Consider the following 144179-nt stretch of genomic DNA (forward strand, 5'->3'; position numbering starts at 1 on the left):
AGTGGCTGTCTTCCTGACAGCCGCCAGAGGCGCTTCTGGGACGCTGGATTGGAAAATCACATCCAGCGTGCAGAACGTCCATAGGAAAGCATTGAGAAATGCTTTCCTATGGACTGTTTGAATTTGCTCACGGCTCTTGCCGCACATGCGCATTCCGCTCCACTCGGAAGCTGATGTCGGAGGAGGAGGAGAGGTCACCAGCGCCGAGGTAGCCTGGTGCTGGATAAAGGTAAGTGGCTATAGGGGTTTTAACCCCTTCAGCGCCAAGGGAGGGGGGCCTGAGGATGGGGGGGGTCCTAAATCGTTTATTTTCCTGACACTATAGTGATCCTTTAAATGCCACGGATTTGTTACAAGTTATACGTTTATTTATACAGTTGTGTTGTAAATAAAGTGTTTGAAGTTAACGATTTTTAAATTCTTTTCAATAAAGACCATACTCCAAACTTTTGGTTCTATGTGTTTATTTTATTAGTTGATTTTTAATTTTTAAGTTTACTTTCCCGAACGCAGAGCGCTGAGACACCTCCACTCTTGCCTCAAGCTCACAAGCATTAGATTGGAGAGCAAGTGCAGAGCCAAAGTTGCGCTCTTCTAAACAAATCCTGCTATTAGCATTTGATTGCAAGACTTATTTTTACTGCGTGATTTTAGTGGACCTTTAATGGAAATGTGTACACACCACCAACAGCATTTGAAACACATTCAGCAAGTTACATTGTGCAAACCATCCCAAAAATACTGAACTTTTTTTATTTTTTTTGTGCTGAGGCACTGGGGTTTTTGTGAAGTGAAGGGAAGATGAATGATTTAGGCATTTGTATCAAGACATGTATGATTTTTTTAATAGTATTTTAATTGAAGGGTTTTATGGGCCATGGGCCATGCATATTGCAATAGAATATAAATGTACTTAGATGATGAGATGTTACAAACATTTTTCACTAGTTCCAAGGGTAGGTTTTTCTCTTGCACATTTTAGACCAGGCATAGTGGGTTTTGTGTAGAAGGGATTGTTTTATATATTTTCACAATCCAGTAGATTGCAAAACATTTGAATCATCTGTTATTAATATAAAATGATGTAAAGAAGATTCTAATGCAGTGATAGGCAACCTTCGGCACTCCAGATGTTGTGGACTACATCCCCCATAATGCTCTTACACCCATAATGTTGGCAAAGCATCATGGGAGGTGTAGTCCAAAACATCTAGAGTGCCGAAGGTTGCCTAGGCCTGTTCTAATGCCTGTACCTTTTATGGGCTAGTCTTAAAAACATTCATTTTTCTGTTTGAAAACTTTATGCAAACTACTATTTGATTCCTTTGCAGCCCTCTATCACCTACCACAATAGAATACTAATACACAGGATCAAAGCTCACACCTTGTTGGCTCACCTCTTGCATGAAGGATGAGGTAAAATAAAGAAGTTGATGCTTTGTTGCAGTTTTCAGGAGTTTGATAATTTACTTATTTATTCTAATATTGTGGCGTCAGTAGGATTAACAAAGAAACATAGAATGTAACGGCAGATAAAAACCATTCGGCCCATCTAGTTTGTCCAATTTTCTAAATACTTTCATTAGTCATTGGCCTTATCTTATAGTTAGGATAATTTTATGCCTATCCCACACATGCTTAAACTCATTGACTGTGTTGACCTCTACCACTTCAGCTGGAAGGAAATTCCATGCATCCACTACCCTCTCTGTAAAGTAATACTTAATGAAATTAATTTTAAACCTTTGCCACTCTAATTTAAGACTATGTCCTCTTACTTATATTTTTTGCAGATTGGATTCCCTTAGATTAATTTGCCAAACTCAGAATTCACATTCAATTTAAGGGAAACTTAAATACAAATTTCTGATCCAGTTCAACTATTCTAACACAATTTCGCACTTTATAATGTAGTAGATATTCCTTTTTATTTTTAGAATGTTATTAAGCAGTATTCTACTCAAATTATGTTTTAATCTTTTCAAGTGTCCAGCTATTTCTGAATATAGAAGCAGGAGAGCTATTAAGGTCTGATTCACATTTCATTCCTAATTTTATTGGGCCCCGCTGTATTTAGACTAATTTGTGTAAATATGCTTGTTTTATTCAATTTTCAGAACTGCCAAAACACATTTTTAAAGGAACACTATAGTCACCTAAATTACTTTAGCTAAATAAAGCAGTTTTAATATATAGATCATTCCCCTGCAATTTCACTGCTCAATTCACTGTAATTTAGGAGTTAACCCCTTAAGGACAAAGCTTCAGAAGCTTGTCTTTCACTTAATGACAACGGCATTTTTTGCATTTTTTGCTATTTGTGTTCAACTGCAATTTGCATTTTACTAATTTATTGCACCGACACATATTATATACCGTTTTTTAAAGGACAGAAAGGGCTTTAATTTGATGTAACACATATATATATAAATGCTTATTTATTATAAAAAAAATACAGAAATATGCAAAAAAAATGAATTTTTGTGTGTTTTTTTTACAGTTTTTGCAATAATAATGTGTACATAATTAGTGCAGGTTAAGGAAAGTAATTAAAAATAAATTCATTTAGTTGTTCTGAATTACAGAATATATAATGTGTCTGGGATTTTAAGTTTTTTTTGGTAGTTACAGGTCACAAAGCACAAGGAGTAAAATAAACTTTTTATGCGGAGCGATTTTAGAATTTGGTATGTTTGTCTTGTAAGCCTAATAGCCATAAAAGAAAACAAAATTGCCACACAAAAGTATATATTTATATAAAGTAGACACCACAGGCTATTTACCTAAGGTTGTTTTGACACTTTCTACGTAGCCATTTTACCGCCAACCTCTGCTAAATATTGGAGTCAAATTGTGTTTTTTGGGGGTTTTCGCACACAAACTTATAACAAAGAACTTCTCATGTGTATTTTGTAAAGTTGGTGTGTGCTATTCCTGTACAAAGTTTTATTATGTGTTCAGTTACTTCTGCTGAGTACAACGGTACCCCCATTGTATGTCTTTGGCACTATTTGGTGACGGTACAGTGCCATATAGGAGACCTGTCCTTTTCAGTATTCACAGTAGAATTTTGAGAGACGGATTTAATGAGCCTATGCTTCCATTTGGGGTATTATAACAGTTTGACTGTTCAAAAACACCCTACAAAGGCCTACCATTTGTAAAAGTAGACACTCCAGGGTATCTCATAAGGTGCATATTGTGCCTTAACATGCCCCCATTTTTTTACCATTACATGCCAAAGTATGTGGTAAAAAATAATGTTGTGCATTTTTTACATACGGATTGCATTTTTGCTGGGCATTTTGTATATTTCATGTGTGCCACTAAGTTCACCCCCCCCAAATTATGCTCAGCTAAGTCTTCTGAGTAAAAGGACACCCCCATTGTATGTCTATGGCACTATTTTGTGAAGCTACAGTGCCATATAGGAGACCAAGCCATATCAGTTTTGACCGAACTTTGAATTTTGACGCCGGGCCTATGTGCAATTTCCAAGCATCTTTGCAGGTTTTAAATTCAAACTACCCCACAAAGGCCTACCATTTCTTAAAGTAGACACCCCAGGGTGTTTCAAAAGGCATATTTTGAACCTTAGCGTGGGATCATTTTTCCGCTAGCTTGTACCAGGTGTAGTGGTAATAAGCGTTTTTTCTGCCTTTTTGACACACAAAGTGAGTTTGTACAGTATATTTTGCAAACCTTATGTGTACTACCACTGTATAATACTTCATATGTTGCTCAGCTATGTCTGCTGAGTACAAAAATACCTCTGTATGTACCTTTGCCAGGTATATGTGGACATCGGAGGGGCACATTTGGGACACAGCCATTCCATTTTTTTACAAACTTTGAATTTTTACGCTGTGCCTATGTCCCATTTTAGAGTATTTTACAGGCTATATAAACCAAATACCCCATAAAGCCATACCATTTCTTAAAGAAGACATCCCAGGGTATTTCAAAAGGCATATTTTGAACCTTAGCGTGGGATCATTTTTCCGCTAGCTTGTACCAGGTGTAGTGGTAATGAGCGTTATTAAATGTATTTTTTTACTTTTTAAAACTTTTTTTACTTTTTAAAACTATTTTTTAAACTTTTGTTTTGCTTATTAATTTTTTTTAAGTTTCCTAAACTTCCGTAAAACTTTTTTTTACAGATTTAACATTTTTCTAAGCTTTTTTTACGTTAACCCCTAACTAGTAGTAAGCAGCACTAACAGTAAATTCCCCATTTTCCCATAACTCCCACCCACCCCAGCTAGCAAAATATTTAATTATACAATATTTAAATTAGTTAATTAAATAAATTTAACCCCTGAGGGTTAAAAATAAATAAAAGTTAATCGTCAGGGGTTAAAAAAAAAATTAGATCACAGTATAATACTGTGATCTGTATTTTGATCACTGTAGGCAGTGATCGACTGGCAGGGAAGGGGTTAATTTTTATTTGGACTGGGTAAAGGGTTTATTTTTTTTAATTTCATACTTAAACGTTATTAAAACTTTTTTTGAACTTAATTTTTTAACTTTTTAAAGCTTATTTTAAAACTTTTTTTAACGTTAACCCCTAGTTAGCCTAATACTAAATCCCCCAATTCCCCACTAACTTCCACCCTCCCCAGCTAGCTAAATTCATAATTTTAAAATATTTAAATTAATTAATAAAATAAATTGAACCCCTGAGGGTTAAAAAAAAAAAAGAATTAACCCTCAGGGGTTAAAAAAAAATCAGATCATAGTAAAATGTAATCCCTGCCAATTGATCACTGCAGTCAGTGATCAATTGGCAGGGAAGGGGTTATTTTTTTATTAAAATGGGTAAAGGGGGGGTAAAGGGGGGTGGGATTTTAAATAAACTTTATTTTTTTTCCAGCAGGGGGCAGGATCAACACTGATCCGTCTCCCTGCACTTCACACTGAACCCGGAAGTGCAGGGAGGCGGAGGTGAGTATAGAGAGCACATGTGCCCGCTCTGGCATGCTGTCAGAGCGGGCACATGTATTGGGGCAGCCGGATCCGGTGCTCCCGGTCTGCCTCTAATGCAGAGGCAGACCGGAGCACCATTAACCCCACGATCGCCACGATTGCGGCGATCTGGGGTTAATTTTAACAGGTGACGGACGAGGTCCGTCCCTCGTCATTAACGCATTCCCCTGAGTGACGGACCTCGTCCGTCACTCGTCGTTAAGGGGTTAAATCACTTTGTTTCTGTTTATGCAGCCCTAGCCACACCTCCCCTGGCTATGATTGACAGAGCCTGTATGAAAAAAAAACTGGGTTCACTTTCAAACAGATGTAATTTACCTTAAATAATTGTATCTCAATCTCTAAATTGAACTTTAATCACATACAGGAGGCTCTTGCAGGGTCTAGCAAGCTATTAACATAGCAGGAGGGGATAAGAAAATCTTAATTAAACAGAACTTGCAATAAAGAAAGCCTGAATAGGGCTCTCTTTACAGGAAGTGTTTATGGAAGGCTGTGCAAGTCACATGCAGGGAGGTGTGACTAGGATTCATAAACAAAGGGATTAACTCCTAAATGGCTGAGGATTGAGCAAAGAGGCTGCAGGGGCATGTTCTATACACCAAAACTGCTTCATTAAGCTAAAGTTGTTCAGGTGACTATAGTGTCCCTTTAACCCGAAAACGTAGTTTTACTCATTTAAATCCTAAATATTTTTTGCCAACCTTGAAACTTGTTTTATAGCAGAGTCCTCATCTACCTATTACTCCTCTAATATTTTGTAATTGCCCCCCCCCCCCCTCCCACCCCAGTGAATATTCATTTTCTTATTTTGTAAAGGAGATCCCTAATTGTAAATATGCAAAAATGGCATATTTAAGCAAACTTGCTTTCCTGTTTAATATGGAAGATCTAGTCTTGAATAAAACATGAAAACAATAAAACTTGTCCTGAACAAAGAACACACTATTTCAACCTCCTGAGTTAGATATTCCTTGCAGTTTAGGAAATCACACCCACAAGAGTTTTCTGCAGAAAGTAACTTTGTAAATGACATTTACTCCTCCCCTGGAAGGCCACATGATCCTCCTTTTCTCTGGAGTAAGAAATGTTATATTGTAGCATTGTGAGAAACATTCACAGGATAGCTGTGCTGCTCACACTGCTGCCATGAAGATGCAGCTCTTGTTGCATGCCCTTCTCTGCAGCTTACCCTGCACCTTGGCTGCATCTTTCCAGGTCACACTCCTGCACACTAATGATGTGCATGCCAGGGTCGAGCAAACAAATAGGGACTCAGGCAAGTGTGGCAATCCACCTGAGTGCTATGCTGGGGTGGCCAGGAGATTCACCAAAATTCAGGAGATCAGGAATAGCCACGAACATGTCTTATTACTGGACGCAGGAGACCAGTACCAGGGGACTATATGGTTTAATTACTTCAAAGGAGAAGAGGCAGCTTATTTTATGAACTACTTGCACTATGATGCTATGGTAAGCAAATGTGACTGTTCTTTTCATTGCTGTGTAAGATTTTTTTCTTTTTTATTTTCTTTTTTTACATATTGTCATTGTCCATGTGTTTATTATTTCACTTTAGAAATTCAAGAGGATTAATATAAAAAAAAATCTGCATTAATTCAGTAGTGATGTGGAATTAATTATTCTGCTCCCGACTAAGATAAATTCCTGCAGTCCTGTTGCAGAAGCATAATTTATCTTCGTATATCTTGAGTATTGCACGTAATTCAATCCAAACATAACCCACAAGTGTTCTTTCTACATATACATCTACATGTATGGTATTAACTGCTCTCCTTTGCTGCATTTTTTACAACCGTGCTGCTGTGCTATGAATGTTTTTAGAAGAAGCCAATTATTAAACTACTCCTCTGTATTTATATATTTCACCTGTTTTACTTCAATATGCAATTAAAATTCAGCCACATATTATCTCATTTAACCTTTGTCACAGCTGGTGAGAATTATGATCTCTCGAGTTCAGTCAAAGTTACAGTCACAGCCTTGCTCTGTGAGCTCGGAGTTAGGTTAGAAAACAAGTTTAGTTTTGCCAACATGGCGGTAAGGTTCTATCTTCTAATCTAGACCACTGCTGCAAACACAGAATGCTCTACTATTTGTTAGTACATATAAAATCATTTAAAACATGTTCACACTCTCATACATGCATATAAGTATGTTAAGTGTGCAATACTAATGTACAAAAACAAAGTAAAACCTAAATATATATATATATATATATATATATATATATATATATATATATAAAATTTATTTTTAAATGTTTGTAGGTATTGCTAACCTTAAAGTGGATATTCATTGTGGGAACATTTTATAGAAAAATGTTGCATTAGCATAGCACTGTAAAATTAGATATTCCTGTACCAAATTGTTTATCACTCTTATAATAGCTTGTGTGAAGTGTGTGTATTTTTTTGTTTTGTTAACATTTTACAAAAAGTGCAAGTTACAATCCTGGCACTTTAATAAATTAACCCTGTTAACCCCCCCATGCAATATGTAAGGCTATGTCTTGCCACCCCAGATGATTGAGTATATATATATATATTGCTTTTTCTAATATAAAATATTGGTCCTTTCAGAGTAAAACATGTAATTATACAGTAAGCATACTCACATGCAGACACAGACAATCTCACTGATACACACAAGCTCATTGATACACAGCCTCATAGACAAACAATTTCACTAATATACATAAGCTCATTGACATAAAAACGCAAGCTTACTCACTAGCAGGCGCACACACACACATGCAAGCAAGCTCACTCACTAGCAGGCGCACACACACACACAGCTTAATGTAGTGGTGATGGTGTCTATAGCCTGCAGGCTTTTGAATGTAAACACAGAATTTTCAGAGAAAAGGCAGTGTTTACATTGCTTCCTAGTGACACCTCTAGTGACAGACACTCAGACGGTCAGTGCGGATTGGCTGAGATCATCAAGCATGATGATCTCAGTCATAGAGGCAGAGACCAGCACGACGTTGGGAAAAAAAAAAGGTGAGTAAAACACTATTTTTAAAAACACACACAGACACCACGACTGACACACAGACACCACGACTGACACACACACACCACGACTGACACACACACACCACGACTGACACACACACACCACGACAGACGCACACACACACCACGACAGACGCACACACACACCACGACAGACGCACACGCACACCACGACAGACGCACACGCACACCACGACAGACGCACACACACACCACGACAGACGCACACACACCCCACGACAGACGCACACACACCCCACGACAGACACACACACACCCCACGACAGACACACACACACCCCACGACAGACACACACACACCCCACGACAGACACACACACACCATGACAGACACACCATGACACACACACAGACACACACACCATGACACAGACAGACACACACACACCGTGACACAGACAGACACACACACACCGTGACACAGACAGACACACACACACCGTGACACAGACAGACACACACACACCGTGACACAGACAGACACACACACACCGTGACACAGACAGACACACACACACCGTGACACAGACAGACACACACACACATGACACAGACACACACACATGACACAGACACACACACATGACACAGACACACACACATGACACACACACCGTGACACAGACACACACACATGACACAGACACACACACATGACACACACACACACACACCGTGACACAGACACACACACACACCGTGACACAGACACACACACATGACACAGACACACACACATGACACAGACACACACACATGACACAGACAGACACACATGACACAGACACACACACACACATGACACAGACACACACACATGACACAGACACACACACATGACACAGACACACACACATGACACAGACACACACACATGACACAGACACACACCCATGACACAGACAGACAGACACACACACCATGACACAGACATACACACACACACAGCATGACACACACACACAGCATGACACACACACACAGCATGACACACACACACAGCATGACACAGACACTTGTTGCTACTTGTGTGCGTGGGTGGGCAGACTGATAGGTGTCCTGCGGCCGCATGGAGAGCTTGGATGGCGGCCGCAGGGGAAGCTCTTCTGGCGGCCGCTGGGGGAACAGGCTGTTCTGTCTCTGCTTCCCCTCCCTCACGCGCTAGAAATAGACCAGGGCCGGAATATGACATCATATTCCGGCCCCGGTCTCATTAAGCTGCACGAGAGGGAGGGGGAGCAGAGACAGAACAGCCTGCTCCCCCAGCGGCCGCCATACAAGCTCTCCATGCGGTCGCAGGACACCCACATGTGCCGACGGCCCACCGGGAAATTTCCCGGTATCCTTGTGGGCCAGTCCGGCCCTGGCTGCACCCTGTTTCTGACGCAGACTTTATTAATTGCTCCCTCATTGTCCCTGGGGAGTCAGAGTACAGTTCTACTCACTCAGTACCATCTTGAAGGAACGATTTAATATGAACTGCACCAGGTGGAGAACCAATTCATCCACTCTGTAACTGGAGAATATTTTAGACCAGTGGTCCCCAACCCAGTCCTCGTGGACTACCAAAGTCTAGGTTTTGTCAGTATCCCCATTTGAATAAAACAGGACAATGCATGCATCTTAGACTGTTGGTGGCTCATGAGGACTGTATTGGGGACCACTGATTTAGACTACTGGATCACCAGAAATGTATTATTAACCCTACTAGACTTCAAAGGAATTACTTACCCCTATTGGCTCACCAAGGCCCTTTTCTTCCAAAAAATGATAAGCAGAAGAGTGGGAAAAACATTTTTATTTTTTTCATTTTATTTTATGTATTCAGTTAAAATAAACACTCATCACACTTGCCACATATAGCCTGACCTCTGTTTTCACATTTAATTGCAGTGTTGGTGGTAATTTGAGATAAATAAGTTAGTTTTGATTTGCAGTTTGTACACTTAAGCTCAAGATTTGCCATCACTGTTATAGAATGGGGGTATTCTAGAATCTGATATTGTTAAGATGAAATGTTTACAGAATAACGGTGACAGATTCTGGTTGAAAGGCAATCCATTTCAAATAGCCGCAGAATATGTTTCGAATGACTATCCCCAGAAACACTGTTACAGCAAGTGGTATCTGAATAGTGTACAGAGTATAGTTCTTAAAGGAACACTGTGTATTCCATATTGGTTTTAGATGCAAGACCCCACTTTTAGAAAGAAAAAAAATATTTAAAAATACACGGTGCATGTTGTCAGTCGCCACATATGGCCACTACCAGCTTCTATGTAATGCATTGAAAAATAGGGGTAACTTCCAGCCCAGTGTAAATTGAGCAAATACTTGTGTGGTGTCCAAAAGGTATCAAAAGCAACTGTACAACTTAAAGGGACACATCTTTTGTATGCCCAAATCTTTATAGTTTTTGCATAAAATAAATGTTTTGCATAATGTTGCACCATAAGCGGTCTCATCAGCCCTCACTCCAGAAAAAGATGTAATTATCAAAAAATACAGCTCAGCCACTGACCACAATGAATGATCTGAAATACAAAGCAACTTGCACCAGAAGGAAAGGACCCCCAGGGAGGCATATAGTAACGATATTACTACCTGTTTATAGTTTCTCTGACTGTCTGCAGCCAGGTTGTGAATTAAAATCATCTCAGTGCTGTTGGGGAGTACTGTTCCTTTTGATAAGCAAGTATTTTTGGAATGAGAGGGTGTGTCTAAAGAGGCAGGCTTATGGCCCAGCATTCTACTAAACATGTTTTTATTTTGTGCAAAAACTGTAAAGATTTCAGCATGCAAAAAAATACAGTATATGAGGCCAAAATCTATCAAATGGATTAAAGTCATATTGGTATCTGGGATGTCCCTGTAAGTCACCATTTCAGGCACCGTTGCAACATTAACCCTCCTGGAGAGTAGAGATTCTGTTTGAGACAATGTTGCTTGCAGTGATAAGCCTCAAAGAAAATGGTAAAATTCCTAGTACTGCAACAACTTTAAGGTGATAAAATACACTATAATAATGTGAGCTTATCACTAAGATTCAAATCAATTGCTTTAGAATAGAGCCGACCAAGCCAGGGTTACCAGTCTGATGGCACTTGCACAGCAGACTTGGACTATAAAAAAAAAAAAGCCTTTTTGATAAGTCAAAACATATAGATTAAGGCTGCTATAACATCAGTGGTAAAGCGGTTCAGGAGCGGGAAAAGACAGGTATCTTGTCATTGATTGAAGTATGGAGGATCCCTACCTTAGAAGAGTGTTACTGTTCCAACTGTATACAATAAAACGAAAAATAAAATGTTTTACACTAAGCTGCATCCCAGAGTAGTGGAGATTATCAGGCATATATGAAATAGTTACTTACTTTATATCCATAATGTGGAATCCGATTTCTGGTGCTGGTCCTGTAGTTTCACAGTAGAAATTTAAAAGTATCAAAAGAAAGCTTGCACTTAAATAAATCCAAGTACAAAACCATGTATATAATCTTAAATACTTATAAAGGTGGAGCGCAAAGTCAGATCTATATTCCCATATGGTCCTTTAAATGGCTTCAGCTCAGATGAATATATGGAAAAAATAAAGTGCATATAATAGTGAAGCACAGTTTCAAATAATTACACAATTTTATTAACTAGACATAAAACACTCCTAGCACTGAAGAGAATTGATATAATTCAATCTCAAATAAAATACATAAATCAAACTATACAAATAGAAATGAAGAAATAAACAAATAAAAAAATGAATGAACTGTAAGCCTCTTACAAGATAAAAGCAAGTGAGTTTATGCAGTCCCAGCTGCTACTCACAAACGCTTTGTGATTGCCTGAGCCCAGGTATGATGTTAGCTGACAGCCGGCTTCTCCTCTTTCCTCTACGGATATTTAGGTGAAAGCAGACCGCTTAGGTAGTCCTGGGCGTCAGTGAAGGTTCTCCGAGCTTCCCGGGTGCTCCGCCCCTTTTGCGTCTCTACGTCACAAGCGTGCGTGGCGTGCGTCACTGCGTCGTCTACGTGTTTCGCCGAAGCTTCCTCAGGACGTGTTGCAGTGATCAACATGTGATATACTTTTTGAGGCATATTAGGAACTCTGTATATATTTTTCCTTTTTCCTCATTTTGTGGTCAGAGAGCCATACATTTAGCGCTTTTATACTTAAATTCTATGTATATAATCTTGTTCCTTAGCAGAGAGATTGGAAATTAAATGGTTAATCATCAACATTACATCATCTTCATTAGTTGAACATACTGAGAGCTTATGAAGCCATATGGGAATGTTAGCTAAATAATTGCTCTGTTAAAACATTAAACAAGTAAGGATTTTCTATACCCACCCAACTTTGTCATCAGTACTTTACCAAAAGAAACCACATGGAGCCCCTGTTCAAAATAAAAAAAATTAAACCAGTATCAATGTTTCCAAGTAAATAATCGAGACCAACAATCCCAATGCCAATCCACTGTCACTGACAAATGTTCCCACATACCAGTTTGGAACTAGGAATTTGCTAAGAAATGACTTAAGGTGCATATACTTAACAGGTGTGTGCTTTTGTAGAGAAACATACAATGAATTTTCATTCATTCCCTCACTACAATAAGCAGATCTATATATATAGACTGTTTCCTAAATGTGGGGATAAAGGAAATAAGAGTTACATTACAGCTTCTCTTACTCTCGATTGATTACTTCTTATACAGGATGAACAGCATCCAAGGGGGGCTAATTTATGTCTAAATTACCAAAAGGGAACATTTTTTTTCCTAATTTGTTTGATTTATTTGCTGTTAATAATCCACAGCATGAAACTGGCATAGTACGGAATGATAACTAAAAAGCTGCTCTATGTCAGAATTCTAAAAGACAAAAATAATTCTCATTTGTTCGGCTTTTTAATTACTGATTTTCCACAGCATGAAATTAAGCAAACACCATTGTAAAAAGGTAGAGCAAAATAAACTTGAAAAATACAGTTATTTTATGTTCACAACCTAATCTTTGTTACCAATACAGGAGTATCTTTTTTTTTTAATTACTTACATTGCAACAAAGTTTTTGCTGTTACTAATATGTTACTTTTGCCTTGTGTGACATGTGGATGCACACCTTAATGTTAAATAATCAAATGACTTAATTATACAATCAAGAACATACAATACAGAAACAATAGAATACTACAATCTATCAAAGATAGAGGCTATAAATAATAAACCACAAATTAACCTATTGCACTTTAGGAGAGGATTTTCTTAATTTAGTTTTTTCAGCTTACTTTACTAATACCAAGTAAAAACTACTTAGTATTAGTAAATAAGGGAGATTAAAGTCTATTTTGGGGTTAAAAAAAGAATACAGAAGAAAAAAAAATGAGACTTCTAATGTTAAGTATTAATTTTTTTTTATTTTTTCAGATTTTAGTTTATTGCACCCCTCACTATTATCAAGGTGAGGGGTGTTGTGGGGCATATTTTTATAAGCATTGAGAAGAAAAATTATATTCTGAATCTTTTCCTCTTTATATTAAACCAGATGTCCCACCAGCTCCACTAAACATTTGGATAGGAAGTTATTCCATATGACCATTAAATATTCAGGCATTTGATTAAATGTAGGGTTCTTACGTAGCCTTAAAGGGACACTATAGTCACCAAAACAACTTTAGCTTAATGAAGCAGTAGAGCCAGGGCTGCCATCAGAAATTTTGGGGCCCCTGACAAAGCACAAAGTCTGCCCCCCCCCCCCCCCCCCCCCCCCCGTCCGCTCCCTCCCGGGCCCACCCACGCCCTACCTAGTCCGCTGACAATGATGCAGGACTGAATGTGGTGTGTGTATAGTGGAAGTGAATTAGAATGTGTGTAATGGATGTAGTGTTTGTGTGTATTAGATACTGTTTGTGCAGTGAATGCAGAGTGTGTGTTTGTGTAGCGGATGCAGTGTGTATAGTGAACGCAGAGTGTGTTTGAGTAGTGGATATAGTGTGTGTACAGTGATGTAGTGGATGTAGTGTTTGTATGTACTAGATTAAATGTGTTTAGTGGATGCAGTGTCTGTAGTGTGTGTATTAGACGCAGTGTCTGTGTATAGTGAATGCAGAGTGTTTCAATTTGTGGTGGATGTAGTGTGTGTACTGTGAATACAGGATGTTTGTAGTGGATGCTGTGTGTACAGTTAATGCAGAGTGTGTGTGTCAGTATAGTGAATCCAGAGTGTGTGCATAGTTTAGTGAATGCATAGTGTGTGTTAGTGTGTAATAAATGCAGAGTGTGTGTTAGGGTGTAATAAATGCAGAGTGTGTCAGTGTAATGAATGTAGTGTGTGTGTGTAAATTTGTAGTGAATGCAGGGTGTGTGTTAATGTGTAGTGAATGCAGAGAGTGTGTTAATGTGTAGTGAATGCAGAGAGTGTGTTAATGTGTAGTGAATGCAGAGAGTGTGTTAATGTGTAGTGAATGCAGAGTGTGTTAGTGTAGTGAATGCAGAGTGTGTTAATGTGTAGTGAATGCAGAGTGTGTTAGTGTGTAGCGGATGCAGAGTGTGTGTTAGTGTAGTGAATGCAGAGTGTTAATGTGTAGTGAATGCAGAGAGTGTGTTAGTGTGTAGCGGATGCAGAGTGTGTGTTAGTGTAGTGAATGCAGAGTGTTAATGTGTAGTGAATGCAGAGAGTGTGTTAGTGTGTAGCGGATGCAGAGTGTTAATGTGTAGTGAATGCAGAGAGTGTGTTAGTGTGTAGCGGATACAGAGTGTGTGTTAGTGTAGTGAATGCAGAGTGTGTTAATGTGTAGCGAATGTCAGTATAGTGGATGCAGTAAGTGTGTTAGTGTGTAGTGTATGCAGAGTGCATGTTGTATTAGTGAATGCAGTGTGTGTATTGTATTAGTGTATTCATGTATGCAGTGTGTGTTGTGTTGGTGTATGCAGTGTGTTGTGTTAGTATATGGAGAGTGTGTGTTGTGTTAGTGTATGCAGTGTGTGTTGTGTCAGTGTATGCAGTGTGTGTTGTGTCAGTGTATGCAGTGTGTGTTGTGTCAGTGTATGCAGTGTGTGTTGTGTCAGTGTATGCAGTGTGTGTTGTGTTAGTGTATGCAGTGTGTGTTGTGTTAGTGTATGCAGTGTGTGTTGTGTTAGTGTATGCAGTGTGTGTTGTGTTAGTGTATGCAGTGTGTGTTGTGTTAGTGTATGCAGTGTGTGTTGTGTTAGTGTATGCAGTGTGTGTTGTGTTAGTGTATGCAGAGTGCGTGTTGTTAGTGTATGCAGTGTGTGTTGTGTTGGTGTATGCAGTGTGTTGTGTTAGTATATGGAGAGTGTGTTAGTGTATGCAGTTTGTGTTGTGTTAGTGTATGCAGTGTGTGTTGTGTCAGTGTATGCAGTGTGTGTTGTGTCAGTGTATGCAGTGTGTGTTGTGTTAGTGTATGCAGTGTGTGTTGTGTTAGTGTATGCAGTGTGTGTTGTGTTAGTGTATGCAGTGTGTGTTGTGTTAGTGTATGCAGTGTGTGTTGTGTTAGTGTATGCAGTGTGTGTTGTGTCAGTGTATGCAGAGTGTGTGGTGTTAGTGTATGCAGAGTGTGTTGTGTTAGTGTATGCAGTGTGTGTTGTGTTGGTGTATGCAGTGTGTGTTGTGTTGGTGTATGCAGTGTGTGTTGTGTTGGTGTATGCAGTGTGTGTGTGTTGTGTCAGTGTATGTAGTGTGTGTGTGTGTGTGTGTGTAAATGTGCAATCTGGGGGGGGGGAGTAAAATGTATATGTTCTGTAGCATAACAAAATACAAGAGTCTGTGATGTACAAGCAAAATAAATTTTTGACTGTTTCATCACAAGACACATAATTTAACCCTTTGAGTGTCCTCCTACAGTTGGGAAGGCTATTTATATCAGAAAGTGTTCTCTTCTTCAGTGATGGCTTAACCCTCTGGCACTCCTGATGTTGTAGTCCGTACACCCTTTAATGGCTGGCAGAGCATTATGTGAAGTGTAGTTCAAATGATCAGGAATTCTGGAGGTTAAGCCATCACTTCCCTGCAGAGTATTATTGATTTTTATGCAGTCCATATGGCAACCCTGGCCAAATAATACATTGCAGGTTGTTCTGGCTTAGCATAATGAGAGTATTAGTCCAAAGCAGACAGAAGGGGAGGAAGGGGCATTTTCACACAAATAAAAATACATTTCATTAAATGTTATTCCCCCCTCCCTGCTTACCTGGTCCAGGGAGGGGGGAGATTCCATCCCTGGTGGTCCGGTGGGCCCCCCCCCCCGGCTCCCTGTTACCGCAGAGGGGGCCCAGCACACTGCCAGTTCTCCTCTCTTCTCTCTTCCTATAACTCTCGCTAGACCCGCGGAGCGTTGCCATGGCAACCGGGTCTCGCGAGAGTTATTAGAAGAGAGAAGAGAGGAGAAGAGGCAGTGTGCTGGGCCCTCCTGCGGTAACAGGGAGCCGGGGGCCCGCGGCTGCACACATAGCGATATTCGCTATCTATGTGTGCAGAGAGGGAAAGTGGGGCCCGGGACTGCCAGAGCAGTCCGGGCCCCCCAGGGCCGCCGGGCCCCCCAGGGCCGCCGGGGCCCGTGACAACAGTCATGGTTGTCACCCCCTGATGGCGGCCCTGAGTAGAGCATGCCTCTGAAGTCTCACTGCTCAATTCTCTGCCATGTAGCAGTTAAAACACTTTTGTTTCTGTCAATGTAGACCTAGCTACACCTCCCCTGGCTGTGACTGACACAGCCGGCATGGTGAAAAAAATGGCTTCATTTTCAATTAGATATTTAAAAGTTTTTATCTCCTGCTCTTTAAATTGAACTTTAATCAGACAAGAGGCTCCTGCAAGCTCTAGCAAAATATTAACCGTGCAGGAGATAAGAGATTCTAACTTAAAATTAGGATCACTATTGGGTCAGGAACACAAACATGTATTCCTGACCCTATAGTGAAACCCCACCATTTAGGTGGCTTGCCCCCTTAGAAAATGTTAAAACTCACCTTATTTCCAGCGCTGCCCGTGTCCGCAGCTGCTGGCCCCACCCCGATCCGCCTCCTTGATAACATCATCAGACTTTCCGATTTGAGCCAATTCAATGCTTTCCCATAGCATTGGATTGGCTGAAATCGGCAAGAAGGCAGGATGGGTGCAGGGCCAAACAGTTTTGACCAATCAGCACCTCCTCATACAGATGCATTGAATCAATGTATTTCGATGAGCATGAAAATGCTGGAAGGTAATTTTACTCACGATAACAAATACAATAAGCTGTAGTTGTTCTGGTTACTATAGCGTCCCTTTAAACAGACTGTGCAATAAAGGAAGTGTAAACATTAGATGACTTGTAACGGAATCCTCCTTTACCTTTGTACTTAGAGAGGACCAAAGGTCAGCCTCCTTCCCACAGACTATGGGGTCTGTCCTGGAATGGGGTTTTGTTTTAGGAAGGCAGGTACACAGAGGCCATTTGGACTGCGTTTCCCAATATCCTTGTTTCTTTAGGGGATTCTTTAGGCTGTTTATGATTCTTCATTGCCCTCTGTTGGTAAAACAAAAAAAAAATTCAATGATTTGTAAAAATATAATATGCAAATTAGCAAAGTGCGAAAAACTGACTAGTTGCATCTGTACATCTGTGTATGAGAGGCACAAATACCTTTGTAGAGGCAGTTACTAATCAATATTATATATATGTGTGTGTGTGTGTGTGTGTGTGTGCACCCGTGTCTACCTGTACATTGCAGAAGGGGCCCAGCACACTCCATCTTAATTGTCCAGTTAATCTTCTGTCTAAGTTTCACAAGTGTTGCGGCTGTCAGAATGCTGCCGCAGCTTACCATGGAAATGCTCTGAGGAACAAGCAGGCAAGGCTACCAAAAGTTAGACAGCTGGAAAGTTAAGATGGAGTGTGTTTGGCCCCCTCTGCAGTGTAGAGGTTGCCGGGGTTATTTTACACCATGCCACTGGACCCCCAGGAATTGCAATCTATCTCCTCCCTGGCCACATGTAAGAGGGGGGGTTAGTAATAAAACAACATGGACTAATATAATATTTTTTTTATTTATTTTTTACAGAATGTAGCCCTTATTTTACACACTACGTTCAGTACACACACACACACTGCATCCTTGTGGGCTGACTTAGGATGGATGCTGTGGGCAGACTAGGTGGCAGGTCCCGGGGGCCCAGACCGTGAGCTGTGTCCTGGGCTCCCAAAGTTTATGATGGCAGCCCTTCCTACCAATCCCTTGCACCCACTACAGCCCTTGCCCATCCCTTCACTGCAGTTTCAGTAAATCCAAACTAATTCAGCAAAGTGTTTAGGTTCATTAGTAAAATTAACAACCTGGTTGGAAAAAACATATCTTATATATGAAAATGGACTACGTGGAAAAAATTAAAAAAACATTGTATGAAAACAAGGGGCTGAACAAGGGGCTGGCTGCACTCACCTAAACATGCTTAAATGGGGTGCTGCTGGGGGCCAATAAGTACAGTAAAAATAGAAATCCAGCGAACTGACTTATCTACTAAACAGCTACTTTGCTGACGGATTTGCCTAGTTTTATTAAAAACACCTAATCTAGGCAAAAAATAATGGGGGTTTAGTTACATTATATGATCATACATTGCATAAGCCTGGCACAAACGTCAATGTACCCCATCTTTGGCAGGTCCTACTCTGTCTGCCAACTGTCTACTAAAATGAGCTACTCACTTGGGGAAATCCTTCCATCTCGAGTTCTCTGCAGTACAAGGCTTAATAGGGTTCTGAGATGAGACACCTGTGACAGGGGGTGGTGCAAAACCAAGGAGCTGGCTAGACTCCTAAATATATATATATATGGGAAAACAAGGGGCTGGCTGTACTCACTTAAACATGCTTAAATGGGGTGCTGCTGGGGGCCAATAAGTACAGTAAAAATGTTTTATATTTTTTTGCTATATGTGTATATGTGTGTATATATGTATAATTTGTGAAAAAAGTTACCTCTTTGTGTCTCTTTTAAAACTGTTCCAACTGTGACTGAAATGGTGACTGTTAAGATTACAGTTGCTTTTTACACATTTATTCTGGACACCTCGAGAGTATTTGCTTGCATTTGTTTGTTTATTAGATTAATCTTGGCCTTGCCATTTTGTTTGTGTTTTATTGTTCTTATGAAGAGAACCTTTATATCATATTATAATTCTTTATATCATAGTTTCTTTATAAGACTTTACTTAAAGGCAAACTATAGTCACCAGAACAACTACAACCATGGGCGTCTGCAGGGGGGGCACATTTTTCAGCTTGTTCTTCTATTTTTCATGTGAAATAGAAAATACAGTGCAATACCGGCACCGGCCAGTAGTATGGAGAGAGACTGGGATAGGAAGCTACATTTTTCCCAGCTTCTCTCTCCTGACTGAATCTGCAGGGGAGCAGCACATGCAGCCAGCAACTCCCAGAGACCACCTACAGATCAGGTAAGTTGGGCATGGGGGGGGGGGGGGGAGCCTATAGATCAGGGAAGTGTGAGGCAAAAGGGAGGGCAGCCTATAGATCAGGGAAGTATGAGGCAAAAGGGGGGGCAGCCTATAGATCAGGGAATTGTGAGGCAAAAGGGAGGGCAGCCTATAGATCAGGGAAGTGAGAGATGGGGGGGATCCATCTACAGATCAGGTAAGTTAGAGATGGGGGATCCACTTACAGATCAAGTAAGTGAGGGATGGGGGGGAGACAGCCTATAGATCAGGTAAGTGAGGGATGGGGGAGACAGCCTACAGGAAGGGTCAGCAAGGAGCAGGAAGGTAAAGTAAGAGAAGGAGAAGGAACAGAAATGATCAGGAAGGGACATCAAGTTGCAGCAAGGAGCTGGAAGGGACAGCAAGGAGCACAAAAGGTAAAGTAGGAGAAGGAGCACAAAGGAACAGAAATGAGCAGGAAGGGTCAGCAAGGAGCAGGAATGGACAGAAGGAGCACAAAGGTAAAGTAGGAGAAGGTAAAGCAGCACAAAGGTAAAGTAGAAGGAGCAATAGGGCAGCAAGGAGCAGGAAGGGACAGAAGGCGCACAAAGGTAAAGTAGGAGAAGTAACAGAAATGAGCAGGAAGGGACATCAAGGAGCAGAAAGGGGCAGCAATGAGCTGGAAGGGGCAGAAAGAGCACAGAAGTAAAGTAGGAGAAGGAGCAGGAAGGGTCTGCAAGGAGCAAGAAGGGTCTGCAAAGAGCAGAAAGGGACAGAAGGAGCAGAAAGAATCAGAAGGAGCAGGAAGGGACAGCAAGGAGCACAAAGGGATCAGAAAGAGAGAGGGTCAAAAGGGGGAGCAAAATAAGCAGAACGTAGCAGAAAGGTGAAGGAGCCAAGCAGGAGAGAAGACAGTGTCAGAAGAAAAAGAAGACTGTGTCAAATGAAGGAGAAGAAAAGGAGATTGGAGCAGGAAGGACAAGTGAAGTGAAACCTCCACATCATAAGGCTTTGGTACCTGGGCCTGGCAGGGAAACTTTGGACCTTCTCATCTCCCCAGGTTAAAAAAAATATCAGTTCACTTTTATTTACTGAGTGTCAGGAAGCACAGATTGCCGCTGGGAAGGGGTGTCGCTGATTGGCTAGAGCGGTCAGCTGGCACTCTAAGCCAATCAGTAGCTCCCCGTTCATAAAAAAGTTTAAAAAAGACACCCGCGAGACTAACCTACCTGAGATCAGTGTGCCCCACTGAACCTCCTGATACCACTCGGAAGAAAATCGGAGCACGGAACCTAAAGATGTGTGATCGTGGCCTGCGGGCACCGGACCTGGGGAGAGACGGCCGCTTTCCCCGTCCTCTCGTTAGCAGCCCAGGAGGCATGAAGCTCCCCCCCCCCCCCGGACCGGTGGGGGTTATCCCGGTCCAACCCTGGGAGAAAGCTTGGCTACCCAGGAAACAAACGACGGACCAACACAGCAGGCCTACAACTTTAGAGCATAGTAAAATGGCGGACGCCACGTGTAAAGCAAGCGGGAAGGAAGAGGTACCTGATATAATGACACGGCTAGAACGTACCTTTGCAGCCTTCTGGATAAAGCTAGCTGACAAGATGCAGCAAGCCCAGCCCCAGGAGGCAGGGGTGAAAATACATACAAGGCCACCATATAGCCCCAACCATGAACAAACAACACCTAAGCTGAAAGGACCTAGCAAGGGGCACAGAAGACAGCAACAACCCCGAGCTCGGAAAGCCGCCAAATTCAGCCAACCGCTCCATAAGCTGCAACAGCACACTCGAGGGGCCTGCACATGGCCGGCACCAAGTGACAGCAAGAAAACTTACCGACGCTCTACCCAAGTGCAGCGATACCCAGCCGCATACAGCACTCTGAAGGGCCATATCTTTACATCAAGGGGACACATAGAACCTCATACTCGCCAAACAGCATGGAGTGTAAAGAAACTGTCACACTTTAAAGAACGCATCCCCACCGCCCAAGGCACTCACACCGGACCAGGAGGAAAAGAAATAGCCCCTGTTACATCCATGATCCGCGACGCCAAGGCCCCATGCAACCAGATCAACAGGGTACTGGACTGTGCAGCCTGCCCGGAAGGTATAGGTTAACCCTGGACTTAAAATCGAGCAGACATACAGGGGGATGTCTCTACCTGCTGTCTCGTTTGAGGACATTACCATTGACAACACCCTTTTAATGTATGAAGCCGAAGCCCCGAGCATGTGTTTAATGCAAAGTTCCCATCTTTACTTAAACCTGGCCTCACGCCAGTCGATATTAGATATGTCTAACACTATTGCATTATTATTTTTATAGTAACTTTGCGCCTTATAGAACCGACTAGCCTGTTTCCCCTAGCAAGCAATAACCGAATGTCCACACTGTCTAGCGTTATTCTTAAACTAAACGCGTTACAATATTATACAACATTGTTGTATTAGTTAAGTTGGATGTTTTGTTTAGCCAGACGACTACTGATAACTGTTGACCCCGGAATAATCATAGAGAAAAACCTGTATGACTACGCTTACCACGGTTAAACTTTATTATTTGATAACATAAAACATATATACATCGTGTTCCAGCCTGACAACCATCACACACATAGGCCTACTAGCCCGCACGCAGGGTAGAAAAGAACCATATTATATACCTGTTTATATCTTGACATGCTTAGCTTTTCACCTGTGACATAAAATTATGCTTGAACTAACACAACACAAAGCGTCTGACTAATAAGCAGACATATTGGTTTACCCTTTGATTGCAGGCTTGTCCCTTAAAGCTTACTGACACCCTACAGGTAACCCACGAGGAACTAAGCATTTAGAAATTGTGCCGATCGTTCGCAATTCACGATTAACCTTAGCATTAGGATCTCATGCAAAATCGTTATTAGACAAGCATGTATAACCTGATTGTTATTTTATTATTTTATTCTGTTATGCCTATCTATGCTTACTCTTGAATTTCTTATTTAAAAAAAAAAAAAAAGTGCAACGTATCTTGAAACTGACACTGAAATGTCACCAATTGTTGATTACTGTAACATTTTATGCCGGTATTGAAACGTGTAATTCTCTACGCACTTTCAAAAATAAAGAATTTTAAAAAAAAAAAAGTTTAAAAAAATTATGAACCGGGAACTAGCGATTGGCCTAGAGCGTCAAATGACCACTCTAGCCAATCTACAGCACCCATGCCTGATGTCAATCTGCACTTCCTGACACTCCATTTCAGAAGCCGAACACCACTGAGCGACCTGGAGATCTGGAGAGCTGGAGGAAGCCTTTGGGGTTAAACCATTTAAGAGCGGTTTAACCGCCTAAAAGGAAAGCGAGCACCCAGGGGCTTCCTGGCATCATTGCGTTTTCATTTAGATTAAGTTGTTATGGTGACAAGGATGTTCCTTTAATTTACTTAAAGAAACCCTATAGTGTCAGGAATACAAACATGTTTTCTTGACACCATAGTTGTGAAAACGCTATTCACCCTGGCTTTATGTGATAATGACTATGCCCCTTCCCTTTCACGACACTGTCAAAAAGGGACCAAGCATGGATGTCATTACAATAATGCACCCCCTGGAAAAATTCCTGCGGACGCCTATGACTACAGCTTCCTGTAGTGGTTCTGTTGTCTATAGCTTGATTCAATGCATCTCTCTGAGTAGATGCTGAAAGGCACAGTGCAGTGTTTTGTCGAACATGCGTAATAACATCCCAATAACATCCCAAGACCGGCATGGCGTGGGGAAAAAAGATGAGAAAAATCATCTTTTTACTGCTCTGATAGGGGGGCTGGTACCTAAACAGCTTTAAATAATAAATAAGTATATTTGTAAAACTTGCACATTCAGAGTGTGAAATCCCAAAAATGCCAGTGGAGTTCAGTATGAGAAGATCCTGAAAAGCACAACCTTTAAACTGGCATGTGAAGTTAAGCAACTAGTTTTAATGAGTTTCTATGGTTATGTTAAGCAGTGTGGGGTGGTTGTTGTTGTTGTTGTTGTTGTTGTTGGATGTATTTATTTATTTCATTTTTTATTTTTATTTTTTTTAAATACAGTTGATACCAATATGTGAAAAAGGAAATGAGAGAAACACATCTGCTCTAGAATCCCCAAAGTACAAGTTTAGAGACTTTTGCACTTAGGATTTGTTTAAGATAAATCTTTCTATTTTATACCCCAGATGTCTTTGCTCATTGCATGTGCATCTGGAAAACTAAAGTTGATATAAACATGCTGTAAGACTGTATCATGTTTCCATGAAATGTGCATATTTTAATATTTATTGCATCTATTTTATTTGATTTGTACATTCTTTTTTTTTCTTTGTTTGTTGTTTTGTTTTGAAATCAAAAACTCTTTTTTTTTTCCTTACATATTAAAAACTTGAATTCCATTCTCTCCAGCCATAGAAGTGTTGAGAAAATACAGAATCTGGCAATTAACATTTAAATACAATAAAAAATTAAATGTTTAAAATTTAGATCTAAAGAATCAAATAACTTTGAGTTTTATGCTGACCAATTCCTTAATAGCCCTCCCAATTACACACACTGCTGTTTATACATACAGACTGCTGAGTACATACACACAGACTGCTGAGTACACACAGTTTGAATGCATACAGACTGCATTTATTCATCAGTCTGCATGTATTCATCAGTCTGTGTATTCAGCAGACTGCTGAACACACACACACAGAATGATGAGTACACACACACAGAATGCTGAATACGCACATGCAGTCTGCTGAGTACACACACTGCTGAATACACACACACAGACAGACCGCTGAGTGCACACACACAGTCCACTGAATACACACACACACACAGTCCGCTGAATACATACAGACTGATGAATACACACACACACATATACTGCATTGAGGGGTGCAGTGTATGTGTTTGTGTTTAAGGGTGTGGATTGCTGTGTGTGAGTGTGGGGGGGGGGCTGTGTGTGAGTGAGGGGGGAAGACGGCTGGCGTGCATTGATGCCAACCCACGCCAGCCGTCTTCCCCCCTCCCGGCGACCTATGGCCACGTGCCCACAGAAAGGGCCCGGCATGCCACAGGTTAGCCATCACTGGTAAAGAGTAATGGCCTTGGATTTAGCTGATTATTTGTAACTTTAATCAGAGAAGTCTCAGTAGAGTGGAGTGTCTGGAAGGGTCTAGGAGAGAGGGTCTAGGAGAGAGTTTGAATTGCGGAAGCAAGCCAGATGGGTAAACACAAGTCTTTCGATAAGCTTTTGAGGAAAAAGGGAGAAGGGATATGGGACGATGGTTGGACAAAGAAAGAGATGGCTTTTTTTTTTTTTAGGACGGGTGTAACAATAACATGTCCTAAACATGTCCAGGAGAAACACCAGAAGAAATAGAGTGATTGGAGACATGTTAAGGACTGCACAAGGCAAGGGGAGAGCGCTCTGATAAGGTGAGATGGGATGGGATCAAGCGGACAAGTGGTGGGGCAAGAGGAAAGGAGAAGAGCAACCACCTGCTTCATACCTCGGGCAAAGGCCTGAAGGGTAGGAAAGGCGCAATTAAACTGCAATTTGAGAGAGAGGCGCGTAGGAATATAATTTTTTCTTTAACTGTTTAATCTTGTCAGTAAAGTAGCACTCAAAGCTATCAGCTAAAAGCTTAGTTCGGGGATGGACACAGCAGGGCAAAGAAGAGAGTTGAAGGTATCAAACAGCCTGGGATTGTGGGAGCATAAACTAATGCGAGTGGAAAAGTATTATTTTTAGCAAGGTTTAGGGCTGCACTATATGAACAAAAGATGAATTTAAAGCGGAAAAAGTCTGACAAGGTGTGAGACTTCCTCTCTGCAGGTAGCATGCTGACTTAGTGTGCCACTGTTGGAGTGCTTTACCTTGAGGTGTATGTTTGGAGTGGAGCTGCAGCATCCAGGGCAGAAGTCAGGGTAGCGTTATATAAAAAGATAGCCAGAGAGGGACAGGAGTAGGTAGGAATGGATGAGAGTTGAGAATGGACATCAGAGAATTGAGGTTTCTCTTGAATTGAGGCAGGTTAGTCTGAGAATTTTGGATGAGGGGCCTCTCAAGAACAGATGAGAAGAGGTGGTGAACATGGAGAGGAAGAAACCATACTTGAATTGGGGGGGACTGTGCATGTATCTGAAAAATAACATGATTCAGGTTATTTCTAACTATATGCTAGGAAAGGGAGATGGAAGGGGGCGAGTAGAGGTTTGGAGGAGCAGTGGGGGAGCAATACTGTCAGAATGTCTTGGGTTGTGAGTAAAGTAAAGACCATCAATGGATAACAAGGCAGATGTAGTCGTGCCAGAGGGAGAGAGCCATGTTCCAGTTAAAGCAAGCAAGTTTAGGGAGCATGAGATGAATCAGTCATGGAAAGCAGATGATTTAGTGATGTTGCAAACAGAGACTGAATTCCAGAAGGCAGTGCGAAAGGAGGGCTTAAAGTTAGAGTTAGATTGGATGGGTATAAGAGTGGTGTGGTTTATGGTGTTGGCAAAAGGTGGGTTTGTGGAGGTGGGACCAGGGTTTGGAGAGAGATGACCAGCTGCCAGGAGCAGAAGGATAGAAAGGAGGAAAGGATGGAAGTAATATTTAAATGTGTGGGGTGAGGGGGGCGGAGCCTGACCAGCATCCTGATCACACGCATGGCTGCAGAGCTCCTGCAGTTAAAATCGGAAAACGACTTAAAAAATAGGCAAAAACAGCTCTCACCCACACAAGACCACCCTGCCTGAGCTCAGTGTGCCCCACTGAACACAAGGATACCCGTCTTGTGAGGATCGGTGCAAGAAATCCACGGCTGCATGAACGCGGCCTACAAGCGTGGGAACAGGAGAGAGGCGGCCGATCTCCCCATCCTCTCGTTAGCAGCACCGGTGGCATGATGCTCCCCCCCCCCCCCCCGGATCGGTGGCGGTTATCCTGACCCAAACCTGGTTGCCCAGGACACAAGCGACGAACCCGCACTGTAAGCCTGCAACGCCAACACCCAAGGCAACGTGGGACTGTTCAGGCCCTAACAAAATGGCGACACGAACACGGCAAACCACAAGCCGCACATTAATCAAACCTCCTAGGCGAACACAGGAGTTTTATGAGCGGATCTGCTCCAAACTCTGGACAATGCTTCATACCCAGAGGCGATCCTATCAGATGGCAATTACAGCGGTGGCGGCCTGGATTCGCCCGGCACTTAAGCGCCGTCTGGGCGGATATCCCTCTCGTACCTCTAGTGAGCCTCTTCGCCGGGGACCGGCACGGGGAGAAACAGCAACAGGTATCTCCGAGAGGGAGAAAAGCGGGAAAGGCAGGCCCCAGCAGGCTCGCCGCAAGGGTACCCGAAGGTGGACAGGTCTACGCACCCCGCAATGCCGAATCCACCCGCAAGACTACACACCGCACACCGCGGATGAGAATCCACCCCAGCAGACCACACCGCAGACACCCACGGTGAAACTAGCTCACAAGAGCTCCAACGGACACTACAAGCGGCTCTGCTTCAAAGGTACGGGTCACACAACGCACGGGTTGACAAAAAGGGAAACCGGCTTGCACAACCATCCATGCTGGAGACATCACACAATCTGACAGCAATCCCAACCAAGATGCAAGAACACACCAACACCCACAGAGACAGCACCACCTGGAATACACACCTGCCCACACTAAGCTTCACGACCCGGGGCATAGGCTGACTGCTCACCTGTGTAGCAGGGCAGTTTCACCGTGCGTACCATGGACTTACCGATCCGTGGCTGTGGACAACCGGTCCCGTATGGACTATGAAACTGACAAGCATTTTGACCTGCCACGTATGATTATGATTTTTGTGCTTTTATTTCCTTTTTTTTTTTTTTGGAAACCAGATATAACCGTGGTTTACTGTTCTCTGCTACATCATAGCCTAGACCAGAATAGCGAAATACATATATTGCATACTTTCTACCCTATTAAGCCTGTGTAGTTACTAGTGTCTTACACACAAACGCAATGGTTTAGCATGTATATAACGCGCAGATACCTAAGTATAGTCCCACTAAACAATACTAGGGTACAAACACCTGACAAACCTAGGAGAGACGCCTATATGCCTCCACTAAATATGACCAATGCAAAGCGTAACCACACTAGCCTGATTTCTTACATAGCATTGAATACATGCATTACATAAATCGATACTAGACTACCACACGCACTAACCAAGCCTGCGTACAAAGCAACTTACCTTAAAGTCAACGTTCTATCGTTAACAAGTTTATGTTTTATTATGATAATACCCTAGAAGCGTAAATCCATACTGTTAATAGCCTAACCAAAAAATGTGCTTGATCTAACATGTACCTCTGTGTATAACTGTTTAAATGCGCTGGAGGATTGCCTTTGGGGTACCTCACATGCGAATGTTATAAGCTTACGCACAACAAAAATAAAGAATTCAAAAAATGTGTGGGGTGATTATTTGTATTTGGAGTATTTAGGAGGAGTTGGTGGAGATAGGTATGAGTAAAATTCATGGGATGAACAAAGAGAGGAGGGAAGGACCCTTGGCCACCCCTGACTTTTAAAAAAATATTTATTTCTTCATTTCTTTAGCATTCTTTATTGATGTTAGGGATGTTCGATTCTCTCTAGCTACATATTGTGATCTTGCAGATACTACCAGCATGTGTTGATTTCAACTTTTTTGTTTCCTTACAGTAAAAAATAGAGATTGCACTATTCTCCACAGCAACATTACAGATGTAATGTCTCGGCACTTAAAGTAATAATGTCTTTTTGCACGTCATCATTATATGCTGGACACATCTCACAAACTCCGTGTGTGTGTGTTGTTATTATTTTTATTTTCCCCGTAGTTATAACTGCCAACAGTTAACTAAGTGGATATGTGTTCACAATTCAGTCTATGTTCTGTTATAGTAAAGGTTACAGATCTTATTAATGGCCTTTGTTTTAACTAATTTTTGCAGCTACAAAGGTATCCCTGCCAAATAATAACTCTATCTGAACGTCATCCGTAATTTCTTTACCCACATATTCTGTTGGGGAATTGGGGATAATTTGTACTGAATATATATCAATATTTGCATTATACAGTGATTTATTGTGGTCCGATATGGGGTCAGTGTAATGGCTCAGGAAGGAGGATTTAGATTGCCTATATACACTGCTCAAAAAAATAAAAGGAACACAAAAATAACACATCCTAGATCTGAATGAATTAAATATTCTTATGAAATACATAGTTCTTTGCATAGTTGAATGTGCTGACAACAAAATCACACAAAAATTTAAAAATGGAAATCACATTTTTCAACCCATGGAGGTCTGGATTTGGAGTCACACTCAAAATTAAAGTGGAAAAACACACTACAGGCTGATCCAACTCTGATGTAATGTCCTTAAAACAAGTCAAAATGAGGCTCAGGAGTGTCCGTGACCTCCACGTGCCTGTATGACCTCCCCACAACGCCTGTGCATGCTCCTGATGAGGTGGTGGATGGTCTCCTGGAGGATCTCCTCCAAGACCTGGACTAAAGCATCTGCCAACTCCTGGACAGTCTGTGGTGCAACGTGACGTTAGTGGATGGAACGAGACATGATGCCCCAGATGTGCTCAATTGGATTCAGGTCTGGGGAATGGGCGGGCCAGTCCATAGCATAAATGCCTTCGTCTTGCAGGAACTGCTGACACACTCCAGCCACATGAGGTCTAGCATTGTCTTGCATTAGGAGGAACCCAGGGCCAACCGCACCAGCATATGGTCTCACAAGGGGTCTGAGGATCTCATCTCGGTACCTAATGGCAGTCAGGCTACCTCTGGCGAGCACATGGAGGGCTGTGCGGCCCACCAAAGAAATGCCACCCCTCCATTACTGACCCACTGCCAAACCGGTCATGCTGGAGGATGTTGCAGGCAGCAGAATGTTCTCCACGGCATCTCCAGACTCTGTCACGTCAGTCACATGTGCTCAGTGTGAACCTGCTTTCATCTGTGAAGAGCACAGGGCACCAGTGGCGAATTTGCCAATCTTGGTGTTCTCTGGCAAATGCCAAACGTCCTGCACGGTGTTGGGCTGTAAGCACAACCCCCACCTGTGGACGTCAGGCCCTCATACCACCCTCATGGAGTCTGTTTCTGACCGTTTGAGCAGACACATGCACATTTGTGGCGTGCTGGAGGTAATTTTGCAGGGCTCTTGCAGTGCTCCTCCTGTTCCTCCTTGCACAAAGGCAGAGGTAGCGGCCCTGCTGCTGGGTTGTTGCCCTCCTACGGCCTCCTCCACGTCTCCTGATGTACTGGCCTGTCTCCTGGTGGCGCCTCCATTCTCTCAACACTACACTGACAGACACAGCAAACCTTCTTGCCACAGCTTGCATTGATGTGCCATCCTGGATGAGCTGCACTACCTGAGCCATTTGTGTGGGTTCTAGACACCGTCTCATGCTACCATTAGAGTGACAGCACCGCCAGCATTCAAAAGTGACCAAAACATCAGCCAGGAAGCATAGGAACTGAGAAGTGGTCTGTGGTCACCACCTGCAGAACCACTCCTTTATTGGGGGTGTCATGCTAATTGCCTATAATTTCCACCTGTTGTCTATCCCATTTGCACAACAGCATGTGAAATTGATTCCCTCACTGTTGCTTCCTAAGTGGACAGTTTGATTTAACAGAAGTGTGATTGACTTGGAGTTATATTGTGTTGTTTAAGTGTTCCCTTTATTTTTTTGAGCAGTGTATATTATACTATCCACTGTGACCACAATATCTTTTAACACACGTAGTTAATCTTAGCAAATTGATTTTAAATTTGAGTCTCACTCCTGGTAATCTGCCATCGGGTCCTGTTGCAGGGTGGAACTTTGAGATGGTTCAGGATTGGGCCATGTGGGAATACACAGTTAGATGTGTATTGGCTATTCCTCTTCTTCATGCTACACAATCCAGATATGGGTCTTGTCTGCATATCTGTCCCGACAGAATTGCCTGCTAACTGCAAAGCAGTAATTGCACAAATTTTACCCTCTCCCTGTTTTTGTTATGTTTTTAAAAAGGTTTAGTGATGATGGCCGCTTAAGGACACTAACTATACAAAACAGGGCAAGTCTTAAAGTTTCTAAAAAATAAAATAAAATGGGGACTATCTGACTGAGAAGGGAGGGAAGGAAAAGCGAAGTGGGTAGAAGATGAAAAAATGGGTTGGTGTGTATCTGTATGTATCTGACAATATGTGTGTGGTGTTTATGTATGTCTAATAAACTCTATTTCTTTGGAGTCATTTGTCTGAACCAAATTTATTTTTATTCGTGCCTGAACAAATTTATCTGTCTGGGATTTACCTGTGGTATCATATTCAGTTATAAATTGAAATGTTCCAAATAGTGATGTCCCGAACGGTTCGCTGGCGAATAGTTCCTGGCGAACATAGCATGTTCACGTACGCCACGGAGAGCGAACATATGCGATGTTCGGTCCGCCCCCTATTCGTCATCATTGAGTAAACTTTGACCCTGTACCTCACAGTCAGCAGACACATTCCATCCAATCAGCAGCAGACCCTCCTACCTCCTAGACAGCATACAATTTAGATTAATTCTGAAGCTGCATTCATTTTTTTTTTGTATTATAATTTTTTTTTTGTGTTTGTGTTTATTATACATTATCCTACATAGCCAGTAACCTGTGTTTATTATACATTATCCCCCATAGCCAGTAACCTGTGTTTATTATACATTATCCTCCCATAGCCAGTAACCTGTGTTTATTATACATTATTTCCCCCATAGCCAGTAACCTGTGTTTATTATTTAACATTATCCCCCCATAGCCAGTAATCTGTGTTTATTATACATTATCTCCCCCATAGCCAGTAACCTGTGTTTATTATTATTCATTATCCTCCCATAGCCAGTAACCTGTGTTTATTATACATTATCTCCCCCATAGCCAGTAACCTGTGTTTATTATACATTATCCTCCCATAGCCAGTAACCCGTGTTTATTATACATTATCCCCCCCACATCCAGTAACCTGTGTTTATTATACATTATCCCCCACAACCGGTAACCTGTGTTTATTATACATTATCCCTCCATAGCCAGTAACCTGTGTTTATTATACATTATCCTCCCATAGCCAGTAACCTGTGTTCATTATACATTATCCCTCCATAGCCAGTAACCTGTGTTTATTATACATCATCCTCCCCATAGTCAGTAACCTGTGTTTATTATACATTATCCCCCATAGTCATTTATCGTTGGAACTAGGCAGCATGATGTCTTAGGCCGGCCCAGAGAGTGAGTAAGTGATTGAATAATATAATAAATATGTTCAGAAACATATTAGTAATATATGTAAATCGGGTTCATGCAAAGAGGGTGAAAGAAAAACACACTTATTGCATCAAATTTACAAAGCCAAACTTGTAAAAGCTTTCCTCATTTCTTTCTCGGGATGAGGAATATATCGGTTGTAGACTGAGGATTTCCATCTGCCCAATCTTTTAATAATATGAACTGGTGTGTCAGTGTTGAAGGAGACCGAAGCTGCCCCTATTCTAAATGAAAGACCCGAGACATGGATACAACCCAATCTTAGGAGTAGTGTTCTGATGTAGAAGATGAATTTAGTCGTAGTCAGAGGGATTCAATGAGAGTAGTGGTGAAATGTGTGGGTAAGTAAGAGTCAAATATTTTAACTGGGCACTAGTTCTAGGTGGGATAAAGTGGTATAGCGGATGGATGAGTACTTTGGTTCATTTTAGAGGTTTGTAGAGAAAGTATATAGTGATCATGATTTTTAGCGATATCCAATATTCTTAAGGTGGTCCCAGTGCCACCACTCACATCTGGTGTCACAATAGCTTGCATTTAAAAAAAAAAAAACTTTTTTTACTGTAATATAATAGCAGTCAGTTTCCTTCACACGTGTGCGTTTCAGGGCCTGCCAGGGCACAGTGTCACACCAGTGCAACTCATATCTGGTGTAACAGTAGTGTACATTGAAAAAAAAATACAAGGGGCTTGTTGTCACCTTTCGGGGACCCTTGGTGTTGTACGTGGCTGGGTGGAGGAAGAGACCTTCAATTACATCAGTGAGGACAAGGAATGGGACATGGCTAGCTTGGTATCCAACCTGTGCAAATGGGGAGTTTGCGGTTGTGCAAATGGACTGTTTGCGGTTGTTTGCGGTGCGTTAAACGGGGAGTTTGGTATGTCAATGTGAAGCGGGCGTAACCCTTACACTACCTGATCGATACAACATCATACATGATGTTTTAAAGCACGTTATTCCAAACAATTTAGGAACGTTAGGTGATTTATGACCTTTATGGATTAAAACCAGACTCTGCATCAACTATGTAATTTTCCATGAGAGTTTTGCCATGGATCCCCCTCCGGCATGCCACAGTCCAGGTGTTAGTCCCCTTGAAACAACTTTTCCATTACTATTGTGGCCAGAAAGAGTCCCCGTGGGTTTTAAAATTTGCCTGCCTATTGAAGTCTATGGCGGTTCGCCGGGTGCGCCCGTTCGCGAACATTTGCGGAAGTTCGCGTTTGCGAACGGAAAATTTTATGTTCGCGACATCACTAGTTCCAAACACATTTTTCATCGTCTAGTCTCTGTGTTGTTTCTTTATGGCATGTTGTATCTGTGACAGAGTGTGTGTGCATCTGTGTGTGTATTTTGGAGTGTTCTATTTAGATCCCACCCCTTTGCTTTGATAGCCCCAATGATTAACCCCATTTGTAGCATACAAACCAAAATTACTGGATGGGCTAATATTAGGGCAAGATGAATTGGGCAACCCGTGGTTTTGTTATTTTGTTTATGTATTCCCGTTGCAAGAAAATATATGAACAGAATATAGGCTTGGCAGGAGAAAATCAAAGCAACTGTAGTGCATGTGCTGTAGCTGCTGTGATGGAGAGCCTCCTTTGGAAAGAGTCTCCTTCTCTCTCTGTCTCTTGGTTCCATATAGCTGGCATATGACATTTCGCTGAGAGGTGGAGGGTTGACTATTATTTTTCGAATTAGATTATTTTATAATCTATACACTTGTCAGCATTTCTGGTAGTGCCGTTCTTAAATGACTTTTATGGTTTTTAGTCAACCGTAAAACAGTTACTGTAAGAATGTAGATGGTAGAATAGCCGCAGCAAACAACCACATCTACTATCAGTACCTGTTGAACATTCATTGAGCTTCTATTTGCCAGGCTGTTGTTGAGAGGCCCCTTGTCAAAAAGGAAAACACTTTGCATTGATGGAGAGCTGACAAAGATAAATATCCCACATTGGTAAAAACCTTATAATGCATATTCCCATGAACCTCAGCAACATTTGACCGCCTCTTACCTGCTACAGGCAACACAACTAGAGAGCCAGCCACAGTCATGTGGACATGTTGACAATCTCATGCAAAGTAACAGAATGTTCTAAACTGTGATAGTCTACCTCCTTCTAGTACACTTTTTCAAACTGTTTGTTAACATATTAATATAAGGTTTTAGTCTAAAGTTAATATTTGTAACACTCAGTTTGTGGATTTTATTTTCAATATAGGAAGCCATGCTATTGGTCATGCTTTTTATTTATTAATCAGATTAATCGAAAAATAATCAGCTGATTAATTGATTCTGAAAATAAATGTTTGTTACAAGCCTAGGCCACAGCTGATAAAGGAGTCTATTGTATTTTATTTGCTTAAAATGTCCCTGAATTACTATTTTTATTTATTTTTCTCCCCAATTGTGAGCAATTACATATTTCTCATTTACAGTCCTATATTAATTTGGATTCACAGAGGTTAGACTTCTGCAGTATCATCTCAATAATTATATGTCAGGCTGCATAACTGTGTAAGGCTTGTGCAGAGGATATATGTAAGTTTATACAATATTACATTTTTGTTGGTCAGCATTATACGATTAAACCTTCTTTTGCCATTAAAATGAATTAATGCAGTAGTGGTGACAAAAATATGTAAATATACTTTAACAAACCTGGTGCTTCTAGAGATTACTACAGTATTTGTGCATTAATCAAATGAAAAGGTGTTTAACATACCAGTAATTTTACTAGTGTGCAGAGTAAACATGTCTATCTTAAAACTGTGCCAACAATTTGTGTTTGGCCTGTTAAGCTTATCTCGGAGTTTATACACTTCTGTTACCAAATGATAAAGTAGAGTCAAAGTCAAATCATTTCGGGGGAGTATTTTGTGGAAATATTTGCATAGGTCATGTACTTTTTATTAAAAGTGAAAAAAAGTGTGTGTGTGTTATTATAATATAATCTTAATGACTTTTTAATGATGATATGGTGTATTGCCACTGATTTATTTAGAAAATATTTTTCCAAGGATACATTGAGATTTCTCTTATCCAAGCACACATATAATAATTTAATGAGAAAGAACTTTCCCACGCTGTGTAAAATGACACAGAGCACTCTGATTGGTGGATTTCAAACCAACCAATCAGAGTGCTGTGACAGGTAAATGTAGAGACTTACCTGTCAGTCTCTTCATTTAACGGTCAGAGAACTCTGATTGGATGGCTTAAACCCACCAATCAGAGTGCTCTGAGCCTAATTGCAGGGCGGGGCAAGGCTTTATAAGCCTTCCCCCGCCCTGCAGAGCTCAGTCTGCGCGGAGCCCTCCATGGGTGAAGAAGGATTTTTTTTTTTTTTTTGCGCTCGTTTTTATTTATTTATTTATTTTTATTGCGTCGGTTATTATGGTTTTTTATTTGGCCTTTTTTGGGGCTGAAAAAAGAAGATTTAGAAGAAAGAAAACATCAAATGGTAAGTAATTTTTTTTACAGGTACTTATTTTTAGGGTGAGGGGGATAGGTAGGGGGTTAGATTTTTTTTTGGGGGGGAGGGGGTGACTAGGGGTTTGGGGACCCCTAATCACCTGGGGGACACACACATTTTTTTAGGGCCCCCACCCGCCGCTCAAATACAATAAAGTAATGGTAAATTACCAAAAAGAAATTCTTACAAGCCACAAGACAGAAACACGAGTTGCTTCTGTCATTGTGTTTATTTTTTTCTGTATGTTTTCACTTTGGTACTTTTTGTACATAATAAAGCAAAGTTTTTTGAGATTGTTATGGTGTGCATTCTGTATTCAATAGATATTTGGATATTTGAAACATTCGAGGGAGTGTTTATATGGTTTGCACCTGGCTATTTTTATACTATATTGTCTCTCCATGTACTGTTATTTTGAAAATTATTGAGAGTGAGTGCCAGGGTGTCTCTCAGCCTTTGGGCTGTGCAAGCTGTATGGTCATGCAGGGTGCCATGACAACAGATGCGCCCGGCGGCCAAAACAACCTGGTGGTCCACTGGTGCACACCAGCAGTAGGTGCCTTAGATGATATCCTCTCCCTCGTGGTTCCGGTGCTCAGTTAGTGAGTCAGAGCACAGGCTCAGAGATTCTCAGCCTGTGCTCTGACAACATTGAAAGTCGGAGCCACGAAGGAGTTGGTATGGCAAAGAGCTACTGATTAGCATAACATCAATATCCATTCTAAAACCAGGAAAAGGTGAGCAAGGATGGTTAGCTGATCCGGTGGTGCAATGGGCCACTTGACTGGATTTGCCCCCCAGGCCTGAGGCTGCCAGCCCTCCCCTGCTTGTCTGTGTATTATTACTGCATTATTTTGATTTTCAGTGCTCACCCTTCTGTTTCTCATGTTGATGCTGACTGCCGGTCAATATTCTAAATGTCTCTAACCCTTTGTGTTATTTTGACACGACCTGTATAATTTTAAGACTGGCAAACTTTATTGTATGATGTAAAAGTTCCATCGTGTTTAACAAAAGTCTATGTTGACCTTGTGTGTTCCCAGCTACCTAAGAGTGTTCCATATGATTGTTTAACTAATTAATGACCAAAGCTATTTTTGATTACGTGTTTGTGACCAAGGCCTTTTTTTGTACTTTTGCTGTGCGTTTATTCCACCACAATTTCACACCTTTCTGTTTAATTGCTTACTTATTATTATCCCCTTAAGGACCGAGGACGGTTCAGGACCGTCATCGGCATTTTTGCATTGCCGACCGAGGACGGTCCTGAACCGTCCTAACGGTCCAATGTACTTACCCGATCGCCGTCGTTCCCCCGGCGGCGATCGGCGGTGCTCCCGTTGTGGGGAGACTGCCTGCAGCCCAGACAGTCTCCCCATGGCGGATTAGGACCCCTGTGGCCATGTGATCGCCCAACAGGGCGACCACATGGTCACAATAGGTGTCCATGTCTCTGCCTGCAGGGGGACTGTCTGTGCTGACAGGCAGTCTCCCTGCTTAGTGTAAAATCATAAAAAAAAATAAAGTTTAAAGTTAATAAATAAAAATTATAATTATATATGTGTGTATATATATATGATATATAGACGTATATTATATATATATAATATACGTCTAAATATCATATATATAATGTCATACTAAGTGTATTTTTATATTAATATGTACATATATTAATATAAAAATACACTTATAATTAAATTACACACGTGTATATATATAATATATATAATAACTATATATATTGTGTATATATTATTATAAACTACAAATAATAAGTAATTTAAATTAAACTAAAAAAATTAAAAATAATAATAAAAATTTAAAAAAAAATTATATATCTATACGAAATTTTATTCTAACTGTATTTTGATATTAATATATATATATTTATATCAAAATACACTTAGAATGAAATTGTATATATATCTATGTATATATAAATAAATAAAAAGAATACGAACTATTCATATGTCCATATACAAAATTACATAAATAATTATATAAATATACACGTAGACTTCAAATATATAAATATGCATATATATTTAAATTCTACGTGCGTATTTATGTAATATTTTTACATAATTAAGTTATTTTATTGATTGCAATTTAAGGGACCTGCCTGCCAACCCAGGCCGAAAGTTCAGAGAATTTAATTTGCTATCACTGTATTTTACCCTGTAACGTTCTACGACACCCTAAAACCTGTACATGGGGGGTACTGTTTTACTCGGGAGACTTCGCTGAACACAAATATTAGTGATTCAAAACAGTAAAACATATCACAGCGATGATATTGTCAGTGAAAGTGACTTTTTTTGCATTTTTCACACACAAACAGCACTTTTACTGATGATATAATTGTTGTGATACATTTTCCAGTTTTGAAACACTAATATTTGTGTTCAGCAAAGTCTCCTGAGTATAACAGTACCCCCCATGTACAGGTTTTATAGCGTTTTTGAAAGTTACAGGGTCAAATATATGGGTCATATTTTTACGTTGAAAATGGCCAGGTTGGTTACGTTGCCTTTGAGAGCGTATGGTAGCCCAGGAATGAGAATTACCCCCATGATGGCATACCATTTGCAAAAGTAGACAACCCAAGGTATTGCAAATGGGGTATGTCCAGTCTTTTTTAGTAACCACTTAGTCACAAACACTGGCCAAAATTAGCGTTCAATTTAGTTTTTTACTTTTTTCACACACAAACAAATATGAACGCTAACTTTGGCCAGTGTTTGCGACTAAGTGGCTACTAAAAAAGTCTGGACATACCCCATATTGAATACCCTGGGTTGTCTACTTTAAAAAAAATATGTACATGTGGGGTGTTATTTAGCGATTTATGACAGATAATAGTGTTACAATGTCACTATTGATACATTTTAAAAATATAGGTTTTGAAACCTCAATATCCTACTTGTACCTATAGCCCTATAACATGCAAAAAAATAGCAAAAAGCATGTAAACACTGGGTATTTTTAAATTCAGGACAAAATTTTGAATCTATTTAGCAGTTTTTTTCATTCGCTTTTGTAGATGAGTAAAAGATTTTTTACATAAAAGTCAAAAAACATGTATTTTTTTCAATTTTTCATCATATTTTTTCATTTTTTAAAAATTAAATTACATGAGATTATATAAATAATGGTATGTAAAGAAAGCCCCTTTTGTCCTGAAAAAAACAATATATAATTTGTATGGGAACAGTAAATGAGAGAGCGGAAAATTACAGCTAAACACAACCACCACAAAAGTGTCAAAAAGATGCCTGGTCGCAAATGTACAACATCGCAAAAAAAGTCCGGTCCTTAAGGGGTTATTATTATTATTATTGTTATTATTGTTATTGTATATTGTATGTAGCGGAAGAAAATTCCATAGCGCTGTACAATGGGATATATAAATTTTAAAGCACGGAGGTGGCTTTCTTTAAATACCCATGTAACAGAATCTGCTCTTATTGTGACACTTGGAGAGGTTTGCATGTCTGCCTCCTTCCCACTGACTATGGCCCTGGCCTGGAATGAGGTTCTGCTTTGGAGAGGCAGATACACAAGGGCCATTCGGACTGCTTTCCCCCTGGTTTGGGTCTTCAAGGTTGTGATACCCCTGTTTTTTTGTTTGTTTTTTTTATATTTTATTGGAGTTTTATATACAATACAATAAAACACTTTTCCAATATATGATTCGTGATAGCATGACAATATTGTGCCTTCACGTATGAGTTGTGGCATTCAATGTGTCTCATAGACCATAACATTTTAACAAACATAACGCGGTATGGTGTCACTGATTATGTCAGGGTTATCAAGAGGGACAAATCTTTGTGCATTATGTACTCGTGTGTTGGACATGTATGTTTTGAGTGCAGGCTATGGGTCTTATGGTGTAGGACTGATTGTTATGTAAGGTCTATGTGTCGGTTGTAGGGTGGGTGAGGTGAGCAAAGTCCCCTATATTGGAGCTAGGCGTTTTATCTCCACTCTTCTGCGTTGGGTAGATTCCCCTGGTGTCGATATATGCAGTCTCTGGGCAAAGACTCTAGGGGTGCCATATTCATTTGTTCCCGCTAGCTGTGTGGTCTTCTGTGGTGGCCTGGATTGATGCAGACTCTGAAGGAAGGCTTCCGGGTCACCAGTTGAATCTAGTGTAGTCACCATGTTGTCTCCTGGGTCTTCCAATGATCCATCCATCCCCCATCGGTATTTAATTTTTGCGTCTCTTAGTCGTTTTGCAGTTGGGGCCAGTTTCCTTTTCTCCATCAATAGCGCGAACGGTAGGTCTGCATATATCGTTATCGAGTTTCCCTCAAAGTTGATGTTGCCAGTGTCTCTGGAGTATGCCATAATTGCAGACCTTGCTGCCACATCAGATGTTACCGCTATGAGGTCTCTGGGTGCTTCCGTGGTAGCCGATGCCGATTTGCGTATCCTGAACGCTGACACCAGCAGCGGGTTGCTCTCCCCCCTTTTTAGGCCCATGGCAGTCACCATTCTTTGCAGGAAGGGGAGTAGCTCTGGTCCTCCAATGTGCTCCGGAACCCCTCTAACTCGGATGTTGCGGCGCCTGTGCCTGGACTCTTGCACAGTCACCGTTCGGGTAAGTTTCTGGATCTGGGTGGACATTTTCTCCATCTGGTCGTGGGTGGCCTGTATTCGAGTATCTCGTGCCGCCTCCCTTGTCTCTAGGTCGGTTACTCTATTTGTGAGCTTCCCCAGATCCGCTTGGGCTCCTTTGAGGTCTGCCTTCCACACCTTCCTGAAGTCCTGCAGGAGGTTTCTGATGTCTCTCCGTGTCGCCGGCAATGAGTCTCCCTCTGCCTCTGATTCCGAGTGCATGCTGCTTCCTGATGTGGAAGCCTGATCCTCCTGTTCGTCTCTGGATTCCACTGAGGCTTCTCCATCGCTCTGAGCCTCTGGCGCCATCTTAGCAGGCGTGCGCGGAGTCGGCCTCTCAAATGAGAGCCTAATATCAGGCATTTTCAGTGCCTCTTGTTGCTTGTTTTTCTTGTTCTTTCGCCCCTTGGTCGTCTCTGGGCGTGGGGCTGTGGGGTGTCAATGTGTGGGAGCGGGTATATTGGTATAATTTCTCTGTTTTTGAGCAGTTTAAGCGGAGCTCCTCTTTCAGACGTCTGTTCGGTTGCTTGGTTGGCCACACCCCCGCAATACCCCTGTTTTAAAAGGGGATTTTTTTTTTCAGTGATTACTTTCTATTGCTATGTTGGTTAAACTGGGAATTGCATTGATTTGTATAATTACAACATGCAAATTAGGAAAGAACAAAAACTGATCAGTTGCATCTTTACATCTGTGTATTTCTATGGTTTAGAAAGTTGTGATTGTATTCTGTATTTAATGCAGTATTATAATGTTTCTTTAAGTTATGTATGTTTGTTTAATAGTTTTATAGTTTTCACCACATACTTAAGGACAAGTAGGCAGAGGCTAGTCCTTGTTCAAAAAATAAAGTAGAGTGTGTTTGTTTCATCTAGAACTGCGTGTCATGGTTTGATATTCAGGGGTCCCAGTAACCGTGTCATCGGACCTATTGGCTGGCTGATTGGTCTCTGGATCCCAGGACAAGTTTAAAAGAGCTCGGCCTGACAACCACAAGTGCCTTTGTAAATGCAGTAGCTGGTCACAGTGCAGGCAGAGGTGTTGGTACCTGCCTGGGAAAGGAGCTGAAGAAGCAGTGGCAGAGCGGACAATACCTACCTGGAAGCAGAACGCTAAAGCCTGGAGGAAAAGAGCTATAGCCTGAAAGAGTTGACCCTAGTCAATCTTCAAAAAACACAATAAAATATACAAAACACAATATTAAATAGGAATAAAATATAAAAAAATGGAAAACAATTAAAAAAACTGAAAACGTATTCATATACATTTAATAATTTCTGCACACAAATTGCAACCAAAGAGAACTAGTTTACAAAAATGTAAACTAATTAGCCCTGATTGTAAAAATTCCTAAAATGTCTAGGATTTCAGTTCACTTTTAGATGTTTTAAAACAAATATTGCTAGAAGTGAATTACAGTTTAAAGGCCAAAATGTTGCGAGATTTGGCATGCCGAGATTACAACTTTATTGTTATTATTGGATACCAAGGACATACATTTGCAAAAGATACAAATGCATGATGTTGTTTACATGATGATACATAGTGCTACATTAAAAATACAATTGCAGGTCATCTTTCAACATTCAGTGAGCATCTCTTCAGTGAGTCACCTTAAAATAGATCAAACTTTGCATATCAGGTATGGGAGACTCTCTATCTAATATTTAATAAACTAGTGAATTAATTGAACGATAGGAAAACCAAACAATTCTAAGCAACTAAAAGGATTTTCTAAGTTATTTGGCAAGTGTAAACTCCTTGGTCATGGCCTTATCAAGCTTGATAAAGACCTGGTAGGGTTGAAACATTGCTGTTTTTGCCCCAATAAAGCGGCTATTTTTTATTCTCCTGGAGTGTCTGAACTGTTATTTAATCTGCATATCTTGGAAGGAAGACGGTAACATGATATGAGCAGGCCCAAAATTTTGGGGAAGAACATGTAGGTTCATGCCCAATGGTCTCAACGGGTTATGTGTTATAGGGGACCATCGGGATAGTCCTGGGGACAGATTCAGTGAGTCTCTGTGTTTCCACAAAGTTGTAACATATAGGTCAGCTGATAGGATGTTGTTGGGTATATAGTGCAGTAATCAAGCTAGTCTGCCAAGGAAGCATGTGGAAGGAGATTTCTAAAAAACGTTGGACACCAGAATTTAAAGATTTCCATTGTAGTCCATTCTAACAGTCTTAAAATGAGGAATGCTATGTAATAGTTGTATATGTTTGGCATTCCCAGGCCACCCTGTCTATTTGTGGCTGGAAGAGTGTGTAGAGTGAGTCTGGGGTATTTAGAAATGAACTTTGCATAAACCATTTTTAATTTAGATAAAAATGAAGAGCTGTTATTGGCAGAGTCTCAAATATGTATAAAATGTTTGGGATTGGCTCCATTTTAAATATGTTTGTCCTGTCTATCAAGGAGAAATGAGGTACATTACATGTCTTTAGATCTAAAGTTATTTCTTGTAGCAAAGGTATATAGCTGACTTTATATAGATTTGTTGGGGAATCCATAAGACGAATCCCCAAATATAAGATTCCAGCATTGGTTCATTTAAAGTCATAGGATGACTGCAATCTTATCCTCATTCCTAAGGGCACTTTTTCATCAATATGGACCTTTAAGTTGGACAATGAACTGAATTTTTTTTATCCCTCCTACAAAGCATGGAATGGATTGGAGTGGGTCCGTTATAGTGAAAAGTCATCTGGAAAACTCAATACATTCACCTCACTCCCAACATATTGGCAGCAAAAAGAGTTCAATTTCCTATGGAAATGCTTGGTGAGAACTACCTGTTCACCCTTATGTTTGCTAAATATCACCTCAAACCCCCAAATCTTCTGAATTTTAACAGCTAGGACCAATCCTCTCTTCTTTAAAATTCTATATTTTTCTTGTGCATGTATAGACCGATACAATTTTTCTTGCGATGCCACAACAGCATTGGCAAGCTAATTAGAGACAATTGGTTTGACATGGCATGCGGTTTGACAGCACATTTTTCTAAGAATATTAGGCTAAAGCTGGAAAGGTTGTGTCACACGATGAGGTACAATTTTAAACTAGAAAAAGCATCCACATTAATAGTGAGTATGATTGGTATGTAAGGTACAGTTCCATTTTCAATGCTATATAATTAAGTGAAAAGTAAACAATTAGGCATAGGTTATTATAACACATAAGGTTGGAGCTGGTTAGGGGCTGTCCCCTGTGTGTAGTGTTACCTAGAGGGTCTGATGCTTGGTGTCCTCTGAACCCCTTCTTTGCGTTTAGACGTTTAGTCCTAGGGATAGGTTAGGTGTCCGTTTATGCAGGCCTGTGTGCCTGGGTAGATAAGTGTTTCACCGCGGTGAGCGGGCAGTTTAGGTAGGTAAGAGCCCTAGATTAAGCTTTTATTGAAGTGAGTTCGTCTGCGCTACTATGGGTGCCCCTCCACCTGTGCCAGCGCTGGTCGCCCTGTTAGTGTGGGGGAAGCATCCGTCAGGTTAAATCATGCTTAAAATCAAAATAAATAACATACGTTAGCTTGCTATCCAGCTCGTCGGGTGCAGGGTGTGTCTTTTGTGCGTTGCTGACTTAAGGCCCTTTAGTTATAAAGGGGCTGGGGATAAGGGGGGTTATGACCATTTGGGGGCTTTACCTGTTAATAGGCATGCAGTGCCCAGTATCAATCCTCTCTTTTATATGCCTTCAATGCGTCAACTTCGAGCAGGAGTGTGGGGACGCGCTTTTGAGTGGGTTAATTGAAAATATTTATTATCTTAGATACATTATCACGTTTCCTATCCAGGCACAAAACCAGCTTGGTTAGAGTGAAACAGTCCAGGTAAAATGGGTCTGAGAGAGAGTGCCAGCATCTTAACAAACTTTTTGTTTTATTGCTTTTCTCCACTATCATTTTATATTAGTTTTGTTGTAACAGATCTCAATGTGAATATTTCAAACTTTATAAATTAGTTATATAAGTGTAACAGAATAAAAATACCTATTGCAGCAACCATCCTGGTAAAAAAAGAAATTAAAAAAAAAATACTAAAAATAATAAAGCAGTGGTGCGCAATTTGAGAGAGTACCAGATGGTGAACTTGTCTGAACCCGGACTTCTTCCACTGGGGTTGCGTTAGCTGGCGCAAGATACTTTGTCTATACTGAACTTCTCCTCCAGAGACCTAAGAAATTTTTTGGGAATGGTTTGAGTGATATGGGTGCTCAAATACTGTAATACCGATATTTTATTTCCCAGTGGTATGGATAGGTTATAGAGCTTTTGGTAAAAAGCTTGAAATAATTCACTATGGCTTCAAAGCAATTTTTGAAATGAAGGAAGACTGTTGCTCATGCCTCAAAACCTTTGCCAAGGTTTTAGAACCATTTCTTCCCATGGGAGTAAGATGTGTGTTTTGTTAATAGTACCTTACGTTGGGCTTCTAGGTTAAGTATGTGTTAACTGTATTCATTGTGCGGTAAGTTCCTGAAAAACAAGGGGTATGGGATCTTTTTCTTTCCATTTTTGTTCTGCTCTGTATATCTCAAGGGTAAGAGAATTAATTTAGGCGCAATGTTCTTTTAAGTCTTGATCAAAATTCCCCACACTGTGCTCTTGTGTACCTCCCATACCTAGTTCATTTGGGTCAAAGTGACCTCACTTGGTCCCATCTTAATAATCTCAGGGCATGGTCGGACCAAGTTACATTGCCAATAGACAAATATCAGAGCAAATGTAGGTGTCCCTGAGAGATAAAGCGCATATCCAGTCTAGAATATTTTTTAGCTTTATGTGACTAAAAAGTTAACTCCCGTTCCCCTTTTAGGTGCATAAGGTTGATAAGGACTGCATTGGATTGGTTAAAATTGGCATGGAGGTGGGACATGGGCGATGCTAAATGCTGGGTTGGCCAATCAGCACCTTCCTTTATAGAGAAGCATTAAATCAATGCATCTCTGCGAGGAAAGTTCAGCATCTCCATTCAGAGTGTAGAGATGCTGAACGGCAGTGCTGCACCCAGGAAGCACCTCCAGTGGCCCTCGCTGTCCCTGGGGGCAAGGTAAACGCTGCCTTTTCTCTGAACATTGATGTAATGTAACTGTTTGGGAAATAAGTTTGAAGACCACTACATATCCAGTAAGTGTTCTCCTTTGTGTTGAGAAAGGACCAGGGATAGGTCTGGAACATTGACGGTACATAAATAAAAGGCTTTTGCATTTTTTACCAAACAAGACCTGTGAGTGCCCACTTTTTTTGGATATATTTGAAGATTATATAATATATATAATCCAGTGAATATTAATTTGCAAGCCTTATAGTTGACCCTGTAACTTTCCAAAACATAAAACCTAACCTTCATATTGGGTACTGTAGTACTCATGAGACCTTATTGAACACAAATATGAGTGTGTTAGTGTAAAACACTAAAACTTGTAATGATTATGATATCATAAGTGATAGTACAGTTTTTGTGTGAAAAATGTGAAAAAAATATGAACATTGCTTTGGCCAGGGTGGCTACTAAAAAGACTGGACATAACTCATTTTGAATACCCTGCGTTGTCTACTCTTGCAAATGGTATGCCATGATCGGGATTATTTTAATGTCAGGGATGGCATACAGTCCCAAAGGCAACATAAGTCCAGCAACCCAATCTGGCAAACTGAAATGGAAAGCCCTTTATTTGACCCTATACCATTATAAAGCCTCATAAAACCTGTACATATGGGGTACTCTTGCTGAACACAAATATGGCAATATAATGACCATGATATCATCAGTAAAGGGGCAGTATATTTTTGTGAAAAATGCAGCAACAAAAAAAACTTATATAAATATTAACTACAAAACGACTTTGGCTACAAAAAACGACTGGACATAATGTCCACACGGTCTCAAAGGCAATATAACTAATCTGGCAAATTCCAATGTGTAAAAGCTAAAATTGGCAAGCCCTTTATTTGACTTTGTAACTTTCCAAAACATCATAAAACCTGTACATGCGGGGTACTGTTGTACTCGTTAGACTTTGCTGAACAGAAATGCGAGTGTTTTAGAGCAGTAAAAAGTATTATGACAAGATATCATCAGTGATAGTGCTAAATTTGGCCAGAGTTTGTAACTAAATGGCTACTACAAGGTGAATACTAGTACCACTGATAAATGCATGCATAAATGTAATCTTGCAAATGCAGGGTATTTAGTATTAAGGTCAGCAGTCTCAGGGTAAAAATATAACTTTTAATAGTCAGTTTAAAAGTAAATATATCAAATAGATAAAAAGAAAGAACAAAATATATGAATGAGGACAGAACTCACACAAAATGTGTGAAAGGAGATCAAATAACCGAAATATAGTAGGAAAGCTGCCACACATTAGTAGGTGGCAAAAATAGAGAGATAAAGGAGTACAGGAGGGAAAGGGTAAAAAAAGGAAGAATCTGAACTCCAAAATCCCCAACGTTCCCTCACTTTCCAAAGTTAACTAGATCTCCACCCGTCAGAATCACTAATTGCTAGGTAATAGCCTGCAAACGTGAGCTTTATGATAAAGCCTACTGTCTATTCAAAGAGTTGCTGTCCTACACAAAAATGTAATCAATAAAATAAATCTCAAAAGGGGGGGTGAGTAGGTATACTGTAATAAACAGCCCAGGAGCGTCCTCACTGTCTAGAACTTCCACCCTCCCTTACCTTAGTCCGACGTGCGTTTCGCCGACTGACGGCTCTTCAAGGGAACTGGGTAAAGGTAAAATCGTTGTTTAAATATCCCGCCCTCTCCTATGATAGGCTGAAGGTAATTGCCTACGTAAGAGAGGGGGTGGGCACTGGTCTCGTCCGTCATTAACCCTGTCCGGGTCTGAAATAAAATACACGGATGGGTACACAGTTGAATGAGCAAATAAACTATACCAAAAGGTGTTACATATTTATAAAAAAAATAATAGTAATTCAGCTACAACAAGGAGATACTCAAAGACCATAACATGCATAAATAAGCACTAGATACAGAGTGCATAAGCCCTCATATTTGCTCCCAAAGTGGATACTTTTATAAATAAGAGGACAAAATGTAGCAAGAGCATATATGTACCAGTGTCATACTAGTAGTTATGTGTTAAGAGTGCAACAAAGTTTCTTTTAGTGCTTCTATTTTGTAATGCCAATGTCCTAGGAGTGATACAATCATTTTTCAAGTGAAAAAATGTTCTTGAAACTAGTTATGGATTCAGTATGTTAACCCCTGATTTCAAGGGAACAGGTAGTTGAAGTAATTAAGTACAATGCCAACCTGTGGCAAAGATGGTGTCAAATAAAAGGGAAAAGGTGTATGCCTTATATTAGAATTGATCTTTTGTATGTTACTAATTATAATATTTACCAATGTGTCAATTGAAATCATTCAATTCAATAAAACTAAACCGTGTCCCAAGTTGTTAACCAGTAGTATATAGACAATGTATTAGCACTAGTGTCCTATTAAGCATGAATGAATGGAGTGAAGTTAAATTCCTCATTAAGTCCTTTCGGATATAATGTTTGAAAGGAATAAATCCATCTGGACTCGGCATTCAATAAGGAGATATTAATATTTACTTATAAACTGACTATTAAAAGTTATATTTTGAGACTGCTGACCTTAATACTAAATACCCTGCATTTGCAAGATTACATTTATGCATGCATTTATCAGTGGTACTAGTATTCACCTTGTTTCTTCATTTCAATTCAGTAGGGGTTATCCCCCATTCTATCTCAGCAGTTTGACACACTCTCTCTATTTGAAAAATGTCATCTTTATAAATGGCTACTACAAAAGACTGGACATACCCCATTTTGATTACCTTGGGTTGTCTACTTTTGCAAATAGTGTGCCTTCATGGGGGTAATTTATAAACCTGGGCTGCCGAATGGTCTCAAAGGCAACATAGACCAAACAAACCAAACTGGCAAATCAGCAAAAGCGAAAGCCCTATATTTAACATTGTAATTTTCCAAAACGCCATAAAACCTGTACATGGGGTACTCTTAAGACATTGCCGAACATAAGTAAAAGAAAATGGATTTTAAAAAGAAAATGGAGCATCACTTACAGGGGCGGACTGAGAACCCTCACGGCCCCCGTGCAAAATAAATCAAGGGCCCCCTTACAGGCCCCACCCATACTTCGCAGCAAGCGCCACCCATGTCCCGCCTCCATGCACCGCCTCCAGCCACACCCTACACAAAAGTTCCTTCGAGGCCCCAGTAGAGACTACAATTGAGGGCAAATGGGCCAGGGAGAGGGGTCTTTCTAGCAGAGGCTATCTCAGTGTCCTTTAGAGAGTGTGTTAGAAAGAATCCCCTCCAGGCCCTATTAGAGACTACAATGGAGTCTAATAGGCTTGGAAGGGGGTCTTTCTAACAGAGGCCATCTCAGTTTCCTTGCTGGAAACAGTCGCCTCCAGGCCCCAGTAGAGACTACAATTGAGGGCTAATGGGCCATGGAGGGGGGTCTCTCCAACACTCTGGTTCCTATTCACAATATAGCAACACAACATAGCTCGCTGATACCTAGGCCAAGTTGGCTCCTCTTACCTTAATTACTGTTGCTGGCTGGCAGTCTGTGGGCTTGCTGGAAGGCTGTGGGCTTACTGGCTGCAGCTGGCAGGCTGTGGGCTTGCTGGCAGGCTGTGGCCTTGCTGGCTACTGCCGGCCGGCTGTGGGCTTGCTGGCTGCAGCTGGCAGGCTGTTGGCTTGCTGGCTGTGGCTGGCAGGCTGTGGCTTGCTGGCTGTGGCTTGCTGGCTGACAGACTGTGGCTTGCTGGCTGCGGTTGGCAGGCTGTGGGCTTGCTGGCTGTAAGCCTAACTGGTGGCCTGTGGGCTGGCTGGCTGGCTACTGGCCAGCCTGTGGGCTGGCTGGCTGGCCGGCCTGTGGGCTGGCTGGCTGGCTGGCTACTGGGGCACTTGTAGATTATTTGAAGAAATAATCCATGCACAATAACCACTACTGCTCTGTGTAGTCGTTATGGTGCTAGGAGTGCCGGGCCCCCCTTTCAGAGTAAGTAGTCAAACCGTTTAAGAACAGTTTGACAACTTACCTGGGGCCTGCTGGGATATGAGGCTGTAGTAGGGTATAGGAGCAGTGGTGCAATGTGTAAGGGGTGCAGTGTGTGTGAAAGGTTCAGTGTGTGTGAGGGGGTGTAGTGTGTGAATGTGTAGGGTGTGTGGGGCAATGTGTGTATGAGGGGGCTGTGTATGTGTGTGGCAATGTTAGTATGGGGGGCTGTGTGTGTATGGGTGGGCAGTGTATGTGTGTGCGTGTGAGGCAATGTGTGTAAATGTGTATGGTGTGTGTGGGTGTATGGGGGACAGTGTGTGAATGTGTATGGTGTGTGGGGGCAGTGTGTTTATGGGGCTAGAGTTCACTCTCACCACTGTGACCACCAGGAATCCCTGGTGGTCACAGTGTTGAGTGAACTCTAGCCTGTAGCTCCAGGGCTAGAGTTTACTCTCACAAGAGCCGTAACGTTGCCGTGGTAACCGCGGCAACGATCTGTGCTCACGCAAGAAGGACCCAGAGGAGCTGCAGGCTGAGCTCCCGGGTCCTCTCTTCCTCCCTCCCCTGCCGGCTGCACGCACGGTGCCTGCGGACAGGGGGGGGGGGCAATTGCCCTCCTCTTACTCCCCCTCCCCCTCTTCTTACCCCCCTTTTTACTCCCCCCTCTTCTTACTCCCCCCTCACTCTATTCTTACCCCTCTTCTTACTCCCCCTCCCCCTCTTCTTACTCCCCCTTCTTACTCTCCCCCTCTTCTTACTCCCCCTCCCCCTCTTCTTACTCCCACCTCTTCTTACTCCCACCTCTTCTTACTCCCCTCCTCCCTCTTCTTACCCCCCTCCCCCTCTTCTTACCCCCCCTTCTTACTCCCCTCCCCCTCGTCTTACCCCCCTCCCCCGTCTTTTTACCTCCCCCTCTTCTTACTCCCCCCTCCCCCTCTTCTTACCCTCTTCTTACCCCCCTCCCCCCTCTTCTTAACCCCCTCCCAATGAGTGTGCACCTTCCTGTCAGTCCGGCCGGGTACAGGAAACAGAAACTCCTGTTCCGCGCGGGGGTCAGGCAAATTTAGATTAGGGGGTGCCCAGGTACAGTCATGCCTAGGGCAGCACAAAACCTTAATACACCACTGCGTCTATGTTCAGGGGAATTCCCCCAAATATAGACCAGCTCTCTAACGTGGGGAATCCCATAAAATCCCCGCACTAGAGAGCTGGTTGAATGTACGAGCAGTCGTTATTATTATTATTATTATTATTATTATTATTATTATTGCCATTTATATAGCGCCAACAGATTCCATAGTGCTTTACAATATTATAAGAGGAGGACAATTACAAAAAACTTACAGGAACGATAGGTTGAAGAGGTCCCTACTCAAACAAGCTTACAGTCTATAGGAGGTGGGGTGTAAAACACAATAGGACAGGAAATGGCAATCAAATAAGGTGGGCGTGAAGCAGAGCTGGAGGAAAGAGTAGAGTGATGCCCTTTAGGAAAAAAAATGAGGAAAAAGGGAGCAGGGATATGGGATGATAGTTAGAGGGGGTGACGGGTCAAAGGATGTTTTTTTTCAGGATAACTACTACAGTGACATGTTTTTAAGGTCAGCAGGGACAATGCCAGAAATGAGAGAGCAGTTGAAGATGTGTGTTAAGGAAGGCACAAGACAAGGGGATAGAGATCTGATAAGGTGAGATGGGACAGGATCAAGCAGGCAAGTGATGGGGCAAGAAGAAAGGAGAAGCGCAGCCAGCCCTTGTTCAGTAGCCGGGGAGAAAGTCTGAAGGGTAGGATAGGCATGATCTACGTGTGGATGAGAAAGAGAATGGAAAGGTGGGGAGAATTCTTTCCTTAGCTGTTCAATCTTGTCGGTAAAGTAGCATGGAAAACTATCGGCTGTAAGGTTAATTTGGGGGGTGGCCACAGCATGGCGAAGAAGAGAGTTAAAGGTGTCAAAGAGACACCTGGGATTGTGGGAGTATGAACTATTGAGAGAGGAAAACTATTGAGAGAGGAATAAGTGCGCTATATGAACACAATATGAATCTATAATGGAGAAAGTCTGACTAGGTGCAAGACTTCCTCCAGGAGAGTTCAGCACAACAGGAGCATCTTTGCAGGTAGTGTTTCAATTTAGTATGCCACAGTTGGGGGTGTGTCCTCCTCAAGGTGCATGTTTGGAGCGGTTTGTTATGCAGGTAAGTTGCAAAGTGAGGACTACCTGTACACCATGTCAGGATTCAACAAAAATCAAGCCAAAATGGAGACCCCATGTGTGAAAAACCAAACACACCTTATGATTCAATAGCATGTAGAACCACCTTTAGCAGCAATAACTTGAAGTAATCGTTTTCTGTATGACTTTACTTCAGTTCATTGAGGTTTTCTGGCATTTGTTTATGCACAGCTCTCTTAACCCATTAAGGACACATGACATGTCATGATTCCCTTTTATTCCAGAAGTTTGGTCCTTAAGGGCTTAAAGGGACTCTCCAGTGCCAGGAAATAATCCATTTCCTGGCACTACAGGTCCCCTCTCCCTCCCACCTCCCATCCCCGGTTGCTGAAGAGGGGAAAACCCCTTCAGTCACTTACCAGAGGCAGCGACATGTCCCACATCGTTGCTTCTTCCTCCGTAGCCGCTCCTCCCCTTCATTACGTCAGCCGGTGGGGGAGACCTATAGCACATGCGTGGCAATGCCGCGCATGCGCATTAAACCTCTCCATAGGAAAGCATTGACATTTTATTTATTTTTTGCAACGCTGGAGGTCCTCACACAGCGTGAGGATGTCCAGCGACGCTATAGCACAGATAATCTGTGCTATGATCCCGGAAGTGCTCTCTAGTGGCTGTCTAGTAGACAGCCACTAGGGGAGGACTTAACCCTGCAAGGTAATTATTGCAGTTTATGAAAACTACAATAATTACAGTTGCAGGGTTAAGGGTAGTGGGAGTTGGCACCCAGACCACTCCAATGGGCAGAAGTGGTCTGGGTGCCTGGAGTGTCCCTTTAAGGTCCTGCAATTGCATTTTAATCGGGTTGAGGTCTGGACTGGGCAGGTGCAACACCATAATTCTTTTCTTGCTCAGCCATTCTGTTGTATATTTGCTGGGATCATTGTTCTGTTGCATGACCCAATTTTGGACAAGCTTTAGCTGTAGGACAGGTGGCTTCATATTTGACTCTAGAATACTTTGGTAGACAGATGAGTTCAAGATCGACTCAATGACTGCAATGTTCCCCGGTCCTGTGGCTGCAAATCAAGCCCAAATCGTCACCCTTCACCAGCATGCTTGACTGTTGGTATGAGGTGTTTTATGCTCATATGCTTTGCTTGGTTTTTGCCAAATATGCGCTGTACATTAAGGCCAAACATCTCCACTTTGGTCTTGTCTGTCCAAAGGATATTTTCCAGAAGTCTTGTGGTTTGTCAGATGCAACATTGCAAATCAAAATTGTTGTGCCATGTTCTTTTTAGAGGTGAAGAGCCTTTCTCCTGGCAACTCTTTTCTGTAATTGAACTGTAATGAACTTTAACATTTAACGGAGACCTGTAGAATCTGAGATGTAATTCTTGGTTTTTTTTTGCAATTTCTCTGAGCATTACATTGTCTGACCTTGGGGTGAACTTGCTGGGACGTCCATTCCTGGGAAGATTGGCAAATTTCTTCAATGTTTTCCACTTTTCAGATGTTTGTTTAACACTGTAGTGACTATCCACTGACTTCAGGGGGAAGGGGTTTTCAATCACAATCTTTTTCCTCACCATAACTTTCTTGGTTGTTGCTTGGTATCTATACGATGTATATTCGGATTTATTTTCTGCAATCTGTAATTTACTAGTTGGTACTTATACACCTTTAAGATAGAAGTGATAAACATTATGTAAGGAGCAATGATGAGTGTCAGACACTTCTTAGAGGGCTTTTTTTTTTTATCACAGGAGAAACATGTTGATCAAGGCTGTGGTGTTCCTGAAAAGAGAGCAGCCCAGGCAAGAGAAAAACATGCATCCTGCAGGATTTGAGCATCTGTATCCTGTTTGGACTGCATGACCGGTAACACCTGCCTGCTTTGAATCTGTAATTAAGCACTTTTTGTACGTGTTTAATTTCATAACAAAATTACTTTTATTATTACTGCCTCTGGAAGGGTAATAGTGTAAATGTAATACGTTGTTGCAGTTACCTTGATCTTGGTAGTTAAGTGCTGCAATTATTTTTCTATGATCTGACACTACATTTCTTACATTTATTTTAAAGGGACGCTATAGGCACCCAGACCACTTAACCCCTTAAGGACCAAACTTCTGGAATAAAAGGGAATCCTGACATGTCACACATGTCATGTGTCCTTAAGGGGTTAATCTTATTGAAGTGCTATCGATGCAGTACTGAGCTGATCCTGGGTGGGTGCCGATAGCCCAGGAGCTCTGTAGATAGGCTGGGGGTGCAGTGCTAGGCTTCATGTTGGGTTTCAACTAGAGATGTCCCGAACAGTTCGCCGGGAACTGTTTGCCGGCGAACATAGCTTGTTCGCGGTCGCCGCGGCGGGCGAACATATGCGATGTTCGGTCTGCCCCCTATTCATCATCATTGAGTAAACTTTGACCCTGTACCTCTCAGTCAGCAGACACATTCCAGCCAATCAGCAGCAGACCCTCCCTCCCAGACCTTCCCACCTCCATGACGAATAGGGGGCGGACCGAACATCGCATATGTTCGCCCGCCGCGGCGACCGCGAACAAGCTATGTTCACTGGCGAACAGTTCCTGGCAAACTGTTCGGTACATCTCTAGTTTCAACCCTTTTATTAGGCTCCGCACCTTTGTTATCAACGCCGGATGGTAGAGCTGGAAGACAATCTAACTTGACATGTTTTCCTCTTGTAAGTTAGTAACTTTTTCCTTCCAGTGCTGCGGTGGAGTACCTATCCAAAAGGGAGGTGAAGCCTCATAAAAGGGGTAGAATTTAAAATGAGTGGCAGAGGCTACTACTGCACATACCCCTTGTGGTGACATTCTGTCATCAAACTAATATGGTGACAAGGGGTCATGTGACCAAGCTCATGTATGCCTTTCTTACAGGAGAATAAGCTTTTCCCTTTGATATGATAATTGGGTAATTCAATACCTTTACAAGTCAGAAAGAGATAACCACTTGCCCCTGGCTCCATTCCTCCCTATTCCATCTTGGCTGTGCTACTGAGCAGTCATGTGAACAGACATAAGCTAAGGTTATCATGGTGAACCGTGAGTGGGATCTGATGATTTTTTAAGGTTTAGTTGTTGGTTAGTTAGATTGGGGCTTTTGTTGTTGTTGTTGTTTTAGTTAGATTAAGTGTCATTATTTGTATGTTGTTGTTTTGTCGTCTCTGTATAAATATTTAAAGTAGACGGACCAGAGTTTACATGTGTATGCGTGCATAATTTATATAGTTTGGTAATTCACTACATCCTTATCTACAGAGCACCTGGGCCATGTGCACTCACCCAGGATCTGCTCTAGTGCAGTGTAGCTGTCCCCTTAACCCTGCAATGTAAAGCTTTGCTGTTTCAGAGAAACTGTAATGTTTACTTTAAAGGGTTAAGTCTGCCTCTAGTGGCTGTCTACAAGATAGCTACTAGAGGCACTTCCTGGCTTTTCAGAGTTTATTGGCCAGTGTCATGCAAAACCACATAGAAAAGCATTGATTCAATGCTTTCCTATGGGGAAGGCTTAATGCACGTGTCCATGAATCCAAAAGATGTTAGCCACATGGTCTCCTTGTACAGCCGTATTCTTCAATCTGCATATAATGTTATTTGTAACGGATCCCCTATACTCCGACTGAGTATATCCGTGAAGAATCTCCCGAAATCCAAGCATAGAAGAAGTTGTAGTGATTATAGCTCCCAATCCACCAAACATGAGCCAAGACTTCATGAAGGGGTAAAACAATGTGTTTAATGGTAGCCACAGCTGGCCTTTTATGCAGGTCCCCCTGCAAGGGGCACTCCCCCCTTGACCTGAGAAGGGAAAACTGGACAAAACAATCAACCAATGAAATTGGCTCTCAGGTCCAGGACACTCCTCCATAACATAGGATAATCCCTCCTCTGTACCTGGGAGATAAATGGGTTAAGTACTGTATTAAACTCAATTATCTCCAGGTACAGAGAACATTTACTTTTTCACAAAATCCAAAAACACTTTAAACCTAAATCATATTTCGCATAACCGAACCCCCATAGTCTATACATCCCCAGATAGCTTAGATCTGAGCGCCCAACATATCCAAAAGGCGCTCAGATCCCACAAACATAGTCGAATCGACACTGGGTTGAAGATTTGACCGACCACTCTTGAGATGCTTGCCCAAAATAGTTCCATAGTTTCAGAGGTAGCGGTCATTCTAGTTCGAGAGTTTTTAACCGAATGAAAAGGTGAACGGGTCCCCTGGCTCATTGGCAGTGTTTTTTCGGGAGATCTAGTTGAACAAACCTGCCGAGCAGCGTTCTCCTGGCTTGCTGCGAACAGAAGCAGGCATTCGTATGGTTACTCCGATGTTTGGGCCGTTGAGTGGCCACCTCTGAGTTCCAGACACTTGATGACGAAGTCCCGCTGCCTGCTTTAGTGCGACAAGATGAGCACTGAATTCTTGTGGTTTCTTTGAACTTAATGAGCCAGGGGGGTGGCCGGTGTTCGGTACTTAGGAGAATTACTCTGGGGCAAGTCCAATAAGGGCTTTTTTGACATTATTAATGACTGATGTGGCAAATGTACATCATACTAAGAATAACTGAAACTATCGCAGTTCCTTGTGTGGTCACTGAAACAACTGGTAGTATTATACCGTACAGGGATTCATAAATTCAAAACACTCTCTTTAGAAAAAGAGGACCATACAAATGGAAAGTGTCAATTCATCTTAACCTATTACTGTTTGGATTTCCATGTCACTGTTTGGATTTTCATGATTAATAATGATATTGATATGCCCATGCTTCAGACTTTCGGTATAAGACTAAACCCTACCATGCAGAACTTGTAAAACCTAAGGCAGGAAAGAAAAGTACATGTATAGCTGGTCTTTGGCCAGTCTTAAAGTAGAGAGAATAACCCAACGCAGGCAGAGAGTGATTAATCAGAAGTGCAAGCTGAAGGTTTAAGATTACACTGGTCACATTGTACTAATAGCTATAAAATGAAAAATACAAGCGTGTTCTCTCCATTGGCAGGGTGTTTGTAAAACTGAAGCTGATGTAAAAATGCAATGCTTTCTTTTCATCTGTGTTTTATGTACGCTTTTATTGTTTGTATTTCTTTGGGTGTGTTACATATTTATATTTTAATAGCTTTCAACCCCTGGTTTTGCTTTATTTTTTTTAGTTATATCATCTTGTGGTTTGAAAGTTTTTGTTTATTGACTAAAAACGTCATTCAAAACCGAACATATACAAAAATACATGCCATAACATTATCCTGCATAGATCATGCTGCAGGAGAGCAGTTTTGTTTTGTTTATATGTCTCTTGTTATAGTTGCTTTGATGAAAACCTTTCAGCATTACCATGATATGTGAAATGTGTACGTAAACTTTACAGTGATCTACAATGTGTTTACACAGAACGTGCTGAAAACCTGGCAGCTAATAAGTACGATTGTGCACATATGCTCCATAAATGGAGAGTTGGAATATATTTCAAAAATCCTCCGGAATGTTGATCTCAAACATAGGTATCCAAAAAAAGAATCACAGAAAGACGGGAAAGAAAAGATCATAGCAAAGCACTGTCTTATTATAAAATAGAGCATGGGAGAGCAATAGTGAAATAAATAATATTTATATAAGAAACTTGAACCTATTAGACACCAAAGCTTTTTTGAGATGCAACATGTTTTGTGACCAAGTCCTTTTTGGTGTTTTTTCCATGCCTTCATTCTGACACAATTTCCCCCTTTCTGTGTAAGTGCACCCGTACATATTAATATTTATCATTTAAATAGGGATTTATTTTGATACTCTACATGTATACATAACTCAATAGTAAATTGAATAAAACGTTTTAAACAATCTTTCTTTTAACAATATTCACACTGCAAGTGCAAATAAAGAAAACTAACTCAAAATAGATTCATTCATTAGTCCAGATGGTTAAAATGCCCAATATGTCTTGGATTAAAATTCATTTTTAGATGTTATAAAACAAATACTGCAAGGAGTGAATTACTGTTTTAAAGCTAAATCCATGCAAAATTTGGCATGCTGCGATTAATCTGTTCTAGTAGTCCCAGAATCCATAACTGCTACACAAATGTACAGTATCTCAAAAAGGGGAGTACACCCCCTCACATTTTTGTAAATATTTGAATATATCTTTTCATGTGATAACACTGAAGAAATTACACTCTGCTACAATGTAAAGTATTAAGTGTACAGCCTGTATAGCAGTGTAAATTTGCTGTCCCCTCAAAATAACTCAACACACAGCCATTAATGTCTAAACCGTTGGCAACAAAAGTGAATACACCCCTAAGTGGAAATGTCCAAATTGGGCTTAAAGTGTCAATATTTTGTGGCCACCATTATTCTCCAGCACTGCCTTAACCCTCATGGGCATGGAGTTCACCAGAGCTTCACAGGTTGCCACTGGAGTCAACTCCTCCATGACAACATCACAGAGCTGGTGGATGTTAGAGACCTTGTGCTCCCCCACCTTCCGTTTGAGGATGCCCCTCAGATGCCCAATAGGGTTTAGGTCTGCAGACATGCTTGGTCAGTCCATTACCTTTACCTTCAGCTTCTTTAGCAAGGCAGCGTTCATCTTGGAGGTGTGTTTTAGGTCGTTATCATGTTGAAATACTGCACTGCAACCCAGTCTCTGAAGGGAGGGGATCATGCTCTGCTTCAGCATGTCACAGTACATGTTGGCATTCATGGTTCCCTCAATGAACTGTAGCTCCCCACTGCCGGCAGCACCCATGCAGGCCCAGACCATGACACTCACTAACACTATAGCGTGGCTTTAATTGTGGAGGTCATATCAGTACAAAGGAGAGTTGTTTCATTGTACATTATGTGAGTGGGTATTCTTTCAAGGGACAACTTAGGCATATAGACCACCTCATCTCATTGAAGTGGTCTGGGTGCAATCTCCCTCATGCTCTGAGGACATCCAACATCAGTAAAATCCTGTTAGGAAAGCATGGAAGCAATGCTTTTCTATAGGGATGGCATGTGCATTAGCCCCCCCCTGGTGAGTGACATCAGAGGAGGTGGAGCAGCAAGGGAGATTGGCACGTGAATTGGGTGAGGATCATATTGGGTTTCTTAACCTATACAGTGCTGGATAGGATTATGAGGGAGGGGGCAGAGGAAGCTATAGTGCTAGGAAAACAACTTTGTTCTTAGCACTATAGTATCCCTTTAACCCCTTAAGGACACATGACATGTGTGACATGTCATGATTCCCTTTTATTCCAGAAGTTTGTTCTTTAAGGGGTTAATGCACTTTTGTGACTGAATACGTGGACATATGAGAAGTGAGCTGGACAGTTAAATACTGGCTTTCAAGGAAGCTGAATGCCACTGATGAAGGCATGTGTTTTGAAATGTGTGTAGAACTTCTCCTTTTATATAATTCACATGTGATGGTTTGGGTAATTAGTCAGGTTAGTTGGATTTTTCACTGCCTCACGGCCTCTGAATTTACCTAAAAGGAGCAACCAGCAAATCTACTCACATTCTTTTTGTTTTAGACTATTTTAGCTACTTTTTGGTTGGTTTGCAAAATGAATTTGATTTTTGATTTTTTTTTTTTAAAGCTAGGGTGACCCAATCAAATACAACTCATTTATTACCTTACTGAGGGTGGTTACAAATTCTAACAAGATATGAAGATTTGATATAGTGTAACGTTCTTGTTACTTAGTAATGGATACCAATTGTGGTAATAATTCTTACAAGGCCAGTCTCTCTTCACTCACCTTGAATCGTATGTAGATACATTTTTGCACTTTTAGTTGTTGTTCATTTAACATGTGGAGTTTATGCACAGTTTTGTTTCTTCTATTAATATTAACAAATTGCTTTAAAATATAAACTTTTTTATGTGTGCCTCTGTAAGGGCATTTCTGCTTTCATTTGTATTACTTTGACACTTCACTATTGACATGCTAACAATTACAGTGTTATTTTGTAAAGCAAAAGTGTAACATTTTATTCAAGGTTTGGGATTAATAGCTAGTAGACCTAGGAAATAGACAGCTATATTGTGTACAGATTGCTAGTCAGTGATAAAAAAATAAATACAAAAAAAAATAAAAAAAAAAAGCTAAAATATTGATGAGATATAACATATTAAATGCATTTTCTTGCAATACTTCAGACTGTACTCCTATATCAGAACAGGGATGTTTTTGTCACACAGCAGATGTAACAAAATACAAATTGAGATTTTGGGAATTAATCCTAAATTCCAACAGAATGAAAAACAAAAATTGGTGTTTTAATTCTTACATGAAGAACATGCCTGGCTAACAAATGAATCTGTGCTATGCATGTTATCCTGTAGATATGCAGTTTTTATAGAGCCCTCCATAACTGTAAGAATTCTGCCCTAAGCTACTGTACTGTAAAATGGACAATAGGAAAGAGAAATTAGTCACTAGAACCACTACAGCTTAATATTTTGTACATCTGATATTTGCCACTGTGATACAATCCCCCAAATTATGCTCTATTACATCTATTTTGTGAAGTTACAGTGCTGTAAAAGAGAAATGACAATTTACCTGTGAATTTTCATAGATGATTTTGATGGGTCCAATTTCCATTTTGGAGTGTTTTAGCAGGTTGCTTATTCAAACTACCCTTCAAAGGCCTACCATTTCTTAAAGAAGACACCCTAGGGTATTTCAAAAGGCATTTTTAGAACTTTAGCGTGGGATGATTTTGTCGCTAGTTTGTACCAAGTGTAGTGGTAATAAGCATTTATTTATTTTTCTAAACTTTTTTTTAAAAAAATAACCTTTTTACTTTTTAAAACCTTTTTTACTGTTAACCTTTAACTAGCCAAACACAAAATTCCACAATTTACCACAAACTTCCACCGACCCCAGTTAATTTAGAACCAATTTCAAAATATTACAATAACAAATGTAAATAAATTTAAATAATATGATCTGTATTTTGATCACTGTAGACAGAGGGTTAAATTGTATAAGAACAGGGTAAAGAGTGTTAGGATTAACAATTTTTACTTTGCAGGGAAAAACAGATCAGCACTGATCTGTTTCTCTTAGCTGAGACAGAGGTGAAGCGTGGTGGATCGGGTGTCCCAGAAGCACAGTGGTCACTGTGACTGGCTACCACGGCGATCACATAAGCTGGGACAGCGTTAACCCCGCTATCACTGCATTAGCGATGATCTTGCATTAATTTTAATAACAGACAGACATTTTCCATCATGTGTCCTTAAGGGTAGGACTGCCATGATTATGATGGCATTTTCTGTCCAGTACTTCAAAGGGGTAAAATAGGACACTCAGTGTTGATACGTAACGAGTGGAGTGCCATTGTGCTGGTGGAAATCTAGTTTATAATGAATAAGAGAAACTGAATATTTATACTGTGGCTGCTTAAGGCCTATTTCAAATCACATGTCTGCAGTTTCCACTCCAATAGCCTCTAGGAACATTCCAAGCACAATGATCATTACAGTACACTACAGTGCTTATTGTGCAAGGAGTGGCCTACCTTCCCCCATTGTAAGTCCATCATTGGTTAGAAAGGTTTGCCTTTTTACCTGGAGTTTGCAGTGCGCTGCTCCTCATCCCATCTCTGAGAGCCGAAAGGTCTTGCTTAGGAGCTCCAGTTTGCTTTCCTGAGCTAAGCCCTGGAGTTCAGGACTAGCTCATTTGTTGAGAAGGTCAGTCGACTGCTCCCAGTTAATAGCTAAACCCTGCACTGCTGAGCTGAGTTCGAATAGAGCTGCTAAGCTCAAAGGGGTTTACAGGAGTCAGGGATGTATATTATTATTGTATATATTGATACATTATCCTAAAACATTTTCACTCTTCCTTACGATTATACAAAAAGTGTGCTTTCTGTTGTTTTGCTTTGCAACTTCTGGGATGACATAATGCCAAGTTAAATATGTTTGTGTATTTGTTTTAGGCACTTGGGAATCATGAATTTGACAACGGGATTGCTGGACTTTTGAACCCTTTTCTAATGAAAGTGCAATTTCCTATTCTGAGTGCAAACATTAGAGCAGAGAAACAAGTGGCTCCCAACATTACTGGATACTATCTTCCTTATAAAATCTTAGAGGTTGGTCCTGAAAAAATTGGCATAGTCGGATATACATCAAAGGAAACCCCTGTTTTATCAGACCCAGGTACATAAAGAGTTGGTTAATAAGTGGAATATACTCAAATTATTATTGGCTTTAGCGGCTAAACTGCAAACCACAGTGAGGTGACAACCGAATTGCAAAAAGTAGATAAAAAAAAAAAGAGAAGTTTGGATAATTATTTAACGTACCTCTAGTTTTCTTGTCAACGGTATTTCTCTCTATCTTAACTATCTCTGTATCTCTTTCTCTCTATCTTAAGTATATAATCCCTTCAGGATCTAATGAGCCTGATGTTGATAGTAGCCTTGTTCATTTGTGCTATGGTAGGATGTGTAGTGCTTTTTTAACAGTAGTTCTGACAATCATTAAGACTCTAAATTTCAGAGTCATTCTAAAGGCAGGCAATTCTCTTGTCCATCCTTCCACCCACGCAAACCATTGCCAGTGTGCACTCCTACCTATTTCATCTCCCATCCTTCCCTGTCTCCAAACATATTAAAGAAAGCCCTCCCCTTCTCCACCCCCTTACTGGTCTGGTACCATTCTCAGTCATTTCCCTCTGTCTCTTGCATGGTCTGATGGGCTTTAACAGCAAGATGAGCTGTCACTCTGCTCAACTCCCAACTCGTAAACATACACACCTCACACATGCAAAGTGTAGCATTCACTGCTCCTAATATAGAAGCATTGGATCTAATGCTTCTGTATCAGAAAAAGATGAATGGTCAAAATCTAGTGAAAATGGTCAAATTCCAGCTGCAATGACAATTTTCATATTTACTAAAGCTTATTCATGTTGGAAATCTGCCAACCCGACAGAATCTGCATCAGTTGGCAAGCTGCATACTGCATCCAGAATAAAATCAGTGCTTGTTACATCCAAAATATATAGGATTCAGAATATTTTCAAAGCACCATGGTCAGTGGATGAGGTGTACTTATTAAATGGGGGGAGCTAATGTCCCTCCCCAGCTTGCATTCATAGGCCGCAGCTGGGTGCTATTTTTGTAATAATGGGGGGAGGAACCGAATTACCCTACTCTTGGGCAGCAGGTGGGGCTAATATGAATATATTCAAGGGTAGTGGACATGCCATTTAAGGAGCACCATAACATTAGGAATACATCTCTGTAATTTTGTAACTATACTGCCCTAGTTGCAGATATGTTTAAGTTGCCCCCCTTGATTTCCGATAAAAACCTGATAAAAAAAAAAAATAAAACGTACTTACCTTTTCTTCAGCTTTAAGACTCCCTCGGCACTGCCGGCCACTCCACCACCTGTGATGTCATCCAGTTTTCTTGTGACTGGCCAATCTGAGATGAATGATTTTGTTACTCAGGAGTTGTATGGAAGCGCCTCTAGTGATCTTTGAGTGAGAGCTGGGTGGAATTAGGTCCCTCCTGTAATTAGTAGCTCCTACCTGCTGACCACAAGTGGGAAAAGGTGTCCAGTGATCTGTGCAAGCCCCATTTATTTATTTTTAAACTTAAAGTCCAACACCCAATGCTTATAATCGATGGGGACACAGTGTCACGACTAGTAATGTGGTCCAGCACGCAGAATCTATGTAAACATATACATAAGTCAGAAAAGGAAAAATAACAGGACAGAGCGTAAACCGGACCTTAGAATGGCCGGACTAATACGCTAGAGACAGAGAATGGTCAAAGGGAAAGCCGAGGTCAAGGAAGCCAGAAAATACTCAATACCGATAAGACAAGCCAAGTCAGGGAAACCAGAGATCAGAATAACCAGGGAAACGCCAAGGATCAGGATACCAGGAAATCAGAAACACGAAACTAGCACTTTCAGGAAACCAGGAAACTGAAACCACGACATGGCAAAGTACTAGGGTGAATTAGGGGTTTAAATACCCCTCTCTAAGCTATGATTGGTCAGAGGGCGACCTCTGACCCCAGAACGTACGTGTGCGTTGACGTCGTGACGTCACGCACACGTTAGTATAATTCTCGGGGGCGGGGCTATCCATAGACGCGACCACGTGGTCGGCGCCATATTGGATTCGGGCGTGATGCCCGGAAGAACTACACGCGCGGTTCCCGGCTCGCCGACGAGCAGGTAAGCTCGTGTAGTCGGAGCGGTCGTGCCGGTCGGGCACGACCGTGAGGCTCGGCGGGCCGGTGACCGCAACAGTACCCCCCACTCGAAGACCGCGCACCGAGCGGGAAGGACCCGGCTTAAGAGGAAAGCGGTTGTGAAATGACCGGATAAGACGGGGCGCATGGACCCGGTCAGCAGGAACCCAACAACGTTCCTCGGGACCATAACCCTTCCAGTCAACGAGATAGGACAAGACACCTCTGGATAATTTGGAGTCCATGATAGAACGGACTTCGTATTCCTCTTGATCACCCACTACCAAGGGCGGAGGAGGAGTGGATACCCTTGTGTAGCGATTGCAAGTAAGGGGCTTGAGCAGAGACACATGGAAAGTATTCGCTATTCTCATATGAGCCGGTAGTGCCAAAGTATAGGTCACTGGATTAATACGTTGGGTAACTCGAAAGGGACCAATGTACCGAGGGGCAAATTTCATGGACGGGACCTTAAGCTTGATATGTCTTGTGGAGAGCCACACCCTGTCACCTGGAATATAGACAGGATTAGCGCCCCGTTTCTTGTCAGCTTGGACCTTCGCTCGTAATGAGGCTTTTTGCAGAGCTGAATGGACGGAATCCCAAGTATCATGAATCGAATCTAAACGGGTGTTCAAAGCGGGGATTTCTGTGTCTGAGAATGCAGAAGGAAAAACAGTGGGGTGATAACCCTGATTAACAAAGAATGGACTGTGATTAGAAGATTCATGAGTGGCGTTGTTTCTGGCGAACTCAGCCATGGGTAAGAGCTCGTACCAGTTAGATTGATTGGCATTTATAAAGCAACGTAAATAGGCTTCTAAAGACTGATTCGCCCTCTCTGCTGCTCCATTTGTTTGAGGGTGATATGCTGACGAAAAGGAGAGTTCGATGCCCAATTGTTTGCAAAAGGAACGCCAAAACCTAGAAACAAACTGGGTACCTCTGTCAGATACTATGCTTTTGGGTACACCGTGCAACCGAAAGATCTCTCTCAAGAATATTTGAACTAGATCTTGAGCAGATGGTAATTTTTTAAGTGGGACGAAATGTGCCATCTTCGTGAATCTATCAATGACCATAAGGACTGTATTAAACCCGTTTGAACTGGGTAGATCCACAATGAAATCCATGGCCAAGTGGGTCCATGGAGCACTAGGTATGGGCAGTGGTTGTAATAGTCCAGGAGGTGACCTGGGAGGAACTTTAGAAACAGCACATATTTGACATGCCCCAACATAATCTTTGACATCGTTTCTAAGAGCAGGCCACCAAAATCTCCTGGAGATGGCAGAGAGAGTTTTATGGACTCCAGGATGGCCCGCTGTGAGGCTGTCATGGAACAAATCTAGTACCTTCTTTTGAAACTGAGGTGACACATACAGTTTGTCCGGAGGTTTTCCCACAGGTGCCTGAGTTTGATCTGCTATTATGGCACAGAAGAGTGGAGAAGACACTTCGGAAACAGTAGTGGCAATGAGGCATTCAGGAGGTACAATAGGATATATCACCTGTTCCGGAACTTCATCTGTCTCAAACTGCCGAGAAAGTGCATCTGCCTTGGTGTTTTTAGTACCAGGTCTGTATGTAATTACGAAATTGAATCGGGAGAGGAACAATGACCACCTAGCCTGACGAGAGGACAGTCTCTTAGCGTCCCCAATATAAGCCAAATTCTTATGATCAGTAAAGATCAAAAGTGGCTCTTTGGAACCTTCCAAGAGATGCCTCCATTCCTTAAGGGCAAGTACAATGGCCAAAAGTTCCCTATTCCCTATGTCGTAATTCCTCTCTGCAGGTGTGAGTTTACGAGAGTAAAATCCACAGGGATGTAAAGGCGTATCAGGACTCTCTCTTTGAGACAGAATGGCTCCAACTCCTGTCTCTGATGCATCCACCTCTAGGATAAATGGTTTGGATGGATCAGGATGGGTCAGGACAGGTGCTGAGGAAAATAAAGATTTTAATCGTTCAAATGCCTCTCTTGCTTCTTTGGGCCAAGATATACAATTTGCTCCTTTTTTGTTAAATTGGTTATAGGGGAAATCACGGAGGAAAATCCCCTTATGAATTTGCGGTAGTAATTCGCAAAACCTATAAAGCGTTGAGTAGCTTTAAGGCCCTTGGGTAATGGCCACTGTAAGACTGCCTCCAGTTTACGAGGATCCATCTGGAAACCAGACGGAGATATAACGTATCCAAGGAATTGTATCTCCGTTTGGTCAAACTGGCATTTCTCCAGTTTACAGTAAAGGCCGTTCTGTAACAGGGTTTTCAGTACAATTCTCACATGTTCGTGATGTGTCTCTAGGTCTGGGGAATAGATGAGAATGTCGTCCAAATACACTAGAACAAACATGTGAAGGTACTCTCTTAGGACATCGTTGATAAAATCCTGGAATACCGCTGGAGCGTTACATAATCCAAACGGCATAACCAGGTATTCGTAATGTCCCATTCTGGTGTTAAATGCGGTCTTCCATTCGTGACCGTCCTTAATTCTGACTAGATTGTAGGCACTTCGGAGATCGAGCTTGGTAAAGACTCGAGCTCCCTTTAATCTGTCGAATAGCTCTGATATAAGGGGAATAGGGTAGGCATTTTTTATGGTAATCCTATTCAAACCCCTATAATCAATACAAGGGCGTAGGTCTCCTTCTTTTTTAGAGACAAAGAAGAATCCAGCCCCGGCTGGTGAGGAGGACCTACGGATATGACCCTTTCTGAGAGCATCCTTAATATATTCCTCCAAACAAAGATTTTCTTGGGGGGACAAGGCATAGACTCCTCCCTTGGGAGGCATATTCCCTGGTAATAAGTTTATAGTACAGTCATAAGGTCTATGAGGAGGTAACCCTTCTGACTGGACCTTGTTAAATACCTCTTTCAAATCCATATACTGCTGAGGAATTTGTGTGGTCAAGGGAGGTGTAACAGGAACATTAATGGTGCCAATAGGTTGTGGGATTTGCTTAAAGCAAACACCTTTGCATCTCTCACCCCAACTCACAATCTCTCCTTCAATCCAATCTAAACGTGGATTGTGTTTCAGGAGCCAAGGGAAACCGAGTATTATCGGAACTGTAGGTGAAGATATGATTTGAAAGGTAATTTCTTCAGAGTGGAGAATACCCACTGAAACAGTGATTGGCAGAGTTTCGTGTGTGATGAAAGGCTGGGTAAGAGGCCTTCCATCAATGGCCTCGACTGCTATAGGTTTCTCTTTATGTCTTAAGGGCAGGAGATGTTTAGCAGAGAACTCTTTGTCTAGGAAATTCTCCGCTGCCCCAGAGTCAATCATAGCCTCACACTGAACAGTAGTGTTCTCGAAAGATAAGGTTACTTTGACCAGGAAACGGTTCTTAGTCAATTTAGGGGACATATACATCACACCTAAGGTCGGTCCCCGTACGTGCCTTAGGTGTGCAAGTTTTCCGGCCGAACCGGGCATGACGATCTTAGATGTCCCTTCTTGCCACAATACATACATAACCCCTCGTTACGTCTGTGTTGTCTCTCTGCCTCAGTGAGTTTAGCACTACCCAATTGCATGGGTTCAGGTTCTGGAAGAGGCGTTTGGCTACTCACCACTGGGTTAGAGAAACGAGGAGCTATGGACAAATTAGAACGTCTGTTACGTTGTTTGTTTTTCTCTCTCTCTCTGAGCCGGTTATCAATGTTTATCATGTAGGCAATAAACTCATTAAGACTAACCGGAAGGTCTCTAGCTGCAGTTTCATCTTGTATATTCTCAGCTAAACCTTCAGAGAAAGCAGCCACCAGACCGCTATTGGTCCAATCAACCTCAGACGCTAATGTCCTGAACTCTATTGCATAATCGGCTACAGAACGATTGCCTTGCCTGATTCTCATAAGGGCTTTGGCAGCGTTCTTCTCCCTGCCTTTAGGTTCAAATGTAGCCTTAAAGGCCGTAAGAAAGGTACTGTAATCACGGGCTATTGCGTCACCACTTTCCCATAAGGGGTTAGCCCAAGTCAAGGCTTTTCCAGTTAATTGGTTCATCAGATAGCCTATTTTAGATCTATCTGTTGGGAATGAACCTGGGGAGGCCTCAAAGTGGTATTCTATTTGGTTTAAAAAACCTCTAAATTCCTTAGAATCACCTCCATAACGAGGGGGCGGTGACAAAGTTATGGACGGTGGTTTATGTGGTACGGGAACCACTACAGGTGGCGGAACCACAGGTGGTACAGGAGGGACCTCTAAATAGGCAGTCCTCTGGAGCAAGGTCTGAAATGCCTGAGCAAATTGGTCTAACCTGTGGTCCATATCCTCCACCCTATTTTCACAGGCGATCATATGTTTGCATAGTTCTGCAGGATCCATGGCCATGTCGTAATGTCACGACTAGTAATGTGGTCCAGCACGCAGAATCTATGTAAACATATACATAAGTCAGAAAAGGAAAAATAACAGGACAGAGCGTAAACCGGACCTTAGAATGGCCGGACTAATACGCTAGAGACAGAGAATGGTCAAAGGGAAAGCCGAGGTCAAGGAAGCCAGAAAATACTCAATACCGATAAGACAAGCCAAGTCAGGGAAACCAGAGATCAGAATAACCAGGGAAACGCCAAGGATCAGGATACCAGGAAATCAGAAACACGAAACTAGCACTTTCAGGAAACCAGGAAACTGAAACCACGACATGGCAAAGTACTAGGGTGAATTAGGGGTTTAAATACCCCTCTCTAAGCTATGATTGGTCAGAGGGCGACCTCTGACCCCAGAACGTACGTGTGCGTTGACGTCGTGACGTCACGCACACGTTAGTATAATTCTCGGGGGCGGGGCTATCCATAGACGCGACCACGTGGTCGGCGCCATATTGGATTCGGGCGTGATGCCCGGAAGAACTACACGCGCGGTTCCCGGCTCGCCGACGAGCAGGTAAGCTCGTGTAGTCGGAGCGGTCGTGCCGGTCGGGCACGACCGTGAGGCTCGGCGGGCCGGTGACCGCAACACACAGCTTACACCGTTATATTTTAGGGTGGTCTACAGCCTACCTTATAGTAAAATTGGGGTCACATTGACCCAGTAGGCTACTTTTTTTTTTTTAATTTATACTTTTAGAAAGGTCCTCTCCCAACCTTCTCCTATAAGGAGTGGGGCTGATACTTCTCAAAGCACAGCGAACCTTATATTTGCGACAGGAGGTAGCATACTCTATGATTTAATCAGAATGTCTAAACAAGAGATTGTGACACATAGGTTCATGTCCAAATGTTGTTGTTAACACAGCTACTTTTTTGATGTAAACGTGTACTACGCTACCACGGGGATATCCCGGTGCTGTACTGAACCACCTAAAATGTGCTTTTCCATGTGTTGGATTGTGATATTATATTGCACAACAAAAATAAAGAATTTAAAAAAAATTAAAAAAAAAAAAGAAAGGTCCTCTCCCAAACTACTAATACAATAAGGGCACATTAATGAGGAAATAAGTAGGAAGGAGGGCGGATCTCAAGTGAAAGTTACACAAGTGTAGCCCACTCAGTACCGGGCCATTTAGAGTTTAGTGAATTACCCTGTTAGTTTTTTTGGACCAGATGCTGGATTATACTGAATATGAAGCAGTCATTCAGTGCAAATCCCTGATTTACAATTGGCTTTTCTTTTTGTAAATATCCAAATCGCAGGTGAGGTGCAAATCTGCTTCTTTTCATTGAATTTTGCTACATTTATTGTTAAATTGAATTCCTAGCAATGTAAACCAGTAAGTTGGAAAACTGGGGAATGTGACAATGATTTACTGTTTCAGGTCAAACCGGTTAATAAAAGGAGAAGCAGAAACATGCCCTTGCCTGTAGTTTTACTGTCATTTTTTCTACATCAGTGTTTTTTATCTAATTAAGATAATGCACACTGCTGAAAATGTATTCATGTTTATTGCAACACCTTATAGTCCTGGTTAGCTTAAAGGACCACTATAGTGCCAGGAAACCAAACTCGTTTTCCTGGCACTATAGGGTCTTTAGGTCCCCCCCACCCTCAGGATCCTATTCCCACTGAGCTGAAGGGGGCTGAAGGGGTTAATCACTTACCCTTCTCCCACGCCGGGCTCCCTCGGCGGTGGGGAACTCTCCTCCTCCTGCCGACGTCAGCACTGAATGCGCATGCACGGCAAGAGTCGCGCACGCATTCAATCAGTCCATAGGAAAGCATTTCTCAATGCTTTCCTATGGACGTCCAGCGTCTTCTCACTGTGATTTTCAAAGTAAGATGCGCGGAAGCACCTCTAGCAGCTGTCAGTGAGACAACCACTAGAGGTTGGATTAACCCTAATATAAACATAGCTGTTTCCCTTTTGGCTTTATTAACCTATATTTTATACTACTATATGAAGCAAAATTATATTCTGTGACAAATAACACACTAAAAACAAAATTAATGTAAAATACATATATCTGTTTCCTCTAAAAAATATATATTATTTACATAGAAGATACAGTTTAAAAGTGTTCAGTGGCTAGTTTAAAAGGTCACTTTAGGCATCATCACAACTTTGAAGATGCGTAGAACATCCTGCACCTACTCTCACTCATAGTGCTTTATAAATGCATCAATTTGTAAAAATCACTTTCCTTCTTGACTGTCTGATGTGTGTGTGGATTTTTTTTTCTATTTCTAAAATGATATGTTTCTACCCATTTTGTTCAGCTGAGAGAAGATGTGACTTAGCTTACATTAACTTGCACATCACTTTCATTCTTTTCATAAATAAAAACTGTTGAAAAATTGCTGAAATACAAATCTCACAATGACCTGCTGGGCAGAGTTTTTGAGAATTGCCCTCTGAACTATCTTTTGAGATCAATAGCAGAATCCTTGCTGACTGAAATTTCTGCCACGTCCTGGCGTAGGGCAGTTTACTGCAGAAACTGCAAGCTCTGGGGTATGCAGTAAAAGCTCAATCTAGAAATGTGATCATATTTTATTTTTAATTTTGTTATTTTATTATTTTGCATGTTTTACTACATTAATCCATTATTGTAATACAAAGCACTTAAATAGGGTTTACTTTCAGACCGGACACCTTTTACATTTACACCACTGAATAAAACATAAAAATCACTTATAACTTGTTAAATCTTTTTACTTTTCTTTCCCCTTTTTCCCCCATAAGATGCAGTTTTATTTCAAATTTATATAAAACATTTAGCAAATAACACAATTTCATTTTCAACGACCGAAATAACAGATCTTAAAGGAACACTATAGTTGCATGAACCACTACAGTTTAATGTAGTGTTCCTGGTGTCTATAGCCTGTCCATGCAGGATTTTTAATACAAGCACTGCCTTATCAGAGAAAAGGCAGGATTTACATTGCAGCTTAATAACACCTCTAGTGGCAGACACCTCTGGTGGCGACCACTAGAGGAGTTCTCTGGGTCAGTGCTGTACAACATGCAGCACTGATATTCACCGTCTCCACACTCTGCATGGAGGCGCTGAACGTTCCCCATAGAGATGCATTGATTCAACGAGGAGATGCTGATTGGTGCAGCATTTTGCCGTGCATGCTCAATAGTGTCCCGATGCTTTCCTACGATCATCAAGACTAATCTCAGTCATCAAGGTGGGGTTAGCCACGGCGAGACTGGCATGGAAAAAAAGGAGAATAAATGCACCTTTTCCATGCGATTGGAGGGGAGCCAGTTAACTAAATAGTTTAACAATATAGTGTCATGAATACATGTTTGTGTACTTGTAGATACTTGCCTCATTCACTTACGCATAATATTGAGAATAAAATGCACTAGTTGCTCTTGTGGTTAACTCTCCTATTGATGTGCTACTAGAGTTTCAAGAGAGATTAGTCACTGCAAAATTCACAGGAGTAAATGTTCCAAAAGGGAAAAACCATGAACGCTGGTCATTAAAACTATCCTTCTGAAAGAACTTAACATGGTCTTTTGTGATCTACCATTTATGCCTCATCCCAGTGGTGTACAAAGGGGGGGTGGTGGAGGGGGCCAGGGCCGGCACGTCCATAAGGCAGCACAAGCGGCCACCTTAGAGCGCACCGGCACGTGGGGTGGAGGGGGCGCTAAATTAGAGTGACCGACAGGAGGTGGGTGCACAGGCCGAGCAGAGCAGTGCGCACCGTGGTGCACGAACTTTTGTTTCTTGTACCTCACTGAGGGAGCACTTCCTGTCAGTCCGGCCGGGTACAGAAAACTGAAGCTCCTGTACTGCGGTCCGCTTGGCCATTCTACAAGAAAGGTAGGAGACACGCCGGGGACAAAGGGGGAGATAGAGGGGCACTATGTATCTGTATGTCAGTGTATCTGTATGTGTGTCAGTGTATCTGTGTGTGTATCTGTGTGTGTGTCTGTGCAGAAGCATAACTAGAAACTAAAGGGCCCTGGTGCAAAAATTGTCGTGGGGCTGCACCCCATTTGTCCCGGCCCCTCCCAACATATGCAGACAAACAGATACATGCATACACACACACACAGACACACATACAAACACACAAATACATACACACACACACACATATACACACAGACATGTAGACACACACATACATACATACACATACAGACACACATGCCTACTGACAAAATGCTGGTGGGCACCCCGGTCGCAAGGGTTGACAGGGCAACCGGGCCCCCTGGAATGACAGGCCTGGTCGCAGCTACGACCCCTGCGACCGTGGTAGTTCCACCAGTCTGTCTGTGTCTATGTGTCTCTGTACATGTGTGTCAGTGTGTGTCTGTATGTGTATTTGTATCTATGTGTGTTTGTATCTTTGTGTCTTTATCTGTATGTGTGTCAGTGTTTGTCTGTATCTGTGCATGACTGTGTTTCTATGTATCTGCATGTGTATACCTATTTGTCTGTGTATCTGTATGTGCCAGTGTGTGCATCTGTGTGTCTATGTATCTGCATGTGTGCCAGTGTGTGTATATTTGAGTATATGTGTAGATGTGCATACATCTCAGCATTTCGCCAGCACTACACACAAATACACCCCTGCATCCAAATATCAACACTACATAAAAACACAGCACATATTAAAAAAAAACACTAAACAAAAATGCACACCTGCAGTTAAATGCCAACACTACATGCAAACACACCCCTACATACTTCATATACAAACATGCTTACATTCAAACACCGAAACATTGCTTAATGATAAATACATTTACAAAAAAAAATGTGTGGGTGTTTTTTATATTTGAAAAATATAAGATCTGCCCCAGGTGCCAAATGCTCAGCCACAGACCTTTTAACAGTGTACAGACAAGTTCAAGCACCTATGGCTTAAAAAAAGGCCTATCAGTGAGCCAAAACTTTGCTCATGCAAAAATAAATGCAATTCTTTTAATATAATATGTGTCTGGTCTTGCCAGTATACCATTGTGAAAATATTTGGCATTGTGGTGCACCAGGAGAGTATGTTTCAATTTGTGGTGCAATTCTCTTTCTGATTGTAACATACTTTGTATGGACCCTGTTCAGATAGCGCTGTGTCCTCTCAATCTCGAAGACCAATGGGACATCATATTAGGACTTGACTTTTGTGAAAGGAGAAATGATGGCTGCAGCATTTAATAAGCACTGCAAAAATGAACCATGTTAGTGTAGCAGACCTTGCCGCTAGCACACTGAGGAAACATGAACTGAAGCCACTCACCCAGGCCCTCTTTAAAATGCACATACCTTCTTCTCAAAGGATCAAACACTTTTATCTCCAGCCAAACCTATGCCTCGACTCTTTCACAAGCTGGGCTAAGGAGCTGTTCTGAGGAATTCATTGATACACCTGATCAGGATTTTGTTATACAGGTTACAGAGAGTGGATAGCAGAACAAGCTTGGGAAGTAGTAATGACAGACACAATGAGTGCGGTTCAAAAGCTAATTCGATTTATTGTTACATATATAGGCGTTAAAAAGGCTGAGAGGCTCATAAAACAAAGAATGTGTATATAAACGGCTGACAACTGCACAAACAACACACATACAATGTTTCATATCAGGAGGTTGCAAATAGCCTATGGTTGAAACAGTTTCCTGAAAACAAGGTCATTAGTAACGGGTACTATAGCAAGACAAGCATTTACCTGTATTATTTTATAGATTGTATATGTTATTTTAGTATTCGTTCCTAATGTGTTCTGCTATGTTGTTATTGCTAGTTGAATGTCTTGTTGTCTATTCAAAACTTTAAAATAATACAAAATTAAAAGTCCAAGATGTGATACTTAATGTATGACAGTTGTTTCTGAAAAAGTGATAACGGTATTCTCTTTACAAAGTCACAGCATGGAGTCCAACATTATAGTTTGGAAACAAACTGAACATTAACGACATGTTTTACACAAAATAAAAGTAAATTATCTTATGAGCTTGAATTTATTAAATATTACAACCAGAAGATATAGGACAGGCATGTTGAGGACATTTTACCTAGGTTTCATTAACCAACTGTTAGAAAACTGAAGTCAGACCTCAAACTTACATTAAAAATATGGTTAACAATATAATTAAATGTCAGTGGTGAAGGTTCATAAATGTTTGTTTGTGCTTTTTTCTTTTTTAATGTGATATGGTGACTAAATGGAAAAACCGTAAAAGCTGAAAAGCAATACAATAATATTTCCTTCCAGAGAATGTACGCCTCAGGAATGTACTCTCTCAGATGTACCTTCATTTTCAATGTTTCTTTTTTTTTACTTCAGCAACACCCCAACTTGTAACATGTATAATCAAATGCTTGTAAGGTGTGTCTGCACATTATCATTATGTATTACTAACCAACTTTTTACATTTTTCAGGCCCATATCTGGTATTTGAAGAGGAGATTACAGCTTTGCAACCTCAAGTAGACAAACTTTTAACTCTTGGTGTAAATAAAGTTATTGCATTGGGGCACTCTGGTTTTGAAACCGACAAACTTATTGCTCAGAAAGTGAAAGGAGTAGATGTTGTTGTGGGAGGACACTCCAACACATTTCTTTACACAGGTTAGTATTTTAACAAAAGGCCATGTGTATTTTTACACAAATGTTGGTAGGTCAGTGCCAAGAACAACACAGGCAGATTTTCCCCAAATAACGGCCGTTTATTGTCCGTTTGTATACCTGAATTTTTCTGTATTAAATCCACTGGATTCCTTCCATTATTTATTATATACTGCTATAAATACAGCATTGCTAGACAACTATTTTATTTTATTTTTTTATTGTGTACATAGACAGTAGGGAATTATTTTTTTAAATTCTGTTTAGCGAAGGATTCTTTAGGCATGTGATGCCTGTTGGCACTTCAGAAACTCATAACCTGAAACTGGAGAAAAGCGAGAGAGATTCAGATATAAGAACCTCAATAATGACAACTGGCACTAAGCAACCATGTTTAATTTGCAGAAATCAATGTCTCTATTTACATTCATTTTCTTGCAGACTAAATATAATGGGACCCGCAAAGCATCAAAATCACTATACCCTAATGTAGTGGTCATGGTACATAAAATGCATTTTTTTTTTCTCTGACAATGTAAATAGTGCAGTGTCTAAGAAATGTAAATGTGTACATTTAGCCAAAAATATGCCTTCTGCGGATGACAGACAAACAATACCTCCTTCAAGACCTTGTGTTTTTTGAATATCTTCATTTGGCAAAATCATGCACAGCATAATGATGCTGAATAGAGCCAGTCTTTCTCATATTCACGCATTGATTTTCCTCTACAAGGAGCATTAGATGAGCAGATAGCAGTAGATTTGCCATAGAGCCACAGTACTTTTATCTGAGAAACAGTAGATTAGACAACAGATTATAATAGTTGAACTCAACAGGCTGCTGTGTCAGGCTGCTGTGAGAAGTTTGACTTGGATTACAGATACATTTTGTGTCTTTTTTTTAATTTATTACAATAGAGGGCCAGGAATATATACAAAAAAAAAATATTCTAACTTTAAAATCTATATATATTTATTTTCAGAGTTAGTTCCATTAAAAAAAAAAAGAACTTTAATTTTGAATTCATTGAAAAAATTTCAAAACGTGTGTATGTGGATTTTTAAATGTCTTTTTATACAGTGCACACATTAGGTCAGGGCCGGATTAACATAGGGGCTGATGGAGCTGCAGCTCCAGGCCCATGGAATAGGCCCATTTAAAAAAAAAAAAATTTTTTTTTTTTTTTTTTTTTTTTTTACACACACACTACTCTTAGGTTTGCCACCTGACTGGTATTTTACTGGCACAGCCGATATTTGAGGCTGCCTGGCCGTGCTGGTATTGCAGTAATACCGGCAATACAAATGCAGGTATTTTTCTCAGAATAAGTGGAGATTACTCTGCAATACCAGCACCGGCCAGTAGGGGTCACTTTGTGTGGAGAGAGGCAGGGATAGGAAGTTACACCATATTCCCATAGACATATAATACCTAGATGCCGTATTGACCTCAGGGCATGAAATGCGGGCGCCATTTTGGGCCGGTCACCCGGTGTGGTATTATATGTCTATATATTAGGACTTCTATCCCTAATTTTTTTTAATTTACTTTGACTTAGTGACAAATCTCACTTTAGTAAATAGTGATGTGATTGTTTGAGTTCTCCTATTCTCTTTATGCTATCTCCATGCGGACTTCAAAGTGCAAAAGACAGAGCTCAAAAGACAGAGCTCACAATAATAAAGAGTTGTAGATATCTACATTTTACTTTGCACAGTTCCAAAATCCATATTAGTTAAAAATAGGTGAAAAGTAAATACATTACAAATCAGGCAAAGATCCAGTCCCACTTTAAAATATATATATTAAGAAGATAATTTTAGCAAACCTAAATCCAAATGCAATGCATAGTTTCAATCTGGAAATTCAAATAATTTCAATGTATTGAGTAAACTTAGTCGATAATGTAAATAACCACAGAGGTCTTAAAGCAGCAAATGTCAGTTAATTTTATTTAATATCCCAGGATTAAACATCATGCTACTGGATCTATACACCCTACGGGTGGATTTTAAGACTAACCATGTTTACTTTGAGGACCTTGCTCTGCAGATCATAGACATATATATTCTATATATGTCTATGCTGCAGATCACATTGTGACCGATCCAAGATTGCGGCCCCGCGGCTCATCAGCGCCAATAGGAAATAGCAGTCAATGCAGCGTCTAGGTATTATATGTCTATGCATATCCCTGCCTCTCGCTACTACTAACTGATCCGTGGGGAGCAGCAACACAGCACAGAGTAAGTGAGGGATGGGGGGAAAGGCAGCAGGGACACATGGGGACACTGAGACACTAGGGGACACATGTGGACACTGAGACACTAGGGGACACTGAGACACTAGGGAGCATATGGGGACACAGACACTAGGGGACACATGGGGACACAGACACTAGGGGACACTGAGACACTAGGACACATGGGGACACAGACACTGGGAGACTTGGGGACACTGAGACACTTGGGGACACTGAGACACTTGGGGACACAGACACATGGGGATGCTGAGACACATGGGGATGCTGTTTCTCCCAGTGTCCCCATGTCCCCATCCAATGTCGCTAGTGTCTCAGTGTCCCCAGGTCTTCCAGTGTCTGTCCCATGTCTCTCAGTGTGCCTAGTGTCCCCATGTGTCCCAGTGTCCCTATATGTCCCAGTGTCCCCATGTCTATGTCCACAACTGTCCCCATGTCTCCCAGTGTCCCCAAGTGTCTGTCTCCCAGCCAGTGTCCCCTAGTCTCCCAGTGTCTGTGTTCCCATGTCTCTGTGTCCCTAGTGTCATAGTGTCCCCAAATGTTTCAGTGTCCCCATGTCTCCCAGTGTCTGTGTCCCTAGTGTCTGTGTCCCTATTTCTCCCAGTTTCCCTAAATGTCTGTGTCCCCAGGTCTCTCAGTGTCCCCGGGTCTCTCAGTGTCCCCATGTCTCTCAGTGTCCCCATGTCTCTCAGTGTCCCCATGTCTCTGTGTCCCCAGTATCCTAGTGACATGGGGACACACTGAGACACTGGGAGAAATGGGGACACTGAGACACTGGGAGACTAGGGGACTGGGCGACATGGGGACACTGACACTGTGATACATAGCGACACTGAGATACTGGGTGACTTGCAAGACCGAGACACTGGGAGCAATCCATCTATTCAGCAGAATCAAACTGAGTGAGTAGTTTTTTGGTGATTTTACAGAATTTTCTCTGATGTCACTCCTTTTGATTATACAAATGATTAAGGCTGTTATTTTTTTCCAAGAAAGGTGGCAACCCTAACTACTCTTCACATACCGGTACTCTTGCTTAAAGTAGCACTATAGGGTCAGGAACACAATCATGTATTTCTGACCCCATTATGTTAAAACCACCACCTGGCCCCTTCTTGCCTCCCTAAGTATGGTAAAATATAACTTGTATTCAAGTCTGCAACTGCTGGCTCTGCCTCTGAACTGACTGTCTGCTGGCATCATCAGAAGTGGTGGTCTGAGCAAATTACAATACTTCCTCATAGGATTGGCTGAGACTGTCAACTAGGCAGATCAGGGGGCAGGGCCAGCACAAGTCATAGCCCTGGCCAATCAGCATCTCCTCATAAAGATAAATTGAATCAATGCATCTCTATGAGGAAAGTTCAGTGTCTGCATGCAGAGGGTGGATACACTGAATGGCAGTGCTGCACACTAGGCAGTACTGCCCCAGGAAGCACCTCTAGCAGCCATCTAAGGTGTGGCCAGTGGAGTTATTTTCTCTGAAAAGACAATGTTTACTGCAAAAGGCCTGAATGGAATGATTCTACTTACCAGAACAAATACAATAAGCTGTAGTTGTTCTGGTGACTATGGTGTCCCTTTAAGTTTGGAAGCTTAAGAGGGATGTATGGGAAAAAAACTTGTGTGGACTGGCTGACAATAAAATTAGTTTAGGTAATGCAGACGTTGGTCTCTAACACTGTGGCATGTCCCCTTTCTTCTACACTCACTACATACACCTTTTCTCTGTCTCAGACTATATACCACGAACTTCTGCCTGCTAGTAAGAAGGTAAGGAGACAAGTGGACCAGCGAGTGCTAGGGGATAGTCCTTAGAAAGCGTGGAGTGAGCGCATCATTAGACGCATTTATGTCAAGCTCAGGGTGCTGCCTGCATAGTATGCCCTTAGTTGGACAGCCTGCAGGATTGGCAGGCAGCCTGACATGCATTCATGCCAGGCTGTCCTTCAAATTCTTTGAACAGACATGCCCCCATTTTGGGCATGTTCTCCCCTTTTGGCAGGTCTGGTCACGTGATTCGCACCAGTGGCACACCTTTTTACCCTGCACATTGACTTCCTGCTTCACTGGACACTGCTGTTAGGAGGTATGGATTTACTTGAAAGATGAAAGCACAAATTAGAGGGATTAGCATATAGTGTGTTTTCATATAGCTTCATCCTTTGCGTTTCCCTCCAGCATCATCTCCATCAGATACATGACGCTTGGGAGGTATGATTGTTTTTGTGTTTTTGGTCGATAAGATTAGGCCCCTCATAATTGTCAGCACCAGGCCCACTGGGCTCTTAATCCGGCCCTGCAGTAGGTTACAGACGAAATAAAAACACATAGAAATTAGGTCATCCTCTAAATGGAATCTGGTGTTAAACATTTTTTAAACATTTTTTAAAACTGTTTTTATTTTTGTTGTGCAAAGTTACAGACATAAGTAGCCAGTGTACATGCATACAATGGTCCATCAAAGGAGAAGAACAAAACCTTTAACAGAGAAATAAATCTGTAAGCATTATATATTCATTATGATGCACACGGTCAAAGAAACACAAGTATCGAAGTAACTGTATATTTTTTGTACTAATAAAGTGAAGAGCCCACTTGGTTAGTAACACACATTCTAGTAAACCTTTGGGCAAATATAAGTCTAGTGGCATGTGTAGCTGATAGAGGGAGTCAATGTAAAGATATAATAACATGAAAGTGGGAGGCCACTGGAGCCCCCTGGGAGTGATATTGAGCAAACATTAAAATGGAAAAATATAAACAAATACTGGCTACCAGCCCTTGATGATGGCCTTTCAACCCTCTCCAATCTCAGGTACAGCTTGTGGTAAATAAAAAGGCTTTGTACCAAAATAGCGGCAAGTCCAAAACAGTCCATTCAGCCGGCCCCAGGTTACTTCTCGAGCCAGCATTTGGTACTCATGGATCTGGCCAGTTTTTGAGCCCAGATCGGAATCCATGTAAAAACCCATCAGGCGCATCCATCGCCAACAAAGAACCCTCGCAGGATTTGGGCTGTGATGTGGAGGTTTACCTTCGGAGGCTCTAGGTATGTGGTTGTGGGGAAGCATCCAAAATGAAAGCTGTGAGTGGTTGAGAGCTCTTGGACTTCCACTGGTGCAGCTTCATCCTTCTTGCACTGTTGCAGCTTGTCCGAAATTTGAGAGTAGAGGTGTTCAAAGGCTTACAGTAGATTGTCTTAATGCCTACTTTGCCATGGAGGCTGGTGCAGCAGCCAAGACCCTCCAGATCAATTCCCTCTAGTGGGGACCAGGATAACCCCTACTGGCTCTAGGGGGGAGCATGGCACTAGCGCATCAGGCTCCAATATTCACACTAGGCCTTGCTGTGTAGTTTGAGGTTCTCCATAAATCAGCTGAGTTTATGGTCCACAACCACTTCACAATGTGCCAGTCGAGTTGAGGATTAGACAATATACCCACACACCCTTCGAAAGAGTGTGTGGGTACATTGTCTAGAAAACCTAGTCTAGAAAACCTGCTCTATAAACTGTGAGTGAGGAGCTCTCTCACAGCTCTCTCACAGCATTCCTGTGCAGCCTGACTTGGCTCACCCAGGCATTACGCTTTTTTTAGTGCCCATGTAAGAATTCTGGACATGTTGAAAAAAAATTAAGAAAATAGAGAAACATAAAAATGACGGTATTTACTAGATAACTAAGGATAAGGAGCCTATATGTAAAATTAGGTTTCACTAATAATGTCCGTTTTGGTGCATGTTGTTTTCTCTTTCCCTGTGGTAAGGCAGGGGTTAACATTTTTCTCAAATTAACTCACCATTACGGCATGTGATTATAAACATCAGGCTATTAGGATATTGTGCCTACTACTTGCGCAAAACTTGTTCAGTTATTTTCCTGGGATATGCTTTCTTAGGTTTTGCTCTCTGTCCCATTTTTTGGTCTTTTTGTTTTTAAACCATCTCAATAAAAGGTATGTTTTACTCAAACATGGATTGCACCTACTTCATATACAGTTCGTGGTGTTAGCCAGTGAATGTAAGCATTTTGTCTGGTTGCAATTTATGTATGGAAACTGGATTTTCTACCAGAAAATTGACAGCTGTCCTAAGCATGCATAGAGCTGTTGTATCTTTATACCTGCCACTATCTATTGCTAGCCAGCCACTACTGGCTATAGTACCTGTACTTTTTTTTATCAAGTAGTAACTGGTTAACTACAAAGTTCTAAACCTGTCTCTACTTTTACCAGCTTCTATATTGCCTACTGCTTACTCATGTGTAATCTCGCTGTTGGTAAAGGAGAAATAGTGAGTTGTCTGTTTACCATTGATGTACATAGGGATGGTCTGGCGTGTATCGTCGTTACTCTGAAGGCTTTACAACAGGAAATTGAATAATCTTGAGCCGCATATTTATACAACTTTCCATGATTCATGCTAGTAAATTGGATCTTTTAAAAAGAAATACAAGAGTAAATCTTTTTCTTGCTTATGATGGGTTCTGTGTGCACTAATAAATCAAGCTGAATTTGTTTGATTTAGGTGAAAGACAAAATATAAATGTTTACTATTAATACTGAATTGAACAAAAGGCGAATTTCAAGGTCCTTGTTTAAATTCATTTTAATTTCTTTATAAAAGATCTCACAAGAATAAGTCACGTGTTTCCAGATTAAGTATAAAATATACAGATAATAAATCCACAGCAGAATGTTTAATGCAGAAGGAATTGAGGCAAAATTGAACAGTGAACAGGTAGGTCATTTACAGATTATTTTCAAAAATTACAATGAAACATAATCATATTTATCATTAAATATATGCCAGCATTCGCATTATACACTAAATTGCTATTTAATGAACTTTTCTATGGAGGTGGATCTGGGAATACCTGATGGCGGATGGTGCCTTTAATATTTTGTGTAATGTCACTCAACTACTGGAAAGGCGTACCAGTTGTTAAGGTGTCACCAGTACACAAAAAAACGCCAGCTTGCTGAATTGCTTTAAGGGTTAACTTCATGTCCTTCTTTCTTACTTTATAAGTCTGAGTGATTTGTGTGTTGCAGCCCAAGATTAATAGTCAGCTTTTTATATTTTTGTAGTCATCCACAGGTTTTTGTTATATATATCTTTATACATTTATAACCGCACACGCTGTGGAATTAATTTCCCACTCCTTAGATTATAAGGAGACACTAGTCACATTTCAGATATTAGATTCTCTTGAGCCTTATTGCTCTGTTTGAACACATTTTACTTATTCAACACTCAATATTTAGTATCCAGTTGTTTTATTTTTAGAGGTCCTATTTAGTATATTATTCAGCCTGTATTTTCTTCTTTAACCCCTGGGAGCGTCCTTGTTGCCTGGCAACCCTCACTTCAAACATATTTTTTCGTACAAAACTTTGAACTGATCCTGATCGGCCCCAGTACATGCGGGAGCAACCAATGAGACTTGTGCGTCTATGGTTGCCCCGGCGACATGTCACGGCTGTCCAATAGCATTTCATTTAGACCGGAGTTCCGGGTCATGTGATTCCGGACCCGGAAGTGTGAGGTGAGCTCGCCGGCAACTTAGACGGACCTGGCGGGAAAGGAGAATGTAGATCATCTGTGGGTAAGTAATTATTTGTAATTATTTTTAATTGTTTGTCCTATATAAGCTTCTTCATTTTAAGTGAAATGAGTGTCCTGATGAAAGCTCCTAAGTGGAGCTGAAACGTTGATGTGGTTTCTCTGAATAAAGAAGAAAGTACTTTGAAAAGCCCAGGAGTGCCGGTATTTTTTCGTTATATACTACCTAGCCCCCAGAGCACCGGGTAGCTATTGATTTATGGTTGGAGTGCAGGAGCCAAACATGTTTATTTATATATATATATATATATATATATATATATATATATATATATTTATTTATTTATTTATTTTGTATTTTTTTTTTTTTGCAATATTGTACGAAACCTTTACAAGTGATTTATCTCTAAACATTCCCATAGGCTTTAATAGTGGTGACTTCTATAGATAAATCATTTGGATGGATTTTCAAACAGTGTTGAATCAGTTGGAAAGCCTAATAGCTCAAGTCCCAAACTAGAAAAATATTTGAGTTGGAGATCTTTTCTACATCAGCCATTTTGTTCTCAAATTTGCATATAACATGCCAATAGTAAAAAATTCCTGGTTAAGTGAACAAATTATTTTGTATGGGCCCACCTGCTAACATTCGTGCCTAGATGGAATTTGCTTATTAACCTCATTTAAATTAAAACATGGGTTAAATCAAAGGAAAATGTTTCTTCTCAATGTATGCTTGCTTTCAATCCACTCAAAATAACTATTTGACTGAAAACCTATTGCATTTGACCTGCTTTACCAATGGTACTGTATTTATTTTGTTAAATTATGTCTCTTTCCCTTTGAAACCATGCCAGACAATACATAATATATTTTTTAAATAAATAAATTATGTATTTTTATGCAGGCCCTCCACCCTCCAATGATGTCCCAGTTGGGGAATATCCATTCATTGTAAAGTCAGATGATGGTCGTTCTGTGCCAGTTGTTCAAGCATATGCTTTTGGAAAATACCTTGGCTTCTTAACTGTTACTTTTGATGAGGCAGGAAATGTTTTGCAGTCTTCTGGGAATCCTATTTTGTTGGACAGTAGTATTCCTGAAGGTAAGTAGAAACCTTTTTGTATTTATGTCATATGCTATGTTAAACTATGCAAAATGTAGAACTAAACCCTTCCCTCACAATATTTATTTGTTTCCTTCATTGGACAAGGCATTTGGTCGGGATGAGTGTTCATATCTTTTTGGCCTTCTCTCTCACTGGGGGTTTCCTCTCTCCTTTATCAGTGTTTTAAAAGCCCTTTGACACACAAATTATAAGCCGAAATTTCAAACATGCTCTTCTTTCCCACTGCATAATGGAACTCGCCAGAGGTTCCCACTTTCTCCCCTGTTTGCCTTCTCTTTGGAACCACTACTGCACTTACTTAGTGAACACTCTAGAACATGTGATATTGAGGTTATGGTGGAAATCATGAGCTTGCTTTTTATGCGAATGATGTGATTTTTGACCATTATTGACTCTTTGGAGTCCCTGCCCCCTTTATTTGATTTATTAAAAGGGTTTGAATCTATTGCTGGGTTCAAAATTTGTTTTGAAGAGTCACATGTTCTGGCCCAGCACCTGTTGGCTGTGGACATGAGATTGAGGTATCGCCTATGAGTGTCATACTCTTTCAGATACATCATGATTTAGGTCACAGTCTCTTTTGATACACTTTTTAAAAATATAATTAAAAAACCTCCTTTCCTGTTTGCTATTTTAAAGAGTAAGATGGAAGGCCTGGAATGGGAAGCAAGGTTCTTGGATTGGGAGGTTGCATTGCATTAAAATGAAGGTTTTGACGAGTTTGCTTTTCTTCTTAACAAAAGACACAACTTATTGCAGTGCTATTACGCAACCTAGCTGGCTCAAATTTTCATGTGGCATACACAGTCAAGTGGTTGGAGATGGGTTGATTTTAGACTAAACCTTCTCTTTATATGTGGCTAGTCAAGTCCAAAAGAGCCCTCCTGCAATTGTTATTCCCAGCTATAGCCACCTCCCTACATATTTGTGATAAGGTGAGATCCCAGTATGCTTTGGCATCGAGACCTTCTCCTCTCTACGAAACTGCTAATTTCCACTCGGTATGAGGCCCAGAGATTTCAGAGCTTTTAAAATGAGGGCATACAAATATATCTCCCTCTGTGGAGGGTAGGAGTTCCCACATTTTAGGAGATAATTCACCTCCCCATTGTCAATTAGAGGCTTTTTAAATTGTATTCAGCTGTCTAACTTTGCCTTTTCGAGAGGCAAACTGAGCTTTACTGTGTCTAAAGTGCTATACCTCAGGGGTTCCTATACGAAGGATTTAATTTCTCTCAATCATTTCATTTGCTCACATATAATGAATAAAGGGGTTTTCTGTTATGTCCACCAATGGGAAAGTGATCTAGAGGAGGAACTGTAGGCAAGTGATTGGGATTAGATGTGGGATGCTGCTTCTAAGGTTCTAAGGTATCCGTAAGAATGATATTGTGGAACAAATGTACAAAATTAAATTTTGCATGCCCACAACCTCCGGTTCAGCTGCATCGACTGGTCTTTGTTGTAGAGGATGTGAGCATTGAAGGCCATATCTCCACAGATGGTGGGGTCGTCCCAAGGTTGAAGCATTCTAGGGGGAGATTGGTGATCTTTTGAAAGCTGTCTTCTACAGACCCTTTTCCAGCGATAATCAGACCATGCATAGTCTCACTGCTTTAGTTTGTAGCTCTCTTCTATCTTTCTATTAGACATGACTTTTGTGTACTATGCTTATCACTTTTTTTTTTTTGCTGGTCTGCAGTGAGCGACTTTAATTTTACCTTCTTTTCTCTTTTTTTATTTTTCTTGTGGTTTCGCAGTTATTTCTGCTGTGTTTATTTCTGTACTAAAATTTGAGGAGCGAACATGCATATTATTGAGCGAAGTAATGTTATTTGATGGTCCTTTTGATGCATTTTTGCATATCTATCCATATGTAAACAAAGAGTTAAAAAAATGCTTCAATTAACTATTCAAGAGAAAAATATTTTATTTTTTAAATGAAGTATATGTAACAAAATGAGAAACGGAGGGTGTGTGGCTCCTGGGCACATGGTAGAGTAAAAGCCAAGCTCCATATCTCCAAACCGACAATCTTCTTTACTTCCATTAGTCAGAAGAAAAATGGAGTAGCTATCCTAGTGTGTAGGGAATTCCCCCTACAAATAGAATCTTTCTATGCTGATCCCTCCTGATGTTTATTTGCTTTACAGCTGCAGCAAAATATGACATTAGTTAGTGTGTATGCACCGCTCACAGACCCAGACGTCTGGAACCTAATATCCGAGAAATCTTATCCCACGTTTTGAAGATAATTATCATGGGTAGAGATTTTAAGGCATTACAGATGTACAAATTGAGCAAAGTCACATAGTATAGCGAACAAGAGACTTGTATTGGGAAAAAAAAAAATTGTTCCCTTGGGTGTATTAATGAACACTCTTCATGCAAAAATAGTTGTTCAAAATTTGTATTGCATAGCCATATAGTTTATACAAGATTATTCATTAAACCAGGAATTGGTGGAGAATTGACATGGAAATCTCAAATTTTGGATCAAAGTAGCAAAGTTTTCCTATTTAGACCAAATATTGTAATACCCTTGTCACCGGAATTCTTGCTAACCTAAAAACCTGAAAGTTTATTTTGGTAGGTTTTAAAAATAATTGTATCTCTAAATTTAATGGTGGATTTATTTAGTGTTTTGTTTTGTTGTTTTTTTTGTCTTTAGATCCAGCACTTCTAGTTGAAATCAACAAATGGAAAGAACAGTTAACTAATTTCTCTAGCTTTGAATTGGGGAAAACATTAGTGTTCCTGAATGGATCATCAGTGGAATGTCGTTATCGGGAATGTAATCTGGGTAATCTAATATGTGATGCTATGGTAAGATAGTTTGAAAATGAAATTGTGTTAACATTATTATTATTATTACTTGCCATGTTTATTTGCCAACACTTTTTTTCTGTCGCAAAAATTGTAAATTGTTAAGTAATATGTTTTTTTAACTTGTGCTATACCCCCTTTAAAGATCTCACTCCCCTTCCTCCCGGTTGTTGTTTTTGTCGTCATTTGATAGTGCCAAGATATTCTGCATCACTTTACATTTATGCAATTGGGCTTTAACTATAAGTAATTGACATAAAATATAATGTATTAGTTTAATTATGTTGACCGACACAAGAAGTGTAGAAGGCCCTGCTCAAGATTTTATTTACTGGAGAAAGGGGTGGAGGGTAAATGAGCACAAGAGTAAGAACGATGTGTCAGAAGGGAGGAGAGGAAGACAAATGCAATAACTGCGTCTCGTTAAACTTGTGCTGTGGGAGAACCTGAAGTGGACGGAAAGAGAGTGAAACGGGAACAACTGAAGTATGGAGGGATAGAAGTGCTATTGTAATGAAATAGTCAACAAGCAAGATGGTAGACTTCCCTAGAGTAGTAACACAAATACAAATTTAAAACTTGTTTAGGTGATATACCCCACCCAAAAAAACACAAAGTGCGAGTGAGCACTAATAAATAAGTTGCAAAACGTACCCCTTAATATATATACCGGGGCAGCATGTTAACATGTAGGTAAATACAAAAAAAACCTAATAATAGTGCAACAAAAATGTGTATTTCAAGGTGAGTAAACTAAAACTCACATTTTGGTGAGCCTTTTATAGGGATAAAGGCTCTAAACATACAGGCTTGTGTGCCCCTAAAGGGATTTTGAAGTGTTAGGAATACAAAGCTGTATATAGAGCCCTCTGGTTCTACCTTTCCTCGTGCTCACCCCCTGTCCCCACGCAACTAAAGAAAAAAAAGAAAAAAATCTTTACTTAATTACTTACCTATTCCAACACCGGTGTTCCCTTAGCACTAGGTCAGTGCTCCCCCTCATCCGATGTCATGCAAGTGGGTGCTAAGGCACATGTGTGGTGAGCTTGTTAGGCCTTCCCCATAGGAAAGCATTGGTTCAATGGTTTCTTATGGGGTTTTACTGACACTGGATGTCCTCATACAGAACGTTAGCATGTCCAGCATTCGTTAAGGGACCAAATGTCTGATGGAAACCAGGAAGTGCCTCTAGTGGCTGTCAGCCACTGACATCCACTAGAGGTAGTCTTAGTCTTGCAATGTCATTATTGCAGTTTCTCAAAAACTGCAATGATTTACATTTCGCGACTAAGGGGGACTGGGACACTGTACCCATACCACTTTAATGATCTGGGTGCCTATAATGTCCCATTAAGGTAGCAGCAACACCTTCATTTGATGTAGTATGATGAATTTGTACTTTTAATTACCTAGAGTAGTGTTTTCTGTGACTTCTTGAAAGACTGAGGGAACATGATAGTCTAATAAGATATAGATAAGCATTCCATAGGAAGGGAGTCCTAGGGAAATTATTTATATTAGAATTAGCCATGTGAATATGAAAAGAGGAAAGATAAGGTCTTTTGCTGATCAAAGGGAACAAGAAGTTGAATTGATCCTGAATTTAATGAAAAGCCAATGTAAAGACAGGCAAAATGATGAGCTATTAAATGAGTCAATAAAATAATATTTGATGCAGCATTCATTACTGACTGAAAAATGGCAATGTTATCAATTGGAAGGCAGACGAGGAGTGAGTTTATTTAAAGTGCAAAACTCATGAACAAGTGCCTTCGTTGCATCATATTTTAGATAGGACTCCAAAAGATTAAAATTTCCTCATCACAAATACACTACCCTCCCCCCCCCCACATTTTTTCTCCAGCTCCTCAGTGAACTTTGTTTCTTTCCCTTTACATCCACATCCTCATTTCCACCGTTGCTCCCCACATTTCATTTCCCATCTCACATTCCCCTCTGCACATTTGCTTTCTTGCTCACCCAAGCCTTTCTTCCTTTCACTGGTGGTTATCGTAAGGCAATAAGACTCTAGCTCGATGCCATTGCTCTTTTATAATTAAGTGGTTGGGCATATTTAGTTAGTATGGGATAAGACTTTTTTGTTTCCTCCTTCTCTAAAAAAAAAAAAAAAGATGAGACTTTGGACTTTTTATGGTCTACAATTTGCAAGTTGACTGTAAATTATGGTTTCAGTATTTATATGTTTATATATTTGTATTGGTATTCTTGGCTGCAACATAAGGATCTATGATTCTAATCTATACATTTTTTGATATTTTGCTGGTGATCTCTATACATTTTCAGGTAATTTTAATAGGTAACTGCATCACTGATGTAGTTTGCAAATTGCATGTTCCTTATAATCCTGTATTTTTACTGCACCACTAAATTAAAGGACTAATTTCACGCAGTTTCATTGTGACAACAACAAACTACAAACTACATTTTTCTCTCAATGCAGATTGATAACAACCTTCGTTATCCTGATGAACTGATGTGGAACCATGTGTCACTATGCATCATAAATTCAGGAGGAATTCGAGGATCAATTGATGAGAGGAATAGTAATGGTGTGTAAAATAAAAATAATTTTGACTTCTAGATAAAGTGCTTAAATTATAAGTTATTTTTTAAATCCAATTATTTAAAAACATTGAAATGTTATGGACACACTTTGAATAAAAAACAAAATGAAGTACGCACATATTTGAGGTAAATAGTAACATTCAGGTAAGTAATAAAGACTGAATTAACTTATTATGACTAATATTTGTGAGAGTTGTTTTACATAGATCAGCTCTGTATGTACCGAACGCTTGTCGTTCGGGGTGGGGAAGGGTGACTTAATCAAATAGAAAAGAAAACAACAAAAATAAATAGAGGGCAATTAAGAGGAAGAATAAAAAAAAGTGCTTAAGTAGACAGGAATATAAGGGGGGGCATGGTGGGCGGTGTGGGGTCAGGGTTAATTTTGGCGTCAAATTTAAATTTAGTTTGTCATAATCTTTTGACTAAAAAGCTGTTTTCTTTGTAGTCGTAGTTTATTCATCTGAATTGGCTTAGTTTTAGTCTAGTTTTAGTCGACTAAACCTCACAAATTTTAGCCTACTAAAATGTTACTAAATTTGTTAGTTGACAAAATTAACACTGGTCGGGGTAGAGTGAAATGAATAAATAAATATTTCAGTGGCATAAGAAGAAAAAAAAATCAACCCACAACCTAGAGAAGTTTTACTTTTCACCTGACTAAGGGCAAAGCAAATATTATCACTTGTTTCCGAGTCTGGCAGATTAGCGGTCCCATATTTTTTCAAAATATATGATAAAATTGCAGTTTTGCAGTCATACATTCCATGTCATAGATATCTGATTTTAGACATATTGTATGTTCTGTTACAGGGAGGTCATTTCCAGAGCCTCACAATTCCCGCTCTTACTGCTCTGCATCTTCTGTATGACAATGTTACTTGTAAGTCTGTGTTCTCTATGGTTTTCTCTTTAGCAGAGCTAAGCCAGGGTTCGGCACAATATCAATCCCAACGAGCCAAATAATGCTAGAAACTACCTTCCAAAAGTGTTGAATCCACGTGCAATATTTAAAAAAATACTGAAGTCATGGAAAAAATGTGTGTGATATATTTTTTTTAATGTCTTTTTTTCCCTGTGGAAAGTAATGGAAATTTCAAAAGAAAATGTGAAAACAATGCAGTGAAGTATTCTTTCAAACGGAAGATCATTTTGTTACATTGGGAACATACATGTGTATAAAAGTATTGTGCTTGAAATAAAAGTACAACTTATTCAGTAATATTAAACTTTGCTTTTTAAAGCTCTTTTTGTAACAAATTGAACTACAACGTTTTAAAATGTTAAGTATGTGACCTGTTAGGAACCTCTTTTGCCACAACCTAGAGAAGTTTTATTTATTCACATGAAGAAGGGCAAACGATGCCCAAACTATGAAAATCTGAAAAAATTAAGAGCATATTTTTGCCTCATCTAATCCTCCTGTTGATTCATATTAAAGCACCTATTTCCCTTAAAGAAACCATACCCCCACTGCCGAAGTGCTTTAGGAGTATTTAGGATGTCCTCATTAATCCTGTTTTAACAATGTGCCTATTTCATGAGAGGGCACTTGAATAAAACAGGATGGGAAGTCCCCCACCAGCTGACAGCTAGCAGGGCTTCCTCTTTCAGTACGAGAGAACTATAGTTATAGAATCATATAATATCACTATCATAGTGAGTTTTCTCATAGGGAAGCATTACCCCTCCCCCACCCGGATTGTAAACTCATTGGATCAGGGTCCTCGTCAATACATCATTGCTGTAAAAATGTGTAATAGTTTGCATCATTTGTTGATAATTACCAAGTGCTATGTAATAAGTTGCCACTGTGTAAATGCCAATAATAAGAACAACGGGTGATTGACTTGAAGCAATTTTCAGTCATGGAGACCAGTTTTATAACATTTTTTTTAGACCTTGATTCACAGATAATTTTTGGTTTCCATCTCTGAAATACCATACGTCTCCTTCAGTTCCTGCAAATGCTTGATTTCCAAGCGCTATACCATTCTCTGACTTTACTTAGGTTTATTTTAATCCACCTTTCAAACAAAGAAGAATCCAAGAGAGGCCTGCGATTGCCAAATATGGTCATTAAAGGGAGCCTTTAGAAAATGCAATGTTATGATAAGCTGAACAAAACGTGAGTTTGTTTTGGGTAGTCTTACATTATCCATATCTCCTGAAAGCAAAACTTTTCCTCTGTGACTTTCCTCAAGGACTTCCCTGCATGGTCTAATGTGGATTAAATGTAATTGAATCATGCTGTCCAGTTGTGCAGCCTTATATAACAAATTGACAGGGTTGAGCACCTCTAACCCTCCCAAGAGTTTTGGTCCAAACAGTGTTTATATGTTGAGAGAGCATGGACTTTTTGCTGTTCCTGACAGTATCAGAAATCATGAATAAGAAATATATTATGAAAATATATGGAATATTTTGTAGGATTTTATTTCATGAGAAATAAAACAACAACAATTGGTCTAGAAATGGCTTTGCCTTGCCTGACAGAGAAGCATACATTACATTGTATGTATTGTACATATTCCAGACGTGTGTGTATATATATGTGTGTGTGTATATATATAAAGGTGTAGCCTGTAATTGTGGGAGGGGTTACCCGGCTATAAAAGCTCAGGCCCCCGCCAAATCAGTACTGGAATCGCTGGGTTCATTCAGAACCTTTGACTTCCGGTTCAACTTACCTGGACCTCGCTCCCACGTGGTCTGGCGGTCTCCGTGCCCGGCATCAAGTGCTCCAGCTCGGCTTGCTACTCTTGAATCCGGCGAACTCCCATCCTCCTCAGCCACACTTGCAGAGTTTTCAGTCGGTACAAGTCTCGTTGTTCTCCGTGCCCAGCATCAACTGCGGCATTCCCCACCCGCGGTCAGATTCCGGCGAACTCCCATCACGCTCAGCCACCCTTGCGGCGGTCCCAGTATCTTGGAACATACTTACCTACTTCAGTGTTCCGCTTCTAGGGTACCAGAACCGTGAGTCTCACATCCACACCACTCTCAGCCAGACGCCTGGCGCCCATCCATTCATTTACACCCATTTACCCACACTTTCATTCATACTTACCGTACCACTCCATGCTCCGTTTGGGGCCTCACTCCACGCACGCGCATTCACCACTCTGGTACTTACCCTCCAATGCTGGTCGGCAAGCTGGCCATTCGGCATACGAACAGGTTCATTCTAACACTTACTATAAACACGGCTGCTCACTACGACCCCCGGTGGCAATAACAGGTCATTACATAAGAAATGCTTTATCATTTAAATTCTGTTTTCCCTCCTTTTTCCTTGTGTTAAATTTCAAAATCGTGTATTAATTCATGATACGTTTGCTTGTTGGGTCACCCTAGGTACCCCTATATATGCGCATTACGGCATTAGTTTACCCAAAAAGCATGCCAACAGCAGCTCGCTAACTATACTATAACCACTGTTATTGAAGTACTTATCTTAAAACATTCCATGTTACTAATAGCTACAATATATTACCTGTCACCCATACTAGGCATGTGTCCAAACCTTACCTATACTCCCGGCCTCACCTGACAGCCACAGCCTCATTAAAGACAAGTTCTGATTCTGGTTATATGTTTTGTTCAAGGCCCATTTGAACCATTTCCTACTCCTCCCCTGAACCCAGGGTTCTCTACGGACTCCTAGTTCATTATAGGTATATTACGGAGCACCCCATCCCTAGTGTTTACATAACTAATATGGTACAGTGGATAACTTTAAGCTTTATCCTCAGATAACTCCCCTTACTTGCGTGAAAGCAATTATCCCGACAGAACCATTGTTACAGGCCTATCAGATTCTAAAATTATCCTCTAATCCCCCGTTGAGAACTCTAACAATTATGCAAATAGGTACGTAATCGCTTGACACTTGCTCCCCAGATCTCAAATGTATAGGGCGGTCAACTGGTGACGTTTAGCGTACGGTCCCTAGCTTAAATTGTAAAGTAAACTAATCCCGTGAGGCCAACACCCATCCTCATCGGAGGTATACGCCCCTCGGCCCAACGCATAGCTAGAGCCTCACTACAACCACTCATGGTTACCAGTTAGGGCCTCACCGGTCACAGCCAATTACTTTTGTCTTGTTACTATCAAGTCCTGTTTCTTACCCTATTCTTATTTCCAGTATGTCTCAAACCCACGACCAGGGAAAAGAGCTGACCTTACCTGAAACCCCAACCAGGCCTGCTACCCTGGCTGACCTAAGTACACCTACTGAAAACTTAGAACCAGCCAGCCCATACGCTCTCCGGTCATGGACCATCCCCAAGCTCGCGGACGAATTACGTCACTTAGGGGTCCCGTTTCCAGCTACTGCCCGCAAAGCCGAACTATACAAAATTTTCATCACAAACACTTGTACTCACCAGCCAGGAGTGGTTCGGCACTCAGAAAACTATGAGATCAAGGGCCTGATGTCATCTCTTCTGACCTCATTCACCACGATCAGCGTTAGGTTGAACAAACTGGAAACCCCTCAGACTTCGACAGTCACCTCACACATACCAACCCCACTTTGGCTCTCCTCCCTCACGGTAATGACACTCCCATAAACCCAACGCCAAGCACGTCCACTCTCATCATCACGCCTGCACACTTTGTACCCCCGACGATACGCAAATATATTCGGGAAAGCAAGGACATAAACCTTGAGTCTTTATTAGTCGCTTCACAAGATATGGTAGGAAACTAGGCCTATTGCTACGGCGATCTTTCGGTTGTGCTAAAAGCCAGAGGTCCTAGGCTCAACCGAAGGCTCGCCGTACCTGAGTTTGTCCTTGCCTTTGGCCTCTATCGTGAAGTAATTTGTTCCACCTCCCCGCACCGTAGGGAGGAATTAGATTGATACATGCACAAGTTGGTGGACCTAGGGCACAAGTATGGAGGGCTTTCTTTCAAAACCATGCATTGTGCGCCTCCATCTTACACTCCACCAACTTGTGCCCAGTCGATCCTAGCCTTCCTACCACTAGTCGTGCTTCCTTCGGTTCCTCCACTGCAGAACACAGAGGATTAAAGGACAAGTTGGGCAGACCCATAGTATACCTTGGGAAAGCTCAGATCTGCAACCGCTATAATTCGGCCAGTTGTGGATTTAGCTCGTGCAGACTGCAGCACGTCTGCTCAATTTGCTTCAGGGCACACACCAAAACCATATGTCCCAATCGTCTGTACCCAAAACAACGACTAACCGAAGTAAGCATCGACTACCTGGCATTCTACCTCCAGGCACACCCTTCCCAGCACTTAGTCAACTTCATCATCCAAGGCTTCACTAATGGTTTCCACACAGGCCTTCTTACACTCCCCACAGGTATTCACAAATGTCCCAACTTACAGTCTATCCTTGACCCGCTCACCACACAGTCACTACTCACAAAGGAACTGACGAATGGATTTATCTTGGGCCCCTTCTCTCACTCCCCAAACCATAGGTATTGCCACTGGAAAATTTAACAATATAAAGAGACAGCCTTACGACTTGTCCACTCCGAATTCCTTAGCAACCCCCAGCATTAACTCATTAATACCTTCAGAAGAGTTTTCACTGCAGTACACCATTCAGGCCATTCTTTGGGCAAGGGGTAGGAGCTTGGTTGGGGAAAAACGATATTTCTAACGCTTTCAAACTCCTACCTATTCACCCATCCCTGTGGCACGTTCACGGCATCTAATGGGAAGACAAATACTACTTTGCTACCCACCTTACTTTCGGAGCCAAAAGCAGCCCCAAACTATTTGACATATGTGCCGACACACTAGGTTGGCTACTCCTTAATATTACCCATTGCCCCTCAGTTCGGCACTACTTGGATGACTTCCTCACTATAGAATCACCTCAGTTCTCTCCAGTCAGCCTCCAGAAGACCTTGGCCCTATTTGCAGCATTAGGGCTTCCACTGTCACAAGAGAAACTATAGGCCCTACTACAAATCTTACGTTCCTGGGCATTCACCTGGACACTGTTACCTTACAGGCTAGTTTACCAGGAGAGAAGGTGCGACAAATCATAGAGATAGTGGAGTATTTTCTGGTTAAGGACAAGTGTACCAGGTCAGACCTACAATCTTTACTGGGCACGTTGAACTTCGCCATAAGAATCATTCCGCAAGGCCGGGCATTCATCTCTAGATTGTTGTGCCTTCTCCCTTTACTCAAACTGACTCCAGCTCCCCGTCACTAGATACTCACACCAGGGCAGATCCACTCATGTGGCTATGCTTCCCGTCTCACTGGAATGGGAGAGCCATGTTCTTCACTCCTTTATCAGATTCCTCACCTGTCATCTGGACCGATGCCGCAGCTCACACAGGGTTGCAGCAATCTATCACCATGAATGGTTCAGAGATTCATGGCCAGGAGAAACCCTAGGTTTGCCCTCATTTCCCACTACATCAGCCCTATTCGAAATCTATCCGATTGTGGCAGCCGCCAGAGTATGGGGACACTTATGGGGGGGGGGGGTGAGCAGGAAAAAATGCTCTTCCGACAACAAACCAGCCTGTGACATAATAAACAAGGGTAGATCCTCCTCACTCACCATCATGAAATTGATCCGAAGGCTAACTTGGTTTTCTTCAGGACACACCCCACAGCCAACTCCAGAACGGTCAGCACCCCCCCCCCCCCCCCATTCCAAGACCTCTTCCTGGACTAGAAAGACTGCTATCTCACAGCAGATACCTAGCCGGAGCAGCCCTATCCACAAACACATCCCGTGCATACAATCGAGCGTTTACCATATACACCAAATTCACGACACATCATCAGATAATTGACACTCATTCTCTAGATTCCATTATTGCATTTCTTTCTTTCTGCCACCTTAACCTAAAATTATCATTGAACACCATTAAACTATATCTCTGGGGTATACAACATCACATCATCAGTGCCTACCCTAGTTCAAAACCCGTCATGTCTTTCCTATCCCGTGAAAAACATATTAAAAGGCATACTAAGATTAGACTTACCTCTTCCAGACTTCCGATAGACGGTCCCAAGTTTTGCGCACTCTCCAATATCTTGGACTCCAAACCTTTTGAAACCCATACCAACCTAGTTATCAAGACAGCGACTTGATAGCGACTTGGGTTTTTACGACCAAACGAGTTCACCACCAATAGTGTGTCGTGTCATCATCAGCTCCTCAAAATTACAAACCTCCAAAAACACACAGATCACTACATACTCACCTTAGGTCACACAAAACTAATCAAATAGGCACACCTACTAAGAGCTGCTACTATCCCACCGGCAATCAGTGGTGCCCCGTTGCAGTATTTGACACCTTTCTGGCTACTCTCACAGATCTCAGTCAAAACGCCCCAATACTCTCATTACAAGGTTTCCCCTTAACAACTGCCTAGTTCATTCAGTACATCAGAACTCTGTTCGTCCGACTCGGCCTCAACCCCACAGGGTTTTCTGGTCACTCGTTTAGAATTGGAGCCGCTTCGGCAGCTTCAAGTCACAACGTACCCCCTCACATAATTAAAAGTTTAGGCCGGTGGAAATCTGCGGTCTACGCCACTTACATTCCACAACCAGAAATAGAACTAAGATCAGCATTCAAAGGTCTTGCTATGTAACCTATGTATAATAAAGTGTATTGTTTACTCCAACCTTTTTGCCCTCTTTTATTACAGGCCTACCCCATACGTCGGTTCCGGCACACCACAACCGACATCATATTCTGGTATAATCATTATACTTGACGGCTTATGTCCCCGACTACAAATAGAAAGGCGTAGCCTGTAATTGTGGGAGGGGTTACCCGGCTATAAAAGCTCAGGCCCCCGCCAAATCAGTACTGGAATCGCTGGGTTCATCCCTCCCACCACAACCCTCTATAACCATTCTTGGGTGGGCCCTCTTTTATTACAGGCCTACCCCATACGTCGGTTCCGGCACACCACAACCGACTATCATATTCTGGTATAATCATTATACTTGACGGCTTATGTCCCCGACTACAAATATATATATATTATATGTGTGTGTGTATGTGTATATGTATGTGTGGGTACATATAAAATGTTTTATTTACCACATACAAAGAGGTAAATGAAGATGAAAATACAAGAATGATGAGCTAAGAATACATTTTTGCATGATGGGAAAATGTATTTTTAGTGTAACAAAATGTAGCTTGATAATCGACAGCACTACACATTTTTGTCTAATTAATAGTTCCCAGAAAATCTGTTGGATGACCACATTACGTCTTGCTTCATTGAAATTCTATTTCCTCCTATCAGATATATCCATGATTGAGTCCAGGATTGGCTAGAGGTCTCAACTAATGACTCTATCTTATAGGAACATGTGACAGTAGTCATCATCACTGGGAACATAAAACTGAAACTTGATGTAGGTCCCTGGATGACGCTTATATTTAAGGCACCCGGTTTTATAGGTGTAGAGTGTGTATTATTGTAAAGTCGTTTGTTAAATGTATTGTGTGCCCATCTTTCCTGCTGGTGTTCTGGACCAACTAGGTGGATTTGACTGTGGAGCCTGTATAGCGCCGCCTGTTGGTTGTGAAAGATCTTGCAATCCTTTGCATTGCCACCTGTTGGTTGCAACATTTTTGTGCACTACCTGAGTGGTAAGGCTAGTTAATTAATATTTTTGTTTATTCAGGCAGGGGACATATCTTTTATTAGTCTTTTTCTCTCCCACCAATTTAAAAATATTGTATCATTATCAGTGCCTGTATGATTCCCCAAAAAGTTAAATAGCAGCATTAAAAATATTTAACCAGTTTAATTTGCATTTATTATACAGATTGAATTCCTAACAATTGATATGCGTTTTTCAAGAAAATTCTTTCAAAATATAATGCAATAAAAAGGTATCATAAGAAAAAATAAGGACTACTTTGTCTTATGGTGAAACCCTAAGTTGATAAAAGTTGGAGCTTCTGCTTTGTTAATTCTCACACCTAGAGCTTCACGAGAGTTGTCACAGACTTGCTGGGTCCTCAGTTGCACTCCTCTTCAATCTTCAGTTATATCTACTTTTAAGTACAACACCCCCCGGGTGCTGCATGCAAAATAAGGGTGTCTGCTTTGGTGGTCTTTGCATAATGTGCAAAGACCACTTAAGGTGACAGAGCTGCTTTAACAGTCAATGTTCCCATTCTCCATTCCAGGGGATTAAACTGATTGTCTTAATGCCTGTGGTGACTATGGTGTTCACTTTTATTTATTTTTTGTGACAGAATGTGTTGTGTCGGTGAGTTAAGTGAGGAAGGGTTATTCCAGATGCAAAATGTGTCCAGCAATATTCTTTGTAGTTTATCCTTTTTTCTCCTCACATGTAATTTTTCAGGCTTGTGTAAGTTCGTGTGTGTGTGTGTGTGTCTGTGTGTCTGTCTATCTGTCCATATTTGAGCTTAAGTATGTATCAGACTTTGTTCATGATTGCTTCAACCCTGTTTTTGTTGGTACAGTTATGTCCAGAAATTTTAATCGTTTTGGCTCTATATGTCACCACAATGGTTTTGAAATAACAAAAATTCTTAATTTCTCAAATTTTTTCACATTTGATTAATATTAAATTATGTTTCATATCTAAATATTTGATGTTAAATTAAATATTTTTCCTAAACAAAATGATATATAATAAGTGTGGGTGCACTTATTATGAAAGAGGTGAATTACGGTTGAACAGATATAGCTCAAATTCTGTGTTTTGTTTTGAACTTGTAAGATTGCCTCCATCTTTAAGGGGTTAATTGTAACTTGAATTTATTTTGGTAAACTGTCAAAATAACAAAAACTTGTGTCCAAATCGTTCCAGACCTAACTGTATAGTCAGTGTACATACTGAGTCTCTATCACTCCAGTATATCGTTAGCTTAATATTTATTTTTTAAGACTCTCCTCACTTTCTTTCATCACACCCGGTATGTCTCCATTTCCTGTAACAATCAAAATAAAGTGTGCTCATATTTACTCTTTTTTAATAGAAGATGCAACAAAGTCACTTGTTCATGTGTTCATGATTTCTAGTGTTAAATATTGTGCTTGCTGCTGCCTCCGGCCCACATGACCATACTACCATAGGTCTTGTAAGTGGGCGGGAAATCCCCTGACAAGAAAATCTAATGTAAGGGGTAGGATGGATAAGATCCCTCCCAGTCATGATGGTGTAGGTAATAAAAAATGTTTGTGCTACTTTTTTTTCCAGAAAGATAAGAAAAACAAGACTTTTAAAGGAGTTTTTAATTTTGTGCACTCAATAAGAAGATGCAAAATTGTCACTGGAAAGCCTTTCTTTGTACACTTGATTTTTGTGAGAAATGTGTGTATTTATATTTATTTGAAGTTTAGGTTGGTAACTGAAATAGGTCTATATATTCTTTGAATAGCCTCCCCAGTGATAATGTATCATTTTGCCTATAGAAAATCAAATGGATTAACAGTTGCTCCCTAAGGGGCACATATTTGTTCTGAAAATCCCCCTGGATTTCCAATGCTCATCGTAATGTATAATAATGTTTCTGCTGGGGTTATTTACATGCCATTCCTCGAATGCCTTAACCATTTGCCTTTTTTTACATTGGCTTAGTTTTATGTTTAGGATGAAATTTTACATATTAACATAGAAAACTCAGAATTAAATATTTTCTTGATACACCTCTTTTCAATCATTCTGCTCGGCCAGTGATATTTGCTAGTCCCCCATATTCTAAATTTCTACAGAATGATGTACCTCCTAATGTTAGACTTACTATAGTCTGCAATACGAATATGCTCCAAAAACCCATCTGCTAATGAAAGCTTATCCGCTTACATGAGCACCAGTCTCCTTATTTCTTTAAATAATGTGTTTGATGTCTCTCACCTGCTCTGCAGCTTTCCCTTATACATTTAAGGCCATGTTTAAGAGATGCAAATGTTATACAATACAATGACTATTCTAGCGTGTTTTGAGTTGGCTTATATAACAAAGGGTGCCCTAAGTCAAATGTATAATCCATATGTGGACCTAGCGGTGACTAGAGTGATGGCAGCTGCTCCTAAATAGTAAGGCCAATGAAGTTAAAAACCTCTTGGAGAGGTTACTTTCTGGTATTTTGAATCTGAACTGGCATTATGGGTGGGATGCATTTAATATGCAAATAATGAAGTTTCCTTCTGTAAATGATACTGGGACAGGTCCAGATATATATTGCAAGTGTCTGTAGGCTAAAAATGCTTGTTCACCACTACTTCCCCCAAAAATGCAGTATTGCCTGGCTCATTATTTGTGGGATACTCAAGATATATGTAAAATAGAAACAAGACATCTTTGAAGTAAGAGCAGGAACCCCTAGTAGGTAGATGTCTGTGGGTAGGTGTCTAATTTTCCTAATTGCAAATCTGGTCCTGCAAAAGTTACTAACATTTTTGAGACCTGTGCAAGAACTTGCCAAATGGCAAACTACTGTGTTTTTGATTATACCATAGTACCCATGCACAGATTACAAGCAACTCTCAAGGGCTGCACCATTCCTGTGGAACTCGCTTTCCTCCTCCGTTAGATGCTCACCCAATCTCCACTCCTTCAAAAAATCTTTAAAAACCCACTTCTTCATAAAAGCATATCAATTAAACTGTTAATAGCTCCCAACTGATTCCTCTTCTGCAACTATCACTAGTCTAATACTATCCTTACCTTTTTGTGTCATTTTACCCCACTCCCTCCAGCATGTAAGCTTATTGAGCAGGGCCCTCAACCCCTCTGTTCCTGTGTGTCCAACTTGTCTGTTTACAACTCCATGTCTGTTCGTCCACCCATTGTAAAGCGCTGCGGAATTTGACGGCGCTCTATAAATATCATAATAATAATAATAACTCGACAAGAATACAAAACAGCACACATAGAACAGGAGAACTAAACCAAATTTTCTGTTTCTTCTATTATTCTGCAATTTTTGCCCTGGCTTTGTCGGAACTGGATTGTAATGTCATGTGCTAAAACCTATAACACAAGTCAATGGCGATTTCCAATGCTTTATTCAACAGTTCAATGGCTCCCCTCTTGAATAAGAAAAATAAAACAATATTGACCTATGTGTTAATACACATGTATTCTTCAATTTATAGGATCCATCACTTTGGAAGAACTTCTCTCAGTCTTGCCATTTGGAGGCACATTTGATCTGATTGAAGTAAAGGGCTCAACACTGAAAGCTGTATTTGAACACAGTGTACACCGATACGGTGGTGGTACTGGGGAATTTCTTCAAGTTGGTGGTATGGCAATCTTATTTATTTTAAGACATTCTGCAGATATTATGTCAATATGTTGCTATTGTCAATATATATTACATTAAGTAATGATGCCATGACTGAAAATTAAAACAATGCTATGTTTAATTGATTTGTTTAACTTCTTTGTGTATTATCTAAAATGATATCCGTTTCTATCCTGTGTATGCAAAGACCATAAAAATGGAATTCACTGAACTTACCTAAGACAATTGGATGGTCTGTCTCCAGAGGTAGAAAAGGAAAGAAAAGAAAATTTCAGGTGGAGCATGGATGGTTCAGACAAAGATTATATGAGTTACTATTTGTCTACCAAGTTTGGTTACTACAACAACAAAAACGTCTAATTTGGCTATTGACCAAATACAAATCAAGTGTCAATTTAGCTATTGCTATTTTTTGCATTTTCAGCTCATTGCTTATTAGATCTATCCTCACTTTAGTAGCAAAGCAATCCCTCACTAAATCAGTGAATCAAGACAAATCAAGGGACAAAGTTGGATATCTAAAGGGACACTATAGTTACCAGAACCACTACAGCTTAAACAAGCATTCCAAAAACCTTAAAGCAGTTTAGACTGCTGTGGTCCTTATGTGTAGTGTTGCCATATCCACCATGTTTTCTGGGACACACATAATTTCATCATGTTGATTGTCAGCATATGAAAATGCTGCCCTTTATTATGGTTAATTTAAATGCTGCAGGATTCATGATTAAGTTATCACCTGATTTATTACCTGTAGCCTTTGACTTCTACATACTGCAGGGCAGCACTTTCTGTATGATGCCAATTAATTTGTATAATTGATATGTGTCCACTAAAACATGGTGGACATGGTATCCTTACTTATGTGTGAAGAGTGTGTCCTTTATTCATTTCACAAAAAGCGCAGATTTTAAATAGAAATCTGCACTTTTATAAATTAACCATGTTACACCCTGCGGCTTTCAATCAGACCACTGGTCCTCTTACTTCCTGGTTGCTTAGCTCAGTGGAGTTAAACTCATGAGGCATGCATTTGCACAGAGCACCTGCCTTGCAAAGAGAGAAGGCAGGGTTTACAATGCTGCCTGTGTGCACATCTAGTGACTGTCACTCAAAACCCCTAAAAAGACTTCCAGGACAAAGTTCTGCAATCTTTGAACGAACCTATGTTCAGCATTTCCATGTTAGTGCAGTTGGTCAATTTGCTAGACATGCACATTAGCCTCCCAATGCTGCCCTATGAGAAAGTATTGGATTGGGTGAAATCATCAAAATTTAGGCGGAGCGGCGGAAAGGGTAAAGGTTAGAAAATCTTTTGATGTAATTTATAGTAGGACAATATAACATTGGTAATACATGTTTGTATTCCCAACGCTATAGTGTTGCTTCAAAGTTTATTTGTGTTTGGTTCACTGGCTTTAAAAACTTGGAACAGATGCAGAGTGTTTCCAGAACCTCTGGTTAACCAAGAGCGCATTAGACATGTCACCATCTGCCTTCATCCACATCTGTTCCCTCTAGCTTTTTCTCAATTTCTGGTTTATAGGATGGACACTGTGATCACTGCAATATGTGATCTTGTGAGGATACAGGGGATATGAAATCCCCTATACTACTCTAGTAACTTTTTTTTATCTTTTGCAGTTTGGTTTTTATGTAACAAAACAAAAATAAATTGGGCCAATTTCATTACTGAAACCTTCTGGATTTTAGATAGTCTGTATGCTGTAATGAACATCTGTTTGAATTCCATTGTGTTTAAGATATTCACAATAATGAGAAATACTTGAAACTTTGTACATTTAACATTTCACTTTTGAACTTCATGCATTTTGGATAGTAGTATTTTATTTGTTAATAATTATTCTGCCCATAATTTTCATAGTTTCATAGTTACATAGCTGAAAAGAGACTTGTGTCCATCAAGTTCAGCCTTCCTCACATATGTTTTTGCTGTTGATCCAAAAGAAGGCAAAAAACCTAGTCTGAAGTGCTTCCAATTTTGCAACAAACTAGGAAAAAATTACTTCTTGACTCCAAAATAGCAGTCAGATGTCTCCTTGGATCAAGCAGCTATTACCCCACTAATTAGAAATTATATCCCTGTATGTTATGTTTTTGCAAGTATGTATCCAATTGCAGTTTAAACATATGTATGGACTCTGATAAAACCACCTCTTCAGGCAGAGAATTCCATATCCTTATTGCTCTTTTCTTTGCCTTAGATGAAATCTCCTTTCTTCCAGACTAAATGTGTGATCTCGTGTCCTATGTATAGCCCTGTTTATGAATAGATTTCCAGATAATGGTTTGTACTGGCCCCGAATATATTTGTATTATGTTATCATATCCCCTCTGAGGCACCGTTTTTCCAAACTCGAAGAGTAAATTTTTTTACCTTTCTTTTTAACTAAAATGCTCCATTCATTTTATCAATTTTGTAACTCGTCTCTGCACTTTTTCTAGTGCCATGAAATCCTTCTTTAGAACAGGTGCCCAAAATTGCACAGCATATTCAAGGTGTGGTCTTACCAGCGATTTATAAAGAGGCAAAATTATATTTTCATCCCGAGAATTGATGCCCCTATTTATAAATGAATGCCCCTATTTATATTTTACTTCGATTATTATTTTTTGCATTGAAAATTTGAATCCAATACATACTTTAATACTGTTTTATCTTTTTTTTTTGTTCTTTCCTTTGTTAAACATTTGTAATGTAAGCCTCAAAACATGTGCAAAATCAACTATTCATTGGTTTAATAAATGTATTACCGTATATACTCGAGTATAAGCCGAGTTTTTCAGCCCATTTTTTGGGCTGAAAAACCCCAACTCGGCTTATACTCGAGTCAGAGTCTGTATTATGGCAATTTGCATTGCCATAATACAGACTGGGGGGAGAGGGGGGCTGGCAGAGCTGTACTTACCTGTCCTGCAGCTCCTGTCAGCTCTCTCCTCCTCCGCGCCGTCCGTTCAGCACCTCGGTCAGCTCCCAGTGTAAGTCTCGCGAGAGCCGCGGCTCTCGCGAGATTTACACTGGGAGCTGACAGAAGAGCAGAACGGACGGCGCAGAGGAGGAGAGAGCTGACAGGAGCTGCAGGACAGGTAAGTACAGCTCTGCCAGCCCCCCTCTCCCCCCCACTGAACTGCCACTGGACCACCAGGAAAGGAGAGCCCCCCTCCCTGCCATATATCAAGCAGGAAGGGGGGGACGAAAAAAAAAATATAAATAAAATAATAAAAAAAAAAATAATAATAAAAAAAAGGGGGTATAAGGACCACTATGGGAGGGGGGGGGGTATAAGGACCACTATGGGAGGGAGGGGGTGGGTTAAGGACCACTATGGGAGGGAGGGGGGTATAAGGACCGCTATGGGAGGGAGGGGGGGGGGGGTATAAGGACCACTATGGGAGGGAGGGGGGGGGTAAGGACCACTATGGCAGGGAGGGGGGGGGATAAGGACCACTATGGGAGGGAGGGGGGATAAGGACCACTATGGGAGGGAGGGGGGGATAAGGACCACTATTGGAGGGAGGGGGGTATAAGGACCACTATGGGAGGGAGGGGGGGTATAAGGACCACTATGGGAGGGGGTGGGATAAGGACCACTATGGGAGGGAGGGGGGGTATAAGGACCATTATGGGAGGGAGGGGGGGGTATATGGACCACTATGGGAGGGATGGGGGGGGATAAGGAACACTATGGGAGGGAGAAGGGGGATAAGGACCACTATGAGAGGGAGGGGGTGGGATAAGGACCACTATGGGAGGGGAGGGGGAAGTAAGGACCACTAGGGGAGGGGAGGGTAAGGACCACTAGGGGAGGGGTGAGTCAGGACCACTGGGGGGGGGGGAGTGAAGGAACACGGGGGTGGGGAGGTAAGGACCACTGAGGGAGGAGGAGGGGAAGTCAGGACATATGGGGGGGGAGGGGGCGGCAAAAATTTTTTTGCCTACGGCGGCAAATATCATTGCACCGGCCCTGCACACACTGCATTCATGCACACACACACTGCATTCATGCACACACACACTGCATTCATGCACACACACACTGCACTCATACACACACACTGCATTCATACACACACGCTGCACTTATACACACACACATACGCACACACTGCATTCATTATACACACACTGTAAATAAATATTCAATTAATATATTTTTTTTAGGATCTAATTTTATTTAGAAATTTACCAGTAGCTGCTGCATTTCCCACCCTAGTCTTATACTCGAGTCAATAAGTTTTCCCAGTTTTTTGGGATAAAATTAGGGGCCTCGGCTTATATTCGGGTCGGCTTATACTCGAGTATATACGGTAACTGTACTTTGCAGGCCTAAAAATATATTTTTTTTTTAAAAAACATTCATGTTTGATAACTGCATATCTATAAATGTATGTGCATATTTCTTTGTTTTGCTTGTAATGAATTGTGTTTGAAGCTGTGAGTTTAGTGAATGTTTGCAGCTTCGTAAAACCCTGGAATCTGCTCAAATCATTAAGGAAAATTCCTTGTTAGATCGATCAGGGATTGGAATAATTCCCCTCACACATATTACTTCTAATTAGTGAAGTGGAAAAAAAATTGTATCTGTTAAGCACATAGCTCCTCAGTCCGGTGTTAGGAATATATGTGAGTTTATCTCGTACGTATAAAACTTAGTTTGAGCCGGGTTGTAATCAACCTATTATAATGCACTGCAGAATAATTGGTGCATTATAGATGCCAAATATTATAAGAGGGTGTTGCAGAATTCTGTAGTTTGCAGCAGAAGTGAGCTGAACCATCTATAGTCGTAGATGCTGGACTCAATCCAAGCTTTATTCACTTGGGTTTTGTATAGTCTTACTGATTGTCATGCCTTTTGTATTCTCAAAATACAGTTACATTTAACTGGATTGCACGCCTTTCCATACATAATCTGCTGCCATTTCACTCGCTAGAAAATCATGTTGAAATCCAACTTTTAGATTTGGATTATACAGACACAGATGCAGTTTTATTCATGAAACGAAAAATTGCAGTGAACTGAAAAACAAATTAAAAAACTTAGGCCAAACTAAAATACTTGTAACACAGCTAGTCACCCAGTGAGAATTTAACTGAAATAGCAAAAAAAGATTTTTGTAAAAAAAAATTTAAATGGATGTCCACTATGCTTTTTATTCAACTACTCTAGCTTTAAATTTGAAATTCACTTTGAGTTCTCACTTTCGTAAATAACCTAACAATTTTAACCTGATTTTTGCACTTTGCTTTTCATTTCACAAAAAAAATGTAATCACTCCATTTCTAAACATTGTCTCATTACCTGTGTGATGTGTTCATAACACTCCCCTTCAATAAATACAAATTTAAGGTGTGCTGTGCCTTTAAAAAACCCAAATCCTAGTGTATATCACAACCACAGTATGAAATTTCACAGAATGAAAGTAACTAGTTTTAGTATAAAAAGTGCAATGTGCCTTTAGATCTTACACAATACAAAACTAAAGATATATAGTGTAAATCGACATAACAAAATGGGGAGAAGTACACGAGGGCTGGGGGGGATATAGCACTTACAAACAAGAAACCGATGAGATAAGCCTTACCAGTTTGTGATTGCTATATTTTCCCTCCTATATTGAAATATATATTTATTTCAGTTTCCATTGTTTGTGAAAGAAAACTGTTCTACCAGTTTTAAGATTTTACCTTTCTTTATTTTAATAATCTTTGTCTAGCGCTGTATTGTTCGTTAATATATGTTTATTTCTCTAGGAATAAAAGTGGTGTACAATATAGACAAGGCTCCTGGTCAAAGAGTAGTTAAATTAGAAGTGATATGCACAAGATGCCGCGTGCCGAGATATGTTCCGGTGGAAATGGACCAAACTTATAAGATTGTTCTCCCAGCTTTCCTTGCCACAGGAGGGGATGGATTTAGCATGCTAATAAATGAAACCCTGAAACATGACAGTGGTGAGTATTGGAGAGATTTCTATACCTGTATAAAATCATGCATAAACGTTTAAAGAGAGAACTTTTATGTGCAAGTTGAAATGCAGGCACCGCACGCCCATTTTAAAGCATTGTTTAAATACTGCGTTCAAAATTAATAGCAAAAAATGTAAGTACAATATGCAATAATTGCACAGAATTATGGTATTTAATGGCAAGTGCTGCAGATGTCAAACCCCACCATGACCAGTAAGATGCTCATGAACCTTTGCTAGCCCATAAATATATAGTTTATATGTTGATAAATTGTTTGTTCCTCCTATCCATACCGTAGCTGCCATCAGCCTATTCACAGCCTTGTCCACAGGTTTGTGAACCATACTGAGTGCTGTAGTCTGTACTCAGCTATAGCTTACTCCCAAGAAGAAGAGACCCCTATAATTGCTTAGTGGCATTTTAAACTACACACAAGTGCACACCTGAATTCAAAAACATGCCTTCAAAAACACTGCTAAGTGCAAAATACAACCCTGCAAAGATGGGTAAATTGTAGATCCCCAGCTGACAAACCATTGTGGGACTTGTACGACAGATGAGGGATCTATATTTTCACCACCCTTGTGCTAGAGGGAGGCCCAAAAAACTATTCTATGTTAGTTCCACCACCACTGCCGCTGCGGGCCTTTGGCAGCCCGTGTAGTGAAGAGGAGGCCCACCACACATTACTTTTAACTTCTAGAAGCTCTCTGCAACTCTTGAGAGCCCCTGGCCGTGAGAGAGTTGTCACGGGGTTACCATGACAACGTGACATGCAGAACAGGCTCTTGAGAGTTGGAGAGAGTTTCTGGCAGAAGCTGAAGATAATGTTGGCTGGGCCCTCTCTTCACTACAAAGCACCTGGCACACTGCATCCTTGTGGGTACACTTGAGGGTGGGCCCTAGGGGCCCAGACCTTGAGCTGTGTAATAAGCTCCACAATTTCTAATGGCTGCCCTGTGTGCTACAGTGAAACACAATTTTTAGCATACATTGAAACAAAATGAATACAAACCAAAAATAACGAATGTAAAATAATATAAATATATCTTGTTAATGTCAGTTCTTATATAGTTAAATAGCCAGCAATGTATAAAAAATTACTTACAAATACGAAGAAAATGTAAATCAAAGCTGCTGACCAATTATAAATCTGCCTATAACATTTTAATAACTGTATTATATGGCCGCAAAATCCACCAAAAAAGGTTACTTAGACATTGACTCAAAGTCCTGTATACATTTAAACAATAGAGGGGTTTAGTACCACTGAAATAGCCATTAAAGTGCAATCTCACCTGCCAATATCAAGGCAAAGCTCTTAAATGTCTTCTGTTCTATAATTACTCTTGTTGCCTCCAGCTAAAAGGCAAAATTGTCTTGGTGTTTATTTGGGCTGATGAATACTTGTATAGCCATTGCTGCCTGAAAGAAATATTGGCTTATTTCTGTGTTTTTGCATTTTATGCTGGCAATAAAACTGTGCGTCTGATTGCTTGCAATGCAATTTTTTGCCACATTCAGGGATTTAATAGGTGTCATCTCAATATACCTTTCACTAGTAACCTTTTAACCGGTGTCAGCTTTATACACAGTTCATAGTCCAGAGTGGATAAGAAATCATGTTGCCAAAGTCTCATTATTGATGTAAATATATTCTTGATTTATAGTTTTGTTTTTGTTTTTGTTCCTTGTGGTTTTTGTTTTTTTTCTGTTCATTTTGTTTTTGAATTTAAAATTGAGACATTCACGCATACAGTTTGGAAATGAGGGTGTATAGTGTATAATCCCTTTTTAATGATGAGCTTTAGTAATGCTATTGATGGCCGAGCCTCCTATTGTTAGAAACCTATTGTTTGGAAGGGAATCATCATCATTATATATGTTACTGCTCCGTTATTTCTTTAGTGTAATCACAAAACCATTTCCTGAGTTTTATGATACAATTTCGTAATTTGACCAGGGAGGAAACAAATTAGTGTCTTTCAGAACAATGAAGCTTTTATGACTAACTGTATCTATGGAAGTAATGCTTTTATATAGAGTACATTTCCCATATGGTATGTTAGAAAATGTAAAAAAAAAAAAAAAAATATATATATATATATATATATATATGAATAAATAATTATTTAAAAAGTAGATGGCAATTAGTGCCTTACTTGTTTGATTATTCCAATCCAGCGTCTAGAGTGTAGATACTTTGCAACAGAAGCATAGCCCCTCTGTGCATTGATGGATTTTGTCTGTGCACCTCACTTATAGGGCAGTATTGTCTTAGCAGAATACAGATTTCTTCTGCTTCTTGAATAGCGGTTATCCCATAGACTTCAAAGGAGGAATTGCTATTCTGTAAGCAGAATAAACACTAAGGGCTTATTTACAGTTTTGTTACTACATATTCGTTGTAAGCATCCTCTATGCTTTTTCATGGGGCTTTCACTAACGCTGGATGTCCTCATCCAGGAAGCCACTAGAGGCTTTCTTAGTCCTGCAAGGTTATCTTTGCAGTGTCTCTAAAACAGCAATGACGTACATTGCAGGTCTAAGTGGGACTGGGACAGTACACCCAGACCACTTCAATTAAATGAAGTGGTCAGTGTGACTATAGTGTCCCTTGAAGTACCATTCGCCAGCTGGCAAACTGTTAAAAAAAAAATTTGGTTGCAAGAGGGTTAATAATTTGGCAGCTGACTTGCTTATAAGTCTGTGCTATGGAGGTCAATATTAGGGTTTATGAAATCTTATTTGCCAGCACCTGCTATGCCTTGGGGGCTTGTCTACTAAACCTGTGTACTATACACTGTAACTAAAACTAGTGACCGAGTAGCTAGTCCTTCCCAGTTGTAAGAAAGTCCCCATTCCATGGGGATCGGGACATTAAATTATCAAAGGGGACTTGTTACTGGTCACCCCATTCATGGTCAGGTGAGGGGCGCTCTAATAAAAAACAAGAAGGTGACAAATCTGCCCTCTGAGCTTTACCCATTGACAATATGTGGTGGCTCTAAACTGCAAATGGCATGGGGGGTAGGACAATGGCAGCTATTTAGTAGACATTCCCCCATCTGCAGCAGGGCAGGTGAGGACAAAAGGAGGTTGATAAGCTGTAGTAATAAAGGGGTCATATTGACCTACCATAGGCTTTTTTAAATTATATTTATTATATACTTTGCTTATAAGCATTTGGACAGGGCCCTCCTCACCTATTGTTACCCTATGTCACACATGTTTTGTTAGAATTAAATGTTTTTCATGTTTACCCATTGTATAGCACTGCAGAATATGTTGACACTATATAAATAATTGTTATTTAAATAAGGTGTTTGATGCTCCTTTCTTTTTGATTAAAATAAATAAACAAAAACAACTTGAGTTTGATGAAGTGGCCTTGGCATATATATCATGCCCCTGCAATCTTACCACTCCGTTTTGTCCATTTAAAGCTGCATAAACAAAGTGATTTAACCCCTAGCTACACCTGCCTTGATTGTGACCTACACAGCCTTGTAGCGGACCACGGGTAACCTGACTGGTTACCTCTTCTAATTCACTTCCTTCAGCTGTTCGTGAACCATGTAAAGTACAAAGAGACCCATTTCCCCCCAGTAACTGGACGACGCACAGTCCTGGAGGTACAACACAATTTTATTGGCCACACACGGCTTTTATGCACAGCGCCGTGCAAGGGGTTCTCCACACGAGACCCAAGCACGGGAAGGGACTTTGTTTCCTTTGTCCCCAAAGCCTGCCACTGTGAACACAGGGTTTCATACACTAGCTGTCAGGGGGTCATCTTTTCAGGAGCCTCTGTGCCTGGAAGTCCAGACGCGGGAAAAAGGGACCGCCCCTTTGTCTCCCAGGCACAGAAAAGCACTGGTCTCTTTGGCCCTGCAGGCACCGACAAGCCCACCAACCTAGCCAGTGCCCCATGAGTGTCCCCACCAACCTCAGGTAACCTCACATCGGCGCCTTCCTCAACCAGGCTCTGCTCTCGAGGTCCCTGTGTGAAACCCGGCAAGGGAAGCATCTCCTTTCAGGATACAAATGCCCCCTCTGATTAATTGGTGTGAACGTTCCAATGGGGCACCGGGGAGGTCCTTGTTCGGGATACTAACGAGTCGGGAAACAATCCACGAACGCTCCCACTGGTGGCGTTCATCTGTACGAATGGCAGCCACCCAGAGAAGCACTCATTAACTGTTTCCCTTTGCGGTTTGACACCTATGTAGCGAGGTGCGAACCTAACATTCTAAATGAGGTGGTGGTCCCCATTCGGGAGGTGAATGGATTCCCTTCGTGGAATACCTCCTGAATGGGGAGCAGGCCCAATAAACGAAAGGATAGGGAAAACACACACAATGTAAAGACAGGCAATACACGGACAGGAAGTGGTTCTGCCACAAGCCTCCTTACACGTTTCCTGTAAAGAGAGATTACACTGTGGTTATGCTCTTTCCTTGCAATAGATTCTGCCTTAGTTAGCTTGAAACAGGCATTTGAGTGTTGGTTGGAAAATGCATACATCTGGGAGACTAATTAGGTATGTAGGGAATGTATTCAACCTTATCTCCTGCTCTGCACATGTCAAGCTAAAATAAACTGTGTTCCCTATGAATGAAATGTATTTAAAATGTATTTAGATTATGTGAAAACAAGCTAGGCAACGTGGTATTCCATAACTTCAATAAAAGAGAGGAATCTTTTTTTTCTTGGGGTTAGAGCTTAGTGTAAGGTTAAAAGCTTAGGCTAGTGTTAGGGCAGTATATGAGATAAGGAGATTGTTTTTTTTTTACCTGAGACTAGTGTGGGTTACTGTCCAAAGTAGCTGCTATTTAATTTTCTGTGTAACTCACTAATCTTTGGAAGACCTAGACATGAAATTCTATATTTAATACAGTGGTGTAACTGCAGGTGTCGCAGCTGCAACCAGGCCTGTCACTCCAAGGGGCCTGGCTGCCCTGTCGACCCCTGTGATCAGTTTGCCTCCATATTTTTCACGTCACGTTTGGTGCATGACCACACCGGAAGTGCTAACTGAGAGACGTGAGCAGGTGCAGGAGGGGAGAGTGAATGAGACATGTGGAAGGGCTGTGGGGGTAAATTAGACAAATGAAGGACTGTGAAGAAAGAGGCACATCAAGGGAGAGGAGAGTGAGACACATGAAGTAACTGGGGGGTAAAGAGACACCTTGAGGTGCTGGGGGGGGGGATGATACACTTTGAGGGTCTTGGGGGGAATAAGGCACAAGGAGAGGGGGTGATGAGACACATGGAGGGCCTGGGGGGGGGGGGGTGAGAAACATTATGGGTGGAATGAGACACATGAAGGGGATGGGGAAAATGAGACACATAGAAGGGCTGGGGGGAAAATGAGACACATGGAGGAGCTGGGAGGGGGAAAATGAGACACATGGAGTAGCTGGGAGAATGAGATGTGGGGGAGGGCAAGGCAATTTTTGCATCGGGGTCTGGGGGTTTCTAGTTACCCCACTGTGTATGTATGTATATACGGATATCTTGAAAGAACCCGGCACTCTACCTTGCTAATGTTCACCTTGGTGTTTCCCCACACTGAATATATAAGATGAAATGGAAAATAGGAGCACTTGTAGGTCTTTACAAACAGTATATTTTATATAAATGCATCCCCACCAAGATCAAGATATAAAACTCAAAAAGCAAGTATATATAGGAAATAAGAAAAGTGACTCAAGTCTACTCACAATATGTTGCTAGCCACTGGCAAGTCGCTTAGTGATGATATGATTACGTGACATGGTAATTTTACCATGGACACCTGAAGCAATAGGGGAAATCTCAACACAATATGCTCTCAGTTTTAGGAAAACCCGAAAATCTCTTAGAGATGATGTGATTATGCGACAGCGCGTTTCCATGGAAACTTGATTCTATATTAATATTAATAGATCAGTAAACATCTGTGATTAAAAAAAGAAAGCTGCATGTATTGTAATGCCATGAATAGCATATTGATACTTCAAATCTTTGAATGAACTTGATATATTTGCAAAAAATAAACTAATTAAATGTATCACTATGTTATTCATGGCTTTGCAATGCTTTTTTTTTTTCTTTTTTTTGTTTTTTATCTATAACCCGCCAAGTGCAGATGTTTCTAAAAAATATATATATATTTATAAATAGCTGATATCTTCAGTTTGCTATGTCACATATTTAAATTACTCCACTAATGCATACCATTTGCAAATGTGGACATCATGGACGCTTTCACATGTTATATTTTGTGCTTTATAGAGGTGCCATTTTTTCACCATATTATTATTGATTAGTTTGTGATATATATTTTTATTTATCTAAAATAAATTTTACATAGACATTGCATTTCTGTTGATTTTTTTTTTTTTACATCACGTGTCACTGTGATAATATTCCATTAAGTTTACTAAACCAACCTCTCCTGAGCACAACAATAACACATATGTATACCTCTACAAAATATCGATTTTAAGCCTCACCCTAATCTTATGTATAACCTAATTCTAATCCTTAACCCTAGCAATAGTGCTGGGATTTCCTCTGCTGATGTTATCAGAAAAATGCCCTTGCTGATTTCAGCAGAGAGATTCCCTTGCTGGTTTTAATCCTAATCATCACCCTAACCTATTCTATCATATGTATAACCCTAATTCAAATCTAAATCTTAATTTTTATACTAGCAAAGGTTTTAGAAGGATTCCCTCTGCTGATGTTAACAGAGGGATTGCCTTGCTAATTCTTATCTGAACTCTAATCCTTATCGGAAACCTATCTCTAATTTTAACCTGAACGGTTTCCCACTGCGTATTGATATTAGTATCAGCAAAGGGATTTCTATTTCTGGGTGTCCCTGGTGTGATAAGATAAGGTGATAAGAGGTATAACCCTCTTCACAACACTTTGCAGAAAATGTGAAGTTGAATCTCAATTTAAAATTAAAGGGCTGTAGGCAGCGTCCTTATAGATCTGCTAATACCACTAACTGCTAGTCTGACTAATACCTAATTGGAAAGACTAATGAAGGCCAATGTATAGTCTATATAATCTGTTTCTCATAGTTCAGCTTTTAACTTTGTTTTATATGTATTTTTTTTTTTTTTTAACCTAGGTGATCTTGATGTGGCCGTTGTTTCCAGATACATTAACAAAATGCTAAGAGTACACCCAGCGGTTGAAGGTCGGATTCAATTTTCAAATGAAAACTCTTGCAGTGGAGCACAGCATTCTGCCCCCACAAGCTTTGCAAGCCTTATCGTCCTATCTCTGTTTGCACTGCTTCAAAACATGTTAAGCAATAGCTTGCTATAGGAAGAAAGAAATATCCCATGTGTGAAAAGACAGCCGACTTAATTGCTCTTATTATTGTTTGAAAACTGGATTTTGACACAGGAGCAAGATGAGGACAGGTGCTATGGTCTTTAGGACCCTAACTGCAAGTATGTATGTCTTGTGGCTCAATATATTACGCCTCTGAACATGTACTTCGATGCCAATTGCGAAAAAGGTTTCCAACCAATAAGTACTCCTCTATTACCAGAATTAAATATCTCAAATAGCAAACTGATGCACAATTGGTTAACAGAGTAATATATTAAGAATCAAATAAGCAAAATAAAAATATGTAATTACAATGCTCTGGAGAAAAAACACAGCAGCACAGATGCAGAATTTGGCTAATGTCTGGTAGTTTATGAAAACATTCTTAGACATATCAATATTTTATAGCCTTTCTTTTTCTACCAGAAACCAGAAAAGTATGGCATGTATTCGTTCATCCATACAAAGCAATAACTGCCAAGAGTTCTTGGAAATGAGTGACTAAGTTCTATCTAATCCAGGCCTCTGTCATTCATCTAGTTTGTGTTTTTGCACGAATCCGGCATAATCATGACTGCAATATTTAGTTTTTAAAATTCCTAAATGAGTGTAAGCTCTTTTAGAACAGATATCTTATTGCTTCTGTTTGCCTAAATTTGTTTTTTGTTAATTCATTTTACTATGTTATTCTCAATTGTTTTTTTTTTTATTAGGTATCCTTATAGCGCATACATGTTCTATAGCACTGTACAATAGAGGGAATATAGATACATACAGAGGAACAGGGGGCCTATGAGCAGACAGTCTAGCAAATACAGTACTTTTATACAAAGGTCTTAGCAAGATAACTTGTGAGTTTACAATCGAAAAATGTATGAACTTTGTATCACAGCCAAATATGTTTGAAATCTGATCTTTTCTAGAATAGTGTTTGATTGCACTATAATTTTTTATAAAAATATTCTTAAGAAAGAAATAATATGCATTGTGTATTTTTGGATGTATGGCAGTTGTTAGGAGTATGTATGCAGAGGACTATTTTTTTGGGGTGGAGCTGTGTGGAGCAAATGGGCAACATAATATAATTTTAATTGCTAAACCCATAATTTACCAGGGAATTAGAAAAAAATTCTCCAGATATTTTTCAAAGCCAGCTATTTTGGGAAAAAAATAATTTCCATTGTCAATTTTCAGAATAAACCTGTGTGTGTAAACTAAGTCACTAACGTGAATTGAGGTGAACTGACAAATAATTATGCAACTCTTTTCAGTGGTTTTGGTTAGAGAAAACTATGGGTTAATTTTTGTAGCTACCCTCATTAATCTTACTAGAATTTTTTTAATGACCTATGCCTTGAAAACTATGAATATAATAACTATAACATTAAACTTGCTCTTCACATGTTTCGCACAGTTTGGAATGACATTAAATCACTTAATACTAGTCTCCTATCCTTTAAGAAGTTCCTAAAACATATATCTCTCTATAGCCTATGGCTTCCCAGGGCAACTGTCACTTCTCAGGCCTCTCTTACTCTCTCAACTAAACTAGTGAGTCCACACTACATTTCACTCTCCATTACAATTGACTACTTTCCAACTCTAATTTGGTTGCCATCTTACCACTTTACTTTTCAGATTGTGTTACTATACCCAATGTCCTCTAGATTGTAAGCTCATTCAAACAGGGTCCTCGTCAATCTATTGTTCCTGTCAAAAAATTTAATAGTTTGTCTAGTTTTTTGCTTAATTATTGTAAAGTGCTGTGGAATAAGTTGGCGCAATATAAACAATCATGATAACAATAACAAAAATGATAGTGCCTTATGAGGAATATAAACGATATTCACATGAAATGTTTTGTAGCAGAACTATATAAACCAAAACCACACGGAGGGACAACATTCAGTAATCACAATAGCTAGGTGCAAACTATATATGCACTCCCTCAAGTGCTCAAATAATACCATCTATATAAGATACAGAATGCTCACTGTAACAGTCACAATTGCCAATGTAAATTTTTAATAAGTAAACATATAACAATCAATACAAAAAGAAACAAAGTAACACAATAAGACAAACCGTAATCCAAAAGTAATTTACCTAAGTCTCTCAAGCCTCAAGGCAGAAACACAAGCCCAGGGCCGGCGCTACCATAAGGCCCTGGGGGCGCAAAATCAGGCTGACCGGAAGCGCACTGCGCTCCCCTCCAACCGACGACCTGTTGTAGCGTGGCCGAGCGCCCGGTTCTCCGGGCGCGCGAGGGAGCACTCTCCCATGTGTGCTTCCTCTTCAGCTCCCTCGGGCGCCGTATACTGATACCGGAGCCGGAAGATGACGTCATCTTCCGGCGCCGGCATCCCTACGCGGTGCGCGAGGGAGCTGAAGAGGAAGCACACATGGGAGAGTGCTCCCTCGCGCCCGCCCGGGAGCCAGCCAGCCAGCCACCAAGGGAGCCAGCCAGCCACCAAGGGAGCCAGCCACCAAGGGAGCCAGGGAGCCAGCCAGCCACCCAGGGAGCCAGCCAGCCACCCAGGGAGCCAGCCAAGGAGCCCAGGAGCCCAGCAGCACCACTGGACCCCAGGGAATCTCTTCAGCACTCCAAAAAGGTAAGGAGGCTGGGGGATTAAATTAAAAAAAAAAAAACATGTGTTAGTGTGTGTGTGTGTGTCTGCTAGTGAGCGTCAGTGTGTGTGTCTGCTAGTGAGCGTCAGTGTGTGTGTCTGCTAGTGAGCGTCAGTGTGTGTGTCTGCTAGTGAGCGTCAGTGTGTGTGTCTGCTAGAGAGCGTCAGTGTGTGTGTCTGCTAGTGAGCGTCAGTGAGTGTGTCTGCTAGTGAGTGTCAGTGATTGTGTTACTGTGTGTCTCTTACTAAGTGTTTGTGTGTGTATTAGTGAGTCTGTTTGATGTCTGTTAGTGAGTGTGTGTTTGTCAGTGAGAGTGTATGTTTTGTAAGTGAGTGTGTATGTATGTCTGTCGCTGAGTGTGTCTGTCAGTAAATGTGTGTCCGTTAGCTGGTGTGTATGCATCTGTTCGTGAGAGTGTGTGTGTGTCTTCAGCACTTACCTTTCTCCCTTGGCGCTGGGGATTCCTCCGCCTCTCAGCTCCGAATGCTCTTGCCGCGCACGCATTCAAACCGCCCATAGGAAAGCATTACTCAATGCTTTCCTATGGACGTTCAGTGTTTTAGAATAGCGGAAGCTCCTCTAGTGGCTGTCAGTGAGACATCCACTAGAGGCTGGATTAACCCTCGGTGAAACATAGCAGTTTCTCTGAAACTGCTATGTTTTCAGCTGCAGGGTTAAAACTAGAGGGACCTGACACCCAGACCACTTCATTGAGCTGATGTGATCTGGGTGTCTGTAGTGGTCCTTTAAGTGTGTGTGCATCTGCATGCACTGGCGTACATACCGCGGTCGCAGGGGTCACGGCCCTGCAACCCCTGCGACCAGGTGCCCGCCGCCATGTGTTGCGGCCCCGGCCCGTGCAAAGTAAGCGCGAGAGGTGGGGGGGAGCACGGATCAATTTGCGCACTGGGGCCCCATGGGTCATGTGTACGCCACTGCACCTACCCTGGTGTCTGCCGCAGGCTGTGTGGAGGGGGCGAGGATATGAATGACATCATATCCCTGCTCCCTGTGTACCACACAGCGCGGCTGGCGCCCTGTGATGGGGCTGGGCTGCAGGACAGGACTCCAAGGAGCCAGACAGCATGCATCCAGGGGACAAGATTGAACTGATGTAAGTATGTAATTGTGTATGTCTCTGTATGTATGTATGTCTCTGTATGTATGTATGTATGTATGTATGTATGTAGGCCTCTGTATGCATGTATGGCTTTGTATGTATGTTTCTGTATGCCTGTATGCCTGTATGTCTGTACAAAATGTATGTGTCTGTATGTTTCTGTATGCCTGTATGTCTCTGTATGTACAAATGTATGTGTCCGTATGCCTGTATGTCTCTGTATGTACAAATGTATGTCTCTGTATGTACAAATGTATGTGTCCGTATGCCTGTATGTCTCTGTATGTACAAATGTATGTCTCTGTATGTACAAATGTATGCGTCTGTATGCCTGTATGTCTCTGTATGTACAAATGTATGTATCTGTATGCCTGTATGTCTTTGTACGTATGTGTCTGTATGCCTGTATGTCTCTGTATACCTGTATATATGTATGTGTCTGTATGACGGTATGTCTCTGTATGCGTGTATGTCTTTGTATGCCTGTATGTCTCTGTATGTATGTATGTGTCTGTATGCCTGGATGTCTCTGTATGTATGTTTCTGTATGTCTATGTATGTATGTATGTGTATGTCTATGTATGTATGTATGTGTATGTCTATGTATGTATGTATGTGTATGTCTATGTATGTATGTATGTGTATGTCTATGTATGTATGTATGTGTCTGTATGACGGTATGCCTCTGTATGTATGTCTTTATATGCATGTATGTCTCTGTATGATTATTTCTGTGTTTGTATGAACCTTATTTTAAACGAGGGTGGGGGGCACCAAAATGCCTCTTCGCCTGTGTAACTAAAAATCCTAGCACCGGTCCTGCACAAGCCACCAATCAACCCAACATTTCGGCACCTACTGGTTGCCTTTATCAAGGATGATAAAGGTGATAAAGGCAACCAGTAAGTGCTGAAATGTTGGGAAACTGGAAACATTTCTGCACCTACTAGAAAAAGTGGAGGCCCTAGAAGATCACAGGCGAAAAAATAATTAAAAAATCAGAGGGGTCCCCGACACTATTGGGAACGACGACCTCCCACACTACGTACGGCGCCTCATAGCAACGCTGCTGCAACCCAAACAAGCTAAACAGGTGAAACTAGACAGCTGGTTTCGCCTACCCAAACCGGCCAACGCACCCCCTAACGCCTCGGCTGACCTCATTGTACGATTGCAAACCCACCAAGACAAAGCTACTGTCCTGGCAGCCTGTAGGGGGAAAACCCCACTACTGTTCGAGGAATCCCAGTTACAGCTGTACCCGGATCTAACCAGGAGCACACTCAGCTGGCGCAGAGGGCTACAACCGAGCCTGCAACACCTAAGGAATCGAGACATCCAGTACCGCTGGGGCACACCGAGACTTGTCACGTTCACCGTTCAGGGGACCACGTACCGGGCACGAAGCCTACAGGAACCGGAACTCTCACCTAACACAGCTGGGCCTGACAAAGCCGCAAGTACAAACCACAACCGCCCTGACCAGATTGGACCCAACTATAGTACAGGAATTTGTGCCCAGATCATCCCGGCGTACCAACTTAGCAGGCAACACGACATGAGGGACACTCCGACTTACAGGGTGCCACAGACCCCGCCGATACACTCAGTGACTCTGCATATTCAGTTATAACCATGTTATTTTGCAAGATGGACATTACGTCCCCCAGTTTTTCGTTACAACTAGTTTTAATTCTTTTTATGTTGCTGCTTATTAACTGTCTATTATGATGTGATCACCAGTTCTTAACCACACCAGCGACTGGCCCACACAGAGCTAGTTGCGTCCAGGTTCACACCGGCGCAAGTAACCCCTCCCCCCCCCCATCCACCAGATAATTCTGTTAAATGATGCTGATGAAACCTTGGAGGGGGTCACCCCTGTTCCCTGGGGCACCTCAACATACGAGCAGCCGTTTGAGTAAATCACATATAGGGGCCAAGGGAGCAAACTGATGGTGAAATGCTTTGTTGATGAACATATTACTGTTTTAAAAAAAAAAAAAAAAAAACACTCAGCGGGACACCATGTTTCAGCCAGTGACAATGTTTTTATTAATGTTTGTGACCGTCTAAGGCATTTAGCACACGAATTGTATTGTTTCTCTTTATTGCCTGCTGAGTGAACAAAATAAAGAATTTAAAAATGGGCAAGCAAAAAGATCTGAGTGCCAAAAAGTGATGGCTTGATGACTGGGTCAGCGCATCTCCAAAGCCTTGTGTATTGTGGGGTGTTCCTGGTATGCAGTAGTTGGTGCCTACCAAACGTAGTGCAAGGAAGAACAGACGGTGAACCGGCATCAGTGTCATGTGCACCCAAGACTCCTTGATGCACTTGGGGAGCGAAGGTTAGCCTGTCTGGTCCAATCACACCGAAGAGCTATTGTAGCTCAAATTGCTGAAAAACCTAATGCTGGCCATGATAGAAAGGTGTCAGTACACTCCATGTATTGAAGTTTGCAGAGTAGCTGAAGACCGGTCAGAGTACATGATGACCACTGTCCATGGAGAATGAAAGAAGGTTGCTTTGTCTGATGAATCATGATAACTTTTAGATGAGGTGGATAGCTGGATGCGTATGCGTCACTTACCTGGGAAAGAAATGGCTGCAGGATGCACTATGGGAAGAAAGCAGGCTATGTTATGGTCTGGGAAATCTTGGGTCCTGGTATTCATGTCGATGTTACTTTGACACGTACAACCTACCTAGAGATTGTTGCAGAACACGTACACCACTTAATGCCAATGTTGTTCCCTGATGGCAGTGGCCTTCTTCAGCAGGATATGCAGCCTAGCACACTGCATAAAAATGTCAGGAAAGGTTGGAGGAGCATAACAAAGAGTTTAATGTGTTGCTTTGGCCTACATATTCCCCAGTTCTCAGTACAATTGTGCAAATGTGGGATGTGCTGGAACAACAAATTAAAAAAAAAAAAAATATATATATATATATATATATATATACATAGTAGTTTGACAAACTACTATGTATATTATTGATGCCGACAAGCACCAGGCTATATATTTCTAATTATACTGGAGTGCAAGCTTTTGGACATTGTTATATATATATATATATATAATTTTTATATGCAATATATAAAAAAAATCTCTTCATTCTGCTTTTTCATGCCTTTTCCCAAGGATAAACTTTAAAAAAAAGAAAAAAAATAATAATACTCCTCCTGCTATTAATGACACTAGATATGTAGGTTTTTTTTTTTCCCTGCAGCGCAATGATTTATAAGATTATTTACATTGCTGCATGAGAAAATCAGGGGCTGAAGCTTTAGTTTCCTGCTACGGGTGTAAAATTCAAGATTCCCAACCTGCCTCCCTGATAAAGTTTGATGAGGAGATTTAAAATGTCCCCAAATCTAAACTGAAGACGATTCGGAAGAAAATCAAGAGACAGATCTAGAATGAATCATTGGTCTCCAAACATCTTCCATCCAGGGTAGATTTCCGGTTCCTCTTACTACAGAGGCCAGGATTGAAGGTAAGACATGTTAGGAATGACCTAGGTTATTCCGATACGATTTCTCTGGATCAGGAAGCATCAGAGGAAATATCCAGGCCATTTATCATGGTTACATTACCACTTTCTGTTGTGAAGCAAATTTAAATGTTTAAATTATTTCAAACTACTCTAGCTTTAATGAAAAACATGGGTGTTTATAAAGACCAAACTGTGGTCTTACTTTTATTTGGCATGATTTGGCTACATTCTAAATCTTGAAAGTAAACAAATTTCAAAACTTTTTGTCTTCATTAGTACACTCTCACTGCACATAAAAGTATGTTTGGAGTATATTATCAAATATATCAAAGTATTATATTGAAGCTTTTGTTTTCCTTCAAAGGAACTTTAATTAAACTTGATTACTAACCTTTGCCAAAAATGTTTGTATTATTTAAAGGGATTGATGTTCCATTACCAACACTTGGATAGATCATATTAATGAGTTGGGTATAACGGATCCAAAAGATAAACTGCTTAAGAGGAAAATGAACAATTAAAAATGAGAACAAAGTTTTTAATTATGTTGTACGATGTCCTTTTACTTCAGTCATAATTCAACTGACCGGTTCAGTGGTTTCAGTATTTTCCTTTAGTGTTGAAAATAAAATACTTTTCACATGAATAATTTGGTTCATTACATTCATACTAGAATGGAAATGTGAAAATTACTTTTAAAACAGAAAATGTAATATCCTATTTGCAAAAATGTTTATTGTAACTAATAAAGTTAGCATTTTTTTAAGGAGAAGCATTTTTGTTTTTTTAAATGTTAATTTTCACGGAATATATGCGGAAGCTACAGAGGATGTTCCACAACACCTTCCTTCTATAAAATAATAAAAATTACTAGCCACATTCTTTCAAAAACTCAGTGACAAAAAGGAGGAGAATGACACATTACATTTAATAAAATGCACTTTTAAGACACCCACCCCATCAAATAAGCCTTGATTTAATATTTGCAGACAGGTTTTTCAAATGATTCAATATTTTTGGATAAACTTTTAAAATTATTGTAATATTTAAAAATATATATATATATATTGATATTTTATATTTTCTGATATTTTAATATTTTAAAAAACATTTGTAAAAGTATATAAAAAAATTAAGTAATTGGAAAAGCTTATCCAAAAATATTAAATCAAAGCCATAATTGACTAATGATAATAATATAGTAGATCCATCAATAAACAGTGTGTACATAAAAAAGTAATATAGAAAAGCACCCCTAGCACTTATAAGTAAAGTAGATGATATGTAATGGCTATTTATTCAATGCTAATATGTGTACCAGTAATGTAGTACCATTCCGAATCTTCACATCCTATGCTGACCATTCCTAGAATAAAATGTATTTATTTTTTTTAAAAAGAGAAATGTAGAACAAGGCATAACAAAATACTAACCTCATGCACATCATATTGAAAAATTTAATTAAAACTCACAGTAACATGATTAAGTAATCGGCTTCCTCAGGACGTGCGAAACGCGTTTGACGTCACAAAGGGGGAGGAGCTTACAGACCACGGAGTTTTGAAACGGCTTTTCCTTGCGGTAACCAGAGCTACAGGTGGACAAATCATCCAGCCTAACAGGGAGAATGCCGGAGAAAGCAGCCTATCATCTCGTTATACACAAAGCCTTTATAGTGGGTTGACATATATGTGTCACACTCACCAACGAATATAGTAAGGGGCTCATCACCCTACTTCTTTTTTCTCTTTTTAAATCCATTTTATGTATTTTTTCCTGCATGTGGCAGATAATAAATCAATGTCATTTTCTCTTACTGGCATTCTATCATAAGTATTCCTTATAAGTAATACTTTAAAGTCTGTGAATTACTACAGTTATATATGCCTATATTTTTTCTATAGACAATCTGCACCATTATTGTTTTTTCTTCTCCCTTTTATATACCTTGTTATTGCTGGAGGATATACCATCTAACAGTTTGTATATACGTACCTCTTTTTATCTCTGTCTCAACTTTGGTAAATTTGCTCCACTCACTATCACACATTATTTTCTCTTGTTGGTGAAGTTTGGGATTGCACCAGAGTGTGAAGCAATTTGTCAATTAAGAAATTTAGCACCCAGATTTTTCCTTTTTACATTGTATATTATCTTTATTAGGGACCATGAACAAACCTTTTATATTAAAAAAGTAATTGCTGCCATGCTGGAGAATTGTATCCACAGAAAAAGGTATTTGGGGATAGCAAACACAGAGTATGCATTTCTCATCAGTGGTGCTGCCATAAAGACCAAAATATATACAAAATACAGATTTAAGGGACAGCGCACACACAAAAATACAGTTTTAAATTTTACAAGGCTACTTAAAATCATCCATCTTAGCAAACAAGTAAGGTTATTCAGTCCCACCATATGCCCATTTCATGTTAACACACAAAGATAAAAAAAAGTGAGCAGTGCACTCAAAACAATTTGGTCTGATATATCATATAAAAGATTCAATATACCCTTTTAAGAGATTCCTGGATGGTGCTACAAAGATAAAACACACAATCTCATAGGGCAAAACAGCAGATAAAAGTAGGTATGTAGTGAAATAAAAACAATAATAGAAGGTATCACACTCACATTTTCTAGAGCCTGTATATAGTACTGGCTCAGGTACATGCACTTGAGTGTGCTATGCAGGATCCTCTATTGGAGGTTATGGATAGTAACTTTAATCCTCAAAAGTGGAAAACAACGGGGGGGCGGAGCCAGCAGCGCAACGGAGCAGTCGCATCTCCTGGAGCTCCGTCCTAATACCGACCTAAAAGAACCATTTGTGGGTTAACCTGAACCCAAAAGTCCCGGCGAAGAACGCTGCAGTATACCAGCAGAAAATGGGCCGGAAAACAAAAAAGGCAAAGGCCGACAAAGGTCCTCAGAACAGAGACATAGGAGACATGTTGCGGAACACGCAGCAGGCCGCATGGTCTAAAATGGCGCTCACGGACGACTTCTCCTCTTACTCCTCCGAGGATTTCGCCACGGACCTCATGGAGGGAGCCTCCTTCCAGCACACACCTACCCGCAGCACTGAACCAACGAAAACAAGTGACCCGGTCACGGCAGAGCAATTTAAAAAAATGCTTGCGGAGCTAAGGAAGGATCTAGGGGCAGACATGGCCTACTACAAGGAGGCAATGGAGAGAGCAACGACCAAAATCACCCACTTAGAGGCTCGCACGAACACCCATGACTCCAGACTCACCAAGATTGAACAACGGGTGACAGACCTGGAGACACAGCAAGGCGCCACCACAGATCGACTGGATGCCTTAGAGGACCAGAGGAGACGGTACAATGTAAAAATCCGAGGGATACCGGAAACGGTCGACCTCACTGAACTACCCCACTATGCTCGACGTCTCCTCGGAATCCTGCTACCTGCGAAACAGGTCAAAGCCATAAAACTGGACGGGCTCTTCCGACTGCCGAAACCAGTTAGAGCCCCGGCATCCGCGACGGCGGACCTTATAGTAAGGTTCCAGACGCTAGCAGACAAGACCTCCCTCCTGGCTGCATTAAAAGGGAAAACCCCTTTGATGTTCGAAGGCACCAAACTGAAAATATTTCCAGACCTCACTAAGAACACCCTTACCTGGCGAAAGTCAATGCAACCACTCCTGCAGAACCTCCGCGATAAGGGGATTTCATACCGCTGGGGAACACCACGTGCGGTATCCTTCACCCACGAAGGGACCACCCATAAGGCTAAAGACCACAAGGCGCTGGAGTCCATCTTGTCAGCAACAGGTATATTGCGAATGCCACCGATAAACAAACCAGGACTGTCCCTGATAAACCCTGCTAACATTCGAGAGTTCACCCCTAGAGCGCACCAAGGAACACCGCCTACCAATGGCACCACTTGAAGTACCAGCAGTCAACCAGCTCCAGGGGACAACCTGCTCCACAACTCGAGATGGACTTTAAATTGCAAAGTTTGAGACTATAATTTACTCTTTAGCTGTTTATATTGCTTTTAATTTTATATTTCCGCTGCAAGCCGCATTGAATGCACCAATCTCGTACCCTACTCTCCTAGCTGACACTAACTTCCTCCTAGCAAGGCACCGCAACACCTAGCAGACATTTACACACACACACCTCGGTTCTCACACCAGCCAACAAGGTGTATCACAGACCTACGGCTAGAAGCATCGTACCCCGAGATCACAGCTAGACTGATACCACTTCCACATGCCCTACCTCTGAGGAACAACCCCCCCCCCCTCCCCGCCAGCCATCAGATGTACCCACCACCCCGTACTTCTATGTCGGTAACCGGCAAAGGGAGATCCCCTATGTGGCTTAACACACACGAGGAACACATCACGAGCACTACCACAAGGGGTTAAAGAGTCGAACACCACATCTGCACATCCTAACATAAAAACATAAAATGTGTACTGTCCACAGATGCCAACTCTGTTCTTGAATGTTGTTCAATAAGCAGACATATGCTGTTGTGGCATTGCCTGTAACGTTGTTTTACCATGCACAAATAAATAAAGAATTAAAAAAAAAAAAAGTGGAAAGCAACAAGAAGTACCAGATGTAAGATAAAGTATCACAATTATTAATACAACAAATAATAAAAACCTTTCATCTCAATTTGCTTAGTATTATAAGTCCACAGTCAAAGCACAACTTGTGTCAACGCAGTCTGCGTCTTCCCCAGGTGCTGGGTACATGGTGCTGCAAAAATCCCCCTTTTAAACCGGCAAATTAATTGTCTTGGTACACCCATAAGTGTACTTACTCACATCCGGTTTCCGCCGTAGCAGTGATGTAATTCCGGTTCCGCCTACGGTATGCCGCTACACTTCCGGTTTCAGCTAGAATAGCTGCATCAGCTATGCATTTGCTGTTTAAGCTCATCTCATAATCGCCTCTCTCGGCATCTGTACCTTATGCCGGAAATGACACAGCGGCCATCTTGGTTCTCCTTTGGGCTTCTTATGTTGTATATGCCAATTTGGGAAGTCATATTGGGACTCCAAGAAGAGCTATCCAATGAGCTAAAATCCCCATTGTGAGCTTGATTAATCCCTTCCTGACCTCAGACGTAGCAGGTACATCCGACAAAAAAGGGTTGTTAACGACTGTGGTCATAGCTGGTACGTCTGATCCCAAATATCCACTTACCTGATCGGTGGCAATCACTATGGCATCCCAGGCAGTCCCCCTGCTGCTATTCCAGCACCCCCCGGGCCATGTGATCACGGAGTCCTCGCGGTCACATAGCTGGAATAGCCGGATTGTGCAGTGCCTGCAGGGGAAAGTTCAAAACTAGAACCAGAATCTCCTTTTTGGGGGGGTGGGGGTCACAAAAAACGTGCCTATAGTAAAATACATGTATAGCAGCTCTGTACACTAGTGTGGATTACCCTTTATTCCACACACAATTTAACACAAAGACAAAAATTGGTATATGATATACATATACCTTAAGTGGAGCAGTATAAGGGTTTGGGACTTGCCCCTCAAGGTCTTGATTGAACCATGCATGTCAAGTGGATATAGACAAAAAATATAGAAAGTACAATATAATGCAGATTGTAAAACACTGTGATAATTCAATTAAGTAGCAGAATGGACCACTCACATTTCAAAGAACCTATAATATTGGCTCAGTATACAGGTCTTGTATGCTTTTTAGGGCAGCATCCCAACACTATTTTCTGTTAGGGTTTCCTCCGGAAAGATAAAAATAGTAGAAGCATCCAATGTGTAGCATAGTTGTTAAAAAAATTACTGTGAATTCATAAAATTATGTATTAAGCTCACCTTTTTCAGAGCCTTAAGATCCTGGCTCTGAGGGTAACGGGCTTTATGCCAATACAGGGGGGATGGCACTTCCCCCAATCAAGATTCCTGAGGCTTCAATGGACTTTTTAAAGTGCTAGTGTGTTTTTATTCAAGAAATTTTTAAAATAAATAGTAAAATAAACAAAAAGCAATTATATTTATAAAGTTAAAAGTCCTAAAGGCTGAAAGTCATTTCACTCCTTCTCTAGCTTCCTTGGTCAGCTGTAGTTTGATCCTCTGAACCTTCTGTCTTTTAAATGTCTCTTAGGCCCTCCCTTGAGGTTACATGTGAAGTTTAATTATCCAATCCTCTGATTGTTTAGTTCATTGTCCCACTTTTAATCAGAATCACCTGTGTTCCCTTTTTGTTATTAGTGGATAAAAATTCCGCCTTTTTCCTTTAAATTTCATTGGTGGCGGAAGTGTCCGCCGAGTAATTTGTGGTTGGTGGAAGTGGGCGTAACAATTAAACACGTCACTTCCACCAACCACAAATTGGTTGGTGGCTACTAAAAAAAAGACTGGACATACCCCATATTTAATACCCTGGGTTGTCTACTTTAAAAAAATATGTACATGTGAGGTGTGATTCAGAGATTTATGACAGACTGTTAAGTGTTACAATGTCACTATTGATACATTTTAAATATATATATTTTAAAACAGCAATGTCCTACTTGTGCTTATAGCCCTATAACTTGCAAAGAAAAAAAGCTAAGAACATGTTAACATTATTTCTAAACTCAGGACAAAATTTTGAAACTATTTAGCACGGGTGTTTTTTGGCGGTTGTAGATAGGCAACAGATTTTGGGGGTCAAAGTTAGAATAAGTGTGTTTTTATTTTAAATGTTTTCAGCATATTTTATACTTTTATTTTAGAGTAAGTTATATATGATATGATGAAAATAATTGTATCTTTAGAAAGACCATTTAATGGCGAGAAAAACTGTATTTAATATGTGTGGGTACAATAAATGAGCAAGAGGAAAATTACAGCTAAACACAAAAACTGCAGAAATGTAAACACAACCCTGGTCCTTAACGGTAAGAAAATTGAAAAAACCCAGTCTGGTCACTAAGGGGTTAAAATGAGCTGAAACAGTGAGTTAAAATATTGTTTTTTATATTTCTTAAATGCTCATTTATTCTTGTTTTTAATGGTCTTGTAGTTCTGCCCACATTTGCATATTAAAAAAGGTATATAACATGACATGTATTGCATGTGATAAGCAATTTAATCTTAAACACTTTTTTATTGGTTTTGGAGACAAATGTGCCAATTTTCTTGGTTCTAGCCTTTGCTACCTGGCAGGCTTTGCATTGTCCACAATGAAAGAACATTTTTAGCTCTCCTAAACTTTCTTTTGCAATACAGCTCTTAGTTAATACTTGCTTCAAATTTCTCTCTTATCTGTACACCATTTTTGGTTTTTCTCCAATAAAAACATCTAGGTTAGACACGTGCAATTCGGTTTGGTCTGAATTTCCCAAGTGCCGAACCGAATTGTCGAATTTCGGAAGTGCCAAAGTGCTTCGGAATTCTGAAAAGTGGCAAAACGGGTAGGATTGGGGTTAGGTTAGGCGTAGGGTTAGGGTTGGGCTAAGAGTAGGGTTACAGTTAGGGTAGGGAGTAGGGTTTGGGTTAGGGTGCCTCAACCACTAACCTACCCCTACTCGTAACCATACTCTAGCTCTACTTTTAACCCTAGCCCTACTCCTAACGCAACCCTAACCCATCCCAACTTCTACTCCTAACCCTACACTTACCCGAAGTCTCGATTGCCGAACCGAAACGGAATTTTTTGCCCATGCACATCCCTAATCTAGATCCTTATTCTGTTTGAGAATGTGCCAATGTTTATTTAAAAAAAAAAAATTAAGATCATGGCTCTGTGTATTTAAATTAGAAATAAAACGGATTTGCTCATCTGTTACGAGATTTTGCTTTTCCATATATTTTCATAGTTCTTCTCTTGCTTTTGCATAGATTTCTGAAAATTGTTTTTCCACTTCCTCTTTCCCATATTCTTTCTGGTAAATTGCTTATTTTCTCGATTGTTCTATAATTATTGCCATTTATATAGCACCAACAGATTCTGTAGCACTTTACAATATTATGAGAGGGGGATTTAACTATAAATAAGACAATTACAAAAAACTTACAGGCACGATAGGTTGAAGAGGACCCTACTCAAACAAGCTTAAAGGCTATAGGAGGTGGGGTGTAAAACACAATAGGACAGGAGTTTGCAATCAAATAAGGTGGGAGTGAGGCAGAGCTGGAGGAAAGTGGTTCTAAAAATCTACTTTCATCCTTGCAATTACTCTTTAGCCTAGTAAATTGACCCTTGGGGATAGGGATATTCGTTAACCAAGGGGAGAAGCTTTTTTTTCCCTCCCCTCCCCCCCAATCTATGTAACTATTAATATCTACTTTTTTGTACTTGTTTTGGTAATGGCAGTCTCAATAAAAATTGTAAAATCCAAAACATTTACCTCCAGGACACTTATATCCGTGGTTAATTTTATGCCCCAGGAATTTGAGTTTAAAAAAGTTATAAAAAAGTCTAACGAGGCATGGCTACCTTTCCAAACCAAAAATATATCATCTATATATCTTCTATAAAGGACCAAGTTTGCACTCCTGTCATGTCGACTCTTCCCAATATGCCATAAATACATCTTCAAAACTGGGTGCAAACTTGGTCCCAATAGCTGTGCCTGGCTTCTGTAAGTAAAAATCTCCCTCAAACCAACAAAAGGGAGATGCCTTCAAAAATAAAATCTACCTGCTCGTTCTTAAAATCCTTAGACCTGTGCATAAAAAAAATCTAACTGCTTCACTGCCAAGCATTGATGGTGTTGAATGATGGTGTAGAGACTGCTCACATCACAAGTAACCTAAATACAGTCTCCACACCACTCAAGCCCGTCTAAAATCTGTAATAAGTTCATAGTATCATTTAAATAAAATCTAGTCTTAACCACCAATGGCTGTAATAACACATACCGTGTTAAGCCCACCACTATGTCAAAGTATCCCAATATCCTTATAATAGACTTGTAAAATGTAAAACTGTATTTTTTTTTAAAATTTTGTATGTAGGTGTGCTGCTCCCTAATCAGTATTTTGGAAAACTGTATCAAAACAGACTTTTCTGAGAATACATTGAATTCTTGGCGGTAACATTTAAACCATGTAATGCTTAGTGCTTAAAATGTGTTTATACACAAGTTTATACACAAGTCTATGTTAAAGTACTTTCGATACAAGTTGACATTTTCTCAACTTGTATTTATGGAATATAACATTTTAACTTTTAAAAGGGCTTGTGACTGTTTTTAACATGTTTCCTCTTGTAAGATATTTCTATTATTATTATTATTATTACTGATATTAATATAGCACCAGCATATTATGTAGCACTTTATAATATTATTAGAGGGGGAGATTTAACAATAAATGAGACAATTACAAAAACTTACAGGAACAATAGGTTTAAGAGGGCCCTGCTCAAACGTGCTTACAGTCTATAGGAGGTGGGGTGTAAAACACAACAGGACAGGAGGTAGCAATCAAACAAGATGGAGTGAAGCAGAGCTGGAGGAGAGAGAGTGCTGCCCTTTAGGAGAGAGAGGATGTGAGGTACCGGTTACTCCGGTAGGCCACAAGCTTTCCTACAGAGATGGGTTTTGAGGCACTTTTTAAATGATTTAAGACTAGGGCTTTGGCAGGTTATTCCAAAGGAAAGGAGCCATCCGCGAGAAATTCAGAAGCTTTTGTCACACAGTCATCAATTCTGTAAGGTATTAAAAAAAAAATAATAAAATAAATGACGCCAGAAAACCACTAGCTTGTACAATAATTACTCCTCAGGAAATTCTTCCTGGTAAACATCTGATTTGAAAAATGAAAAAAAAAAGCCAATTTCTTTATAGTGAAAGATGAACTATCATGCTGTAATTATAACTATTCAATTAGCTGCAATTAAGCGTTAATAAACCTCTGTATATATGTATGTTTTCTGTTTAGTTTAAAGGTACACAAGGAATGTAGTGTAAGATAGTCCTGTTATTTTTTTTAATGTTAAAATATTGGTTATATTTTATTCAATAGTGGCTATGGTTCAAACAGACTGTAAGAGCAGTCTTCCTCAGTTTGTATGAAATCATTTACCAGTGTCCTGAAATTAGCTGTCTGTGATCCGTTTTGCTACAAACTGTGTAGCTATATACAGTAAATTACTTAATTTTACCTTGGCTCTCAAAGCACTCCAAGTTTAGTTGGTTTCATTTGTCATACAGTCCCTGATTTTTCCCATAACTGTCCATTAACCTCCCAGAGGGGTGTCCTCCCAATGCAAATGGGTGAAGGTCGCTGGTGTCATTTCAGAGAGAGCATGGGAAAAGTTGCACACGAGCTAATGAACATCCAGGCAGCTACAGGTAATATAACAGGTGCTGTATGTGTGGGTCAGAGAATGTGTAGTTTGTGTGTATCAGTATGTAGTGTTTGTGTGTGGGTCTGTGCAATATGTGCATCAGAAAGTGTATCACAATCACATACAGACAGCATACACCACACTTGCACACCAAGCACAGTCAGTACTTATATAAACATAACACACTATGACAGAGGGAGAGACTAAGGCAGGGGTAGACCACGTTGGGCACTCCAGATGTTGTCGACTACATCCCACCCCCTATGGACTAAGGAATAGCAGTGGTTTAAATTGGGTAATTCACAAAACTTTGGAATTTTGCTAAATAAATCCAAATGGCAAAACAGAGGATAAAATACTCATGTTGTGAGATTAGCTTTCCAAATGAATAAAGTTACAAAAACCTTCCAAATGATTTATCTACAGGAGTTAGCTTCAAAGTCTGTATGAATTTTTGTAGATAAAAATTTTTTTTTAAGTTTTTCTAGCAGTATTGAGCAATTTGGAAAGCTTACTAAATTGAGGCAGTAAATGAGTGAAAATTCAGAATTCAGCAAATAGGGCTCTGTGTCCAGGGATCTTGGCATTGCCCCCCACTCTTCGTAACCGGAATGATTTTAAATAAGGACTTGTAGATTGTATTGATGGACAAGTAAACTGCCGCTTTAGTCCCTTGGACAAGTACATTTTATGCAAAAATTCCACAACCCAATCTTTCCACTCTGCCTCTGGATGAGCTGCAAAACACAGTTCTGTTTGTTTCAGAAACCTCAGCAGATGGTCCAGACCTCAGTAAGCAGAGTGGTGGTAACCTAGCAATGAGAACTGGCATTGTCACACAAATACAAACTGCAAAACAGAAATAAAAATTACAAGCGGTACTGTGTTAAATTGTCACTGTAACTTTATTCTATCAGTAGTTGAGTAGGATATACACACTGGAAATATTTACAAAGTAATGTACAAAGAAAATTCTCCACTTTATTAATACAGTATATTACACTCTTAGCAAGTGCAGGTTGCCACAGCATCATGCAGCATTCCTTTCCTAAGGAGAGAAAAGACAGCACAGTTTTCATTGTGTGCGTGCTATCACAATTTCTTTTCTGTAAAGTAGAAGTCACAGACTCTGGTAAAGTTCAGGTTAGGGAAATGTTTTGTTGACGTTGCTGTCCTGGCTTGATAAAGCTTGTTTTCACAAAGTTCGCTCTCCCCCCTTCTTTTTCCTCAAACCCAGGATGGTGCAGCCAAAACCTCCTTCTGTGACTAATTAAAGCAATAAAAAAAACAGGAAAGCACTTCATGATCTCACCAAAACATGGTAATGCACACAAGTACGCCTGAATTGATACTAAAAGAGCAAACAGTGCATGGAAGCAAACTTTGTACATCAATAATTAGTAGAGAGATTGAGCACGTATTCTGTAAAGAGAAGGGGGAACTCGGGTAAAGAGCTACAGAACGTGGACATTCCCTGCCTGCAGGCAGAAAGAACTTTAACATTGCTCTCTCCAGCTGACAACACCTTATGGAAAGGGTTTGGAACCACAGCAAAGTGTAGGTTCACAAGGATGTACAAAACCAGAAAGGCCAGAACATGCCCAAGCAGACCTACTGACAGTTTTATTCATGTCATCACAACACTGAATATCAATCATCTCTCATGAGTACACTGAGGTGTTACTAAATAGGAAACATTTTTAAGGAAATGAACATCTGAATGTTCAATGGACACTTGCATGTCTGTAAAATCAGGAAGTGTTTCATAAGTTTAATTCTAAATGCCACTATATTACTATCAGCAATCTTTAAATAGAAAAGTTGAAAATAATTAGTTGTAACGCATTTAAAAATCTTGTCTTGTTTATTTATCAGTTGGCATCAGCCTCTTACAGCTTCTAAGCTCCTGATTGTGATAACAATTTCCATTTCCATTCGGTTACCTGTGTCAACTCTTTAAATGTGCTTACTTGGAGAAGAAAACAAGGAATATACAGTTGGTTTAAATAAATAAAACTAAAATGTTAGTTCTTCTAACCTTTATTTGAAGCAGACCGTGAACTTTTGTTGCTCATTTATGATATATACTGTAATTGTTTAATAGACTTTACAGATAACTGAATAAAGTCGATAGCTGACTTCTAGGCAACAAATATGAACAAGTCTGCAAACCAGTGTATCTCAGAAAAAGCTATACTAAGTTGTACCTGTCAAAATAAATAAAAGTATGTGTTTTAGTATAGATTTAGATACAAAAACTTACAGTATACATATATGTAATGAAATAAATATATATTTTACAACATAAACGAAGGTTAAGACAAGTGAAGTAACGCAGTGCATTGCTCTCTTCAATGTATCTATGAATGTTAGTATGTAAGCCTCAATACCAGTTGACTATTAAATTGACTACTTAGGATGTAATCATGTTTAAAAGTTGTTACACAGCAAGTTTATATGAGGCATGTATCTTCACGGAAGTTTACAGATTTTATGTCAATGGCAATGCAAACAATATCAGTCACTAGTATACCCATGGAGGGGCTGGCAGACAATCCCTCCTATGCAACAAGCTAAAATGAACTCTAAGTACTATAACAACACATGCTCTTTGTAGGTGTTGTGATTAAGGTAGTTCCTCTGTCTCTGTGGCCCTCTTCTTTCTGTGGAGTACAACTGCACAACTGTACTGCATATCACTGAAGCTATGAACTCATTCCCCTATCCACCACAGGATCTCTCAAGCTCTTTAGTGACTGTATAAGTACTTTTGGTGTGAGCCCAAAGATTGGAAAAATACCATAAATGGCCTTCCTTTGAAAGACTCTCTTTGTGTAGATTGCAAAAATATGAATGCTGACTCTATATCTAGGGAGCAATGTAACTCATGCAAAGACATCAATCAAACTGAGAAACAAGGTATTAAACGTCAAACAATTTAGTGGCCTGGCTTGCAAGGGTTGAGGACGGAGGTATATGCTTTGCATTCCCTTCGAAAAAAATGGAAATTCCAGCCTTGCCTGGGTTGTCCCTTAAAGTTATTGATGAAAGTTGTGCTTCATGTATATATATATATATATATATATATATATATATATATATATATATATATATATATATATATATATATATATATATATATATATATATAAACATGAATCACAACTTTCATCAATAACTTTAAGGGACAATATATATATATATATATATATATATATATTGTCCCTTAAAGTTATTGATGAAAGTTGTGATTCATGTATATATATATATATATATATATATATATATATATATATATATATATATATATATATATAAACATGAATCACAACTTTCATCAATAACTTTAAGGGACAATATATATATATATATATATATATATATATATATACACACACACTCGCGCGCGCATGCGCACTCTCGTTTAAAAAAAAAAAGTAATCAGTAAAAGCAGAAAGCATTGCTCATATGTGTCACTGTAATATTAAAAAAATTATGATTCAATAGTTGGAGCCACGGAAATGTTTAATTTCTACGATTATGTTAAAAATGTCTTCTCTTCCAGTCTGGGGCATGAATATAATAATAATAATAATAATAATAATAATAATAATCGCCATACCTTGCTGAGCTCTGGGAAAATTTCCAACATGACAATATCCAGAAGAACATAAGATAGCTGAAAGAAAATGACAAAGTAAATGCTACCAGCACAAGATAAACTTCTTGTTTAAACATGGAGAAATATTTAATAATGTCTGTATATATTTTGTCTTTATATGTTACACAAAATATTTATTACAAAAAACAAACAAAAAAAACACACCTCTAAAAAGGGTTTATATTTTAATGCAGAAAATCTACAGGCTCTCAACCTCCTCCAGCAGTCTTTCTTTAACCCCTTAAGAAACAACCTTCTGGAATAAAAGAGAATCATGACATGTCACACATGTCATGTGTCCTTAAGGGGTTAAAGAAAAGCAGCTTAAAAAAAAATATTAAACCAATCCCTACTCTCACACTTCAATCATTGGGGAAAGCACAGCGTGTGTCAGAGTCTGCATTTCTGACTGGTTCCTGTTCAAGTTGATGGTGTAATAAGTGCACAGCAGAGAGTATAACAACTGTACACCAACTATTTCTCTCCTAGAGAGGAAGGACAAAAAACAATGTGCAAATCACAACACTGGATATTTATTCAAATACAGTCTATAGTGTCCATGCTAGCAATAAACTGCAGCTTGAATATCTCTCTGACGTATTGTGCTCATTGTGTAGTAAGGATTGTAGTTTTAAAGATTTCATTAAGGACGAAGGTATACAAGGCTGTTTAGCAGACGTTTGTTCATAGGGACAGTCAAAGCAGCAAACCTAAAGGCCTGCAAGGTGAATTTTACTTCTGTCATATTAAGCATATCATGTCAGCTTGATATGCACTATAATTATATGCACTATAATTCCTCCCCTTCCCCCCCAAATAAGTGTATAATTTCAATGTTTTGCTGTTTCACACAATTAAACACCCCTCTATCCTCTATCTGCCTTTCCCGCTCCTTTTCTCCCCATCACTCTCATTAATCTCTGTCACGGGAGTTGTACCCCAACACGCAGGAAAGAGGAAACCCACAAAAGGTGGATACGAAAGACGTTTTACCGAGCCTTAGAATGGCCGGACTTAACGTATTAATACAACAAGAGACAGAGTCAAAACAAAGCCAGGTCAGGATACCAGAATTTACGAGTCAAATACGAAGTCGAGGTCAGGATACCAGAAATCACGAGTCAAATACGAAGCGAGGTCAGGATACCGGAAATCACGTGTCAAATATGAAGCCAAGGTCAGGATACCAGAAATCACAAGTCACATACGAAGCGAGGTCAGGATACCAGAAATCAAGAGTCATATACAAAGCCGGGGTCAGAATACCAGAAAGTTCAAGTCAAATACGAAGCAGAGGTCAGGATACCAGAAATCACAAGTCAAACACGAAGCTGAGGTCAGGATACCAGAAATCACAAGTCAAACACGAAGCTGAGGTCAGGATACCAGAAATCACAAGTCAAACACGAAGCTGAGGTCAGGATACCAGAAATCACAAGTCAAATTTGAAGCCGAGGTCACAATACCAGAAATCCCGAGTCAAATATGAAGCTGAGGTCAGGATTCCAGAAATCACAGGTCAAATACGAAGCCGAGGACAAACACAGGAAATCACAAGGGAATCTCTAGGGGTACTAAACGAGGATCTAACAGAAACCACAATATGGCAATGAATGGGGGTTAAAACAAGCCTTAAATAGGCTTATCTATGTTCTGATAGGTCCACGTCATCACTTTGATCCAGAAAAGATTAGGATCGCAATGACAACGTGGTCACTTTAAGACCTCTTTAAGTATAGGTTTCACATCCATCTGAGAAGGTATTATAGCAAAATGGCATGGGCCTGCCACGTGTCAGATTTTAGGGTTTAGTAGACAAACATTAACGTTTGCATATATTTGCACATCCAAATGTAATGCAATAATTGTAGTCATCTTACACTGTAATGTCAACTGTAAGGTGGTGAGAGAACACCTATTGTGTCATGTACCCCAATATCTAAATAAGACATATGTACACTCAAAAAGGGCACATGGTAGTGTACACTACCAGTGTAACTTCATACGTTTATTAAATGTATTAGGCTATTCTGCTATTAGGTACATTTCTGGAATAAAGGGGGATATTTGCAGTATGATATTTAAAAAAATATATATAAATAAATACAAATCTGGCACCAGCAATAATTTGCTATGAAATATTTATAAAAAAGGATAACATACATAGAACAGTATTCAAAAATGCAAAAGGTGGTACACAGCACAGACAGATCGTGTGTAGACTCTACTGTACAATATTACAGAACAAAATGTTTCCTACTTAACATATTTGCACAGTTATCTATTAAATGCAGAAAGCAATATGCCACATCATAAGTGAAAAGTACACTTAAAAACAATACTGTCACAGATCATAAAATGGTAAGATAATTGGGTTTCAAAGTTCAGGTCTTAATTATTATATAAAAAAAAAACAAGGATGTTGTTAATACAGCTCTGAGAAGAAGGCAACACTTAAAGGAAACTGTAGAACATATTGAATAACACTGTATACCTGCTTGTTCAGTACTGGCTGCTGAAGACCATCGAACAGTAGTCTAATACCTTCATATTTTGCGTCATCGCCTATACACTTCCCTATTAAGTCTGTAAAGCAGGGAGAAACAAGAATATTTCAGCAAGTAGTAGAACTTGTATAGAGCAAATTAAAACAAAACGTAATATACAAAAAAAAAAAAGAATGCGCATACCAGCGTGCCTGTGTACTGTTAAATATATGTAGAAATTTTAGAAGAGAAAAAAAAAAAAACAGGAAAGTCCAGATAGGTTCAGGTCATGGGATAAATATATAAAATCACTTGGAAATGCACAGCCTGTGAAATACATTTGATAAACAGATATCAAATTTCAAATTAGTTTAAAGGGACGCTAAGCACCCAAACAACTTTAGCCCAAAGGGTTAATCTATCCCTTTTCACTTTATAATGCCCTACTCAGCACTAGTTAACCCTTAACCCCTTAAAGACCAAACTTCTGGAATAAAAGGGAATCATGACATGTCACACATGTCGTGTATCCTTAAGGGGTTAAGGACCAATGACAGCTTTATTTCATCATGGTTGTCATTCCCTTAAGGACTCATGACAGAATGATTCTGTCATGCTTTATTTTATCAGCACGGACTGTTTCATCATTTGATACCTAGGGCTCCCATTTGTCAACTGGGCCCAGAACTGGTGTCCCCACACTGACAGATGTTCTGTAAACAGGCTTTTAAATCCCCATTGCTGCAATGCGGTGTGAGCAGGGTTAAATTGCTGCTGACACTAGGGAGTTCCAGGTGTCACTTCATATGTGGAGCTTACTTTTGAAAGCTAGGTTAATTTTTAGTGGCCGTGGACTTACAGATGAGCTGCAAGCAGCGCTTAAAATCAGCAAAGAATGCAGCACTTTAAATGGGGAGCTATAGAGAACACAGCGGCTGAGCAATCCTAACACTATGAATTTAAGTACAAAAACAAAGCTTAGTTCTTCAGGGGTTCAAAGGTTCCCCCTTTAAACCTTTTGAAACCCTATAAAGCAAAAACGTACCAGAAATCGAGCGCCGGCCAATGATCTACATTCATTTCCTCTCCATGGTCCAATCAAATACTTCTTTGAAAAGTCTTTGATTGGATCTTCTCTCACCGGCTCAAATCACATGCATGCGCTCTGTGCCGGGGAAGGGAAGGAGGGAGTGGAGATTGACAGAGGGCTCATTAACTCTGTCGCCGGTGTGCAGTACCTCTGTTTTTGCACAACATTTATATTAGGCAACCAAAAAAAAATTAAATAAAAGAGTTCTGGACTGCCTAAGTCACATGTGCCAATAGTGCAACAGGCCCTGGTACAACAGTGCAATATTTTTTGTTGAATTTGCAGTGTTTTAAGAAGGAACACGGCACATACAGACTGCTTCCGCCATGATCACTTCAAAATGCAAAAAATGTTCATTGAGGCTGGAATAACCCTTTAAAGAAGCAGTTTTGTTGTATAGATCATGCACCTGCAGCCGCACTACTCTATTCTCTGCCATTTAGGAGTTATATCACTTTGTTTAAGCTGCCCTAGCCAGACCTCCCAATTTCTGCATATTGGGACAACATGTAATTGTCCTCAGGCAGCACAGTACGAGCACTGTGAAAGGGCACTAGGTCCAAGTAGAAACATTGCAGCAGTGTTCACTGTAAGTAGGGGACCGGCCAGACAAGTGGTCAGGCAGCCTGGTGTGCTTTGGAGGTATGGTACAGCTACACCCCCAGTTCCAAAAGATAGAGTTAAAAAATAGTTTTCCCCTTAAAACAGAAAAAACGACCTTTAAACACCAACAGAATTATATTAAACACAAACAAGGCTATTTCATAAATTAAGAAATGTAGGGAATTCCAAGAGAAGTGCATTGCAAATTTAAGGTCAAAAAGCCAAACTGGAAGCAAAGCAAGCAAATAATTTTTCCCATTGAGTTATTTTGCCTTTAAATATGAATGAATCCACCTTGCATTTCCAACAATTCTCACTGTAGTAACTAGCCCTGAATGTACTGCTCTGATCTTTGGCTCAGATAATTTCTTAAAATTATACATTAGCTGCTTCCTGAAAAATGTTACACATCATTTAAGAAAGTAAAAATTAAAGAGTTAAAAAGAAAAACTGCTCAAATGTAGCCTTAATGTTCAGTTTAAACTATTAAATATGGAATTTCTCTAAATGTAACACATGTTCCTAACCAGGATGCAGCCAAGGCCAGACTTACACATGCCCGCAAGACAGTACATTTACCGACTGTAAAAACATTGTATAGAGAAAAGTATACCTGGAATGTAACGCATCATTTCCTCAAAGGTCAACTTTGCTCGTTTCTGTTTAGCATTTAAAGATCTTGGTTCTGTAGTTTCACAGAACACGGCATCTAGATAACGAGAGGGAATTTTAAAAAAAAAATTTATAAAAATAAATCTTCCTTTTTTTACGAGAGCGAATGTGCATGCCTCTATATTACAGAGGAAAAATTTATTCAAGACAGACGTTTTATAAAGCCAAATGTCAAATTCAATCAAAATAAATTTTTATTTAAAAACAATGTTATATTGTTTAATTAAAAAGCATAGTATTCACCTAAATAGTTTGCCTGGACATTGGAAGGTGAGCTGACACATTAATGACTATAACGTGTTATTTAACGTGTCTGTCGCTAATTTTCTTTTTAAATTGAAATCATTGAAAGTTCAATACAAAAAGATGTAAGACAACGTCTCACATCACTAACTTGACAAAAGGTGGGGCTAAGGTCATTTTCGTCACCTCTTCCCGATGAGTAAGACAGTACCTCATTCCCACAGCTGTTGCTAGTTACGAAGTAATGAAGCACTAGGAACTGAAAATCGGGTGTTGTGTGGGGACAGCATCGAGCAAGTGTTATTTACCTCTGCTGTCTGCCTAACCACCACCCCCAAATGGTAATGTCACCAGCGGCGTACATACCACGGTCGCAGGGGTCGCAGCTGCAGACCCTTGCGACCGGATACCCGCCATCATCTTTTGCGGCCCCGGCCCACGCGGCAAACCGCCAATGCTGCCGTCCAAGGTGTCCATCAGGTGGCCCATGCTGTCAGGGCCACCCGATGGAGATGGATTGTCAGGGGGCCCGGTCAGCGCTGAGGGCTTTATCAGCGCGACCGGGCCCCCTGTGATTACATCACACGCTGGGAGGAAGTAACTGCTAATAATTTCTCCCAGCATACACCGAGCCCGCGCGGGAGGAGGGAGTCAGAGTGGGAACTCTGACTTCTATCAACCTGAGCCACCACTGGTCCCCAGGGAAAGTCACCCTCCTGCACCTAAAAGGTAGGAAACAGGAGGGTGACTAAAACATTGTGTGTGTGTTTGTATGTATGTATGTGTGCCTGTCTGTCTGTATGTGTGCCTGTCTGTCTGTATGTGTGCCTGTCTGTCTGTATGTGTGCCTGTCTGTCTGTATGTGTGCCTGTCTGTCTGTATGTGTGCCTGTCTGTCTGTATGTGTGCCTGTCTGTCTGTATGTGTGCCTGTCTGTCTGTATGTGTGCCTGTCTGTCTGTATGTGTGCCTGTCTGTCTGTATGTGTGCCTGTCTGTCTGTATGTGTGCCTGTCTGTCTGTGTGCCTGTCTGTCTGTATGTGTGCCTGTCTGTATGTATGTGTGCCTGTCTGTATGTATGTGTGCCTGTCTGTATGTATGTGTGCCTGTCTGTCTGTATGTATGTGTGCCTGTCTGTCTGCCTGTCTGTCTGTCTGTCTGCCTGTCTGTCTGTCTGTGTGCCTGTCTGTCTGTATGTGTGCCTGTCTGTCTGTATGTGTGCCTGTCTGTCTGTATGTGTGCCTGTCTGTCTGTATGTGTGCCTGTCTGTCTGTATGTGTGCCTGTCTGTCTGTATGTGTGCCTGTCTGTCTGTATGTGTGCCTGTCTGTCTGTATGTGTGCCTGTCTGTATGTATGTGTGCCTGTCTGTATGTATGTGTGCCTGTCTGTATGTATGTGTGCCTGTCTGTCTGTATGTGTGCCTGTCTGTCTGTATGTATGTCTGTCTGTATGTATGTATGTCTGTCTGTCTGTCTGTCTGTCTGTCTGTCTGTATGTGTGCCTGTCTGTCTGTATGTGTGCCTGTCTGTCTGTATGTGTGCCTGTCTGTCTGTATGTGTGCCTGTCTGTCTGTATGTGTGCCTGTCTGTCTGTATGTGTGCCTGTCTGTCTGTATGTGTGCCTGTCTGTCTGTATGTGTGCCTGTCTGTATGTGTGCCTGTCTGTATGTGTGCCTGTCTGTATGTGTGCCTGTCTGTATGTGTGCCTGTATGTCTGTATGTATGTCTGTCTGTATGTCTGTCTGTCTGTCTGTCTGTATGTCTGTCTGTATGTATGTATGTCTGTCTGTATGTCTGTCTGCATGTCTGTCTGCATGTCTGTCTGCATGTCTGTCTGCATGTCTGTCTGCATGTCTGTCTGCATGTCTGTCTGTCTGCATGTCTGTCTGTCTGTCTGTGTCTTGTGTGTGTCTGTTTGCATGTATGTGTCTTTGTATGTGTGTTTGCAAAATGACTCAAAGTTAACTCAGTGTTCTTAATAAACTCAATACCCAATTGTGTTGATCTAGGATGGGTTTAGGCAAGTACTATGTGTACTACAGCTGACAGAAAACAACTCAATCTAATCTGCAACAGATGATCTATAACAGTGCTAGAGAGCTGATTTGGTCGTTCATCGAAATGATAGCACAGAAGTAAACTTGCCAACTTTTCATTTGATTAACTTATGTGAACACTAAAGCTATGTCAAGACATCGTGTGTGATGGGCTGTGGCAGCCATCTTGTTTTTCAGTCTTCCAGTCATTCACAGATGTGTTGGAGACTGAGGACAATGGAGTTGGCTGGAATTGGATTTTTTAATATATTTTGTGATGGCTACTGTTAGTACTGGTAAGAACTGGATTAGCAAAGTTTATATTTTATATGCTTATATAAAATGTTATACCTTTAACAGCGATTAGAAATTATTGTTTGTAGATTAACCGGTCTCTGAGGTTTTCTCACACAGCTGAATTTATTAAATGACAACTAAAGGCACCCAGATCTCATCATGCAATGAAGTCGTCTAGGTGCAGTGGCCCTTTAGTTTTAGGCCTTAATTCTCAAACATTGCCATTTTGTAGATATGGCGATGTTTTGAATTGAAGGGTTACACACCTATAGTGGCTGTCTTCCTGACATCCATTAGAGCACTTACACTTCAATGACCGAGTTTTACATCAGATGCAGCCTATAGGAAATAAATCGATTCAATGTTTCCCTATGAGAAACATTTGATTTGGCACACACACATTTCATCCCTACAAAGACATTGGATTGGACCCTCATCATGAAAGTGACACCTCCAGAATGACATTTTGGGAGGAAGTAAACTTTTTTTTTTTTACTGGTAAAAGAGGGTTGTCGGGACCCTGAATCTAAATAAAAACTAAGACACTATAGCGTTAGAAATACATGTTTGCATTGCTAACGCTACAATTTTTCTAACCAATAATGGCTGGTGACATCACTAATAAGCCTCACTTTGGTTAGGGTGGATTTTGTAAGCAGTAATTTGCATCTAAATACTGCAATGTGTATTCAACATGGTGTTGCAGGTTGTAACAAAACCCAGGTACAGTTGTTTACAACAAATTAAAGGATTACAAACCTCTAAGTAGTGTAATCAGTGAAACCAAACGATGCTCCTGAATTAATTGGCCCAGTTTACGTTGTAGATAGTAGTCTGTGTAGGTCTCAAGTGTTTCTTTGAAAAGAATTCGTCCACCCATCAACAAATGATGAAACCAGTCAGGCATGTGGAAGACAACACGTCCTGAAAATGAACAGTGCATATGAAGAGTTAAAGTGGATCTGATAACATTGCTCCCTGTGTCTGAAAAATGTTTAATGAGCACAGTAGTCTTCATAAAATATATAAGCAAAAGTAAGGACTATTTTTTCCTTATGTACAGCAGGCAAGCTAAAATATAAGACAGTAAGCAGAACTTAAGCAAGTTTGCCAATCA

General features: G+C 40.5%; 2 protein-coding genes across 3 annotated transcripts in view; one reads left to right on the forward strand and one right to left on the reverse strand.

Moving 5' to 3' along the window:
- The first annotated feature begins 6075 nt into the window (after positions 1–6075).
- Positions 6076–115374, forward strand: NT5E (5'-nucleotidase ecto). The gene is made up of 9 exons (XM_063443063.1): positions 6076–6462; positions 61169–61391; positions 74267–74455; positions 83186–83383; positions 86079–86233; positions 88695–88803; positions 100942–101091; positions 106870–107070; positions 114215–115374. The coding sequence occupies exons 1-9, from the start codon at positions 6139–6141 to the stop codon at positions 114412–114414; spliced, it is 1749 nt and encodes a 582-aa protein (XP_063299133.1). The 5' UTR covers positions 6076–6138; the 3' UTR covers positions 114415–115374.
- A 17488-nt stretch (positions 115375–132862) lies between these two features.
- The window catches only part of SNX14 (sorting nexin 14), a 68398-nt gene continuing 57081 nt past the window's right edge, over positions 132863–144179 (reverse strand). For both annotated transcript variants that reach the window (XM_063443065.1, XM_063443064.1), the window contains 5 exons: positions 143822–143986; positions 140430–140525; positions 138132–138223; positions 135599–135655; positions 132863–133242 (listed from right to left, as the gene is read on the reverse strand). In XM_063443065.1, the coding sequence (XP_063299135.1) occupies positions 133204–133242; positions 135599–135655; positions 138132–138223; positions 140430–140525; positions 143822–143986 (449 nt within the window). In that variant the 3' untranslated portion in view covers positions 132863–133203. The remainder of the gene's footprint in view (positions 133243–135598; positions 135656–138131; positions 138224–140429; positions 140526–143821; positions 143987–144179) is intronic.

This window comes from Pelobates fuscus, chromosome 2 (assembly GCF_036172605.1).
Source record: "Pelobates fuscus isolate aPelFus1 chromosome 2, aPelFus1.pri, whole genome shotgun sequence".
NCBI lineage: Eukaryota > Metazoa > Chordata > Amphibia > Anura > Pelobatidae > Pelobates > Pelobates fuscus.

What these genes read in the sequence shown, in the direction of transcription:
- NT5E (XM_063443063.1), top strand. Translation starts at nt 6,139, where the DNA reads ATGAAGATGCAGCTCTTGTTGCATGCCCTTCTCTGCAGCTTACCCTGC. An exon ending in ATCTAATATGTGATGCTATG is followed by an intron (nt 86,234 to 88,694) that starts GTAAGATAGTTT and finishes CTCTCAATGCAG; the next exon opens with ATTGATAACAACCTTCGTTA. An exon ending in TGATGAGAGGAATAGTAATG is followed by an intron (nt 88,804 to 100,941) that starts GTGTGTAAAATA and finishes TTCAATTTATAG; the next exon opens with GATCCATCACTTTGGAAGAA.